Below are 133,058 nucleotides of genomic sequence, written 5' to 3'. Positions count from 1 at the left end.
GGGAGTTCAGAGAAGAAAGAGATCCTGGTGCTAATCAAGACTAGTATTTGGTGCATCTTACGACAGCCCTGTAAAACCAGGACTACCACGATACCCATTCTTTTGGACGTGGAAACTAAAGCACAGAGAAGTTCAATAACTTGCTCAAAGTTAAAGCTAGTACATGACAGAGCCAGAATTTGAACCAGACGGCTATCTCTGGAGGGCACGTTGAAAACTTCCTGCAAGAGGAGGTGACTTGAGCTCTGGAAGAGAACAGTCCACAAGGGGCAGCAAGGCAGACAGGAGAAAGCATGGCACCTGCTTCCTTAGGAAAGCAAGGGGTGCTTGCGATGACTTAGCGTTTTCACTTCTCCGACTTCGATAATACCCATTCATTTTCTGGGCCTCTTGCCCGGGAGAACCATAGAAGCCCATGCCTTCTGTTCCAGGAACCCAGGGACCAAGGGAATTCTGTGCAGGCTCTTGTTATGACTCGTTAGCATGTTTTACACTCGTCCTTCTACGTGGCCATCTGGCTTTATATAACACTCCAGTTACCAAGCAATTAATACTCAGCTCCAGTGACAAAGGCATCAGGCCGGTCCTCTGGATGGGAGATGAGTAAACCAGAATCCTTGGCTTTGCAAACCTTATCATCAAGGGGGGGTGATGCAAACATATACATAGATAACCACAAGGCAAGTCCAAGGATCCTAAATCCCTTGTTAGCATACAAATTCAGTGTTAAATGAGAAAATGACTTGAAGACTAATCCTCTCTGATTTGTTTGGGAACAGCTTCAGAGGAAGAGTGATTTTTTTTCCAGATTGTTGGGAGTGGAATTTTACATCTGGAAGAAAGAATAGAATTCGCTTGATCTTCCAGAACAGGCTCAAGCCCCAGTGTCCAGCCATCAGAATGTAATTAGCAGCACCAAAGAAGTTCTCAAAAGTCCTGTAGAACGCCTTGATTTTTTATGCAAATCAACTCCTTAAAATTGTCACCATTAGCACCTTGTGAGCCTCTCCTGGTTCAGAGTACTATGCCAAGTGCTGGTGATTTTAATGGAGGGGGAAGGGGGATGAGAGCCTAATAAGGATATGAGCAAAAATAAATTGCTTAGGGGTAAAATTTTTTCTCATAGAATTAATAGAATTAAAAAATATATTTATATAAAAATGTACATGAATATTCATAGCAGCCTCCTATTAGTCAAAATGCGGAAATGTCTATCAATCAACGGATGGATAAATAAAATGTGATAGTGCACACAATGGTTATTATTTAGCCACAAATAGAAATGTAGCACAGATACATGCTACAACGTGAATGAACCTTGAAAACATTAACTAAATAAAAGAATCCAGACACAAACTGTCACATATTGTATGATTCCATTTGTATGAAATGTCCAGAAGAGACAAATCCGTACGGACGGAGAGTAGATTAATGGTCGCCAAGGGGTGGGGAAAGGAGTCAAGGAGAGTGACTGCTAATGGATACGGGACTTCTTTTGGGGAGAAATTTAAAATGTTTTGAAATTAGATAATGGTGATGGTTGTACAACTCTGTGGACATACTAAAAACCACTGTGTTGTACACTTTAAAAGGATAAATTTTATAGTAGGTAAATTTTATGTCAATTTAAAAAATTTCTTCATAGTCTCTAAACAGGAGTAGAGAAATTGGATATCAAGGCATCACCCCAACAATGGTGATCAGCTTCCTTTATAATTAATGACCTATAAGGGCAGGAGTCTTCCTCATTGACTAATTCAGCAAGCAGCCTTTCTAAAATGTTACTTCATATAAGGATGGTAAAGAGTATCCCTGAGTAAGAAACAGTTGATTACCTGGTTAAAAATAATCCTTAACTGCTTCATAGGTGATAATTCTTATTACCATCAAATCTTAAAAGCACCTCAAGGACTTTGAGTCCTACTCAAAACTCATTTATACTAAGGTGTAAATGACTATACAAGTCTTAAGTTAGAGCAGAAAGGTGACAAGAGAGGACAAGCAGGCACTCAGTGCCTAGTAGAGAAGGTTGTGCAGAGCTAGACTGCAGAAAAAGAGGAAAGATACCAATAAATCCTCAAAGACAAACAACATATTTCTCAACTTATCAATAGCTAAGTAATTATGGCTCAAGAAGTGGCCCTCCCAGCACAGTGAGCAGTACGTCAGTCTTATAATCTGAGTATTGGCTAGAGTAGCCAGCAATTATATTTTCTCCTCTAATGCCCTCTTCTAGGAACTGCTGGGAAAACATAATCGCTATTTTTGTTCAAAGTCATATTTAGGACAGGCAGGATTTTCTTGTGCTCTGAACAAACACAACTCTTTCATCAAATGTTTTTTGCATTAAACACTAATCTAATCCTGCTTTCAAATAAACTGTCTTGCAATCCCATTATCTTGCCACCAAAAAAAAAAAAAGAAAGAAAGAAAGAAAAAAAAATAATCACACAGCTTTTAACACTGTAGTAAAAAGGTCTTGCAAAGCCTACACATGACCAAATCATGAGAGTCCAGTTAGGGAATGAGAAGCTTTGGCAGATGAGTGAAGCAGAGTAGGAGAAGGGTTTGGACTCAAAAAGTGGGAGATTGAAGAAGAAATCAGTCTTAACCAATCACGGATGGCAAACAAGATGCTGCCAGCTCAGTCAGCCTGGATGCTGTCACGCAGCGTTCCTTTAATTAATATCTCCCACTTCCAAACAGAGTGGGCGAGATGGCGAACGGCTCTGCCAGGATTCCTCTCGGCTTCCGTGAGCCAAACTCGAGCCGGGTTATGGATTTATTAGGCAGTGCTGAGAACGCCTTTAATGCCGTATTTATTCACTGAGCTATATAAATAGACTCGATGTTCGTGTCACCATCCGTTTAGGACAGATGCTTCCCTTCATATGGCCTCATGTTGGCTATTAGGCATTTGCACATTATTCATTATCCTCAAAGCATTTTCCTCCCCTCCACCACGCTCCCCCCTGCAATCTTCCTCTCCCAATTTGCCGAGTGTAGGTGACAATCCGAATCATCAAACCCCTATCTGCGTGGCCTGGTTAACTCTCTCTGATATAGGAATTACAGGAAAAAATAAGAGTAAAGCAAATCACAGTGCTGCCAACACTTTTACTATAGTATGTACCTACTTGGTAAACACTGGACCCATGGGGTCCAGCCAAAATGTTATCCTTCTCTCCCTCTTTGCTTCCCCTTCTCGGGTAGAATTGATCTCCCCATCCAGGTCTCCACACCACTTTGCATCCATTTCCTCTGCAGCGTGTAAATCTATTAGGGTGACTTGTCAGTACACCTGTTATTCCACACAAGTCTGTGGATTCTTTTCAAGCAAAGCCATCTCTTGATCCCTTTCTATGGCTGCTGTCTTTGAGAGTGCTCAGAATAATAATAAATGCATATCAATTAAAGTGCAATACGAGTTAACAACCACACAACGCAGAGCCTTCCCTGAAATGCAGCTACAATGTCTACAGTACACCAAGTCTCCACTTGGTTTTGGTTACAAAGATGAGTCCTTAGGGTTATATATGATAGTACAGAGACTCTTCTCGGGATAATAGAGTTCTGACATGTATCACTTCCCAAACTCCTCCATTTGTGGTCAATAAGCAAGTGTTCATTTGGTGCTGCTTAACGCCAGCCTGGAGCTTAGAAGCCAGAGAAGGTACCTTCTTTAGTCTTAAAGATGTAGAGAGAAATGAAAAAGGGGTCTGAGGGTTTTGAGCATCTATTCAACAGTGCTAGGCACTGCACTGGGGGCTTATGTGTGTTATTCCATTTAATCTCAGCAAGCCTTCAAGATAAGCAGTATCAACGTCACTTTACAGATGAGGGAAATGAAGTTCAGAGAGACGGAGTAAGTGTCCCGAGGTCACAGATACAAACCCAGGTTGAATCCCATGTACCAACATGTGAGGCATGGTCTTTGGAGTTACTTGCCATTTGACCTTGGACCTGTAACATTCATGTCACCTCTCTAGTCCTCAATTACTGCACCTGTAAAATAAGAATAACATGGCCCTTTTTATTTTGAGAGATGATCATCTAATCTTTGAAGGAAATCTTGTAACCCGAAGGCCTATCCATCCAGGGAAGTGTCACTCGCATGAAACAAGAGCTGTACAGATGAAGGATGTTTTGAAGTGCTAAAACCTAGCATATAAACAATATATGAGGCAGGAATTCAGAACAGAACGTGCATTCAAGCTAATGTTCTCAGAGAGGCCCCCTGGAACAGGGGTCTTAAATCGGGACTAAAAGGATGAAGAGCGTTTGGAAAGACAAGGGAGAGAGCAGGTTGAGCAAGGAAAGAAAAACGCGTTTGAAACGAGCATGACAGTGCACATCACAACCATGAAAACTGCCATTCGCTGTGTGTTTGCTATGCAGCAGGAGGTGGGCCAAGCAATTCAGAAACATGACTTCATTTCATCTTCCCAGTAATCTTATGAGGTTCGCTGTCTGATTATTCTCATTTTATTAATGGAAAACCCAGGGATCAGAGAGGTGAAGTGATTTGCTCAGGGTCACACAGTTATTAAGTTATCGATCCCACAGTCTAACTCCATGTTGTTGACTAATCGGGGAAAACGGCACAATGGTAGAGAGGGGTTACGGAGAGGAGTACAGAAAGCCACGTACCCTCCAAAGCAGCGGCTCTCAACCCATGGGTCACGACCCCGGCGGGGGTCGAATGACCAAAACACAGGGGTCGCCTAAAGCCATCGGAAATACATATTTTTGTGTCGTGACCCACAGGTTGAGAACCGCTGCTCTAAAGCCCTGGGGTGTATCAGTCTATGGGAGCTAATTTCCCCCAGGAAATGCTAAGAAAGGCAGCTCCTTAGAGATATTTCTCTCCAATTCCTAAGACTTGTCCTACCCTTTCATAAAGGGGGGCGGGGAATCCCAACTCATTTAATTTGGTTTTTCCTGGGCATTCACTACATCATTTCATTTTTGCCCAATGTCAATAGATGTCATTTTTTTGTTAGTTACACCTTGATGCCAACATAAAACCAAGGTGGTTTCCAGGATTTACTTTCCTTCCCCATTTGAAAATTTTACTTTCTTCCTCTTTTTAAAGTTAATATCTAATAACTTTTCTTACTTTATAATTTACTTATTATTCCCTGTTGAAAGAACATCAGTGAAAGGTTGGCTGGTGAATGAATGAGCAGTTTTATTTCCTAAATTCCGTCTGAGAGATGATGGTCATGTGAAGTAACTTACAGAGACGCATTTCTCAAGGATTCCTTACAAGAAGGTAGTCTTTAAGATCTTTGTTTCCTAGTCTAAGTATTTTTTAAATTTCAGTATGTTTAACAAAGCGTTCCAAGTTTTACTGTTATCGTTCTGATTTCTATACTAATTGCTCATCCGCCTGTTGATTTATTCCTCCATCTCTTTCTCCCAGGTTTTAACTCTCTGTACACCTCACTGAGCTCTTTGACTAATATGACTCTTTCCATATGTTACCATCTCAGAGAATTTCTAGGTGAGAGACTTATTGTGCTATCCTATATTTAGTCCTTGTGCTCCAAGCAATTCAAGGATTTAAAGCTAAGAACTCTAATATACAAACAACATAAGAAGTTATGTCTTTGCTGCCTTCCATAAAATGAATAATCAAATGCTTGACTCTGTGACATCAGGGGTCTAGAAGTGATCTAACTTCAAAATGAAACCACCTCTGATCACTGGCCCTTTTGGGTTCAGAAAGAACAACTCTTTAGGTGATCACCATAGTTTGAAGCATCCACACCTATTTTTCATTCATCTGCAATGGAAGGACTCAGTCAACATATCACCCAACTTCACAGCAGCGATATTGTACTTTCAAGGGTGGGGACCCCAGCCTTTCCTGGGCGTCTGTGCCCAGAATGCATGGTAGGAAGCAATCACTTGAAGATTCTGTGACCAGCAGGTGAAGGTGTTACTGTTAAACACTTGCAGCGGCTCTCCCGGGAGGCCGACGATTAAAGAACAATGTGAATACCCAGCAAAAGCATAAGTCTTTTCAGACAGAAAATTCAGAATCCTCATGGCTCCTGATGTAAAGATTACATTTGGAAAGGAAGTTAAATTGTGTTGAAAGTCAGCATGTAATAATAATCACTGCCTGATCAGTGGTGGCACAGTGGATAGAGCATTGACCGATGATGCTGAAGTCCCTGATTTGAAACCCTGAAGTCACCAGCTTGAGTGTGGGATCATAGACATGATCCCATGGTCACTGGCTTGAAGCCCAAGGTCGCTGGCTTGAGCAAGGGGTCACTGGCTCAGCTAGAGACCCCTAGTCAAAGCACGTATGAGAAACAATCAGCGAACAACTAAAGTAATGCAATTACGAGCTGATGCTTCTCATCTCTGGCCCTTCCTTTCTCTCTCTCAAAATAGAAATAAAAAAAAATACTATTCACTGCACTTGCTCTGAGGAAGGGGTGGTGAGGACATCAGAAGGTACGCTCGCTCCTTGTACCCCCTCTTTGAGAGCCCAACTTCCCCTGGTAACCCTCATGGGAAAACTTAGCCATGCAGTCCCTCCAGCTGTGTGATGTGAGTCTGTAAGGTGGGACAGCATAGAGCAAGCTTAGGCAACTTGTGTCAACCCACCTGACCCTCGAGGGGGCCTCAGATTGAAATGCTCAAGCAAAGTATTTTAATACAACATAAATCCATCGTACAACCACGTGGGAAATTATGCGGGTAGCACTTCCTTTTAAAATGACCGGCAGGTGGAGAGGAATTGTACAGCTTTTTTCCCATATGTTAACTGCTTTTCATTTCAGGTCTGAAAATAAACCCAAGCTTAATCATCACAGCAGGACTGACTAACAGTATGTCTATGTGTTCAGTCCTTATGTCAGTTCTTTCCCAGATTAACATTTGCCGAGAAAAATAGAACGCTACACTTGAAACCTAAGTTGCATGGTCCAGTGCAACTCTATAAACATGTATTGAATACTTGCAGAGCCTGACCTGTGGTGGTGCAGTGGATAAAGCTTCGACCTGAAACGCTGAGGTCGCTGGTTCAAAACCCTGGGCTTGCCTGGTCAAGGCACATATGGGAGTTGATGCTTTCTGCTCCTCCCTTCTCTCTCTCTCTCTCTCTCTCTCTCTCTCTCTCCTCTCTAAAATGAATAAATAAATAAAGTTTAAAAAAAAAAGAATACTTGCAGAGCACAAGACACCCTGAGCAGAGAAAAATGAATGAAATATATCCCTTTCTTCCATTGCCATCTCTGGGATTTCAAACAGTCAAGGTAAACCTGTGGCTGCAAACATGGGCTAAAGATTTGGAAAATCAACGTCAAACCCAATGTCCTTTCTTATTCCCAACTGATGACCAATCTCAATCTAAAAGTGGGAATAAGATCCAAATATTAAGTGCTGTTTAACCTTGGTAAATCTTCCAAATTTATAGTCTTGGTCATCTGCTAGTCAACTTGTACCTGTTTTTAAAAAGTCATTGATTCAACAAATACTATCTCTAGCACCTATTACATTCCACAGACTATTCAAGGCACCAGAAACATAGCCATTAGATTAAAAAAAAGCAAGCCCTGGCCAGTTGGCTCAGTGGTAGAGTGCTGGCCTGGCATGTGGAAGTCCCAGGTTCGATTCCCAGCCATGGCACACAGGAGAAGCACCCACCTGTTTCTCTACCCTTCCCCCTCTCCTTTCTCTCTTTCTTCTCCTCCTGCAGCCAAGGCTCCATTGGAGCAAAGTGGGCCCGAGTGCTGAGGATGGCTCCATGGCCTCCGCCTCAGGTGCTAGAATGGCTCCGGTTGCAGGGGAGCAATGTCCCAGATGGGCAGAGCATCACCCCCTGGTGGGCACACTGGTTGGATCCTGGTCAAGCGCATGTGGGAATCTGTCTCTGTGCCTCCCTGCTTCTCACTTCAGAAAAATACAACAACAACAACAAAAAAAAAAGGCAGCAAAAATTGGATGTTTTTATGAATCTTACATTTTGATAAAAGCATAGCAGTTATAATAATAGATGTATTTTCCATGTGAAGTTGATAGACTATTTTCTGCTAATATTTTTTAGGAAGAATTTTTATTGACCAGCATCTGAATTGAAAATAAACTTTCTAAATAATGCCTGACCAGGTGGTGGCACAGCGGATAGAGTGTCAGCCTGGAATGCTGAGAATTCAGGTTCAAAACACCAAGATCGCTGACTTGAGCGCTGACTCATTAGCTTGAGCATGGGATCATAGACATGACCCCATGGTTGCTGGCTTGAGCAAGGGGTCACTCACTCTACTGGAGCCCCCGGTCAAGGCACATATGAGAAAGCATTAAATGAACAACTAAGATGCCTCAACAACGAATTGATGCTTCTCATCTCTCTCCCTTCCTGCCTTTCTGTCCCTGTCTCTCTCTCTCTCTCTCTCTCTCACTAAAAAAATAAAATAAAAATAAATTTTAAAAAAAGATAGGCAGCCCTGGCCGGTTGGCTCAGCGGTAGAGCATCGGCCTAGCGTGCGGAGGACCCGGGTTCGATTCCCGGCCAGGGCACACAAGAGAAGCGCGCATTTGCTTCTCCACCCCTCCGCCGCGCTTTCCTCTCTGTCTCTCTCTTCCCCTCCCGCAGCCAAGGCTCCATTGGAGCAAAGATGGCCCGGGCGCTGGGGATGGCTCTGTGGCCTCTGCCTCAGGCGCTAGAGTGGCTCTGGTCGCAACATGGCGACACCCAGGATGGGCAGATCATCGCCCCCTGGTGGGCAGAGCGTTGCCCCTGGTGGGTGTGCCGGGTGGATCCCGGTCGGGCGCATGCGGGAGTCTGTCTGACTGTCTCTCCCTGTTTCCAGCTTCAGAAAAATGAAAAGAAAAAAAAAAATGATAGGCAAATTGATTAATTACATCTTTATTTTAAAAAATAAACTAATAGTGTACTTATCCTAACATTAAGTATACCTATATTATTAATAAATAACAATGTTATTAATAAAAATATATTTTAAAGTAATCATTTAAAAACTTCCAATATACATACTGTGCTGATAATATCCAAATGCTTTTGTGAATTTTCTGTTGTCCCTGAGATCTTGGGTCTTGCTAGGCTGTGATTTCTGCTGCCAGCATAATCTTGACTTTCTCCTTCCAACAAATATCTCTTGAATAACTTGTTTTTGTCCTGAGACGTATCCCATATGCATACCCTTTAAAGGCCTCAAGTATTTTTCACTTGTAATTCTGCTGCATTTCTGCAAGGTCGTTGGCGTGGATCAGACATTTCCTAGCAATATCTTTTGGATACAAAGAGCTCTGGAATTTAACATTCAGAGGATAAAGTGCACTATTTGGAAAAAGCAAGAATTGGTTAAAAACTTGCAGAGGTTTGCGTTTATTAAAAGAACATAAAAAAAAGATAACATTGCCAGTGAATTAAACAGTGGGTTTCCAAGGCAGTGCAGTGTTATTGAACAGCACAACATCTGGATGTAGCCTGACCTTCACCACCGACTCCCTGTGCAACCTTAGATTTGTGACTTCTCTGGTTTTCTACCCCTCTTTATTTAAAACCTACATCTGGCCTCCAGAATGAGCCTCCCAGTTTGATAATGTTTAAAACAAAGAGATGGGCTCTCTGTGTGGAATGCCATTTAGTGTTAAATAGAATCAGGTGGGACAATTCATCTTCACAGTAGCATTTTGGTTGATGTTGACACTAATCTCAGGAATTTAGAACTGGCTGTCTCCTTCTTGGTACCAGAGGGCACTGACATTAGTTTCTTTCAGGTACAGAATGATTTTAACAGAAATTTAAAAGTCACATTACCTCCCCAAATCTGTTCTGAATGATCAGAATTGCAATCTTGGCTAAATCCAGAACAATGCTGGGAAACTCACAGGACTGTAATCAAATCCTCTTAATAAGACAAAGGTGAGAGACAGGGTGTGCGTGCAGGTTGTTTCCAAACGATTTCAAGATCACAGCTTCCTTGTTTTGTAATGCATGTCTTCAGCCATAAAAATAAATAATTGCGCAATATCTTCAGAACTGAAATCAGGTTGAAATCAGGCAATCAGACGAAAACAACTGAATTTGCCCTGCTTCTCTTTCACATCGTCTTGTTTTCTGTAAGAAGCTATAACTTTGGAAATCTTTTAAGTTCAGTGAAAATTTCAGATTCATCTTGTTAAGGAATGAGTGATATAGTCAATTATATTCAAAGTTCTTTTCCAGTACAAATTGCCATGGAGGCTAATAGTGACCATTCTGCGCCTTCGGACTGGAAAAACACTACTTAAAGATAGTGAATTTTTTGAGACTCAGAGACATGGACAAGAGTGTGGGGGTTATGGGGAGGGGGGGAGGAGAGAGAGGGGGTTGGGGGAGGGGAGAGGCACAAAGAAAACCAGTTAGAAGGTGACGGAAGACAATTGGACTTTGGGTGATGGGAATGCAGCATGATCAAGTGTCGAAGTGACCTGGAGATGTTCTCTCTGAACATATGTGTCCTGATTTGTCAGTGTCACCCCATTAAAATTAATTTAAAAAAATAAAGAAAGAAAATACACTTAAAAAAAGTGAATTTTTTTATGTGTGCCCTTACATTTTAAAATCTAAAAAAAGGCCTAAAAGCTGAAAGATACCAGGTGGAGTTTTTGTTTGTTGGCTTGGTTTCGGTTTTTTACCCCAAGAAAGTTCACACTGTGAAAGAGGAAATGCCACACCTACAATTTTGCTAGTACCAGGAAATCCAGCAAGTCACAGGATCAAGGCCTCGTGGGTACAGTTGATGACAAAATAAAGTTCTGACATTCTGTCCCCACAAGATATAAAACAACCCAACAGTTACGATTCTACAGAATAAGCATGGTGCATTTTCCTTTGGGCTGTTTAAGAGGCGGGTTGGCAGGGTGGGGAATGCTTCCTGGCCTGCAGGCTTACAGAATAGCTCCTGGAAGCATGGGAGCAACATTTACTTATTCTCATAGATTCGGGACTTCTCTGGTTAAATTCACTTCTAAGAAATTCAAACCCATTTCCCACTCATTTGTAATGTATGAAAATATACAGAATCTATTCTATACATGGGTGTGTGTGTGTGTGTATTTGTGCATGTGTGCGTGTGTGTATGTGTGTGTGTGTAAAGCTATTTTCTCCTGCAAATTCCAGTTTTCTTCATGACTGGATAGAAATTACATCTCAAGTAAATTGCTTTTTTTAATCTGCCTGCTTGAAATACTAAGTCTTAGTCTAACGTGGACTCATGTGGTAGAGGAATGCTAAGTTTATAGGAACATAAATATGAAATACATATTAATGCATTTTCTCTTTCTAAATTATACATTTTTCTAACTCTTGATGTTTAGCATTTATTTACACCATAGCTTATAATGTGAAATGTGACAAAATTAATAAAAGGTGACTTATTTTAGGCTGGATTCCTGTTTGGTCAGGAGGAAGACTGTGAAAGATTTTAGAGAAAATGATTGATTTTAACTTCTCTTCATCTGTAAAAATAATAGAGTTGAAACGAATTGTATTAAGGGTACAAAATAAACTGGAGTACCCGGTATAGATATTACATAATTGAATGCATATTTTTCATGGTTATCTTAACTCTCTTATTATCTGTATTACTGAGATTTGATTGGTTAGGTCAGTGGTTCTCAAGTCTGGCTACATACTAAAATTTTCTGGTAAGCTTTTCAAAAGATACCAATGCATGGACCCCTTTCCAGGCCAAATTGAATCAGAATCTCTAAGGGTGGGGCTTGGGAGTCAATACTTTTGAAAATGTCCCCCATGATTCTAATAGACAGATGCCAGTGCTGAGAATCACCGATTCCTTACAGCAGGGGTCCCCAAACTCCAGCCTGCGGGCCACATGCGGCCCCCTGAGGCCATTTATCCGGCCCCCGCTGCACTTCCGGAAGGGGCACCTCTTTCATTGGTGGTCAGTGAGAGAAGCACATTGACCATCTCATTAGCCAAAAGCAGGCCCATAGTTCCCATTGAAATACTGGTCAGTTTGTTGATTTAAATTTACTTGTTCTTCATTTTAAATATTGTATTTGTTCCCGTTTTGTTTTTTTACTTTAAAATAAGATGTGCAGTGTGCATAGGGATTTGTTCATAGTTTTTTTATAGTCCTGCCCTCCAACGATCTGAAGGACAGTGAACTGGCCCCCTGTGTAAAAAGTTTGGGGACCCCTGCCTTGCAGAGTCTGACCTTATCGACATGAATGATCACGTGGTCTCTGTCCTGGAAGTTGCCATTGCAGATCTATACCAGCAGGTAGCAGTAGAGGGAAATAAAAAAACCAGGCTGGGCGCCAGCCCTGGTTAAGAAACCCGGCCAATGCACATCAGGCACCAAAAGAAAATTTTGAAGATTGGACAGTGTCTTAAAAATTATTCTCTAGTTTGTGTTTCTGGCCTTTTATGAAACTTCCACTTGGGTTTAATATTTTGAAAGCTCAATACATACAACCAAGGCAAGGTATGTGAAATCCTGGTAAAGGGGCAGGGTAGAGAGGGGTAAATGGTGGTGGAAGGAGACCTGATTTGGGCTGGTGAACACCCGATTCGATGTACAGATGGTGTACTATAGAATGATACCCCTGAAACCTGTAGAATTTTAGTAACCAAAGGCACCCCAATAAATTCAATAAAGATATACAAAATTAAATTATAAAAATGAAAATGTTTTCACTGCAAAAAAGTAATAAATTTGACTTTTGAATATATTGGACTTTCAGGTCAATTCCCCGGCCACCATTTCATGAGGGTCTCCCATGAACAGAGCCCAACAGTAAGGGCCGTGGTCTAATGAAGACCCTGACTCATTGGCAAGTCTTAGGAATATTCACCAAAAATGTAGCCATTGTTCTAAACACCTGTACCTGCCTAGACTTTTCCTTGGTGTCTCAAGAACTAGCTAATAAAGCGTTATAGTTCAATTAGGATTACTGAAATCTGGCTAACGTAGGAAATTCTCATCTCAGCAAAGGGAAAGAGAACCATTGTTTTTTAGATTGCTGGCTTCTGGAAAGCAGCCAAGTTTTAAAATGTTTCTATACCCCTGTTCTCCTGCCCCAACGGGCTTAACAAAGATTCTGGTTGGAACTGAATTTACAATATGGTGACTGGACATTTCATTTTTACTGAGATGCAGTCTAATCCCTTTAGAGTATTCATTGTATTTCATTTCTATAAATATCCACAATTTACAGGTATCTGCTGCCAGTGCAACAAATTGCAAAAAAATAAACTGTTGATGATATGTGGCCTCCCAAGAACTAGCAGATTTGTTTACAAACTGTATTGAGTATTATTTTCAAGCTTCCACCATCCAAAGTGTGAGCCTCAGCAGGCAACTGCTTGGGCGTTCCACACTAGCCTTAGACTGACAAGCTCTGGTTTGTATGTATTCACTCCCCATTCGTACTGTAGTGACTGCAGGGCAGGACCAGGACTGCTGTTCCATGGCCCCCTCACTGTCTCCTATAATACGAGTCATTCAGAGAAGATGCTCAAAGCTTCTCCATAAGACATGGAGCGCTGGAGTTGGAAGGCCATCTGATCTACCAATCTCATCTACCAAGTGAAGTTGCAAGACCCTACCCAGCGTAACTCTGTTAGTAGCAAAACGGAGGTCCTTGGACCTAGGACTCCTAACTTCTAGATTGATTGGATGATTCAGTAAGAAGCATTCAACCTCTTGTAGAAGACCCAATGATTTGAAAGGCTGCCATTGAGAAAGAGAAAAAGGGGTGGGGTCATTCTATTCTCCATAGCTCCGCGCAGGTCCTGTGCTATGAAGACACTAGGTTATAAGTCTAAGTAGAACACCTGGAAGAGGAAGCAGTGGAACTTCGGGGATTCGAAGAAATAGACAAAATGGAGAGGGTTCTTCTTCTTCTTCCCCAATCTGCCTCCAGGAACTCTCCCAGCTTACCTAGACCTGGTTCTGGAAAGAGAACAAACTGTTTCATTAAAGCTCTGGGTAAGGGATTTGGGGAAATCTGCACATATTGGTCTGGATTTGGGTGATGAGCTGAGTGGGACAGGGATTTGTAAATAATAAAGCATTAGAGAAGCAAGAGAGGGATTACTGCCCATTGTTTATTTTAATCCAAGACAGGCTTGGCTTTCGTTTTAATGGTTGGAATTTGGAGTCAGAGCTAAACAGCACCAAGAATGTTACAGAATTCAATCTTGGCTTTGAAAATGCGGAATTGCCACACCTGTTCCCTTCATTACCAGAAAGCCCCATCTTGTTATAAGGGAGGCTTCCTCACTATTCCTCCTTCTAAGGTACTTCAGAAGCACATGTCTTTTATTGGACTCAAATCGACACATGATTAATATTTCAAAGGCTGACAAAACACTAGAGCAGCAGGACAGCTTTGTGAGTAATCCTAGTGTAACGTAGTGATTTCAGGCATTCCGGCACGTGAAGTTTACAAAGGGAAATAACAATTTTAGCTATGTCACTTGACTCATGACAAGAAAGCTATGGGGGTAGTACAGACAGTAAAACAATTAGAATTGTGACTCACACCCCCGGTGAAGACCCAGCGTGTGTGTGTTGGCATAATGCCTAGCCAAGCGGAGTTAACACAACAGCTAACATGGCCGTGTTCTGGAGGCTTAGAGAAGACTTTTTCTCTCCAGGCTGGGGACTGCACTTACCCCCAGTCATGGGTGTTAGGAACCAAAGCTACCGTATTTCACCATGTATAAGACGCACCCTATTCCAAAAAAATTAAGGATCTAAAAACTGAGTGCATCTTATACAGTGGTTGTAGGTGTTTTTACTTGCATTTTCCGCTTTTTCCAGGCATGTTTTTGTGCTCATTGTTGAAGACAGTGATTCGTCATCAGACACAGATGTGGACAAGTGAATGGATGGGAGTTTTGACAGTGATGAAGAGTTGTATGAATTTTATGATGAATAAAACTTGAGTTCAGGCCCTGGCCGGTTGGCTAAGCGGTAGTGTCTGCCCGGTGTGTGGAAGTCCCAGGTTCAATTTCCGGTCAGGGCACACAGGAGAAGCGCCCATCTGCTTCTCCACTCTTTCCCCTCTCCTTTCTCTCTATCTCTCTCTTCCCCTACCTCAGCCAAGGCTTCATGGGAGCAAAGTTGGCCCTGGCACTGAGGATGGCTCTATGGCTTCCGCCTCAAGCGCTAGAATGGCTCTGGTTTCAGCGGAGCAATGCCCCAGATGGGCAGAGCATCGCCCCCTGGCAAGCATGTTAGGTGGATCCCAGTTGGGCACATGTGGAAGTCTGTCTGACTGCCTCTCCTCTTCTAACTTCAAAAAAATACAAAAAAAAAAGAAAGAAAATAAAAAGCCCAAAAAACAAACAAACAAAAAACTTGAGTTCAATAACTTCATGTAATACTTTTTTTTTTCAAATTTCAGCCCCCAAAATTAAGGTACGTCTTATACATGGGGAATGCGGTAACTGTGCCAAAAAGGCAAATCTCAGATACAGACAGAATGACCATTCAAAGCTAACATGCGAAGTAGCTGACGTGTATGGATGTAGTCCTAAACAAAATAAATCCAGACTAGAGAACTGGGAACTCAAGCAAAGATTCGGAATAGATGTCTGATTCTTCTCTGAATATAAAACTGTAAATATTAATGACATCCCAGGCATCTGTTTCAGAATTAGTACAGTTTTTTTAAGTGAACCAGACTTGAAACCTCTGAGTTTGTACATAGTGCTACTTTTTGTCCTGCCGCAGAATGCCAAGCTAACAAGGATAAATGGCAGAAGAGCTCACTAAGTTCTGAGACAGGGGCCAGGATGGAAATAGAAAAGTTTCCACGTAGGTAAGAGAATGAAAAAGCTGTGCTTAAATAATTACGGGATCTCAGTGCTGCTGAGACTACAGGCAAGTTGTCACTGGAATTTTCTGAGCGTGTGAGCTCAAAATATGCAGCTAGGAGCAAACGCTAACAAAACATTAAGGGTCCTCAGGAAGGGACGTGCAAACAAAACTGTACAAACTGTAATGTACTCAGAACCTTCCAGGCAATTCCAACTGCCATATTCTGGGACTCACTGGGGAAGGGTCAGAGCTGCATCTGAAGGACCTGCTGGGTTGGGGGGGGGGGGGGTGCCCTGTCACGATTCCCTGAGAGGACAGTGTGGATGACGTTCTGTAAGGGGAGAGCTGGGGTGTGTAGAGCGAACATTCTAGACTGCTGACAGCACCAGCTCCGCGCTCAGCACCCAGCCTGCCCGCCTCTTCTCACTCACTGGTCATGATCACTCCATGAAGTGAGGGCTAGTTGTGAGCCCACTTTAAGGAAGAAGGAACCGAGGATTAGAGAGGTTAAATAACATGCTAATAAGGGGCAGAAATTCCAACCCAGGCTGTGCAACTCCCGAGACTCTGGCTACGCTAACCTCCATTTTTTTAGGCTTTTCATACAACTCTGATTTCCTGTCTCCGTGGGGCCGGACCAACGTTAGTAATCAGAGGCTCCTTTTTGATTGTGCCCGGGTCGGGCCCCTTCCCCTGCGCTGCCCCTCGCCAGCCCGTCTTCTAGGACACAGGAGCCGTGCTCTCCCTGTCCTTGTCATGTTCCCCCTCGAAGAGACCGCTTAAAGCCTCCAAGTTGGGTAGAGACTGAGAGTAGCACACTTTGAACGTGTAATGTGATGAAAGTGAATTTAAGATACACGAATTTCCAAACGCCTATAAAATCAAGGAATTTCTCATCCCTTATCCCAGGAGGTACAGGTTGACAATATAAATGAGCTAAAAAAAAGCTTGACCTAAGTTCTTGGATGATAAACGAGATCGGGTTGTGAAAGGACACGGGGGGTGTCTAGGGCCACCTCCAAGCCTTTGGAAATAGTAAAGCGCTGAAATCACATCCTTTAGTGTTACTCTCCAAGGTCATTTTCATGCCGGATGAATTAGGGTCTAACCTATGTGGAAATACTTTACTTAACTTTCTCTACATTTCCACATGTCAAAAATTTTATTGGGGAACATGTGGAGGGGAAAAGGCAGGCTTGTAAAAAGTTGATGAGCTGATTTCCAAAGCAAAGAAAAATATAACAATGACAAGAAGACGAGGAGGGAAATGATAATATTTGCAAATACCATGAATTTTTTTTTCCAGAGACAAGAGTTACGAATGATCAGTAACCCTATCAGAGCCTAATAACATAGGAAAAATAATAAATAAATGAATAAAAAGCTTATGCAGTGAAGACTGTTATAGGTCCAAAGCAGGGCTTTCATATACATATGTAGTTAACAGCTCTGATACGCAGTAGATAGTTCGCAACAAGGCTTTGTCCTATTTCCCATTCACTGCAGCCCATTCTCGTAACCCTTCCGACAATGTTTAATAGACATCATTAATCTATACTCATTATCAGTACATTTACTTCCCAGACTGAAGTAAGAGTGATTAGCATTAGCAATAAGAGATCATTAAGCATCTATTATGAGTTGGGGTCCTGTGATAGTTCCTGGCTACACATCTAGTTGTCCTCAAAGTATGGCAATTGTTTTAAGCATCTACTTATTTTCAAATAATATCAAGTCTGATCAATGTCACCCCATTACATTTAATTTCTAAATAAAAAAATAATAATATTTATACCAAGAATAATCAGTTAATTTTAGTTGAACAACCAATAAAATCAAGATAACAACAAAATATGAACTATTAGATTTCCTTCTTATTTTATTTTTATTTATTGAAAATTTTGAGAAACAAATTCTCATCTGGAATATACATTCTATCCCCTTCAGCATAAAACCCAATATCTTTCTATAGTTAGTCTGGCCCAGGGTGGTCACTGTCCTGTGGCTCTCTGCACCCCAACTTCACTGGTTTTCTTTATTTTTATTTTTATTTTCTTTTTTTAGGTGAGAGTATAGGGGACAGTGAAGTAGACTCCTGTATATGTCCCACCTGGGATGCACCTGGCAACCCCATCTGGGACCAATGCTGAAGTACCAAGCTATTTCTAGCACCTGAGGCTGATGCACTCCAACAGAGCTATCTTCAGCACCCACCCAGGGCCAAGCTTGAACCAATCAAACCACTGGCTGTGGGAGGGGAAGAGGTAGAGAAAGGGGAGAGAGAGAGAGGGTGAAGCAGATGGTCACTTTCCCTGTGTGCCCTGACTGGGAACCAAACCTGGGACATCCATACACCTGGCTGATGCTCTATCCACTGAGCGACCAGCCAGAGCCTCACTGGTTTTCATTTCAGCGCCTCAAATGCTCTAAGTTCTTTCCCACAGCAAGATGTTTGCACATATGGCTCCCTCTTCCTAATCAGCTTTTTCTTCTGCCACCTTTGTCGGTTGGATCTTTCTCAACTATCACCTCCCGAGAAAAATAAATAACTATGTGGAATCAGAAGGTAAGTGGTATTTGTCAAAAACCTATTAAGTAGGCCCTGGCCGGTTGGCTCAGCGGTAGAGCGTCGGCCTAGCATGCGGAGGACCCGGGTTCGATTCCCGGCCAGGGCACATAGGAGAAGCGCCCATTTGCTTCTCCACCCCTCCGCCGCGCCTTCCTCTCTGTCTCTCTCTTCCCCTCCCGCAGCCGAGGCTCCATTGGAGCAAAGATGGCCCGGGCGCTGGGGATGGCTCTGTGGCCTCTGCCTCAGGCGCTAGAGTGGCTCTGGTCGCAATATGGCGACGCCCAGGATGGGCAGAGCATCGCCCCCTGGTGGTCAGAGCGTCGCCCCATGGTGGGCGTGCCGGGTGGATCCCGGTCGGGCGCATGCGGGAGTCTGTCTGACTGTCTCTCCCTGTTTCCAGCTTCAGAAAAATGAAAAAAAAACAAAAAAACAAAACAAAACAAAAAAAAAACCCTATTAAGTAAAAATAGAGAACTCTCTCATCTATCAACACAAATCTTTATAAATAAAAAAACTAGAATTGTTTTCTATCCACTTCATCCCTCCACAAAATGTTCACTTAATCCACTCAAAGTGGATTATTAATCCAAAACCTAAATTCGGGAGACCAAAAATAAACCACCATTGAGTTTTTTCTTGTTGAAATGTTCAGTTTTTCACTCTCATTGTTCATTTAAAACAGTCCTATGGCTTGATAGATTGGTGTGAGTTTAAATATACGTGGGATTTCTTCCTTCTCCTCCTAGCCATGAAGAAAACGTTTGGCAGATGGGTCATCACACAATACAAAGTGGGAAGCATAGGGGTTTTCTGGTTGTTGTCTTGCTTGTTTGTGCCTTGGACCATTGTCCAATTCCAGGTTTTCAAGTGGACCCAATGTTTGGTCTTTCACTCCACTGTTAGCTGGATTGCCCCCGCCCCATACTCACTCCCCTCTCCTCTGTGCATCATTTAGGACCATATTCTGGAAGCTCCTGCACATGGAGCCCACAGCAGAGAAAACCCAGTTGCGTGGGTTTGCATTACGAGGCTAAGCCAGTCCCCCATCTGGGCATGAGGTCCCAGTGTTTTTCCGCCCCGGATTATTGTATTATTAAAAGTCAGCGGTATTTCCTGGCCTGCAGGAATGAGTCTGCGCCCCCCACAAGGCTGAGAAGAGTGTTTCCAACGCGGCCAGAAGAGAAGGCAGATTGTGCTGGAAATTCACTGCAGTGCACTATGCTACGAGACTCCCAAGAAAGCCACTTCCTCACTCAATCTTTGCTTCCAGATGTGCCACCTTTTACTTTATGCATATGTACATTCTTAAGCTACTAGCAGTGAGCTTCCTAGTTGTTTAATTTTTTCATGACCTATTATGCTGGTATCTTTTATAATATCTGACAGTGCATCATAGTCATGCAGCAACTGTTTTCTCTTCCAATATTTGTACACACATATTCCTTTAATGTTGCAGAATGCTTGGAGCTAAGCAACAACCACATTTTTTGGCTGATGATCCAAGTGCTAAAAGACTGTTACATTTTATCTTTCACAGGGAGGGAAACAGAGCTCTGAGTCCCATGGATTTAAGTAGTGATGCATGAATTTTTGTTGGCATTAAAAGTTAGCTGGAGCCTTCCTCCTTAAACACAAAAGCCAAAACCCTGCTGACTGCAAATTCTCAGACCACATCCCTGGAGTTACTGAATGTCAGTTCAGGAATTTTTTTTTTTTTTTTAAACTAGGGCCCTAGGTCAGTGGTCCTCAATCCCCGGGGTTGCGGACTGGTACCGGTCCATGGGCCATTTGGTACCGGTCTGCAGAGAAAGAATAAATAACTTACATTATTTCTGTTTTATTTATATTTGTATGAACGATGTTTTATTTTTAAAAAATGACCAGATTCCCTCTGTTACATCCGTCTAAGACTCACTCTTGACACTTGTCTCGGTCACGTGATACATTTATCCATCCCACCCTAAAGGCCAGTCCGTGAAAATATTTTCTGACATTAAACCGGTCCATGGCCCAAAAAAGGTTGGGGACCACTGCCCTAGGTGACCAGGAGAAAGGCCCACAGGTCATTGCTCTGAGAAACCCTAGAATGAAGAAGAGCTGTTTTAGTTATTCTCCACCTCTCTATTTGGCTGTCATCGCAGAAGGCTACCCATGGAGAGTTAAGATTCCTCCTGTGAGTGAACTGAGCATTCTGCAGTGGGAAATTTTGGGATGCCTCCGGAAAGAGATAAAGGCAAATGCTTTGTTTCAAAAAACGCTCTCCTTTCATCATCTGGCTGCCTTCTTTTCCTCCTCCTTCTCCTTCTTGTTCTCCCTAGCTTCCTCCTTCTTTTTGGTTGAGTTCGGCATCATCCTCTTCTCTATTACCCACCCTCCTTTCCAAAAGCGGTTGCAATGTTTTCAGGTGACTTTTTAGAAAGGCGGAGTAGGTAAGTATCAACTATTAGCAGACCTGAGAGGTAAGGTTCAGAACTTCAGAAAAGCCGAGAGGCCACCATCTCCAGAGTCTCAGCATCGGTTGGGGATAGATTACCTTTCTTATTGGCAAGGTGACTGTGGCCGGCATGAGGTGGAGAGGTGGGGACATTCCGTAGCACACCACTGCTCCCATTCCAGCAAGGGAGTATTCCTCCCCACTGGACTCTGCACAGACACCCCTCCGACATTCCCAGAGACGGGCACACACACAGCAGTCCACAGAGCCACGCCGTCCCACCAAATTCAAAGCCAACTAACTGCCCAGTGGAAACCTCCAGGAACTGATTATCAAGATTAGTCACCAGGGTCACTCCCAGCCTAGGAATGGCAGAGCTTTTGAAGTAGCAGTTGGGGAATGTGAGGGTAGCACGCCTGATTTAAGAGTTTGCTAACACAGACAAGGCTCTTTACAAGCAAGGTCTTTCTTTCACTCCTTTATCGGTGAAGCAAACCAGCTGCCCTGTTATTCTTGACACTGTAATCTGACCAGTAAAACGGCAGTTGGTTAACAACATCCTCTTGCCAAGCCAGGAAATGATGAAAAAATGTCTCCATGGACCCTGTGGGGGATAAACCGAGGGACATGCTTAGTGTCTTTTGAACAGTTAGCTGTTGGCGATGGGAGGAAAGAAGTTGCAAAAATGGATGAATGATTAACAGTGAGTTTCTATCCTGGCCGTTTGTATCCATCCTTCTTGTGGCTGCAGAGCTGTCTTCGCAGAATAATCCCCCCCCTCCCCCAAAGAAAAGAGAAAGGAACTTTGAAAAGCTGTTCTTTTTTCCAAAAGCAGAACAGCCCCGTCCTCTTGTGCTGCCGTTGGGGGTCAGACCTTCGTCTTGCTTTGCGGAATAGGGCATTAACCTTCCACCTGGGAGCCTGGTTGCTAAGAATATAGAGCAGGGGTCCCCAAACTTTTTACACAGGGGGCCAGTTCACTGTCCCTCAGACCGTTGGAGGGCCAGACTATAAAAAAAAACTATGAACAAATCTCTATGCACACTGCACATATCTTATTTTAAAGTAAAAAAACAAAATGAGAACAAATACAATATTTAAAATAAAGAACAAGTAAATTTAAATCAACAAACTGACCAGTATTTCAATGGGAACTATGCTCCTCTCACTGACCACCAATGAAAGAGGTGCCCCTTCCGGGTGTGCGGCGGGGCCGGATAAATGGCCTCAGGGGGCTGCATGCAGCCCGCGGGCCGTAGTTTGGGGACCCCTGATATAGAGAGTTCTCTCCACCGAGCAGGACTGAGCAGTTCTTCTTCAGGGTTACCTGTACGTTTCCCTTTCAGTTCTCCCCAGAGCCACCTGAAAGTGTCAAGTACATCCTTTTTGCTCATGCCTCTTGGACTATCAATTGATTCTAAGTGTGGGGGAGGAGCAAATACCACAGTGTATTAACCACCAATGGAATCACCAAAGAGATTCTTCAAATCTGCCAAAGCCTCCCCAGTGAAGCCGTATCCCCAGGCTGACGCTGGGAGCTGCAGTTCTGAGCTATCAGGCATTGCTCCGCGACTGAGGTCACATAGAGGTCTGACCAGTGATTTGCATCCACACCTTATCAAAGTGACTCATCTGCATCTGTGGATTTGTTCTGCTCCTGGGCGCTCACTGTCCACAAGAATGCTCAAGAACGTCTGTGCTGGGTTTACTCTTGTTCCTACTGACAGGCTGGTCTGCTGCTGTCGTCTCCTGGACCCATTTTAGAGTTAATACAACCATTTTGGTTCATATCCCTATAAGGGATTGATTCTCCCATTGCTCTACCTCCAAGACCCCAGACTGAAGCTGGTAGAAGTTCTGCTATGTCTAGCCAAGACAAAAAAAAGTAAATAAACAAAACAAATTGGCTCAAAACATTTTCTCATTTGGTATATTTTAATTCTATAGAACATATCTGTTGTGGAAAGTAGCTTGACCAAAACCGTCCTATCCAAGTCCTGCAAAAACATGAAACACTCTGGGGGAAAATAGAAAGCAACTGAGCGAACAGGCTCCTAGAATTATAGAGGCGTGGCCTAGAGATCAATCAGCTCTCCCATTCAATGGAGGAAAGAGACCTATTTCAGTAATTCAGGAAAGTGAATTCATTTGACCAAGGTCAGAAAATTAGTGGCAGAACCAGGCTTAAATTATAGTCTCTGGAAACTAAGCCAGAAGTTTTCATTTCCACATCTGGTCTACCTACTGGCAGTCTCTCTTCTCAAAGAGTTCTAAAGTAATTATAAGTTGTCTGATGAGGATACCAATGGCCTTTTGGCAGAGCTAACCCTTGACCCATCAGATCATCACGAAATGGTCTTAGTATTCCCAGCTCTCTTGGCTAATTTCATTACGTTTCATTGGAGCTGGAAAAATTCCCCTTTTTCTTCGGTTGGTGGCCATTCAAACCAAAAGGTTGTCATCATCAAAGGCCATGCTGGGGTGGTGAAAGTGCTTTACCCACTTATGTTCACCTCTAAAAGCTATTCAAGACCTGCTCTCCACCCCTTTATCTGCTCCAGCCTGGGCTGCTAAGGCAGAGATCCCTTCTCCCCTGTGGAAAGCTATCACGGCTTTATCTCTAGGGGTTCCCAAGTGTGATGTCTAATCTCATCTCATATGCTTCCCCAAAACTATCAGTGTCAGTGGCTGCCTGAAGCTCTCATTCATTCACAGACTTTTTGAATAGCTGCTAGGACCTGTATTTGCTACTGAAATCTATGGCACACATATGTGGTGCCTGCCACCTAGAAGGGGCTCAGTAGAGTGTTTTTTGAATGGATGTTTTGATGACAAAGCACGTGGTGTACAATTAGAAACATTTTGTTGGAATGTAGTATACTCTATCACAAAGCATCACACCCTTCATATTCCTGTGAAATTTGCAAAATCCCTGATTGCCTCCCAGAGCTATTATGAAGAGAAAACCATAAATTACAGGACGGTAAAGACAACAGAGAGAGAAATTGCATGTTGTTTAAATAGAAGCAAGCAACAGGACTTGCTAATTATAAAGAAGAAGTAGTAATATGATGGAACTGTGATAAAAAGAGAATTGATGGGTTGGAGGAAGAAAGAAGGTGGGGGGGAGCTATATTCAGAACATAACCGTGACTGAGAATATCCTTAAGCCAAGAAAATTTGGAAAATGACACAATCCAAATGTCAATCAAGAATATGATAGCAGCATCATTTTTAGTTATAAAAACCATTATCCTTTTCTGTTTGAGTTTGTGTGTGTGTGTGTCTGTTTCTGTGTGTATCTTTATTCTAGGAAAGGAGCTGTGGATGCAATCCCAAAGCAGAGAAAGCCAAGTCTTTGGAGGACTAGTTTTATGAGGACCACATTCTGAATCAGCACAGACAAGTCCCTGTCAGCTCACCGATAGTGCACGGACTACGAGTGTGACCCAGCGGAAAAACCTCTCCGCTGCCAAACTAGTCATTGGAACTTTGATAAGAAGGTGACAAGTTAGCAGTGGGTACAAGCTCAGAGATGCATTAAAATTCAAGGTGTGGGGGGGAACTAAGAAAGAGGAAGTGGTGGTAGATTACTCCATCCTTCTCCTTATCACTATAAAATGGTTCACAATCTCTACTTTCCCTGTATCTTCTAAAACTCCCAAGCGATGATCACTAATGACCTCTTTGTTCTAAATACACAGGCATTTTTTCAGAACCGATCTTCATGCTCTGTTGGCAACATTCCCCACTGCTGACTATCCCTTCCTCTGCGGAACCTGATTCCCCCTCTTTTCTCTCCGGTTGTTCCTATTTCCTCTCCTACATGGCCTCTGTGCTTTAATTTGGGAGTTGCTGGGAGGCACTGTCCTATCTTCTCCTCTTACCCTATGTATGTATTCCAGTGAAATATTATTTCCTCTTGAACTCAAGGTACCATCTCTATGCTGATACTCTCAAAGCTCTTTCTAGCCAAGATCTTGCAGTCCCGGAGATCCAACTGTTCATTGACTGACTGCACGTGACTGAGCACCAGGAATCTACACCCCAACAAGTCCATCTACCCCTTTGCATTACTGCTAAGGAACAACCCATCCGGCACCCAGGTAATCTGGTCAGACTCCTAAGCCTCATTCTGGACTCTTCCCTTTTCTTTAGATCACAGATATTTACTGAGGGTCAACATGGACCAGCCACTATGCTAGGTGGGCCCCGGGAGGGAGTGGTAAATGAAGTCAGAAGGGTCCTTGCCCTCCCGGACTTTATGGTCATGGACACCTCCTGCTGACACTGCCCTCACACTATTCTTCGGAAGCCCCCTTCCCTCTGACCTGGCTGCCACCTTCCTACTTGGGGCACCATCACTCCTTGCCTTGATTGCTTCCCAACTCGTTCCTCTGATCCTCGCCATGCCTTTCCAACCATTTCCACAATACAGGGAGACAAATCTGCCTAAAACCAATCTTATCGCACCATCTCTGCTCATCATACTTCAGGGGCTCCTGCTGCTCATCGGGTAAGGGGAGGACTACTCATGGAATGGCCAAAAGGAAGGGCGTGGCTAAAGCCCACAGGAACCCGGGAAGGAAGACAACACGTGTCCCTCCAGACTGAAAGTCTTTACGTAGTTGTTCAACATTGTTAATCAGAAAAAAAAAAACCCAAAACTGATTATATTAATAAAAATTAAACATCCATTTATATCTAAAGTGAAGAAATGCCATATACATTGACTCTAACACAGCATCTTTCTTATGCATATGTGCTTCACACACGCTCAAAGGTAGATCCTGCTCTATACATATCGGCAGGTCATGTAACCCACTCTCTTTGTTTTCATGTTGTGGATGTCTTCCTGTATCACTAAACATTCTTTGACCACATCATTTGGATGACTGCACGGTATGTAATTTGTTTATTTAAAAATTTTATCTTTTCCAAAGTGATACTTGCACAAGGCAAAAAAAAAAAAAAAAAAAATCAGATCACATTAAAGAGTTTATAATAAAAAAACCACAGTACCTCATGCCACCTGTCCCCACTTCACCCCGGTCCCCAGAGGCAGCCATTTAAGAATTCTTTAACTCAGTGGTCCCCAACCTCGGGCCGCGGACCGGTACCGGTCCTTGGGCCATTTGGTACCGGTCCGCAGAGAAAGAATAAATCGCTTACATTATTTCTGTTTTATTTATATTTAAGTCTGAACGATATTTTATTTTTAAAAATGATCAGATTCCCTCTGTTACATCCGTCTAAGACTCACTCTTGACGCTTGTCTCGGTCACGTGATACATTTATCCGTCCCACCCTAAAGGCCAGTCCGTGAAAATATTTTCTGACATTAAACCGGTCCATGGCCCAAAAAAGGTTGGGGACCACTGTGTTAGCTGTTGCTTCTTCTAATTTCTTTCCACATTTCCAAATAATGTGGGTATGCAAATTCCTGTTTGCATCGGACTGGGCTGGGGTGCCTGCAGCAAACGGACCCCTCTAGTGTGACACCACCTGCTCTCTGAAGACTTCCCTAACGAACCCAAGCCCCTTCCTCTGCCCAGCACTGTTTTACACACAAGAACATCCAGTAACTTTTTCCTGAATGAATAAACCAAGTCACTGTCATGAGGAGTCAACTAAATGGTTTCATACTATGTATGAAAAAAGATTACAAGCTTCTACCATTAAGTATCAAGCACCTGAAAAGGCCACCACAGTTAACATCAGACACCATTCCCAGCCTAGACATAGACACACAGCAAAAGGATATTTAACATTTCCTTCATCTGTTATTTGGCAAAGCCAAGGTAATGTAACTGAATCCACCCGTTTCCTCTCGTGCAGGGGTTTCTAATGGTGATGAAAAGAACTTTAGGCTGACCTTCTAATGACTCTTGACTTATCTCACCTGTTCTTTGTCACAAACGTGTTTAAATTTTTAATACATATGAATAAATTACTAGGACACAACCTGGAATAAGTATAGAGTTCTTACATAAAAGTCAACAAGCTTTGAAACAAAAAGATAAGTTTCTTGGCTGATTCTCTATTCTCATGACATGTGAATAGCTGAGTTGTTTAAAACACTATGCTTTTAGTATGTAATTTAAAAAAAACTTCATGTTAACCAGAAATTATATAATTATAGGGTTTAGGGCTAAAGGGGACCCAATGAGTTATATTATCTGGCTTTTAGAGAAGATCTCAAATAGCATGCTGCAAATTTAAAGTTTAAAAACTGAATAAAGATTTACATTTATAGATTCACATCACTGATGTGGACCATTTTTATATGTGACATTGTTTATTCAAGGTCAGCTGGTGTTATCCATCCTGATATTCAAAACCTTCCTATTTCAAGTCTTCCTTTTCAACTTACAATTGTAAAGGTCATCTGTGTGATCCGTACTACATATAACCACTTCCTGATACCTGGAATGCTGCAATGCATTTTAAATTGATTCTGCTAGTGACTCAAATAATTCTCACTGGACTTAAACTATAGGCTTCTCATTATTAAACATCATCATCTTCTAGCAAATCTAGGCCAAAGTCTATAAAATTGACTATTTTGTTTCCGTTTTAATAATACATTTTAGAACAGCCATTTAACTGAGTTTTCTGTAAAGTATCCTCTTTCAAAAATGGTTAGTATAAAGATGCTCAACATCGTTAGTCTTTTAGGCAATGCAAATAAAAACCACAATGAGATGCCACTTCACACCAAGATGGTTGAAATGTAAGAAAATAGACAATAATAAGTGTTGACGAGGATGTGGAGAGACTGGAACCCTTACACATTGCCAGTAGGAATGAAAAGCGGAGTAGTCATTAAGGAAAACTCTTCAGCAGCTCCTCAAAAATTTGAAATAGTTACCATATGACCCAGACATTCTGCTTCTAGGTATACATCCAAGAGAAAATATATGTCCACATAAAAACTTGCACAAAATGTTAAAGCAGTATTACTTGTAATAGCCAAAAAGTGGTGACAACCCTCATATCCAGACAGATGATTGGATGAACAAAATGTGGTCTCTTCAAACAAGGGAATATTACTTGGTCATAAAAAAGGAATAAAGTACTAATACACACTAAATATGGGTGAAATTTGAAATCACTGTGAAGTCAAAGAAGTCAGTCATAAAAGACCGTGCATTACGTTCCATCTAGATCAGGGGTCTCAAACTCGCGGCCCGCGGGCCGCATGTGGCCCGCCTAACAATTTTGTGCAGCCCGCAGACTAATCCACGAAGTTCAAAATATTTTGGATAAAATTAAGTAAGCCTAGGGGCCTACTTGTATTTTTCATTTCTCTAGCATCCTAGCTAGATATTAGCTTAGTTAACAGCAGTTGTGATGCGAACTACAGTTTCTGGTCGTTTTGTGACACTGAGTAAACTGCATGTATGATTGTGCTTGTTGTACTGATTTTTTTTTGTTTTCAACTGCAGTGAGAAAAGTGTTGCGTAACAGTTGCCTTTTGTAGACCTAGTGCGGCCCGCCCAAGGGCTGTGATCTTGCTCTGTGGCCCACATGCTGAGTTGAGTTTGAGACCCCTGATCTAGATGAAATGTCCATAACAGGTGAATCTATAGTCAGAAAGAGTAGTTGTTTCCTACAGTTAAGAGGCAGGTGGGGGGAGGGGAGATGACTAGGGAGTAACTGCTAATGGCTACGGGGTTTCCTTCTTGGTGATAAAAATCATCTAAAATCCATATGAAGATAGTTGCACAACTCTAGTAAATATGCTAAAAATGTTGAATGGCACAATTAAATGGGTGAATTCTATGACATGTAAATTGTATCTCAGTAAAGCTATTTAAAGAAATACAATGGAGTTTAGCACTCTTTCAATGGATAAAAGACACTCATTAAAAAAAAATTGGTCTATTTAGCAAAACAAGGGTATGTAACCTTTCTTCCCCTTCCAGACACTGTTGCTTTTAGTTCATTTGCAATTTTATCTGCTTGTCCCATGTGATATGTAACCAGAGCTCAGAGCCACATCAGAATGGCCAAAATAGTTCTTTCAAACAAACTTAAAAAAACAGTTGAAGAACATTATCTAACAGTGTGTTAAAGGCACTGCTTTGATGCCATTTTATGAGCTTAAGCCCTTGCTTTCCATTTTAAAATAACAAAAGGGCTTATACAGATGATGTAATTTGAGATTACGAGACTTTTTGTTTTGAAAAATAAAAAAGTCTATCATATTTAGGACAAAGCAAATAGTATTGGGTGTTTTAGAATCCCCACAATAGTGTGGGGTATTGGGAAAAGTTTTCAATTAGAAAGAATCGCGTCTCAGATAAACCTCACTGGCCACAATACTGCCACTGCGCAAAGCTCAGTCATGTTGATTGCCAGAACGTAAGTCCCTGGAGGGAGGATTCCAATGTTCAGTGATTGATGTTAGTGCCAAACTAAAGTGATAGCTCAACCAGAGAGAGAAGTGCATTCTCTAAACTGTTCCTACACTGAACTGGACTTGAAATGGCAGACCGTTTAATGTTCCAAAACAATCAACTGAAAAGTTCCAACATATTTTTATCATCACTGGTTTTTCTGGAATAAGACTATTTTATTTGAAGAAAACACATAAAAAGGCCTGACCTGTGGTGGCGCAGTGGATAAAGCATCCATCTGGAAATGCGGAGGTCGCCGGTTTGAAACCCTGGGCTTGCCTGGTCAAGGCACATATGGGAGTTGATGCTTCCAGCTCCTCCCCCCTCCTTTCTGTCTCTCCTCTCTCTCTCTCTGTCTCTCCCTCTCCTCTCTAAAATGAATAAAAAAAAAAAACCCACATAAATGAAGTTTGGAAGCCAAATCCTTACAATATAGAAGTATTTTTCACCGTATATTCCAGATTCATTCAGACATTTATAATTTATTGGAAGTGTCTCTGAACCAGACATTGAGAAGGTATCAGAGCATAAAATGAATAAGACATGGGCCCTGCCCGGAAAGGCTCTGCGGGACCCCAGGGAGGGATCTGAAAGGAATCTGGGTTTTGGTGTTTCAGAAAAACTGGGACAAATTAGCAATAGTTGGTGTATCAGAAGTTTTTAAAAAATGTACTCTCTTAAATTCAGGTTGTAGTATTTAGGTTTCAATGTATATTAAACTAAAGCTATAACAAAATTTAGAAAACCATTTGAATTCACCAAAACAGCAATAAAACCTAAAACATAATTAGGTGCTATGAATCCAGCAGGGACTAGGATGGGGCAAAAGAGGTTTTTCTTTTGTAAAATTTAGAGAGGCGCTCAGTCTCAGGGTCATGCAAGTGCAAGGTCAGCCTTTAAAGAGGTGCCCCTTTAAATTTTGCACCCTAAACAACTCTCCGGCCTCAATGGTTGTGTATACTTAATACACTCTGTAACAAATGATTTCTAAATTATTTCTGGCATACCAAAAATGAAACTGTGGAATTATTGGAGAAATGAGTTACTACACAAAGAAATTACGTCTACTTTTGGGAAGAAGGGGTAGATACTACAGGAAAGAGGAAATATAATTAGCATATTAAAATGATTACCAAGTTAAAAGCTTCCAACTTTTTATTTTGGGAGTAATTCTCATGCCCAAACTGTTCTACTATTATCTAGAACCATTAACTTATGATTTAGCTTACTTCAAATTAACTTCTTTATTGTAATTTTTCTAATACCAATACCAAATGAACTGAATGAAAAGTAGTGAGTCCATCAGAAAGGTTGCAATTCCCTATTAATACTTTCTCAAGACAGATCACTTTGGAGAATAGTAAAGTAAAGATGATTCTCTTCTTAATTCCTTAGTCTAGTTATTAATGGTTTTTCAGGACCTATAAGGAAACTCTGAATGTATTTGGTTCCCAGAGATAGAACTCAATAACTGAACAACAAAGCATTAATTTAAAGTAGTTGTTATGAAAAGCAGACCGAGAACATGAATATAGTGATAAATAACTTAGATTTAAAAGACATTGACGTCAAGTGGAAAATATTTTCCTATTACATCAAAGTCACGAGAACTTGAAATCCGCCTGTCATCACTGCATCTGGTATTCAATGTTCAATGTCAGAGAAGGTGATAAAAAGCTTTCGGCAAAGTCCCAAATACATATATAGCAAAATATTTCCCCTTATGTTGCTTAATTCTACTTCTTCTCTACACGTTTAGGATGCTCAAGAGCTATCATCCATTTATTTTGGATTAATTTCATTTCTTCTTCCATTTCACTTAAAACTTGATTAATTTTATTGACCAAAGTGTTAGGTCTTAGAATTAAAAATTTCATATACATAAATAAAAAAACAAACAAACAAACAAACAAAAAAAAGCCTGACCTGTGGTGGCGCAGTGGATAAAGCGTCAACCTGGAAATGCTGAGGTAGCCGGTTCGAAACCCTGGGCTTGCCTGGTCAAGGCACATATGGGAGTTGATGCTTCCAGCTCCTCCCCCCTTCTCTCTCTCTGTCTCTCCTCTCTCTCTCTCTCTCTCTCTCTGTCTCTCCCTCTCCTCTCTAAAAAATGAATAAATAATTAAACAAACAAACAAAACAAAACAAACAAAAATTTCATATACAGCACTTAATAGAGCCTCAAAAAGTTTGGTTGTGATTGTGACTTACTTACAAAACTATTTGGGATGCTCCCTAAATGAGGTGTTGTATATTCTTCAGCAGTAACAGCAAGACAGAACCATTCCAAGCCGCCATAAATGGTGCTGTTTGTGTCAAAAGATGTTTTTGTATTAAATAGAGGTGTGACTACTCTTAACATGCCTAGATTATCAAAGTAAAACATGCAAAGTCATTAAAAAACCCTTTAAAACCTGTTTTACCAATGAAAAATGATAACTCAAATAAAAAATCTTACTCAAATAATCAAAATTAAAACCAAATGATTTGACCACCCCCCGTATGTTAAAAACATCAAATCGGTAGAATCTTTAAAGTGTTTTTCTAATTTTCACTCTTAATAACTTATAAAAAAACTTAAGGTACCAAGCCCAAACAAGTTAAAATATACTAAATATATAATTGAAGCCAACTGAGAATGTAAACTGGGTTCACTAGCACTATGCCCCTAAGAGCTTCTCCTCCCCTAAATGGGATCCCTAAAACCCTTCCCTCTATAACAAAGTCAAATCTTGTGAAAATAAAGTGCATGGCCAATACTACCCTTCTGGTGACGGAAATCATTACCGAAAACATTTTCCCATGAAAACATTTATTCAGAACTCCCCAAATTAATTTCACTGCTGGAGGTAATATTAAGAATACGTATAGCCAGACCAGGCGGTAGCACAGTGGGTCGAGTGTTGACCTGGGATGCTGAGGTCTCCCTGAGGTCATCAGCTTGAGTGCTGGCTCACCAGTTTGAGCTCCAGGTCGCTGGCTTGAGCATGGGATCATAGACATGTCCCCATGGTCACTGGCTGGAGCCCAAGGTCGCTGGCTTGAGCCCAAGGTCAATGGCTTTGAGCAAAGGATCACTGGCTCATCTGGAGTAACGCCCTCCCACCCTACTCAAGGCACATATGAGAAGCAATCAATGAACAGCTAAAGTGATGCAACTATAAGTTGATGCTCCTCATCTCTCTCCCTTTCTGTCTGTCAGTCCCTTTTTCTGTCTCTCTGGCTTAAATAAGTAAATAAAACACATGTATGCACAAGTGTATATATTCATTATGCTAGCCATTTTCATATTTAATCCCCATAAAAACATTTGTAATATGTCGTGGCCTAAAATTATCATTTTGAATTAGTTATTTAATCTGTTTTGGAGAAATTCAGATTTATAAATTATATACTCTCACTTAAAAAGAACACTGCGATCTAAACTTTTGGTTATCTGATATCGTGAGTAGACAGTTCTGATAAACATCATTAGTGCAAACTTTCTTCCACCTTTTTTTGGGTAATTATCTAGCCTCTTGGATTCATCTTCTTCAGAGTAAAATGTTGAATTCTTTTTATTAAAATTTCATAAAACTGCATGAAAGGGCATGACCTGTGGTGGCACAGTGGATAAAGCGTCGACCTGGAACACTGAGGCCACTGGTTCAAAGCCCTGCACTTGTCTGGTCAAGGCACACATGGGAGTTGATGCTTCCTGCTCCTCCCTCTCTCTCTCTCTCTCTTTCTCTCTCTCTCTCCCCTCTCTAAAATGAATAAATAAAAATTAAAAATAAAAACCTGCATGAAAGGGACAGTTATAAATCCTAAAAACCAAGACACTATAGAGCAAATTTAAGTTTTAATTTTTTAATTTTAGTATACATATCATATATAAAAGCTTTATCTGATAAAAATATGCCTTATACTAAATAATTTTAAAGACATAATTATTTATATATAACGTTTTCAATCTAATTATACGTTAAATGAATCCTTGTCCCTGAACTTCACGTCCCCTGTGAAGGCTGGACGCAGAGTACACGGGCCCATTGGGAGGGGCAAGAGTCAAGGGTCCGAGGGAGGCAGCCAGTCTCAATGACCACTGATGATGCCGAGAGGCACTCGGCCAGCACCATGAACGTGCCACTCAAACGCAAATAAGAAAAGAAGCTGTGTGAGTGGCCTTCGTGAGGTTTTTCATATAAAATGTATTTCACATCACTGAAAATATATTACTAGTAGTAATAACTACTAACAAGCTACCCCTAATTGTTTAACCACTCCTGAATCCTTGGAGGTAACATCAATATCCGGCTTCCAATTTCCATTCTTTGAAGTATTTCTCCATCGCCCGCCGGGATTTCACGCTGCCAACATTCACAGTAGGTATGATTGTCTGGGGCTTCAGCCACTGAACAAAATGCTTCATTTCCAGGTAGCTGCTGTGTTCGCTATAAGGGATTCCTACAACACAAGAGAGAAGATTGCCTACTAGAAACCAAATGAATAAGAAAAAAAATTCACAAGCCCAAAATAAAACAAAAGCAATCCAGACTATTTTTGTCAAAAACTCCCTGATACTTTATTCCTAATAAAATTGATCCTTTATGAGAAATAAAGATTAAAACATGAAAATGATACAAGAACTCTGAACATTAAAAAATCCTATTCCTTTTCTATGTAGACACCAATATACCTTTCTATAGATTCTTATTTATAATTAGGCTTTCCTTTTCAAATAAGTCTTTCCTGTAAGCACTTTGCTCAGCTGTGAATTTCAAGAGAATCCTAGGAATATGAGTAAAAACGGAAGCACAGTAAGCAGGAGATGCTTGAGCTCCAGAGCCCGGAAGCCGCTATCAGCCTCCCCAGCTTTGCACACATAAAAAAAATAGTAGTAATAAGAAAAACAAACAAGTTAAGTTCTAAAAAGTCCCTTCATCTGCTTTACTGAAGATCAAGTACCATAGAAATAGGGTCTTTGTTCTGAGGAAACGAGGGTTTTTAGAGGCTCAAAGTAAGTCACTGGATTAGTGACACAGCAAACATGTTTCCACCAGCCATTACTGCAATAAGCCACTTTCTGAGGACAGCAGTAAACCTCCGGGGAGATGAAAAAATTCAGGTCGCGTCTGTAGCTCTGGCTGCCACATGTCCCCATAGTCTTCCTGCTCTCGGCCTCCCGGGGTCACCTAACAGCGCCGGACTGCGCCTCCCTCCTTTCAGGGAGTTCTGCCATCTCCCCTGCATGTCACTGAGGTCAAACACGGGGTCTCGGTTAGTCAGCGTCTATTTCCTCCAGTCAAACTCCTTTATATCAGTTTCTAATGTACCAAATATATCGGTTTCGAGTTCACAGGGCAATATGAAACTCACGAACTGTTAAAGCTTCTTTTGTGCCTGTTTTTCTTGCATTTTTTGATTTTACAGCCCTTCTTGAAAATGTAATTACAAACATGAAAAGTGAGAAAAGTTGATCATTATACCATATATTGAAATGTTTCCTTTGGTCTGGGGTACAACATCCGTTATGCACGTTAATTTATTAGAGTGCGTCCATCCTGTAGGTCGAAAAGCCAAAATCTGATCATATCTGCCATTAAACTTCTTCAAATGACTCTGTAAACCCTGTTAAATAAAAATAGGATATTGATCTAATGGTCAAGGAAGATGGGTTATGTGGAATAAAACGATGATTAAAGATGGTACACGGGCACAGTCACAAGAAGTTTTCACTTGGTAAACATAGCTTGCAACAATCTAGAGCAGCAATTTTCAACTGGTGATCCAAGAACTTTTAAAACATGCAACACCTGACTAGTTAGGGGCACTGACCACTTTTCTCTTAGATTATCAAATTTAAAAAAATGACAACAGCCAACACAATAGCCTTCTGGTGTGAATGAATCAAAATTATACCTATTTTTTTTGTCAGATCAGCAAAAAATATATTTTCTGGTGTTGCAGAATTTTAGTAGTTTATGTGTGTGCCATGAGATAAAAAAAGGTTGAAAATCGCTGATCTAGTGGCTAGCTTCCAAAAAATAAAATAAGATCACTGAGAAAATTTTTCTTTTCACTTTTACTTACATAATGTTAAGCATGCTTAAGTACAGTCTGAAAAAAACTAAGATGGAAGAACTTTAAACATAGTAATTACCTATTTAAAAATTACAATTCAGATAGCTACCAAAAACAAACAAACACCTCTCCAACTTCTAGTACTCTTAGGATATTAATATTAGAGATACTAGTATCTAATAGCATTTCTATTAGATACAAATATTAAAAGTAATAAACATCAACCCAAACATATCCCATGCATGGATACCAAGAGAGAACTGAGACAAAGAGAAAGACAGAAATAATTTTATACCCTCAACGCAGACAGCCATTCGAAAGATGCACGCTGGTATTTTTCTTGGGTATTTCTCCTTTCCACCTTTAAATATGAACTAGAATAATACGAAAACTTTTCATGCTGATACAACTGGTAGTAATAGGCTTCCCTAATGAATCATGAACAGAAAATAAAACTTTCCAAACTAAAGTCATTCTAAGTGATGATATTTAATAAAATTCTTAAAAAAATTAATAACCAAAGTTCAATTTTTGAAAAATAAAAGTCCAGTTAAAGAGAATGTCACAAGGAGTAACAAAAAAGTCTACTATTCTAGGTCTGAAGGTGAAATCCAGAGTTTCAAAGGCTTAGTGTAAACTTATAATAAAATTCTAGTTCTATTTAAAACAATAAAAAATCTAAACTACACATAGTGTCATCTTGGATTTCCAAAGATCTCCCCTTTCTTCCTTAATCATACATGCTCTGAACGAGTGAAGTGTTCTAAAAGATGCTGGTATCCACTCAACCATCCACCTATTCACTCATCCCATTGGATGTGTTCCAGCATTAGTGGCAGGTGCTGGTGTCTGCATGATGGAAGAGAGACACAGCCTTTACCTTCTGGAAGCTTACAGCCTAGGGAGAGACAGTCAACAAAACCCACCTTTTGGGTCTTTTTATTTTTAACCGAGAGGCAGGGAGGCAGAGGGAACATACTCCCGCATGCACCTCAATAGGGATCCACCTGGCAACCCCCGTCTGGAGCTGATGCTCTTCTTATCTGGGACCGTGGCTCTGATGTCCAGCAACTGAGCTATTTTAGTGCTTGAGGCAAGGCCATGAAGCAATCCTCAGCACTGGGGCCAACTTGCTCAAACCATTCAAGCCATGGCTACAGGAAGGGGGGAGGGAAGGAGGAAGCTGGGGAAGAGGGGGGAGAAGGAAAGCGAGAAAGGGGAAGGGGAAGGGTGGAGAAGCAGATGGTCATTTCTCCTGTGTGCCCTGATCAAGAATCAAGCCCAGGACTTCTACACGTGGGGCCGATGCTCTACCACTAAGCCAACCAGCCAGGCCCTTTTGGGTCTTTTTGAATGATCACTATCTGCCCTTTCTTAACTCTTCTTAACTCTCATCATCTAATGCAGGGGTCCCCAAACTTTTTACACAGGGGCCAGTTCACTGTCTCTCAGACCGTTGGAGGGCCAGACTATAAAAAAACCTATGAACAAATCCCTATGCACACTGCACATATCTTACTTTAAAGTAAAAAAACAAAATGGGAACAAATACAATATTTAAAATAAAGAACAAGTAAATTTAAATCAACAAACTGACCAGTATTTCAATGGGAACTATGGGCCTGCTTTTGGCTAATGAAATGGTCAACGTCCGGTTCCATATTTGTCACTGCTAGCCATAACAAGTGATATGACGTGCTTCCGGAGCCATGACGCGTGTGTCCCGCGTCACCGGAAGTAGTACTGTATGTGAGCGATGCCGCGCTTTGCGGCACCACCACATATAGTACTCCAGGAGCACAGGATGCATCCTCTCACTGACCACAAATGAAAGAGGTGCCCCTTCCAGAAGTGCGATGGGGGCGGATAAATGGCCTCAGGGGGCCATAGTTTGGGGACCCCTGATCTAATGAATCGCCAGTTATCTATGAGCCTTACAGTTCGACCTTTTCACAAAGAACTCATTTTTAAGTATAAATTCTTAGAAATACAATTGTTGAGTTAAAGGATCTACCCCTAATTTCTACTATCACCCAAGTGGATGGGAATGCCAATTTCTCTGAATGTCAGAATAGAAATATTACTTTAAAAAACTGTCTATTGGTAGAAGACAAGCATGCTTGTTATTCTGTTTGATTACTAGTAAGAGGCTGAGCATGCATTGTTTGTCAGACACTTATATTTTACTGGTGAATTAATAACATTCCTTTCATTTTTCTTTTCTATCAAACAGTTGAGCTTCTATCAATAGAAGTCAATACAAGAATACCTACTATTAAAGTCATATGTCTTACCAACCCCTGATTCCCTCCCCCCCAAAACAAAAGGTTAAGTTATGGATATATAACTAAGTTTTCATTACAATATCCTTGGCTTTGCAAATTTTCAAGTTTTTTGTCTTGCTTGTTCTAAGACCTAGCTAATGTAATACGATTTGCTCCATTAGTAATCCTATTCCTCTGGTCCCCACAAAGAAAAGGAAATAAGAGGAAACGGAGGTTTAATACCATCAACGGAGAATTCAACCTTTTGTCTTTTTTTTTTTTTTCCTGAAATGAGAAGTGGGAAGGCAGGCAGGCAGAGTCCCGCAAGTGCCCAACTGGGATCCACCGGCATGCCCGCTAGGGGGCAATGCTCTGCCCAACTGGGGTGCTGCTACCCTGTGACTAGAGCCATCCTCAGCACCTGAGGCGGAGACCATAGAGCAGGGGTCAGGAAGCTTTTTGGCTGAGAGAGCCATGAATGCCACATATTTTAAAATGTAATTCCATGAGAGCCATACAACGACCCGTGTACATTATGCATTATCCAATAAAAATTTGGTGTTGTCCCGGAGGACAGCTGTGATTGGCTCCAGCCACCTGCAACCATGAACATGAGCGGTAGGAAATGAATGGATTGTAATACATGAGAATGTTTTATATTTTTAATGTTATTTTTTTTTATTAAAGATTTGTCTGACAGCCAGATGCAGCCATCAAAAGAGCCACATTTGACTCATGAGCCATAGGTTCCCGAACCCTGCCACAGAGCCATCCTCAGCGCCTGGGCCAACTTTGCTCCAATATAGCCTTGGCTATGGAAGGGGAAGAGAGAAATAGTGAGAAAGGAGAGAGGGAAGGGTGGAGAAGCAAATGGGCACTTCCCCTGTGTGCCCAGACCAGGAATCGAACCTGGAACTTCCACACACCAGGCTGATGCTCTTCCACTGAGCAAACCGGCCAGGGCGAGAATCCAACTTTTGATACAGGTATCCAACCTTATCCATTCCTATCTGTCACTCAGGAGAATCAAATGAGAAGTAATGTCTGCTTTTCATGAGACAAATTAAAGTGACCACAAAATATCATTAACCTGTGTCACATGCTATTATTATACGAGCCAAACACACAGAAAAGACTGCCAACAGCCATTTGTCATGAATTAACCGCAGATGGAGAACTACCATCATGAGGGATTTTATTAAGAATGATTTAATCAACATAAAGTCTCTGATCTATGATTTGTCTCTGATTGTTGGTAAGCAGTTTGTGAAAAAGAAAATTGCTTTCTGTATATGCCACTAGAATTATTTTTTCAGTATGCAAAACAGTCATCTGCAGGACTGTTATAATGTTTCACCACATTTAATTAGGGGTTAGTCACGGGTGGAAGTTAACTCTACATAATGTACATAAACTTGGGATGTGGACCTAGAGAGCATGAATGGGCTTATTCACAGAGCTTTAAAGGGTTTCAGCATGCCTTAGAAATCCCGGAAATTGTATCAGGTTATATTTTCACAAAAGGTCATTAGCTCTGATGCAACAAAACTATTTTTGGCTAGTAAAAATAACGGCTTAAAGTACTAAATAAAATACAACTTCATGGTCAGCGTCAACTTCTGCTCTGTGTTCTGAAGATAAGAAATCATCAAAAATGTCATTCACATCTGGTCACTTTATTGGAGGAAGGGGAAGGTCTCCTGAAGGTAATACCAGCAACAGATGACAAATACAGAAAAAAGACACTGATTCTGGGTCATTCCTTTTCCCAAAGCACAAGCCAGCTCCGCCCGCTAAAAAAAATCCAAACACGTTCAAAAGAAACACTTCTGAGTCATTACATCTGACTTGAATTCCTGTATTAAAAATGGTACTTGAGTTTGGAATTGCTTGAAGATTTAATTCTCATTTAAGTGTGGATACGTAAATATATGATCTCTTAACAGAAGGCAATGCTTATCAGCAAAAACAGTCTGTAGAAGTTGTGGGTCGCAAGGGAATTGTCCAAGAGGAAGGGGTGATCCTTTTCCTGTTTAAGGTTAATGAATCCCTCTATGTTTCCAGAGCCTTCTCAGAAACCTGACTTCATTAAGTATTCCTCCTCTCCCCTATCTTCAATTTCTCCGTATCCTCACAGTATAAAAATCCCCATCTCTTAACAGCCAACAAAAAAATAAGCCAACAAACTCCCTTTTGAGTACCTCCCTCTGGCCATCAACACATCTGGCTCCTCTTCACAGCCATGATCCATGTTTCTTGTCTCCCTTTCTTCACCTCTCACTCATTCATTACTTTTTTATTTTTGTCTTCATGGCAGATGATTGCCAGTCTTTTTTTTTTTTTAACTTTTCAGTGGTTTTTAGTATATTCACGAAATTGTGTGACCATCACCACTATCTAAATCTAGAACTGTTGCATCACCCCCAAAAGAGACATCATATCCACTGACAGATGCTCCCCATTCCTTCTCCCCCAACCCCTGCCAACTACTAATTTACTACTGTCTCTAGATTTACCTATTCTAGACTTTTCATATAAATGGAATCCCATAAAATGTAGCCTTTTGTAGCTGCTTCTTTCGCATTGCAAAATGTCCTCAAGGCTAGTTCATACTGTAGCATATTTAGTACTTCGCTAGTTTTTTTTTTTTTTTGTATTTTTCTGAAGCTGGAAACGGGGAGAGACAGTCAGACAGACTCCCGCATGCACCCGACCGGGATCCACCCGGCACGCCCACCAGGGGGCGACGCTCTGCCCACTAGGGGGCGATGCTCTGCCCCTCTGGGGCGTCGCTCTGTTGCGACCAGAGCCACTCTAGCGCCTGGGGCAGAGGCCAAGGAGTCATCCCCAGCGCCCGGGCCATCTTTGCTCCAATGGAGCCTCCGCTGCGGGAGGGGAAGAGAGAGACAGAGAGGAAGGAGAGGGGGGGCTTTCACTAGTTTTTATAGCTTAATAATAGTCCTGCTTTATAGGCCTATCACATTTTGTTTATCCATTCATCATTTGATGGGCATTTGAGTTGTTTTTGCTTTTTGGCTATTGTGAATAATGCAGCTATGAACGCTCACGTAGACATTTTTCTGTAGGCATGTGTTTTCAATCTTCTAGGGTACATACATACCTGGGCATGGAATTGCTTGGGATATGCTCATTCTATGTAACTTTTTAAGAAATTATCAAACTTTTCCATTGTAGCTACGCCGTTTTACAATCTTACCAGCAATGAATGAGATTTCTAATTTATCTGTATCAGCACGGACAGCTGATGCTGCCTGTCTTCCTTATTTTAGCTCTCCGAGAGTGGAAAGTGGCATCTCGCTGCGGTTCTGATTTGTGGTTCCCTGCTGGCTAACAGTGCTGAGCCTCTTCTCCTGTGCTTCTCGGCCACTTGTGTATCTTCTCGTTCATGCGGCCATTTCTATACTTCCTCATTCGTTCCCTGGCCGCCCTCGGCCATCTGGCTTCCTCCCAGTATTGCTTCACTGCAACAGTTCTTACATGGATCCCCAAAGCTATTCCAATTGCCAACGGCCTCTCTTTCCTTACAAGAGCTCTTTGAGGCTTGTGGCACTTTGAATCACTCTTGTCAAGGTCTAGAGCTTTCGTTCCCACAATATTCTGACTCTCCCACCCCCACTGTCCTCCTAAATGGATAATTTACTCAAATGGAACACATTAAGTTAGTAGAAAACAGTAAAATAATTTAAAAATGCTATACTCTCTTCAGGATATCTCTGTTCATTTTATGATTTTCCTCATCTCATTAGCCTCCATACAAATTGGATGCCTCCCAAATTTAAAATTGTTTGCAACTGTTACCATATATATCAATGGACAAACCTTGACTTGATTATCCTTTCAATTTTTTATGAATTATATACTCATGAAAACAGGCCATTACAATTTTACCTTAATCTTACTAGCATCCCGAGCTAGTTCAAAAAGCTCCATAAAAGTTAGTTCATGAACATTACAGAAAAAAATGAAAATACATCTTTTTGAGTACATTATGTTCTGGATCGTTTTTAATACACACAGATTTGCTGTATTCCATGGCTAGGTGTCAAAACGCTAGCAAATGGCCCTGGCCAGTTGGCTCAGCGGTAGAGCGTCGGCCTGGCGTGTGGGGGACCCGGGTTCGATTCCTGGCCAGGGCACATAGGAGAAGCGCCCATTTGCTTCTCCACCCCCCCTCTCCTCCTTCCTCTCTGTCTCTCTCTTCCCCTCCCACAGCCAAGGCTCCATTGGAGCAAAGATGGCCCGGGCGCTGGGGATGGCTCCTTGGCCTCTGCCCCAGGCGCTAGAGTGGCTCTGGTCGCGGCAGAGCAACGCCCCGGAAGGGCAGAGCATCGCCCCCTGGTGGGCAGAGCGTCGCCCCTGGTGGGCGTGCCGGGTGGATCCCGGTCAGGCGCATGCGGGAGTCTGTCTGACTGTCTCTCCCCGTTTCCAGCTTCAGAAAAAAAAAAACGCTAGCAAATGGACTAAATCTTACTGTACAAATAAATCAGACAAGCCTCTCAAATCACAGGGAGGTCACACCTGATGTATCTTAATTTTCAACCCGGAACAAACACTAGGACTTCCACTTGGGCTGCACTTCCACTATTTACTCCTCACAAGGACATTTCCAACATACATCAGTGTCATTGGGCTTGATACTAACACAGAAGAGGCCTTAAAAACAGTAAGGACTCCTTAGAATTTTCCAGTGATTCCCCCATCCACCCAAGAAGAACTGGAAATCGATCTAAGCACAGAAGGTCTGAATGACCAGACAGCTATAGACTTTTCTGCATATGTTTCTTCCCTGATGCCAGCTCTCTTGGTGTGCATGTACATTACAACATAGGGCTGCACACACAAAAAACTAAACACACTTAAAATTCCCCTTGAAAATTCTAGGATGAATTTACTATAGGTGATGACTTCATTGTAACTGTATTCCTCCATATCCAATGCAGGAAAATAAAATTCTAGTTTACAGTCATCAGATTACCTTTTCTAAGTTCATCCTAAGAAGACGGGTCTCTTGGACGCTTACCTTAAAATTAATTTGCATCATAGGAAGAAGGTGAACTAGTGAAGTGCACATGTCTGTAGTGATGAGGTCATTAACTTCTGGTAAGTTGAGGCACCGCAGAGTTTTATATTTTTCTTGGGACATGCCTACTTTTGAACATAAAACATCAGCAATAGCTGTAGACAAAGAAAAAGGTTAAAAATAGTAAAATGACAGCTTATGAAAAAATGTTACAATCTACCCAAATTTTAAAATAAGAATGTACCAAATAAATTTTGCCATAATATTGCAAAAAACACTCAACACTTTTGCCATAATACCGCAAAAAGGCTGAATAATTTTGTTGGTTAAAACATTCAACACTTTTGCCATAATATTGCAAAAAGGCTGAATAATTTTGTTGGTTAAAACATTCAACACTTTTGCCATAATATTGCAAAAAGGCTGAATAATTTTGTGGTTAACTGTGTGGTATAAGTTGTGAGAAAACCAAGGAATTTATTTTTAAAAAGCTATCATTTAAAAATGACAAACTATGTACAGAAAGGGGTAGAAGAAGGAAAAAAAAACAAATTTGGGGGAGTTAAAAGCCTGGCTTCATCACTTCATATCTTAATGTTTGACCTTATGTGACCATAGATGAGAAGAAATGGAAAGTACTTCACAAAAACAGTTCAGTACTCTATAGACAAACTACAGTTACACCTCCAGAAATCATTTAAAAACAAAAATTAAAGCTATTCTCTAAGAGAAGTAATTGATGGTTATTATCAAAGAATGCAGTGATACAACTCTGTACAAGGCATCTTTGAAAGCTTATGAAAATACTAACAGAGCACAAGCATTTGTTCTATAAACATTTGCAGATCGAAAGGCCACCTTAAACGCACTTATCAAATGTTTCCGTTAAGTTAAGCCTTTCAGCGTTTAAATGAATCAGACTCCATCAAGTTTTCCTCCAACTTCAAAGGTAATATGGAACCATTTCGGGGAAATAAATACCGAAGCCCAAGAATAGTGACCGAAAGGGCTTTATGCAAAAAGAAGCTGATCTTTATAATATATTAATGTAAATTAGATACAGCTCACACCCACCTAGGAAGACTTTCTCTTTTCCAATAGAGTAAGTGCCACAGACAACAAGAGTACACGGGTTTCGAGTGACAGCCTCAAAGGCAGTGTTGATGGCAAACTGGATAACCTCTCGCTGAGACGGAAAGCAGTATTCGGGGCTGCAGTACCTGTTACACGGGAATGTGGTGCTTGCTCACGAAAGAGCGACAAGAAAGCCACAGCATCAAGTTGACCCCTCTTCTAGAAAATAAGCCTTAGCAAAATTACATATGTTAACAGTAGACCCTATTGACGCCACTGCACATTCTCTGACTGCCTGTGGTTAAAATATTTGTTACCAGCTATGGATAATTTATGATGGGGTTATGTATTTTCAGTATGCTTTTTTCATTAGGTTTCTCTTAGCACCTTCAAATAAAGAAATTGCCTTTTTTTTCCCCTTCAAGAATATTACTAGCCAGCCAGTTATTTTAGCTCTGAATTATAAACCTCAGTATCTTTTTTTCAACCCCATTCACTATCAAAGAAAAAATCTACTGAATGACCTTTGGACTAAAAAATTCTGCTATAATAAAACAAATCATTATTAAAATAATGAAACGAAACATGAACTTAATGAAGGAGTTTTAAATCAAACAGTATTCACATGGTTGTTATCCTCTCTGCACGGGAGAGAAATAGATACAGCACATAGGAATGTAACAAATCCAGTTGGGTCTACCTCAACACGGTAACATCCTGTGAAAACTAACCCTCAGACTACTATTTTTATATATCTGAGATGAAAATTAAGTGCTTTTTCACTTAAAAAAAGCCATTAAGTACAGACACCAGAGAAACATCTTTTTCCCAATTTTTAAAACTGTTTCTTGTTGGTCAGACATCAGAACAGAGAACAATCTTAAGACTTTCTCTATAAATACACACAGAGAAATTCAGAATTGTATGTAGAATAATACTAAGTAATAAGAAAAGGGTATTCCTTTTTTTTTAACTGATTGTTTTCTTAATTTACCTAGTGTTTATAGCACATATAAAGGAATGGAAAAATAGCTTGTGTCTGAACCCAAAATGTGGTAAGACCATATTTTACTAAAATATGCCATCCAAACTTTTTTCTCCTTGGAATAGGTTGAAATAGGTAATATAATTAATTTCTAACAAATTGGTGAAGCACTTTAATATATAATAAAAGAAATAATGGCTTATACAATGTTTGTAGCACTTTAGTAATTCAAGGTTGTCACTTATAAATTACCGTTTTGAGAAACAACACAAATTCTGAATACTGAGAAACAGAATCCTACTCTGGCCTCAGTTGCCTCTTCTCAATTATGCTTTGTAGTTAGATACTTTGAGAGGATAAACTAAAAGGGCGTTTTCCTCATTTACCCTCCAATTTTTCTTTCTTGTGTCAGTAGTAGGATTCTCACACAAACCATATTTTCAAAAGGAAATTATAAAAACAACAACAACTGAGCCATGGTCAGTTAAGACATGTAATCCCAGATGTGTCCTTCAGCAAGTATGTTTCATTTCAACAGCACCCCTCTGATAAACAGCCTTAACATGATCATTGACAAAAAGCCTAAGCAAAGGCTCAAATCATTCACAACAGAAGCGGCCAACACTGCCTGCAGGGATCGAAAGCACACGAGCAGAGCTCCTCTTACGTGGTATCTAAGTACAGCGTGTGGACCTTCTGGCCGGCCAGCAGTGAACGTTCCATGCTGGGGTCTGCCCGGAAGTCGCCGGTGTGTAACAGGACTTTACCATTGGGAAGCTTAAACAGGATCATGACAGAACCTGGACAGCTGAACACAAACATTCCAAAGAAATAGTCTTAACACAGGCAAAGCACCTACAGGAAGAGTACTTATTTCAATATTGAGTTAATGCACCTTATTAGCTGACCGCCGTGATAAAACATTGTACTACCGAGAAAATGTAGCACTTTAATTAAGGGAGTTCACATCATTAAAAAGGAAAGGAAGGCCTTGGCTGGTTGGCTCAGCAGTCGAGTGTTGGCTCGGTGTGTGGAAGTTCCGGGTTCGATTCCCAGCCAGAAAACACAGGAGAAGCACCCATCTGCTTCTCCACCCTTCCCCCTCTCCTTTCTATCTCTCTCTTCCCTTCCTGCAGCTAAGGCTCCATCCAAGCAAAGTTGGCCTAGAGTTAGGCAATGAGGATGGCTCCATGGCCTCTGCCTCAGGCCCTAGAATGGCCCTGGTTGCAGCGGAGCAACATCCCAGATGGTCCAAGCATCGCTCCCTGGTGGGCGTGCTGGGTGGATCCAGGTTGGGAACATGCAAGAGGAGTCTGTCTCTCTGTCTCCCTTCCTCTCACTTCAGAAAAATACAAAAAAAAAAAAAAAAAAAAAAAAAAAGGAAAGGAAGAAAGAAAGAAGATGATAAAGAGAAATAGAGAGAGAGAGAGAAGGAAGGAAGGGAGGGAGGGGGAGGGAGGGAGGGAGGGAGGGAGGGAAGAAGGAAGAAAAAGGAAAGAAAAGGAAAGGAATGGAATGGAAAGGAAAGGAAAGGAAGAAAAAAGTGTGCCAGAAACGACTAATTTAGCAGGTCTGGTTTCTCAAACATCACACATTCCCAAGAAAGGCCGTCTTTAGGACTAGCGCTTGGGAGGCGAGTTCTGAGCCCTTGGAACATTCTGCTGATAAGAGTGCATTATGTGTGCCTGAGGCCTGGGCCATCTGTTGTTCGTGTGCTCAGATGGTTTATGCCAACTATGTGATCCGTGGAGATTTCTTGGTTTTGTGCTAGGGCAGTGGTCGGCAAACCACTGCTCATGAGCCACATGTGGCTCTTTGGACCCTTGAGTGTGGCTCTTCCACAAAATACCACGTGCGGGCGCTACCTCGATAAGAAATGTACCTACCTATATAGTTTAAGTTTAAAAAATTTGGCTCTCAAAAAAAATTTCAATCGTTGTACTGTTGCTATTTGGCTCTGCTGACTAATGAGTTTGCCGACCATGGCTCAGGGGACTGGAGTCTGAGTAGCCGAGGTCAGCCACGTGGCGCTGCACACCTCCACGAGTGACCCTCAATAAAAACAAGGACAACAAGGCCCTGGTGAGCTTCCCCGGTTGGCAACACTTGGCGTGTGTTGTTCCACCTTGCTGCTGGGAGAGTTAGCACATCTGTGCCACTCCACTGGCAGGGACACCTGACCACTCATGCCTGGTTTCTCCTGGGTTTCCCCACTTGCCTCGTCCCTTTGCTGAGTTTCATCGGCATTTCCTTCCTGAGAAGCTGTATAAATTTAAAAGCTTTGCTAAGTCCCGTGAGTCGGGAGTCCTTCTAGTAAACCACTGAGCCTAAAAGCGGTCTTGGAGACCCTTGACACAAGGGGGTATGGAAATTATGTCCAAAACACAAAGAACTGTCATTGTGAATTCTAAGAAAACACAGTCAATAATTACTTTTGTAATTAAAATCTTCCCCTATATCCTTGTTCCAAAACTTCAGACCCCAATGATTTTACTGGGGATTTCTATCAAATGCTTTGGGAAAAAATAATACCAAATACTACATAACCATCTTTCATTAAATAGAGGAAGAGTGAACACTTCATGAGGCCAGCATTACCCTGATATCAAAACTAGACAAAAGCATTATAAAAAAGTACAGACCGCCTGACCTGTGGTGGTGCAGTGGATAAAGCGTCGACCTGGAAATGCTGAGGTCGTCGGTTCAAAACCCTGGGCTTGCCTGGTCAAGGCACATATGGGAGTTGATGCTTTCAGCTCCTCCCCCCTTCTCTCTCTCTGTCTCTCTCTCCTCTTTCTCCCTCTCTGTCTCTCTCTCCTCTCTAAAAATGAATAAATAAAAAATTAAAAAAAAAAAGTACAGACCAATATCCATCACAAAATGACATAAAATTCCTTAACATATTAGCATATCAAATCCAGCAATATTTTTTTTAAAAAGATAATACATGAAGACCAAGTGGAGTTCATCCCAGTGACGCAAGGTTGGCTTAACATTAAAAAAAAATCCATCATTAGTTTACCATATTCACATTATGAAGGAGAAAAATCATACGATTGTCTCGATACCAAGGAAGTATCTGACAAAATTCAACATCCATTCATGATTACGAATTCTCAGCAGACTAGGAAGAGAAGGGATTTCCTCAACCTGATGAAAGGCATCTGTGACAAACCTACTGCTAACCTCATGCTCAATGGAGAGAGAATGAAAATTTTTCCCCTTAAGATGAGAAACAAGGCAGGAAGCCTGTTCTCACCAGTCCTATTCAACACTGTACTGAAGGTCTGAGCCAGTACAATCAACACGGGAGAAAGCACTCCGTATGGAAAGTCAGAATCAAATCTTCCTTTAGGCCCTGGCTGGTTGGCTCAGTGGTAGAGTGTTGGCCCAGCGTGTGGAAGTCCTGGGTTTGATTCCTGGCCAGGGGACACAGGAGAAGCGTCCATCTGCTTCTCCACTCTTCCCCCTCTCCTTACTCTCTCTCTCTTCCCCTCCTGCAGCCAAAGCTCCATTGGAGCAAAGTTGGCCCGGGTGCTGAGGACGGTTCCATGGCTTCCACTTCAGGCGCTAGAATGGCTCCGGCCGCAATGAGGCAACAACCCAGATGGGCAGAGCATCGCCCCCTGGTGGGCATGCCTTGTGGATCCCAGTTTGGTGCATATGGGAGTCTGACTGCCTCCCCAGTTCTAACTTTGGAAAAATAAAAAAAACCAAAAAACTTGCTTTATTCACAGACAACATGCTTGGATATGTAGAAAATTTTCAAGAACCTACAAAAAACCTATTAAAACTAATGAGCAAGTTTAGCGAGATCTTGGGATACAAAGTCAATAACTGAAAATCAGTTGTCCATCAAAGGTGAGTGGATAAACAGATTGTAGTATGTCCATACAATAGACACTACTCAGTAATAAAAAAGGACACAGTACTAATACACACCATTGCATGGACGGGTCTCAAAACTATGATGAGTGACAGAAACCAGACACAGAGGATACTGCTATGATTTCGTTTGGATGTATCCCCAAGAAGGACAAGTCTAATCCACAGTGATAGGAAACGGATCAATGATTTCCTGGACCAGAGGAGGGATCTGGGGGTGCAATGAGAAAGAGCACAAGGAACCCTTTTGGAGTGGGAAGATTTTCCTGTGTTTTTACTGTGGCGGAAATGATGTGGGGGTGTACTTATGCCAAAATTCAGCACACACTTAAAATAGATCCACTTTATTCATGTAAATTATACCTCAATAAAGTTGACTAAAAAAAAATGAGAACTTGAGTCGTCATAACTGGTGATTATAAAGAGAATAGCAGACAGAAATGTGAAGGCAACCCGAAGAATGAGCAATGGCCTCGATTTTTAGAAGACCTAGATCTAGTCTTTTTTTGTGTGTGTGTGACAGAAACAGAGTCAGAAAGACAGACAGGGACAGACAGGAAGGAAGAGAGATGAGAAGCATCAATTCTTTATTGCGGCACCTTAGCTGTTCATTAATTGCTTTCATATATGTGCCTTGACCAGAGGGCTACAGCAGAGCGAGTGAATCCCTGCTTGAGCCAGGGACCCTGGGCTCAAGCTGGTGAGCCTTGTTCAAACCAGATGAGCCCGTGCTCAAGCTGGCGACCTCGGGGTCTCGAACCTGGGTCCTCCGCGTCCCAGTCTGACGCTCTATCCTCTGCGCCACCGCCTGGTCAGGCTAGATTTAGTCTTAATTTTAATTTTCTGAGTAGGTATGATCTCTAAGGCACAGGAGGATAACATTCTGTGAAAAGAAGAAGCAAAGTTGATAGTTGCATTTTTGCGATGTAAATAGTGATAGTACTCTACGTTTAAAAAAATGTGGAAAAGAGAGAAACCATTCCCACCCCACCCCAAATCCTTTCATTTCTTTAGTATCAAAAGCCTGAAAAATTACTTAAAGGGAAAAAGAAAACCTTCTAGTCTCTGAGTGGAGTACAAACTGTTAAATTATATAAGTGATATTAAAGGAAATGGCAAAAGGTTATCTCTTAAAGAACAGCTGCAACATGTTAACATATTTTTTAAAATGAAGAGTTTCATATGTCAAGCATAGTGATGTAAACTGGATAAAAAGAAGGTTAGATAACATTTTGAGGCTTTCTACATTTATGGATTCTGTAATTAGGTATGTTACATTTTTCAAAAGGAGAAACACGTTCAGCTCAAGTTTTAAGAAATATCAAACCTAATTAATACCAATAAAAAAGTTCTTAAATACCCAGGCCAATGTGTCTTCCTTTTGAATATTAGAAAAATAGGCTATTAAGGTAACTTTAATACTTACTGATTGGCATCAAGCAAAACAACACTGACACCATTCACTATACATTCAGTGTCCATTGGTAATGGATGGATATATTGTTCTTGCACATGAAGTTTGCTCTTCAACAAATTGCCAGTTATCTGCAAAACAATGTGCTTACTGCTGATCCAAGGAAACACAAGTATTTTATTGCACATCTAGTTTAGAATCCAAGCATCTTAATACTCTGTTCTCCCCTTCTTACATTGTGAAGTAGTTCATCTATTGTTTTCATAAACTAAAGCATATTTTAAAAAAAAACCAAAAAGCTTTTATGCCTATTGACAATAACGCAATGAATTTTAGAAACTCAATGTGGATCTGGTTTCTCTATCTTGCCTAGTGGAATGAGGGATCTTATTATTCCTTTTTAACCCAACCGCTTAGAAATTCACTGCATTCTACAAATGCACAATTCAGAACACTAAAACTTACCTCACTACAATAAATTGGGAATGTGAAGTGTTTAGACAACCCGGCATAATGATCAGAATGAAAATGGGTGAGGAAATAGGCTGTGCAACCTTCAACCAGTCCGTACTGAAAGGCATCAACTGTGAAGCCAGTTCCTGCAGGGAAAACACCACAGGGCTGTTTGAGCAACACTCACAAAGAAAAGGGATCTCCATTTGATTACAAATACAGTACCCCATCAGATCTCACGCCTAACTTAACTTTATCATTTAACATTTACTCCAGATTAATTCAGCAAAAGGTGATACAAGAGAGGAAAATGAGTCTTGTAAGTTTCCACTAAATATCCCAGTATAGACAAAAATTTTTTAAATGAATAATTATACAAAAAATCAAAATACTAGACCACAAACCAATTACTCCTTTGTCTTATTGAGTAAAAAATTTATTTCTCTGAATATTTTCCTGATACTTACTGGGTACCTAAATTCCTTTATGTCTTCAAAATAGCAGAAGGAGAATGCTAACTTTCTTCTAAAACATGAATGAATGCTCAATGGCAGATGACAGTGATAGGCTTCTAAGGGACAAAAGATGATTGAAGGCCCAAATAATCTTACATATTAGAACGGTTTGTGGCCCTACAAAGCACCACAGTTCAATAACAGATAAACAGTTTATCAGTAGTATTTGAATGTCATTGTGGGGGTTGGGAGAGAGGGAAGGAAACAAAAAAAAATGCTTTAAAAAGTCTCCTTAGAAAAGCAATTTAAAAAAGAGGTTGAGCTTATTCTAAAATGTGTTCATGAAATACCCAAGGGCGTTCATGAAAGAAATACCCAATTATATGCAATTAAATAAGCAAATAATTCTACTGAGACTTATCAACACATAAATACTAGTTTTAGACTCATTTAAAATACAGAAAATCAATCAAAATAACTTTTAAAAGCAAACCTAGTGCTATGTTGTACAAAAATGCTCTTCTCTACATAAATATTTTGAATTATAGCTCTAAATCATCAATAAAGCCCTTTTAAAAATCTTTCTGAAACCAAGTGTTTTTTGGCAGTTTTCTTTTATATTCTTTTGAGGAGTTAATGGTTCCTTCAATAACAAAACTCATCTCACCACACAATTTTTCTATTAACTTGTCTATGAAGACATGAGAAATTACAAGGATATGAAAAGGCTGAGAAACTAAGTTATGACATAGTTTAAAAATGTTTGGCATGTATGATGACCTAGGGGGATATTTTATAGCTTCATATTGATTTTGAAATAATCCTCTAATTTTTGTGAGCAGTATTTATAACCTGTCACATTTTCCTTCTTCGGAGCCAGTTAGTATTTTGCATTTCTCTTAAGTGCTTAGAGCCTGTCTTTTATTCTTCATTGCAGCACCTTAGTTGTTCATTGATTGCTTTCTCATATGTGCCTTGCTGGGGGGCGGGGGGTATAGCAGACCGAGTGACACCTTGCTCAAGCTAGTGACCTTGGGCTCAAGCCATACTCAAACCAGATGACCCCGTGCTCAAGCTGGCGACCTTGGGGTTTCGAACCTGGGTCCTCTGCGTCCCAGTCTGACACTCTATCCACTGTGCCACCACCTGGTCAGGCTTTACCAGTCTTTATCAGTCTTTACAAATCTATAATACTTACCTAATCAGTACAGTATCTTATATATACAATATGTTGAATAAAACTTTACTGAATGGAGCAAAAAAGATGAAATACAAACATAAAAAAATCTATGTTACAAGTCAGTGAAGTATCACACACACAAAAAACCCCCACCAAAACACATACACAAAATTGTTTCATGCCAACACACACATGGGGCAATGAACGTGAAATTCAAAAAAGTTGACTTCTATTGCAGATACAATAAGCACTGATATTTCCACTTACCAGATATTTTCTTATAGAATGGACAAGTCCTTTTCCTTAATTCTCCTGCATAAGAAGACTCTGGGATTTTAGTGTTACTTCTCTGACACCTACCACAAGCTGACTTGACAAAAATGTTGTTACTTAAATGGACTGCTGTAGCTTTTCTCCTGTTTATACGGTAGTCTGACCTCTTCTGCGGTGTTCCTTCCTGTAGTGAGTCTGACTTTTTAAGTCTCTTTCTTTGATGCTGTGCTTTCTTACTGGAAAGTTCCGCAGATTGCGAATTCTCATTTAAACTCTTTGCATCAAATTCTAAATCACTTAAAGATTTTCCTGCTTTCCTCTTGCATTGCCTGGACCTCTTTTCATTAGGGCTCAAAACTGGATGTAAGTTCATCCCTTCTAGTGTACTTCCCTCCAGCACTTTCTCTTCTTTTTTTTTAGGTGGTAGACCAAAATACACACCAATATCCATTTGCTTCATTACCTTGGTAGAAGGCTGTGTTGCATTACACTGAGAACCAGATGGCAACATCTTCAAAGACTTAGCAGCCGTCAGTGTACCAGAAATTCTCTCTGTATTTATACCTGTAACTTTACTGTCTAGCATACCAACTAATGCCTTTCTGCAGAAACATGCTGACTTAGGACTATTCTTAGCACTAACATCCTTACTTGATAATTCTCCAATTTTACTTTGGGTTGGATGGAACGAAAGACAGCTGCCTAGGACCTGGCTTTCAAAAGGTTTTGTCATTTGACTCTCAAGTAATGGAAGACATATTTGATTGTAAACAGCTGATTCTTCAGTTAGCTGTTTCTGTTTATTCGATGGAGATAAGTGAAATTCTGGATCATCTGGTTTTGCTTCAGGGGTGTGATAACTAGAAGCAAACACCCCCGCTAATGCACGTGGAAACACCAGGAAACCATCACCATCATCAGAGTATGCTGGATCATGACACAAAATCATACTCTCATCCCGGAAAAGAGGTTGAGATGAATCATTCAGAGTGTTGTATTTATCTTGAGTTAAGAAACTATTCACTTGGGAGCCACTCTCCTCCTGATCCCTCAGGAAGGGACAGTGGAAGTTTTCCAGCAAAGAACAGCTGTTGTCATCTTCTAGGCTGCCACCTTTAGAGCTTTCTGCAAAAAGCAGTTCCTGTTGTGAATTGTCCAGCTTTTTATCTATATCATCGTAAGTTTCTTCATCACTTTGAAGTGGAGAATAGGAAATTTCACAGTCACTCCAGTCATTTTCTGGCAGTGGCACATTGATGTGCGCTGAGTTTTGGCTGTCTAATTCTTCAGCAAGAGGCAAACTCACTCCTACCAGTTTGTTATTATTAACACATTGTGTAAATCGTGGAGCTTGCTGGGACATTTGGGTATTTGTTGAAGAGGAAATATTTTTCTTGGTTTCAGTTGGAGACTGAGATGTTTTTAGACACTGTGTCACCAACAACGGAGCAAATGAAACATTTTGTAAGTTCTCAGTTTGCTTTTGACAGGGCCATTTCCTTTCCTCAAGGCTACTAAGAGAGGCTGAATTAGTCTCACTGAAACTACCACCTAAGCCATGTGATGAACTGCTAATAGGACTATTACCTGACCTACTCTGAGCTAACAGGAGGTGAGTATATCTCTTGTAATGAGAAGGAATTACTGAAGTACACAGAAGACCATCAGGGCACTCTGAAAATTGTAATAAAGAAAAAAGGTATTACAATATCAAAGCACAGACTAAATTTTTGACAGTATTGGTATTAATAAATTAACACATAAGGTTCAAGTCATCAGCCCTACTTTGAGGCCTTGGGACAACAGCCATCTTTACACAGATCAAAAGGTCAGCGTAAAATAACAGTAATCCAGTCTGTTTTTGCAAGGTGCTAGTTATTATTTTTCAATCAAACAGATATGAGCTTCTTCAAAACCCATGTTATAATTGTATTATGTATTTCTTAAACAGGTGCTACAAATCGACACCATCAGTTTCATTGGTTCATTACTGCTCAGGCAATAAAGAATAAAGGCCGACATATCTTTCACAGAACTGAAGTTCTACCTCAGTTTTTCTTACGGGGGTAACTGTAGTAGCTAATTAGAGTCCGTTATTTAATATTCACACTGCATACAATAACAATAATAACAATCTTAATTAGTTATAACCTGGGCAATTTAGATTCCGTTCTAAGACTTGAAATTCACCTTGATAAACTGGTTAATAATAATCTGAAAACCATTCTCCATCATACCATGATGATTGAGTAAAATTCTGTAAACCATTTTGGCATACCCCCTTGTATGTTTGTTTCCTGGTTTATAAACATGATGATCCTCTCCATCCCTGCCCCCCAAAAGATGATACATTAAATTAGAAGACTTTATTCCTTAAAACTCATAAAAGTATTTTTTATAGAATAGAGTTCAATTCAAGAAGTGTCCATCTGAGACGATTCAAAAGAGTTTAGTGATGAAAAGCACAAAAGAAAAATCTCTTGGAGGTGGTTCCATCTGTAAGACATTTTACCCTGAGGTGTTCACCATGGACTTAAAAGCAAATTACTAGCATTTGATGAGGCTCTCACTTGCTATACTTTTATAAAGAATGCCAAATTTTAAGAGTTCTTTTGCATCTTCATGCAAAACTTTAAATTGACAGGCTAATAATAAAATGTCTTCTGAATCATATTTAACAGGAAAGCCATACCAAATATTATTTTACTTTACTGAATTCTAATTCTTATACATCTATCTACTGTATATATAATTTTAAATATACCAATCACCATAACCTATTTCCATATACTCCACGTTGGATTTTCTACATTTACACATGACATTTCTTATACATTTAAAAGATAAAAACACAGCATTACTTCAGTCACCAACTGACACGTATTGATTATTTGAACCTTAATAACCTAAGACCCCTTCCAATTCCTCTTCCTGTACATTAGCACTATGCACCCAACAGAACCCCGTTTATTGAGAGAAGACTGGATTATATTCACAACTTGCTAAAAGTCTGTTTCATAAAAGATAGCAAAATGGGTAAGTTGTTTATCTTTTAAGAGCCCTTATCTACAAATGTCAATACCACCTAACTTGTGCAAGCAACTGTGAGTCATGTAAGTTAAAGTGAAAGTATCTAGCATACTATGCGCTCAATTACTATTTATGAAAAATAATTCAGATTTTAAGGGACTTTTATAAAATGCATTTAGATTGTTTCCAAGTTTGCAACTTTCTTTACAATGACACCATGGGCTGTTATTTTTTTACCCTTCTCAGGAAGAGTAAACATGCATTTCCTTGTTTGCTTCTTCTAGAGTTAAATCATTTAGAGCAGTGGTCCCCAACCTTTTTTGGGCCATGGACTGGTTTAATGTCAGAAAATATTTTCACGGACTGGCCTTTAGGGTGGGACGGATAAATGTATCACGTGACCGAGACAAGCATCAAGAGTGAGTCTTAGACAGATGTAACAGAGGGAATCTGGTCATTTTTAAAAAATAAAACATCGTTCAGACTTAAATATAAATAAAACGGAAATAATGTAAGTTATTTATTCTTTCTCTGCGGACCTGTACCAAATGGCCCACGAACCGGTACCGGTCCGCGGCCCGGGGGTTGGGGATCACTGCTCTAGAGTGTCTCTTCTCCCTCTTTATCACTTCCCTTGCTTGTTTCACGGGACTGCTCCCTCTGGCCTCGTGCAGGTCTATTTCAGGACCACTATCTTTTTTTGTAATCTTACCTGTTTCAGAGACTGGTGGAGCATCCAAACACTCAAAAACATGCCATCGAGGTGTTTGACCTATTAGTGAGGAAAAAGGCATCTGGCAGCTTGGGCAGTACCCCTCATAAATTGGACGTATCTTTGGAGACACGTGTTTCCTCTTGGGAGTCCTACGGTGCTTTCCTGGAGTGGTTTCCTGGCCTTGGGACTGCTGGGTACCATCTCCACAACTGGAATTCTGACTAGAAAGTATGGAAGTCTGACTATCTGTTTCTCCAAGACACACTTCAGGGCCCTTTGCCTTTTCTTTCGCTTTCACAGTTCTTTTATTTCTGTTTCGTTTAGACTGGTATTTTCCATCTGTTGCTTTTTCAACAGATTGTGGAATAGTCTCAGAGCAATTATTTGTATGTACTCCTTTGGGTTTTCTTTTGGATTTATATTCCCAGATGTCTTCTGAACAAGTGTCTTCTAACATGGCAAAATGATTTTTATCATTAAAGAAGCATTAATCTTAATTGAGTCTGCTTCTTGTTAAAAAACTTTTAAGTGGAATAATCTGGCTGGGGGAAAAAAAGGTAACAAAATATCCACTAACCTGATGGGAAACTAAGGGTCTGGTAATGAATATATTGGCAAACTACAAACTTTATACCTCAGAACATCTGCTACAATAAAATTAAGAGAAGTACCACAGAGGGAAGCATCTGAGAAGTTTTCTATTTTTGTGGCTACTATTTCGTTCGTGCCTTTTCCAGGACTTAATTCATAAAAATAAAATCAGTAAAATTTTGGAAACTTAGCAATAATGGGCGTCTTAGGACAAGCTTTGTAAAGTGTTAGAAAGCTCTGATCAGATCAGTTCTCTTTCAACTGGACAGCTGTCCAAATAACTCACAAATCCACCCACAGTCTCTGGCCAATTGGCTCAGCAGGTGTTCCAAGCACTAAGGGGCTACCTCATTTTGTTAATTAACACTGGTCACTCCATAATCAAAGAGGTGTGTGATTCCCAGTTCAGGTAATTGCCCTTATCCATGACTCGTGGATATTCAACAACTTCAGTTTCCTGGGTCTGTCCACAATCTTCCTCCAGGAGCAATGACCAAACACTGCGCAATAAACAAACAAAACGCAAACATGTGAAGTCGTGCCTGCACTGAGGCCATGCTCCTCACTCCAGACCACAGAGGTGGTCGGTCCTGTAGGTGGGCAGCCCTCTGTTCACCAGTCTCAAAACCAAGGTTCATTTGCTCTTGGCCTCCCACGGGCTCTACCTTCTCTTTGCACGTGGGAGGCTTCAAGAAAGCCCATGAGCTACTAGCACAGCCCGCTGCATAAAAGCAATCACAGCCCCCCTGTCCTAACCGCGGCAGCCTGGCCCCCTGGGGTCTCCGCCACACCTGCCCCCAGCACCGCCCCGGGGCAGCTCCAGCTGCGTCCGCTCCCTCGGCGCCCCCTCCCCCTGCCCCGCTGACAGTCTATTCGCGCCGGCACTTTCAGCACTGCGGGGGCGACAAATGCCTGTGTGTGCGTACGGACCAAAGCCAGCGGCCACTCACCCGCAACTTTTCCAAGCCTCTCCCTAGAAGATATATCCCTACTCCTTTCCCTCTCCTGGTCGGGAACTGCTTCCTGCTGCCAGCGCTGTGTCGAATCGGCTGGTTCCGGTCTAAGAGCCGGACTTTTTAAAAGAATGGAAAAAAACAACAACCCTGTGCCCTTTCCAGCCCTGCGGGTACATTTTATTTTTTGTTCTAAAAGGGAAAGGCGGGGGGAGCGGTGCTCTCGCAGCTTCTAGAACGCTCCCCGCGAGGCCTGTTCCCGTGGAATCCGGCGTTCCGGATGTCCAGGCTCCGCGGGGCGGGAGGGTCCCGGAGGGGCGGGGTGGCCGGGGCGCCAGTTTGATTACGCGCCCGGGAACTGGCGGCGACCTGGAGTAACTTTAGCTTTTGAATGCGTGCTTACGGAAGAAATAGAACGTGTCCCGAGTGTGCAACGGGGCTGGTCGGGGAGTGAGGTGAATGTGCCGTTTTGAAACCCAAGGACGGAAAGCACTCCCCGCCTCTGCCGCCCCGAGCGCATCCCGCGGGCCGGCGGCCGCCTCTGGACCGTCCGGAGAGAATATGGCGGCCCCCGGCGCCCGCAGCCGCAGCCTGGCGGGCCTGCTGCCGGCGCAGACCCCGCTGGAGTACGCCCTGCTCGACGCCGTCACCCCGGAGGAGAAGGACAGCCTGGTGTACCAGTATCTGCAGAAGGTGGACGGCTGGGAGCAGGACTTGTCAGTGCCCGAGTTTCCGGAAGGTGAGGGGCTGGCTTCGGGGTGGGACCCCTCCGGAACCTCCCCTTCCTCGGGGACGGCGCCCTCCCCCGGAGCGGGGGGCGAGGCGTGGCGGTGCGGTGTGGTGCGGCGCCGGGCCGGAGCCGCCACCCGCGACCCCTGTCGTCCCCGGTGTCCCGGGGTGGCAGCCGGCGGTGGGTTGCTGGAGGCGGGGCCTGCCTGTGCGTCCCCGCGTCCTGAGCCCCGTCCGACCTGAGGTTACCTGACTAGACATTGCCCTCGCGGCGATGCTGACAGTGCCCGTGCCACCCCGACCCTCCAGTCTGGTTGCCCAGCGTCCTCACCGTCATCTTTCTGCATCCTACTAGCTAGCATGTATTCATCACCTCTCCCGTGATACACACTTCTCAACACTTCGGGGGTATTGCCTAATTATCTTATTTAATCCTCCCTGCCACCCACGGAGATGCTCTTCTAAGTCCTATTTTACAGTTGGGGAAACTGAGGCACAGCAAGGCCAAGCTCATTTGCCGAGGGCCTGACAGCGAATATCTGCCAGAGTCGGATTTATAAAGACCCACTCAATTCAGTGTAAATAAAACCGTTGCTTTTTTTTTTTTAAGACCCCAGATGGGCCGGTTTCTTAACAGTGCCACACTTTGTCCCAAGTCGTGAAACTTGTACTTTTAAAAATCGGAATCAATGTGGCCCGTCTGCAAGGTTTTGAATCCCTACTCTGTGAGTGTTTGGAAAAGGAGGGAATGGATATTCCCAGCAGTGCTATTTGTGAAGCACATCTTGCTATGATAAATGAAACCCGACTTTACCTTCTTTGGTTGGGACTGTCATTGTTTTGCCGGGTGGTGTTGGCATGTCTCCTGGCATGACACTGAAACCACATGTATAGTTAATCGGTTGGATGGGCCAGAGTTCAGTATCTCATGAGAGGTATATCGGAACCTTACCTCTGACGACAGTCTTGTGTGTCTTTCCAAGCCTTCTGCTCCCACCTTGAAAAGTGCTTATTTTTTCAGTTATAAATCCTATTCTGGATTTGACATACTGTATTGTGGAATTCTTACAAAAGCATTGGGAGCAGGAGTACCTACCCTATCAAAGATATTTTAAAAGATGATATACATATATGCATGTCTTGAAGAACTTTTGAGAAGTTGGTTATGTAGTACACTATTATAAAAGGGCAAGCTATCAGCTAAGATTTACACCAGTGTTTTTATTTTCTAGTCTTTATTTGTCTTTACAATGAGTGTATTTTATTACCATGAGACTTGACTTCTGTGAGTGGTAAATAATGTAACAAAATATTCAAGCTAGGTCTGTGACATAGTCCAGTTTTCTCCCGAATTTAATTACAGTACTGAGGACAGAATACTAGAGATGAGTTTTTTCTTGGTCTCTTTTATCAGTAAACTGTAATCAAGAAGTCAAAAACATAACTCTCAAAAACAGTATGCTCTGTTCATTTCTTTAAAAAAAAACGTTTATGGGAAACTGGTATAATGGATAGTCTAGGATTAAATTCTAGTTTTTCTCTTGGTTAGCTGCATGATTTCGAGCAAGTTACTTGACTTCTCCAAGCCGACTTCTGATTTACAAAACAGAACAAGTATTTTTACCTTTCATATTTGTTATGTGGACTGGAGGTAATATATTTAAAGTTCTTAGTTCATAGGAGAGCTCAGTAAATGTTAACAGTTCTTAACAATTATATTTATTGTAATTATTGTTTTATAAAATTTATTATTTTTAAGCCTGAGAGGCACCCAGCACATGTAATAATATTACTTCCTCTACCCCCTAATCTGAGTCACTCAACTATTTACAGAAAATAAATTTAGAAGACATTCATAAATATTTTGCAACCAGGATGTAAAACATATTAGTTTGAAGTTTTATATGATCACTTGATCTGGCATACAATCGACACTTTATTAAAATGGATAATTAAGAGTTCATTGTACCCGAAAACTTCACTAGCTTGGATTAATTGGGAGAAATGCTAATTTGATATGCAGGTGTTTTTTTTAGAGTTTTGTAATAGAGTAACTCCCATTACTGTTATTAGTCATTAGCTGTTATGCACTTGTTCCACCAAACTCGGGCTTTCAGTTTAAAAAAAAAATTTTTTTTGCCTGACCCTGTGGTGGCGCAGTGGGGTAGAGCATTGATCTGGAACACTGAGGTCGCCGGTTCGAAACCCTGGGCTTGCCTGGTCAAGGCATATATGGGAGTTGATGCTTCCTGCTCCTCCTTCTCTCTCTCTCTCTCTCCTCTCTGAAAATTGAATAAATAAAAGTCTTTAATAAAAAAATAAAAAAATAAAATTTTTTTTTCCAAATACCTGCTTTAAGTTATAATCAAATATCGTATGTCAACTGGACTTGTAAAAAAGGTATAATGAATAGCTTTAGTACCAGCATATTTTCTTATAAGCAACAATCTCATCTTGTTTTCTTAAGTTGGTTTAATAAAAATGGTTTACTTTTAACATTAGTTTAACAAAATCTATCTTCATAGTCTATAGTTAAAATTGTAAATAATGGTCAAGTAGTTAATAAATTCTAATTTGCAAAAGTACAGATGAATGAGATTTTATTTTTCTTTGGAGGGAAGGGAACATACTCTTCAATATTAATGTTGCTTCCATGAATCTGTAATAACAGGGTATTTTGCTTAGCTTTGCATTTAAAATATTTTGTATTTAAGGTCTAAAAATCTAGAGCATTTCTGTTCTTTCTCATGAAATTAGTTTAGGTATTTTATATATTTATCCTTTTATTTGAACACTTTGTATTTTTTTGTTGTTCTGTTTAGTCAGGCCTTCCTAGTCTTAAGGTTGACCTTCATTCTCAGGAGCCTGCTGGTACCTAGTTGTGTATTTAGGCCCTCTAATATCTGGTGTTTCCTCTAGTTTACCTAAATGTTTCGATGTTACTTCCTTTCACAAACAGACTGGCATACTGTTTCCAAAAGAGTTTGGTGCCTTTTCCTTGCTTTATCTGCAAACTCTTTCCCAACTTGTCCCCCTGTCCCCTCCTCCCCACTCCCCTCCTCTTCTTAGAAATAGGTGGTTCACATTTTAGGGGAAAGTTTTAGGTAAATTGTCTTTTCCTTTCATTATGATTATTTATTTGTGTAAATTTCAGGATTAGAATGGCTGAACACAGAAGGGCCGATTTCAGTCTACAAGGATCTGTGTGGGAAAGTGGTCATCCTGGATTTCTTCACCTACTGCTGCATCAACTGTATTCACCTGTTGCCAGACCTCCATGCCTTAGAACACACCTACTCCGACAAAGGTAACTGTCCTTCCGTTGGTTTCTAAGAGACTTGTAGCCTGGGCACCGAAAGAGTAGCTGACTCATTTGCTCATAGCAGAATAAACATTTGGCAGACTGCAATAATTCTAAAAATTATTTCTAATCTATGAATTAAAAGACTCTATGGACCTTTTCATGAAGAGTAGTGATACTGGAACCAGCATTTAGTATATTAAGTATATTTTTCTCGAAGGATAGAACATAATGTATGTACTTTTTTTCGTGATCAAATACTTTGAAAAGGTCATTTTATGTATCTAGACTTAACCTGAATTTGTTCTATGAGAAAATTAAATGTGTGACTCTGATTTTATACTCTTCTCAAGAACTGTGATATAAGGTTTAAAGTTGATTATTCGTCCTTTAATTTCAAATGACATGAGCAATGGTGGAATGCAGAATATTATAACAGATATCTTTTCTTTGACCCTGCTTTATGAAAAACCTCTTACAGAGTACACCAGGAAATCCTCTTTTACGGTACTGCAAATGCTGAAGATATAGGAGATTATACTTAGTATTTGCTTTAGAAGTTTGAAATTCTTTCAGACATTTTTTTCTTGTTTACTTCTTTCCAAAAGAGAGCATAAAGGTTGACATTAATTGAAGCTCTACTTTTGGATAAATGAAAAAGAGGGTCATTGATCTCATGAGTAAAGCTGAGAATAGAGAATACATGTACAAGAGGAAGGATGTCTTGAAAGTTAAAAAAAAAAAAAGAGTAGTAAAGTCTTCAGGGAAATTTCAGTTGCTTTTACACTGTAAAAGGTTGTATCTAGAAATTACCGAACAATGATTTATCAAGAACTCAAATATTCCCAGTAGTTAAATCACGTCACAAATTCATCTGTATTGACTTAAGAAGTAGGAGTATCTCATCTCTTAGGATCTGAATTGCCTGTGTGTCTTGCTAAATAAAGCCCATGTAAAGCCATGTGAATAAATACATTTATTGAACATACTGGGTGTAAGGTACTGCCGGTGAACTATGTATCAGAGTTGGTTGAAAAGCATATTGGAACCTGAGGACAGGAGGAACTCCCTTTGCCTAGAAGCACTGGGAAAGATTAAGGTGGAACTGAGAAAAGGAGCAACAGTGCAGCTGAAAGTGAAAAAGGGACAGGAGGGACACTCCTGAGGGCACAAGGGACAGGTCAACAAGCTGGGAGGCACAAAACAGGAGGTTTCTTGGGGAATAGTAACTAGCATAGTAGCAAGATTGCAGGGGCTGCTGGGACAGTGAAGGGAGAGGAAGGTGGTTAGGCCTGGACTGTGTCATGAAGGGCTTTGTCTTAACAGTCTTAGCAGTTGAGACTTTTCCTTCCATTGAAGATACAGAGATATTAAAGGTTGTTTTAAATTTGTTTTTTTGTTTGTTTGTTTGTTTATTTAATAGAAGGATCTCATAATAAAATTTGAGTTTTAGAGAGGCACTACAGACTGGGTTAAGAATCTCAGAGTTACTGTTTTCAACTTTAAGATTACCCCTAAAACCAGTTGGGAACCTATGGCTTGCAAGCCAGATGTGGCTCTTTTGATGGCTGTATCTGACTTGCAGACAAATCTTTAATAAAAAAAATGTTAAAAATATAAAACATTCTCATGTATTACAATCCATTCATTTCCTACCGCTCATGTTCATGGTTGCGGGTGGCTGGAGCCAATCACAGCTGTCCTCCGGGACAACACCAAATTTTTATTGGATAATGCGTAACATACATGGGTCGTTGTATGGCTCTCACGGAATTACATTTTAAAATATGTAGCGTTCATGGCTCTCTCAGCCAAAAAGGTTCCCGACCCATGCCCTAAAAGACTATTTGGTTAATTTTCTTGGTTAATCCCATACCTGAAACACATTCAATGACTTCTTAGGATGGATCCTCCTAATTTCTTTACCACTTTACTGGAAACCTCATTTTTATAGCACATTGTAACAAACAAACAAAAAACTAGAAAAAAGAAACTATCTTTGCATAGGAATACAATTCTGAAAAGTAAAATACTTTGTAAATGGTCTCAACATTATAATCTTTTTTCTTTTTTTAAGTGAATGGTGGGGAGGCAGAGAGAAAGACTCCTGTGTGTGCTTTGACCAGGATCCACCTGGCAAGCCCCCTGCAGGGTGATGCTCTGCCTATCTGGGGCCGCTGCTCCGTTGCTCAGCAATCAACCTATTTTGGGGGGCTTGAGGTAAGGCCATGGAGCCATTCTCAGCACCCAGGGCCAAATTGCTTGAACCATTCAAGCCATGGCTGTGTGTGGGGAGGGGGGAGAGAGAGAGAGAAGGGAGGGGAATGGGTGTAGAAGCAAATGGTTGCTTCTCTTGAGTGCCCTGACTAGGAATCAAACCTGGGACTTCCATACATGGTCTGATGCTTGACCACTGAGCTAACTGGCCAGGGCAACATTATAATCTTAAAGAAACATTTCAGTAATACGCTACTATATGAAAATACTGGCAATTTAAGAATAAGATTTTTATATTGCTTAAGATATAAGTTCAATTCGTAGTCAGAAGAGCAGACACACCCAGAGATTATGACATCAAAGTTAGCTGTTGCCAACTGCATTTGCTTTCTTGCAGCTAAGTGTCTTGTATCGCTACTGTCTGATATGTTTTTGAACATATTTGCAGCAATGGTAATAGTTCTTGAAAGTGACATTTCGCAATCTATTTTAAATTCCTTGGAATATTCAATTCATTTTATCAGTAAGCCTGAATTGCTCAGCTTTGTGAGAAAGTGCTTGTTCAAAAGCACCTTGAAAGAGGTCCAATTTAATACCCGGGCTCCTGCCTCTGTAAAACAGCTTTTAAAGTCAAGTTTGTAATGGTGAGTGAGCTGTATCATTTGTATAGTGGCATGTGAGAATTTTTAATGCCCAGTCTAAATCAAGAAGTAAAAAAAATACTGTACTTAATAGTAAGGAATGGTTCTGGTCTTCAACATTATTTAAGAATGTAGTTATGCCTTAAAGTTGTTTTTACTTCTTAGCAGTTTAATTCACATTTGTATTACATTGACGGGTACCTCAGGGTTTTTTGTTATTGTTTGTTTGTTTTTCTACTTGACAGTTTCTAAATTTTTTTTTAATCTTTTCATGCTGGATACATTAATGGATTGTTATTTAATACCCAAAATTTAGCACAAGGGCTATTATCTAAGGAAAAGTGTCTTTGTTTCATAAGAAAATACCTACTTAGGAAGCTTAGCATATTTTAAAATGTGATTGCTAGGTGTATATTAATACATAGTTAGACTTTTGAAAACCTACATGTCACTAGACTACTGAATAGATGCTGGTATTCTCATTATGTAGCATATACTATTTTTTTTTTATGCTTAAAAATTAGAAGACTGCGTTTTTAATTTTAGAATGAACCTATTTTTTTTTTTAAATAAATTTTTATTAATGGTAATGGGATGACATTAATAAATCAGGGTACATATATTCAAAGAAAACACGTCTAGGTTATTTTGTCATTAAATTATGTTGCATACCCCTCACCCAAAGTCAGATTGTCCTCCGCCACCCTCTATCTAGTTCTCTGTGCCCCTCCCCCTCCCCCTAACTCTCTCCCTCCCTCCCTCCCATGTCCTCCCTCCCCCCACCCCTGGTAACCACCACACTCTTGTCCATGTCTCTTAGTCTCGTTTTTATGTTCCACCAATGTATGGAATCATATAGTTCTTGTTTTTTTCTGATTTACTTATTTCACTCCGTATAATGTTATCAAGTTCCCACCATTTTGCTGTAAATGATCTGATGTCATCATTTCTTATGGCTGAGTAGTATTCCATAGTGTATATGTGCCACATCTTCTTTATCCAGTCTTCTATTGAAGGGCTTTTTGGTTGTTTCCATGTCTTGGCCACTGTGAACAGTGCTGCAATGAACATGGGGCTACATGTGTCTTCACGTATCAATGTTTCTGAGGTTTTGGGGTATATACCCAGTAGAGGGATTGCTGGGTCATAAGGTAGTTCTATTTGCAGTTTTTTGAGGAACCACCATACTTTCCTCCATAATGGTTGTACTACTTTACAGTCCCATCAACAGTGGATGAGAGTTCCCTTTTCTCCGCAGCCTCTCCAACATTTGCTATTACCCGTCTTGTTGATAATAGCTAATCTAACTGGGGTGAGGTGGTATCTCATTGTAGTTTTGATTTGCATTTCTCTAATAACTAATGAATCTGAGCATCTTTTCATATATTTGTTGGCCATTTGTATCTCTTCCTGGGAGAAGTGTCTTGAACCTATTTATTTTAATGAGTGAATATGTCATTTGTGTCAGGGTTCCTAAAACCACCACCCGCTTTAATAGTTCTTTGGGAGGGCGCACAGGCCCCAGCGTGTTGTGCTCACGACTGTAATGTGTTATAGTGAAACATTAAAGCAGACTCAGCAGAGGGAAAAGACGGTGGTGCTCAGTCCTTCCTGCTTTTTTACTCTGTGTGGTTAACTGAAAAAGCAAAACATTTGAAGAAAAATATCTGTATTCCTATTTAAGGTTCTTGACACTGAAAAAAATGGGCAGCATTACTATTTGGCAGTTGACTTTGTATAAAGATCAATATAGATGTTCTATTTAGACAATACAATATGGTTTATATTGTTGACATAAGAACGTCCAAACCTGTAGAGAATTATGTTTATTTGCGCCAACCTGATGACATGCATGAGGCACGGTCTCAAATGCTCTAGAGAATGAGTTTGCAATTAGTTTTATTTGGAATTAAGGAGGGAAGGTAAGGAAGATTACTTGAAGGTGAGAGAAAGCAAGGCAGGAAAATCTGATTGGACTCTGGGATAGTTAATAGGTTGTGTGCTCCCTTGAAGGTGCTTAGGCCTCCCTTCCTCATTCTTTCTATCCTATTCTATTATTTTGTCTTTTTTTTAAATACAAAAGGTGACTTACTATAGACATTTTTGTGCTCCTTGCTTTTTCCCTATAACAGCTTGAAAAAAGCAAAGTGCATAAAAATCTGGACTATCACACCATATAGATAACTTCCTGATTTTTTTTAATAGCTGCTTTATATCTTATTATGAGTGTATGTGTGTCCCATAATTTATTCAGCCCCTCTCCTATCCTGTGTTTTGGCTTTTAAGTTGTTTCCAGTATTCAGCAGTTACAAATAGTGCATCTTGTGAATATATTTTTGTATTGCTGGTAGTGTACCTTAAGGGTAAATTCCTAGCAGTGGGATTGCTGGGTCCAAGTGAAATGTATTTAAAGTTGTGTTAGATCTTGTCAAATCCCACCCAGAGCTGACCCAGTTTGGATTCCTACTAGCAGTGGATGAGTGTACCTCTTTTTCCTCACTGCTCCATTTAAATATCTTGACAAACTTTCAAGTTTTTACTATCTAGGAGGTGAGAAACAAATGGTATCTTGGTGTAGTTTTCAGATGCATTTTAGAGTGGGGTCAAACATCTTTTCGTACATTTATGGCTATTTATTGTAAGTGGGGTTTGTCAACCATTATATTCTCTGATTGGTTTTTGTATAGATATATAAAGGCTATTGGTTTTCATGTATTAATTTTATATTCCGCTACTTCCTGAATACTTTATTACTTGATTTAGTTTTATAATTGGCAGGGGTTTTCCTGCTGTACGATATTATCTGCAAATAAATTTTGCCAGTTTCTGTGCCTGCAACTGATTTTTCTTGTCTAATTTTGTTGAATTATACCCCCCTCCAAATTCATTGTTAAATAGTAGTAGAGAGAGTGGGCATTTTTATCTTATTGGAAACACTTCTCATTTTTTTCCATAAAGTAAGAGGCTGGTTTTAGGACTCAGTTATATCTAAATATTTAGTCAATTGACAGAATAGCAAAGGGCAAAATTTAAGAAAAGTTTATCTCAATATATCTGATGCTAAAAGCAAGACTTAATTTAATCTCTGCTACTTCCAGATTGGGAGGAAAATGGGGTCATCTGATTTTGGCCCTTCCCACTTGTCTTCTGCTCCTCTCCAAACATATCAAGGAAGGTAAATAAAACCACACTTGATCCTGTATTCAGCAGTATTAGGAGACAGAATATCATTACCTATAAGTTGAGAAATTAACGGAATTTCATTAAAGGTCCTGTTGCTACAAGCTGCTGGTACTGAGATCAGGGATGGGGGAAGGTAATAAGATCCATAAACAGTGGTTCAGAGGTCTTGGGTGAAGCACGGAGTAACCCCCTTACCTGCAGAAAGAGAAAACCCAATTCTAGGTGCAAAATTACTGAACACAGATTTGTATGCTAGATTGTAGCACCAAATCTTGAAAAATGTGGGATTAGAAACAGGAACCTCATAAAAACATTGCTTCTGAAGGGAATCAGATGTATAAATGTGTGGTTTTCCTTGGAGATAGCGTACTGAAGAAAAGAAATAAAATAAGAGGGAAAAGTTAAGGATCCTACAGAAACTAAGGAAAAACATCCTCCTTCCAACAGTGCTATTATCCAAAAGTGAAACTGCACCGAGAAAGTGAACGGTCAGAAGAGGGCGCTTTCAAACTGGGAGCCCTGTCCACAAGATGAATAGGAGTATTAAAAGCATCACATCCAAATAAAACTGGGAAAAGCTGAAAATGTGACTCAAAGTTGAAGTGCTGATGAAGATTCTCATGTAAAAAATGACCACAGAGTTGACAAAAACTGTAACACAGTTCTTGAGTTGAACTACACATCCTCAAGCAGTTTTTAGGAATAATGAAAAAGCAACTTGCAGAAATTTAAAAACTTAAGAACAGAAGTGAAACAAAAAGGAAAAAAAAGTGGAAGAAATGTGCTGATTGAACTCGGAAATAGAAGGGAAAGATCAGAATTATGTTAGAAATGAAGACTAAATTACAAGGTATTCAAGACACAATAAATTCATATAAAAATGCAATAGGGGCAGGCCCTGGCCGGTTGGCTCAGTGGTAGAGCGTTGGCCTGGCGTGTGGGAGTCCCGGGTTCAATTCCCGGCCAGGGCACACAGGAGAAGCGCCCATCTGCTTCTCCACCCCTCCCCCTCTCCTTCCTCTCTGTCTCTCTCTTCCCCTTCCACAGCCAAGGCTCCATTGGAGCAAAGTTTGCCTGGGCGCTGAGGATGGCTCTGTGGCCTCTGCCTCAGGCGCTAGAATGGCTCTGATTGCGGCAGAGCAACGCCCCAGATGGGCAGAGCATCGCCCCCTGGTGGGCGTGCCGGGTGGATCCCGGTCGGGTGCATGCGGGAGTCTGTCTGACTGCCTCCCCGTTTCCAGCTTCAGAAAAATACAAAAAAAAAAAAAAAAATGCAATAGGGGCATTGAAGTAAAGGAGGGGTAAAATGCAGGGAATATAAATGAGCTACAGAAGGGAGTAAAAAGTTAGAAAATGATTGAGTAGGAAGGAAGACAGCAGAAGAGGTCCAACATAAGAATACTTGGAGACTCTGAAGAATAAAGTCAAAACAAGTGATGAGTTATTATCTAAAATTAGAACCCAAGAAACTGTCCAGGAAATAAAAGAAACCTTGAATCTACATAATGAAAGGTCCTACCAGAGACCAGGGAAAGTTGACCCAGGACACCCTAGGTATCCTAGTAAAACTATTACATTTTAAAGTTTTTAAAAAGTCATCAGAGTTTCCAGGAAAACAAACGACTTTTAAAGGCCACCTGCATTACACTGGGCAGACTTTTCACAAATGTGTACAAAGCAAGGCAACAGAAGAGCAACATTTTCAAGAATCTTAAGTCTCATTCAACAGTGTCTTCTAGTTTTCAGTGTATAAGTCTTCTACCTCCTTGGTTAAATTTATTCCTAGGTATTTGTTTTATTTGTTGCAATTATAAGTGGGATATTTTTAATTCCTCTTTCTGATTTTTGTTGTCGGTGTATAGAAATGCAACGATTCTTGTAAATTGATTTTGTACCCTGTAGCTTTATTTGTTTATTATTTCTAATAGTTTTGGGTTTTCTATGTGTAAAATTGTGTCATCTTCAAATATTGACAGCTTTACTTTCTTTCCAATTTGAATGCTTTTTATTTCTTTTTATTTCCTGATTGCTCTAGCTAGACCTTCCAATACTATGTTAAATAGTAGTGGTGAGAATGGCCATTCTTGTCTTGTTTCTGTTTTTAGAGGAAAAGCTTTCTGTTTTTCACTGGGATATTAGCTGTTGGTTTATTTTATATGGCCTCTAATATGTTGAGATAATTTTCTTCTGTACTCATTTTGAGAGTTTTTATTATAAATGGATGTCAAATCATGCAAATGCTTTTTCTGCATCTACTGAGATGATCATATGATTTTTATCCTTCAGTTTGTTAATGTGGTGTAACATTGATGTGCAGATATTGAGCCATCCTTACATCCCTGGTGTAAATCCCATTTGATAAGTGTTATATGATTCTCTTAGTGTATTGTTGTATTCAGTTTGCTAGTATTTTGTTAAGAATTTTTACATCTGTTCATCAGAGATATTGGCCTATAACTTTCTTTTCTTGTGTCTTGTCCTTGTCTGGTTCTGATATCAGGGTAATAATTGGCCTTATAAAATGAATTGGGAAGTGTTCCCTCCTCTTCACTTATTTTGAGGATTTGAAAAGGATAGGCTTTAGATCTTTGAATATTTGTTAGAATTCACTAGTAAAGCTTTCTGGTCTTGGACTTCCATTTTTTTCAGAGTTTTAATTGTTGTCTCAATCTTCATACTAATGATAAGGTCTATTCAGACTTTCTATTTTTTCCATGATTCAATTGGATTCAATATGATTCCAACAATTTATTCATTTCCTGTAGATTTCCTAGTTAGTTAGCATATAATTGTTTTCAGTAGCCTCTTCTGATCCTTGTATTTCTGTGGTATCCATTGTGACTTTTCTTTTTTAATTTCTAATTTTAATTATTTTTCTTAGTCTAGCTAAAGGTTTGTCAATTTTGCTTATCCTTTCAAAGAATCAGGTCTTACTTTCATTGATCTTTTGTATTGTCTTTTTAGTCTCTGTCTCATTTATTTCGGCTCTGATTTCTATTATTTCCTCTCTTTTCCTGACTTTGGATTATTGGCTTTGGTGGGGCTCCCACCGCTGGGAGGGCTTAGGTTGCTGTGGCCTCCCCTGCGAGGGTGGAGCACAGGGGTTGGCTGGGTCCCAGGAACTACAGTGGCTTCTGGGGCCTCCCGCTGCCTGCCGGCTGGGCCCCTGCTCCTCTGGCTCAGCCACCCCCAAGAGGGCCAGTCCACCTGCCTTCGGCTGGAGAGACGTGTAGCTCTCTCAGGCATCCTGGTGTGCTGTGCAAATGGTACTCACTCTTATAGGCCATGGGCGTCCTACTGATTATAACTTAACAGGGAGAGACGGAGGGAACGACTCACATGACTGTGCTGCTGATGTCACTCCATATTTTTCTTTTAATGGTTGTCTTTGTATTTATAACCTAAAAAAACAGCAAACATCTGTCGAGTTTTTACAGTATACTTGGTACTATGCTAAAAGCCGGACACATTTTTTTTTTCCCTGAAGTTGGAAACAGGGAGGCAGTCAGAGAGACTCCCGCGTGCGCCCGACCGGGATCCACCCAGCATGCCCACCAGGGGGCGATGCTCTGCCCCTCTGGGGCGGTTGCTCTGTTGCAACCAGAGCCATTCTAGCCTGAGGCAGAGGCCATAGAGCCATCCTCAGTGCCTGGGCCAACTTTGCTCCAATGGAGCCTTGGCTGCGGGAGGAGAAGAGAGAGACAGAGAGGAAGGAGAAGGGAAGGGGTGGAGAAGCAGATGGGCACTTCTCCTGTGTGCCCTGGCCGGGAATTGAACCAGGGACTCCTGCACGCCAGGCCGACGCTCTACCACTGAGCCAACCGGCCAGGGCTATTATTTTTTTTAATTCTCAAAACTGATCTGTGAGGCAGTTACTGTTGCTTTCTTCATTGTGCTAGTAAGAGAATTGAGGCAGAGGTTTAAGTAACTTGTCCAAGGTAATATGTACATGGGGTCTGACTCCAGAGCCTATGCTGGGTTTTGTTTTTTTAAGAAGTTCATTGTGGTATAACTGATAAGTAAACTGAACATATTTTAAGTGGACGTTTCTTCCTACTCCATTACTATGTCCTTTTTCTATAGCTGCTCTCCAGGTGTTTGTGGAATTATTTAATCTATTTGATTTTTAGCAATTTATTATGTGTCCGGACATGATTTTCTCTAAATCTGTCTTATTTGGAATGTGCTTATATTCTTAAATTCTGTAAATGTACATCTTTAACCAAATTTTGGGAGTTTTGGCATTATTCAAAAAATTTTTTTTCTGCCCTGGTCTCTTTCTCCACTCCTTCTGGACCCCAATTACATAAATATTAGATCCATTTTGGAACTGGTTACAGATCCCTGAGATTCTAGCGTGCGTGCATGTGTGCCTGCCTGCCTCCCTCCCTTCCTCCTTCCTTCCTTCCTTCCTTCCTTCCTTCCTTCCTTCCTTCCTTCCTTCCTTCCTTCCTTCCTTCTTTTCTTCCTCCCTCCCTCCCTCCTTCCTTCCCTTCCCTTCCTCCCTCCCTCCCTCCCTCTTCTTTAGATTGGATCATTTCTGTTGAGTTGTCATTATTTTTTTAAGGATAATGATTGAATTGTTCTTATTACTGTTTTCTTTATCAATCCACAATTCTTCCCTAGTAACAAAGAGTAACAGACTGTGTATTGCAAGATCTGGGCCAGTACAATATTATGAAGACAGAAAATGAGTATATAATATAAATAGCTATACTGCCATAAGGGAGAATATAGGCAGCACATTTTACATCTTGTTAATATTACTGATAATAACATTAATTGAACAGCCTGAAATACGGAGGTCTGGTTTTATGCCGAGCAGTAGATGAAGGGATTTGCAGATGCTCCTTTTGAATCCCCACAACCACCCTTTGAGGGGAGAACAGGCTGTTAACTATCTTTAGGTTCCTTGACTCTTTGCTCTGGCTTCTTCTCTTTGCCAGTGAATTTATTTCAAGTATGGTATTTTTCAGTTCTAAAATTTTCATGCATTCTTTTTTTGTAGTTTCTGTTTCTCTGTTTACATTTTTTTAATCTTTTCATTCATTTCAAGAGTGTTATTTCTTTACCTCATGGAGTATAGTTATCATAGTTCCTTGAAAGTTCTTAAAACGTCTGCTTCCTTTTAGTGTTGGTATCAGTCAGGTTTTTTTTCTTTGACAATAGGTTACATTACCTTGTTCTTTCTGAGTGTCAAGTAATTTTTCATTGTATCCTGGACATTGAACTATTATGATATTCAGACTCTGGGTTCTGTTATAAACTTCTGGGCAATATTGATAGGTTTGTTTTAGTGGATATTCAACCCTGTTAGTTCAAACCTTGTTAGTTTCTTTTTTTTCCTCATCTTTCATCATGTCTGTCTCCCCTTCCATCAATGCAATAATTCAGTTCTCAGTTCTCTAAACATCTGATATACATCTTTGGGTCTGACTCACACATGTGTAGTTAGGAGGGAAGCTGAGACTTGTAAGTAATCATACTCAGAAATGGGGCATCACCTTTTCCAGTTCCCTTTCCCGCAGGGCTTCTCCTTTCCTCGAGTTTCCCTGCTTCATTGAGCCAGAAAGGTGGTGGGGTTTCTGTTGGAGTTACCCGCCTGCCTGTGTTGCTCCAGAACCTCAGTGTGAAGTCATGAAAGGAGAAGCAAAACAAACTAAAACTGGAAACACCCTCATGTGGGTTGCTTTTCCAAATACCTACCAGTCTGCATGCTGTTGTTTACTTGTCTCAGTCCTTAGGGTGTGTGTGGGGAGGTGTGTAGGGGCATATGTGTAGGAGTGTGTGTTTTGGGGTGTGTGTGTACATTTTGGTCTGGAGTTGATAGTTGCAAATGGAAGGATGAACAATTGGGCACTTACACATCCTAATTTGTAATTTATTACATGTGGCTTTATTTCTGCATGCTGGTTTGGATGGTTTAGACAGGTGTGTTGGGAAATTCTAATTTACGTCGCCACTATTACCTCTGCTACCTTGGTAGTCAATACTGAGCTTTTTCTCTCAGTTCAGCTTAACACTTCCTTTCTTCCCCCAATACTTGACATACTATATTGATGAAATAAAAGAAATGTGTTGTTTTTAGTTTTTAGCAGTTCTGCCTACAATAAGAGTTGTGCTAAAAATCATAATAGAAATTTTAAATAAACCAAAGACCTTATATCATGGAAACATCTTTCTTATATTGTTGTTAATCTGTAATATAGTTAGGTCAGAAAATTTTAGAATAATGTGACCAGAAATGCCAACACAAAGCAGGCAGAGTCACTGAATTTCAAAGGGGCTTACAACAGATGGAGGAGAACTTAAAATCTCAACATCTTCCTATAAAAATATGTATTTTTTAAAGCTTTATCTAGAATAAGGACACAAAGAGTATTTTTTGTTTTTTTTTTAAGTGAGATAAAGGGAGATAGTGAGACTCCCAAATGTGCTCCAACTGGGATCCACCCAGCAACCCCCATCTTAGGCCAATGCTCTAATCAGTTGAGCTATTTTCAGTGCCTGAAGCTGATGCACTTGGACCAACCAAGCCATCCTCAGTGCCCAGGGCCAACTCTCAAACCAATCAAACCACTGGCTACGGGAGGGGAAGAGAGAGAGAAGGGGGAGAGGAAAGGGGAGAGAAGCAGATGGTCTCTTCTTTTGTGTGCCCTGACTGGGATTCAAACTTGGGATGTCCACACGCCAGGCCGACGCTCTATCCACTGAGCCAACCAGCCAGGGCCCAAAGAGTTTTAATAGTCACATGGTTTTGAACATATATGATTTTATGTAGTTATTAAGATTGTCTTGAGATTTAAATGTTAATTTTTTAATATATGTGTTTAGATGCAGTTGAAGATATTAATTTGGTTCTGCCTTTTTTCTTGTTTTTAATCTTTGGATTGTTTACATTTGTGAATGACCCAACACCTAATGTGTGGATGATGCTATTCATACTTTAATACTTCATAGTATTTAACTTTTCATTTCTTTTATTTAGATGGTCTTCTGATTGTTGGTGTCCACTCGGCTAAGTTTCCAAATGAGAAAGTTCTGGATAACATTAAGAGTGCTGTTCTTCGATATGACATCACCCACCCTGTGGTTAATGATGCAGATGCCAGCCTTTGGCAAGAACTGGAAGTTTCCTGCTGGCCAACTCTGGTCATACTTGGACCCCGTGGAAACATGCTGTTTTCTTTGATTGGAGAGGGACACAAAGATAAATTATTTCTGTATACTTCAATAGCTTTAAAGTACTACAGAGACAGGGGACAGATCAGAGATAATAAAATTGGAATAAAACTCTACAAAGATTCTTTGCCACCTTCACCATTGTTATTTCCTGGCAAAGTAACAGTAGACCATGTTTCCAAGAGATTGGTCATAGCCGACACTGGACATCATAGAATTTTGGTCGTCTGGAAGAATGGAGAAATTCAGTACAGCATTGGAGGTAGAGTTTGCTTCTAATTATGATATGTATAAATATTTATATATATGATATGTAAAAAATTATATACATAATTATGATATGTATATGTATAAATATACATATCATAATTTTTTACTAAAAATATATTTTTAGTAAAAAGAAGTTCAAGGAAATTATTAGGAATCCAGAAATAAAAACTAACTATAGAAGGGTAGTATACATTGACTTCATGAAATTATGTTGTTAATTTAATGTGTGGTATCTGAATTCATCTCTTCTACTTAAAAAAAAAAAATCAAAAAAAGACCTACTAAGGCCCTTACAAGTAAAAGGAGGAAGTCTTTAATAATTTTAAAAGTATGTTTGGTATATTCTAATTTTTTCAAAAAACTGCCACACTTATTGTATCTCATGAAAGTATTACAATAAGTGCTCACTTAACAACATCATTAGGTTCTGCAACTTTAAGAGGAACGATATAACAAATTTTCCTGAAAGCTAATTGATATAAAAGAGAGTTGAGTTCCTCCTGCATGTTATTCAACATTGTAATATATAAAACATTGCTGAATGTTATTTGAGGACCGACCAGTGCTTTATACTCTATATACATTTTGGGGCATTTTAATTTTTATTTGATTGATTTTTTTTTTTTTTAAGGAGAGAAAGAGGAACATTGATTTATTGTTCTGCCCATTAATGTGTTCATTCGTTGATACTTGTAAGTTCCCTGATAAATCCGTAGCCTCGGCGTATCAGAACGATGCTCTGACATACTGAGTTGCCTCGCCAGGACCAGGGTTTGGGCATTTATTTATTTTTTTTACAGAGACAGAGAGAGTTAGAGAGAGGGATAGATAGGACAGACAGACAGGAACAGAGAGAGATGAGAAGCATCAATTATCAGTTTTTCGTTGCGACACCTTAGTTGTTCATTGATAGCTTTCTCATATGTGCCTTGACTGGGGGCTACAGCAGACCCAGTAACTCCTTGCTCAAGCCAGAGACCTTGGGTCCAAGCTGGTGAGTTTTGTTCAAACCAGATGAGCCCGCGCTCAAGCTGGCGACCTTGGGGTCTCGAACCTGGGTCCTCCGCATCCCAGTCCGACGCTCTATCCACTGCGCCACTGCTCAGGCGATTTGGGGCATTTTAAATGGAAGTATTTTACTTTCCATCAAAATGTAGCCATATATTTTTTAATACCAGGACAGTAACCTAGGAATTTGAGATTTAGATAACAAAATAAATAATCTAGAATTTGTATATAATTCTACTTTTTTTTCGTTCCGTAAGGATAATTCTGGGCCATTTCCCTTTGGGTAAAGCAAAGTATAAGTGCAATTCAAGCATAGATTATTTTGTTACATATTTCCGTGGCGTTTAGTCTAAAAAGGGTTCTTATTTACATCTACAGAATTAATTAAATCTTAATAGTTTTTAAATAATTTATTAACATAATAGTCAAAGAGAAAAGCGCTTCATCTCTGCAGTGCTGCTTTAGTGACACAAGCAGCATTAGTACATAAAGTAGGGACACGTGCCTTCCTAAGCCGTGGTGCTTTCTTTGTAGGTCGAGGTGTTATTTATTCCCTTAGCTCTTGAATTTTTTGTTTCTTGTTTGTTTTGTTAGAGTATGTTTGTGTTTTACATTGCTGATCTTGTTTTAGCATTGTAGTACTTGGTTTATGACAGCAGTTATGAGAATTGTTACTCAAAATGTACATGTCATACGTAGCAGGTTAGAAGAGTTTTTAATAGATTCTATCATTTTCAAAATAGTGGAGGTGAATATTCTTTTTTGTTATATAGAGGAAACTAGCAGCAAGCTAGCTTTCCAAACATGTTTCTAGTAATCCTGTTACCTTGTAATAAATTAATATTTATTTCAGAGTTTTTAAAAAAGAATTCTGTGGTAAGATGTACTCAGGAAACACTGGTTAGATATGGATGAACAGATTTTTGTTGGTGGTTTCACTGTACTTCTGTCTTTTTCTCTGCTAATGTACCTCATGAGTAGCCAGGAGGGGGTCTAATACACAGTGTCTTCGAATTCAGAGTGATGACAATTCTCTCTCTCTTTTCACTCAGGTAACCTTCACCACCAACAATAATAGTATTATTAATAATAATGATAGTAAAACTGTTGGTGATAGTAATAATAATAGTAATACATATATGTCTGGCGTTCTTTTTTTTAAGTGAGAGAGACAAACAGGAAGGGAGAGAGATGAGAAGCATCAACTCGTAGTTGCATCACTTGAACTGTTCATTGATTGCTTCTCCATACGTGCCTATACTGGGGGAGAAGGGTCACTGGCTCAGCTAGGGACCCTTGCTCAAGCCAGTGACTGTAGGATCAGGTCTGTGATTCCACTCTCAAGGTGGTGAGCTGGTGTGCAAGGTGGGGACCTCAGGGTTTTGAACCCGGGTCCTTAGCCTTCCACGTTGATGCTCTGTCCACTGTGCTATACCACCTGTCAGGCTGTCTGGCATTATTCTAAGCTCTTTATTTGTAATAATTTATTTAGTCCTCAGAGTGCTATGAGGTATATTATTAGATCCGTTATACAGAAGACCAACTGAGACACAAAGATCTTTCCCAGATCATCAGCTAGGACCTTAAAACCAAATCTGTAGAGCTGGGATTATATCTAGTCTGTAGGGCTCTTGAGTTCACGTTCCTGTCCACTACATTATACTACCTCTCTTATGAACATCTCGCGGACAGTGGAGTTCTTTAGAGCCTAGTGTGGAAATACTAACTTAGAGGCTTTGAATAGCTTGGCCTCTGGTCAAAATCTAACAATTATATTTTATTATGCTTTGTACTCTCCACTCTTGAAGCTCCATATGTGTTACAAAAGCCAAGTAGGACATTAGACCAGAATCATTCTGATTCTTACAGAGTTATGAGATAAAGAACTCTGTAGCAAAGTGAAATAGTAAGTGAAGGGTTCATGGACTATTAAGAAGTGCTTGATAGCGTGCGGAGGACCCGGGTTCGATTCCCGGCCAGGGCACATAGGAGAAGCGCCCATTTGCTTCTCCACCCCCCCCTCCTTCCTCTCTGTCTCTCTCTTCCCCTCCCGCAGCCAAGGCTCCATTGGAGCAAAGATGGCCCGGGCGCTGGGGATGGCTCTGTGGCCTCTGCCTCAGGCGCTAGAGTGGCTCTGGTCGCAACATGGCGACGCCCAGGATGGGCAGAGCATCGCCCCATGGTGGGCGTGCCGGGTGGATCCCGGTCTGGCGCATGCGGGAGTCTGTCTGACTGTCTCTCCCTGTTTCTAGCTTCAGAAAAAAATAAAAAATAAAAATAAATAAAAAGAAGTGCTTGAATGGACTTGAGGATTTAGGAACCCCTTGAAATTACCGTATTTTTCGCTCCATAAGACACACCTGACCGAAAGACACACCTACAGGTTTTTTTGTTTTGTTTTGTTTTTTTGTATTTTTCTGAAGTGAGAAGCAGGGGGCAGCAGACCAACAGACTCCTGCATGTGCCTGACTGGGATCCACCCGGCATGCCCATCACGTAGTGATGCTTGGCCCATCTGGGTTGTTGGTCCACTACAATCAGAGCCATTCTAGCGCCTGAGGCGGAGGCCATGGAGCTGTCCTTAGCACCCAGGCCACTTGGCTCCAGTGGAGCCTTGGCTGCGGGAGGGGAAGAGAGAGACAGAGAGGAGGAGAGGGGGAGGGGTGGAAAAGCAGATGGGTGCTTCTCCTATGTGCCCTGACTGGAAATTGAACCCGGGACTTCCACACATCAGGCCGACGCTCTACCACTGAGCCAACTGGCCAAGGCCACACCTAGGGTTTTAAGGAGGAAAATAAGAAAAAAATTATTCCTGAACCAAATGGTGTGTTAAAATATTTAATAAGGCCCTGGCTGGTTGGCTCAGTGGTAGAATGTCAGCCTGGTGTGCAGGAGTCCCGGGTTCGATTCCCGGCCAGGGCACACAGGAGAAGCGCCCATCTGCTTCTCCACCCCTCCCCCTCTCCTTCCTCTCTGTCTCTCTCTTCCCCTCCTGCAGCAGCCAAGGCTCCATTGGAGCAAAGTTGGCCCGGGCACTGAGGATGGCTCTATGGCCTTTGCCTCAGGCGCTAGAATGGCTCTGGTTGCAACAGAGCAACACCCCAGAGGGGCAGAGCTTCGCCCCCTGGTGGGCATGCTGGGTGGATCCTGGTCAGGTGCATGTGGGAGTCTGTCTGACTGCCTCCTTGTTTCCAGCTTCAGAAAAATACAAAAAAAAAAAAAAAAAAAAATTAATAAAATACCATATTTTTTGCTCTACCGGGCATTTTCCCCTCCACTTTGGGGGGGGGGGGGGAGTGGGTCTTATGGAGTGAAAAATATGGTATTTGTGACAGTTTATGGGTATGTATATTTTTCTATAAGGAAAGGGTTCATAATTTTCATTGTAAAGTTGTCCCTACAACAATGTGGGGTTTAGAGGTGCTGACCCTTTGTGCAGCTGAAAACTTGCATATAACTTTTGACTTCCAAAAATCTTAACTGCTAATAGCTTAAACTACTAATAGCCTATTGTTGACTAGAAGCCTTACGGATAACATTAGTAATGATTAACATGTATTTTGTATATTATATACTGTATTCTTACAATAAAATAAGCTAGAGTAAAGAAATGTTATTAATAAAATCATAAGGAAAATACATTTACAGTATTTATGAAAAAAATTCACGAAGGAAGCTCCTTTCTTTTTATTTGATGGGATATTGCCCAATTCAAGAATCGTTCAATAAAACCAATTACATCTTCAAATTTAGAATAAACGAAAAAAAATATGTGTGTAAGTGGACCCATGCAATTCAAACCAGTGTTGTCCAAGGGTCAGTGCTATTACCAAATGAGCATATCTTCCCAAATTGTTCCATATCACTCATCTAGATGCTAAAAGATTAAAATTATATTTAATTCTCTCTAGTCTAGGTAATGGATAATTAAGATGCTTTTAAAAATATTTCCTTCTGATACAATTTTAGCTAAGTGCACTTGTAGCCGTTTATACAATAAGCCCTGTCATTAGCCACATTTGTTACTCTTAAGAAAAATGGGTATCTTAGGAAACATTTTAGTGTTCAGATAGAAACATCATGTTATTTATATTAAAATCCAAGTTTTCAATACAAATTTTATTTTGGGGGTTTTATTAAGTGGAAAAATTTTGTCTTATGGCTATCTTGTCTTTTAGGACCCAACCCTGGAAGAAAAGATGGAATATTTTCAGAGTCAGCCTTTAATTCACCACAGGGTGTAGCCATAATGAACAATATCATATATGTGGCAGACACTGAAAACCACCTTATAAGAAAGGTAATTTTCCATTTTAAGTAAAGTTTTAATACTTCCAATCAGAAGAACTGACATTTACTTGCTACATTAAGTATTCAGCTGTTCTCAGAGGTACGGGTTTTAGTTTTATTCTTCGGCATCTTGTTTTTTTGTGTCAGCTTATAGTTGTCTCTGAAGATAAACCCATCAATCAAGTCCCTTTTTTGGTCCTTTGTTTCAGAGTAATGTGCCTAACACCCAAGAGCTCCTCATTTTCAGGTATTTTCCTAAACACTATTTACAAAGTGGTGTTTTGTCCTTTTTCAGTTAAATTTTCATACCACTTCCTGCTTCCCTTCAGCAATTCTGGTTTGCCTGTAAATACTTAGCAGTTAATTGTCTTTAAATTTGTTTTATCTCATAATAAAAGTAATGCGTGATTTTGTTTTTAAAAAATTAATTAATGCGTGAAGGTAAAAAACACGCCCTGATCATGCTCCGGCTCCCTGGAGGTAACCAACCATTATTAAAATGTGTGTCTCTTCAGAAACTTGCTACTCACATACAAGAAAATTTATAGTAAAAGGCTAGACAATCCTTTTTTTAAAAAATGGTGTAATCCTACTGTACTTACATAATCTTCTGCAATCTGGGTTTCAACTTTTTTTTATTGGTCACATGGATGATATGACTGCATCATATCTATTGTAGAACTGCGTAGTTATTCAAGCATTCCTTATTGATGAATATTTTGGCTATAATCCAGTGGCCTTTAAATTGCTGTTTTTTTAGGAAATAAGTAACTAAATTTATCTAACCCATCCTGTTAAACATACTATTTCGGATGCTTCATTGCTTTTCTGGCTGTTTCCCTATTGATATTTATGTCTGTTTATTTGACAGTATTATTATCGAATATATATACATATAATGGGAAAAAACATGTATAGAACCGGATCTGGACCAGTGTTCAGTAGGTATTTGTTGAATGAACATCTGCTTTTTAGTGAAGCATTTTCTAATGTGTATATTTCTCTTAATATGAAAAGGTGTTACATGAAAAAGGATTCTGTGGGTTTATAAATTAAAGCAGATTTAGTTTTCTTAGTCTTGAAGATTGTCTTCTTAGATTCTCAACACGACAATGATAATGTATTCTTAATACATTGCTAGGGGATATGTATGCAGTATTTCTAAACCTACTGACCAAGGGTCACTTTTTAGGCAGAACTTTTCATAGGACTAATGATTTCATGGTATATACTTTTGGGGGATAAAAGTGGTTTTCTGTGGTTACTAAGTTCTTAAAGGTCAATATTTATTTATCATAATCTTTGGGGTTGTAAGCTTTTTTAAATTTATAGTAGCTTAGATATCTTAAGAGGTTATTGAAGTAGTGTACCCTATGACATTCAGGGAGTACTTGTCCTTTTTAAAGTGTACGTTATTTCTCTTGCTTTAGAACATACTGGGTTTTGAAATATTGACTGCATTTCAAATATTTTTTAAGTAGCATAATCACAAATATAGCATACCCAAAATTATTTTTATATTGTATGACTTAGTTTAGTGTCCGCAAAAATAGGAAGTATAGTGAAATTATTGTTTTCCTTCTTAAAAATATTCTATTTTACTTTTAAGACCTCTTTTATGAAGGGCTGATCATAATCTGACATTTGTAGCTTATGTTGTTTCATGCAGACCAGCCTCTGGTTTAGGATAATTTATTTATTAATTTATAAATTCCTCTTCATCCCCACTGCCGTTCCCCCTGCATAAACATATCTGCAGGCAGTCATTCCGATGTTTAATTCATACCTTTTTATTTGTATATGACCTTATAAAACAAGTAGTGTTTTGTGTACTCGTTTTTTAAACAACTTGACTGTGATATATTTTACATAGCTTTAAAGTCCAAGTATATAATTCAGTAATTTTTAGTAAATTTAGTAAGTTGTGCAACCATAACCATAAATCATTTTTAGAACACTTTCATTCTCCCAGTAACAGCCTTCATGCCCATTATAGTTAATCCCCATTCCCACCCACCGCAGATCTTTGTAGAGACAGAAAGTCTCTTCAACACTTCATATAAATAGAGTAAAACAATACGTGGTCTCATGTGTCTGGCTTCTTTTATTCTCCATCATGTTTCTGAGGTTCATCCGTGATGTAACATATCAGTGGTTTATCCCTTTGCATTGCTAAGTAGCGTTCCTTGTGTGGATATGTGGAGGTGCCACCTTATGTCTGTCCATTCACCAGTTGATGGGCATTTAAGGTATTTAGTTTTTGGCTATTGTGAATACATGGGTCACATACGAGTTTTGTATGAACATACATTTGGGGGGGTTGTTTTTTTGGGGGAGTCAGTACTTAAGTATTTGAATTGATTCATGTGTTTTATATTTTATGTTTTAACTTTTTGAGAAACTGCTAAATTGTTTTCCACAATTGTAGCACCATTCTACATATCTACATATATAGATAGATAGATATAGATTCTAATTTCTTCATAGCTTCACCATTACTTGTAAGTTTTTTATTTTTTAGAAAATTCTAATCATGTGAAGTGACCTCTCATTGTAATTTTTTATATGGACTTTCCTAATGGGTAATGATGTCAAGCATCTTCTTCTATGCTTATGAACCACTTGCATATTTTCCTGTGAGAAGTATCTATTTAGATTCTTTGCCAATTTTTTTTTTTTTTTTTTGTATTTTTCTGAAGCTGGAAATGGGGAGAGACAGTCAGACAGATTCCCGCATGCGCCCGACCGGGATCCACCCGGCATGCCCACCAGGGGCGACGCTCTGCCCACCAGGGGGCGATGCTCTGCCCCTCCAGGGTGTCGCTCTGCGGTGACCAGAGCCACTCCAGTGCCTGGGGCAGAGGCCAAGGAGCCATCCCCAGCACCCGGACCATCTTTGCTCCAATGGAGCCTTGGCTGCGGGAGGGGAAGAGAGAGACAGAGAGGAAGGAGGGGGTGGGGGTGGAGAAGCAAATGGGCGCTTCTCCTATGTGCCCTGGCCGGGAATCGAACCCGAGTCCCCCACACGCCAGGCCGACGCTCTACCACTGAGCCAACTGGCCAGGACCTCTTTGCCAATTTTTAAATTGGGTTATTTGTGTTTTTTACTATTGAGTCGTAAGAGTCTTTTATATATTCTGAGTACAAACCCCTTACCAAATGTGATTGTCAAGTACTTTTTTACAGACTTTTGCCTTTTCACTTAATCATGTTTTTGATGCACAGAAGTTTTAAACTTTGATGATTTCTAATTTATTGTTTTTTCTTTCATTGCTTATGCTTTTGGTTTCACATGTAAGAATCTATTGCTAAATACTAAGTCAGAGAAATTTACTCATGTTTTTTTCTAATTTTTATAGGTCTGACTCTTACAGTTAGGTCTTTGATCTATTTTGAGTTGATTTTTGTATATGGTGTGAGTTATGGATACAATTCATAATTTTACATGTGAATAGCCAATTCTCCCAGAATCATTTATTGAGGAGACTTCCTACTCCATTAACTAATCATGACAACTTGTAGAAAATCAGTTATTCATACGTGCATGGTTTTATATCTGAACTTTCAAATCTGTCCCATTGATCTATACCACAGTGTTTTGATTGTTGTCACCTTTAGTAAGCTTCGAAGCAGTTAAATGTGAGTCTTCCCACAGTCTTCCTTTCCAACATTGTTTTGGCTGTTCTGGCTCCTTAAAATTCCCCATGAATTTTGGAATCAGCTTATACATTGCTGCAAAAACTTCTGTTTGTTTCATATAAATAATGTTTCCTGCAAAAAAACAAGTGGTAGGTTTATATTTTCTTATTTATAAACTTCTTGTTTTATTATATTGCTGGAGAGAACCTCAGTTTCTTTAAAGCATTAGCAATGATAGTGGATATTTTGTCATGCTTATAATAAAGAAAATACATGTCAGTTTTATCAAAAGTTTAACATTTTCTGGAGCTTTGAAAAATATATTTATGAAGTTAAACTTTCTTTATATTCCTAATTAGTAAGAATTATTTTATGCCTGACCAGACGGTGGTGCAGTGGATAGAGCATCAGACTGGGATGCAGAGGACCCAGGTTCAAAACCTCGAGGTCCCCGGCTTGAGTGCAGGCTCACCAGCTTGAGCGCGGGGTTGCTGGCTTGAGTGTGGGATCATAGACATGACCCCATGGTCTCTGGCTTGAGCCCAAGGTCACGGGCTTGAGCAAGGGGTCACTCGCTCTGCTGCATCTCCCCCCCCCTCCCGGTCAAGGCACATATGAGAAAGCAATCAGTGAACAACTAAGGTGCCACAACTATGAGTTGATGCTTCTCATCTCTCTCCCTTCTTGTCCATCCCTGTCTGGCCCTCTCTCTGTCTCTCTCTCTGTCTCTGTCACAAAAAAGAATTATTATATAATTCTATGAAATATATTTTCTGTATCTATTGAAATAATTGTATAAATGTTTTGCCCTAAGTATATTGATGTGATGAATTTATATTAACAGATTTTTTTTTTTTAATGTTAAACCATCTTTTTTTCCTGGAATAAACCTTACCTAATAATGATTTTTTTTTTTTTTTTTCTGAAGTTGGAAACAGGGAGGCAGTCAGACTCCCGCATGCGCCCGACCGGGATCCACCCGGCACGCCCACCAGGAGGCGATGCTCTGCCCATCTAGGGCGTTGCTCTGTTGCAACCAGGGCCATTCTAGCGCCTGAGGCAGAGGCCATGGAGCCATCCTCAGCGCCTGGACCAACTTTGCTCCAATGGAGCCTTGGCTGTGGGAAGGGAAGAGAGAGACAGAGAGGAAGGAGAGGGAGAGGGGTGGAGAAGCAGATGGCCGCTTCTCCTGTGTGCTCCGGCCAGGAATCGAACCTGGGACTCCTGCACGCCAGGCTGATGCTCTACCACTGAGCCAACCAGCCAGGGCTTAATGATGAATTTTTTTAAAAGTCAGGTTGGATTTGATTATCCAAAATTATACTTTACATTTCAAAACATGTTTATAATTAAATGGCCCTACATTTTTTGGTACTGTTGTAACCTGGTTTTGGAATCAAGTTAACACTAATTTCATCCAATGCTCTAGTTAGTTTTTTTATTATTATTTTTTAAATTTTGGAATAACTTGTCTAACATAGGAATTAATGGTTTTGAACATTCTCTGAAACACCCAGTAGCATCACTTGGACATGGAGCTTTTTGTGAGAGAAATTCTTTGATTGTTGTGTCAATTTCTATGACACATTTCTTAAGTCAGGATTATTTCAAGGGCCTATCCCTAGCTGCCTATTGTATTTTTGCAGATTGAGTTTACTAAAAGTATAGATAATGTTCCATTAATAACGTTCTTTACAATTTCAAAAGATTATGAAGATGCCATTAAAAATAATGCAAGAGAGCCTGACCTGTGGTGGCACAGTGGGTCAAGTGTTGACCTGGAACGCTGAGGTCGCTGGTTCAAAACCCTGGGCTTGCCCAGTTAAGGCACATATAGGAGTTGATGCCTCCTGATCCTTCCCCCCTTCTCTCTCTCTCTCTCTGTCTCCTCTAAAATGAATAAATTAATTAATTAAAAAATAATGCGAGAGGATAGTGCTAAAATAAATCAGTGTAATTCACTGTAGGAAAGGAATAAAAGACAGTAACCATATGGTTACAATCTGTATTCAGAAAAACATTGTAAAACAACATAATAACCCTTTCATGATGAAATCAGTAAACTTGAAAAGAACATGAGAACATTGTGGCTGTGATAAAGGGCATCTACAAAATGCCTATAGCTACACTTGATGCAGAATACTGAATGCTCTCCTCCAAGACTGGGAACAAGGCCAGGGTCCCCACTCTCACCAGGCCTAGTAAACATTATACTGGAAATGCTAGCCATTGGGGCAAGGCAACAAGAGAAATAAAAGGCATAAAGCCTACAAAGGAAAAATTGTCTGTTTGCCAATGCCATGTCATATATATAGAAAATTCTACAAAATCTATGAAAAAGCTACTTGAATTAATGAGAGAATTTTGGAAGGTTGCAAAATAAAAAGTCAATATAAAAAAATCAATTGTCTGGCCCTGGCCAGTTGGCTCAGTGGTAGAGCGTTGGCCTGGCATGCAGAAGTCCCAGGTTCGATTCCCGGCCAGGGCACACAGGAGAAGCGCCCATCTGCTTCTCCACCCCCCTCCTTTCTCTCTGTCTCTCTCTTCCCCTCCCGCAGCCGAGGCTCCATTGGAGCAAAAAGATGGCCCGGGCGCTGGGGATGGCTCCTTGGCCTCTGCCCCAGGCACTAGAGTGGCTCTGGTCGCAACAGAGCGACACCCCGGATGGGCAGAGCATCGCCCCCTGGTGGGCGTGCCAGGTGGATCCCGGTCGGCTGCATGCGGGAGTCTGTCTGACTGTCTCTCCCCGTTTCCAGCTTCAGAAAAATACAAAAAAAAAAAAAAAATCAACTGTTTTTATATACTACTAACAGTCAATTGGAAATGAAAATTTTAAAATTCTAGTTACAGTAGCAACAAACAAAATACTTCAGTAAAATACATGCAAGACTTGTATTTCAAACTATGAAACATTGTCGAGAAAAATTAATCCATTATTGGATTGGAAGGTTCAATATTAGGATGTCAGTTCTCTCCAAATTGATCTTTAGACTCAGTTCAATCCCTGTCAAAACTCTAGCAGGCATTTTTGTGGATATTGAGAAGTGGACAGTTCCAAAATTTACATGGAGATGCAAAACAAAGGATATATTACATCTAAAATAATCTTGAAAATGTTAAAAGACTTACAGGACCTGATTTCAAGACTTATTATAATGTTACTCTAATCAAGACTGTGATACTTTCTTAATTTATAGATCCACAAACATAAAAAAAAGTAAGAATTTTGCAGCAAAGATCCATACACACACCATCTATTATCAACATTCACTTAATTGCTTTATTACATATTTTACCCAGCTATTACTCTATCCTCCAACAGTGTATGGGAGTTCCAGCTGCTCCACATGCTTGCCAACCTACCGTCACTCTTGCATGTTAACCATTCTAGTGGATTTAAAGTGGATTTCCTTGTGGTTGTAATTTATATTTCCTTTAAACTCAGATCAACATCCTGAGTTAAAAGGAAATATAAAAAAAGAAATATAAATGACCACAGGTTTTTCTTACATCTTCTTTTAAAAAAATATCTGTTCAAATCTTTGACGCATTTTTTATTGGGTTGCCTTCTCATTTTTTTTAGTTGTAGGAAACATTATCTTCACAGATGGTAATCCCTCCATCCCCTCACTGTCCTCCGATCCCCTCCCTCATTACGCTGCTACCAGAACTGGTGTTGGTCTCATCTTAACTATAAAATCTTTTAAAAGAATGTGCAACTTTAAAGAAAAATCTAGAAAAACTAGTGTTTCTTAAAATTAAATGTATTTCAATTATGTTTGGCTAATAATTGACATGTGTCATAGAGATTCCTATGTGCTTGGTATTGATCCAGGTGTCACTCATTTATTCATCCTCATAATGACTGAGACTTTCATTTTGACAGGAAACTGAGGCACAGATCATTGTGTAACATGCCCAAGAGCCCACAGGTAGTAAGTTTTGAGGATCTGGGATTTGAACACAGGCAGTTCTAGCTCTGCTACACTCTATCTATTGCCTCAGTGCATATACTGAAAAGCTTAACACATTCCACTGGAAAAAAATACTCTGGTTTTATTTCCTGAGACCCTTCCCCCAGCTTATTGCCTGTGGGTTCACAGGAAAGTTACATAATGATCAGTGCCTCAGTTTCCTGTAAAAGAAAAGGAGTGAGCTTTTGAAGAACAAGATCACCTTCTACTTGAGCAGCCTTTTTTAACCCTTTGAGTTGTACAGGCGTTCATGTACATCCTCCTGCCTCCTGACCATCCAGAGTACGATCGTACATGTCTAAGGCAACATTAAAGGCAAATGTATGTTCTTCATGTTTCCATAAATTGCTTATCAAACAAACATGATTTTAAGTTAATAAAACTGTAACTGTAACTAATTTCATTAAAAAAAAACAAACAACTCACTCCTGGGGGTCAGTGAGCATGAAAAAAACTCACTACTCAAAGGGTTAAGCCCCTTTTTTTTTTTTTTTAAGAAACAGTATTTGTGTCGCAACTACTTTCTATATGTTCTGTTGAAAATCTTCCTGTACCAAAAGAAGACTAAAATAAGCATGCATTGCCTAAAGCATGTATTGATTTCTATAGATTGACCTGGAAGCTGAGATGGTGAGCACCGTGGCTGGCATTGGGATTCAAGGCACGGACAAAGAAGGCGGGGCCGAGGGAGAGCGACAGCCCATTAGTTCCCCATGGGATGTCGTTTTGGGGTCATCAGGTATGTAAGCTTTTAATATGAAATATAAGTAAACTTTAGCTTAGTAAATGTAAGATTTTAAAATTTTTCTGAGCATATTTGTTTGGATTGTATCTGTTGCTAGTAATTTTATATTTTTATGCTTGTGGTTTGGGATTTGTTAATTGAGTAAATACAAAGCCAGTAATAATATATATAAGACAGTATTTATTGTTATGTATAACATGTTTACCATTACATGTTTTATACACAAGGTAGACTATGTATTACTCTAAATGAAAGAATCTCATCTTAGCTGAAGCTTCCAATTAATGTAGTTCTGAATATTCTTAAATTAGGATTATAGTTTCAGAACTTCAAAAGATTATTCATGAACTATACCATTTAGCAATGTCCTTTTTATTCTAGTTTGAAAAAGAAAAAACAACAGTTGCTTTCTTGTTGTGATTATTAAAATTTGTGTTGAAACATGATATATTCTTTTGAGCAATTAAAAACTGGACCCTACTGAATTATGTAGATATTAATGAATGAGATTGATATTATCTTGACAGTCTTTATTACCTATGTTAATTGACTATAAGATGATCCAGAAGCATAATTACTTTTATTTTTCATTGGCCCTCAATGATGCTGAGATTATTATCTACATGTCTAAATCTAGAGTAATGAATAAAGTAAGTTAGTAGAATACATTGAAAATGAAATGTGAGCCTAAATAGTTTGCGTGGTCTTAATATATTTATAAAGTGAATAAGCAACTATTTAGTTGAATGGCTTTACATTTGAGATAATTTTTGATTTTGATGCCAATTTTCTTACACTTCAAAGACCCTAATTTTTTTATTGTGATTAACTTTTTATAAAGTTTTTAATATTTATAAAATAACCAAATGAACTTTTGGTATTACCTGTGCTAAATATATATAACTTGGGTATTTTGCATAAGTTCTTTAACTACAACTCAGTCTTCTTTTTCTCACCAAACACCAGCAGTTCTAAATAATTTCAGGGTTAAAAATACTCATCCCCACTAGAACTTAACACTCCTGTCTTCCTGCCACTGAGATACTCAACATAAATCTTATAGATGAAAAAATAGCCTGAAACTTACCTATCAGTAAAATAGTCAAAGTGGGATGAGAATTGTTACTTTGGTGTACTGTTACCCTTCCCCAAGGAAAAAAAGTCTGCCCTTAGTGTGTGAGCCCCAGTAATTTATATCGTAGCTACCAGTCCAGAGAGAATACAGTCATTGATTTTTTCATTTTGCAATTTACGCCTGTATTTACTATATCTGTCAGTAACTGCCACAGTACTGCTTCATAAGAAATCATCCCCAAACCCACACAAACCCGAATCTTTATTTCTCACTAACATATGGGATTGAGGTTCAGCTGATCAAGGCAGAGCCTGGGCTTTGTTCCAGGGTGTTTATTGGGTGCACTTCTGCACCTTTTAATTCTCCTCCTCCTTGGACCAGCAGCTTCCTGAACTTAGTCTTTTGGCAAAAGGTAGAACACAAGAGTAAGCCCCGTTACACATATGAAGCCTTTGCTGTCGTCTTCTTACCTCCTGTTGTTAAAGCAAGTCACATAACTCAGCTCAGAGATCCGGGGCAGGGATAAGCACCTTGCCTACAGGACGCATGTCAGGGGTGTGGGCATGTAGTATTACTGCAAAGGAGTCAAGACTCGAGGCCAGTAGTTCAATCTGCCACATAAATCAGAATTTACATTACTTATAAACGGGATCTACTTTACTGGATGCTATACTAAGCTGGATTCATTTAATGGCCAAGAAATGCTTTAATATTTTTCAAGGCTACAAGTTTTTCAATCATATACTATAGCGTGGAATTTTTGGTTGTTGGTCTTGTATTGAGAATGCATTCAAATTTCTTTCCAAGGAAAATCTTGGTTCTATTGACAGGTACTCCCTTAGTCAGCTGGAGTGACATGCTATCTCAGGCTGTGTCATTATTAAGCTCAATTTTCAGTAAAGAAAGTGAGTCCTACCTTACTTAGCTCAAAAAGATCATTGTAAGCATGTCGCTCTTCATTTCTCTTAGAGCTGAAAATAGCTTCACTTCAGTCCCCTGGCAAGTGGAGGAGTAATCTTGAATGCACTTAAGCTCAGTGCCTTTCAGAATGCTGGCTGAGAGTGAAGGTTTCAAGCCCTGTATGAAGGACCTATAATCACAATGGCCACTCTAGCCCAAGAGTTTTTAACCTTCAGTTATATACACCCAAGGGATTCACGGTTAGGCTTTATTAGGTACTTAAACTTCCCAGAAATTCTTGTCAAGTTTTGGGGGAATTGGTCAGATTCTCATCAGAGTTTCAAAATGATGTTACTCAAAAATAATTTTAAGAGCATTAATTAAAGTTACTCTAAAATTTATCTTGAATTAATGTATTGTTGGAGTATGGGGCAACTGGATCATAGAATGTTTGCTCTCCTTAAAATTGTTTTTACTAAAATATATTTTGGCAACATGACATTCATTAAAAAATAATACATAAAATCACATTCATTTGGCCCTGGCCAGTTGGCTCAATGGTAGAGCATAGGCCCGACATGTGAATGTCCTGGGTTTGATTCCCTCTGTGGGCACACAAAAGCAACCATCTGCTTCCCCACTCTCCCCACTCCTCTCTTCCTGTGTCGTGTCCCCCCCCCCCCCCCCCCCCCCCCCGCAGCCATGGCTCGATTGGTTCCAGGGAGTGGGCCCTGGGCGCTGAGGATGGCTCCGTGGAACCACAGCCTCAGGTGCTAAAAATAACTCAGTTGCAAGCATGACTCCAAATGGGGGTCACTGAGTGGATCCCGATCGGGGCACATGCAGGAGTCTGTCTCTCAATTTTCCCTTCTCTCACTTGGAAAAAGAAGGGAAAAAAAAGTTCCAAGCCCCTGCTAGTCTCCCAAGTAGACTTTCCCTGATTTTGAATCATTTATAGAAAGGATAATGTGCCCAAATCCCATTAACCTTCCTTGGCCTTTTAACCAGTATTTTCCCTAGATAGAAGTTTAGCTGTCCTTACACAGTGTTTTATTATTGAAATTCAATTATTTAGTATGTTAATCTTATAATTTACAGTGCTGGTACTTACGTGCTTGCATAAGAAGTTCAGTTAATACGCTATAAAATACCACAAAAACATTAATCTTCTAAAAGTAACAGACGATGCAGGATTGTTTTGATGAATAAATTTTATACAATGTGGTATATTTTTATTTTATTAAACTAAAAGGAGTTGTAGTATTCCTATATCTAAAATTTGAGGAAAGATTCTTATGCTATCATATCACATTGACTAGGTATTTATAAGGCTTTTTTAGATTTTTTAAAAGTTAGGTTAATGAAGTATAATTTACAGAAAGTAACATTCAACCTTGTTAGGTATAAGTTATATGGATTTTGACATACATATTCAGTTTTATAACAATTACTGCAATCAAGATGTAGACTCTTTCCATCACCGGAAAAAACTTCCCCCTGCCATCCCTCCACCACTGTATCCAGCCACTGGCAACAATGTATTTCTTGTTCTTCAGTATAGTCTTTTATGTCTGGTTGGTTTTATTTAGCATAATGCTTTTGAGAGTCATCCCTGTTGTTGCATGTATCAATAGTTGCTTCTTTATTATTGTTGAGAAGTATTTCATTGTTTGGCTGTACCACAATTTATAGATTAATTCATCAGTTGATAAACATTTCCAGTGCCTCTAGTTTATGACAATTATGATTAAAGCCTCTATAAACGTGTACAAGTTTTTATGTGGACATAAGTATTTATTTCTCTTGGAAAAATGCTTAGGAATGAAATTGCAGGGTCATATGATAAATGTGTAATTTTATAAGCAACTGCCCAAGTGGCTGTTTTCTTAAGAGTCCCAAGTGTCTTTCTTGAATACTATTGCTTCTTCCTGAAGAGCTTTCTTGTAGCAGATGGCTCCTGGCAGTGATTTCTCTTGGCCCTTTTTTCAGGGAGAGGGGGGAGGGAGATGTCTGGAAAAGTATTTCAGCCTTCATTTTTGGAAGATCTTTTTACTCCATATATGTCTGGATTGACTTTCTTTTTTTCTTTGATACTTTAAGGATGGCATTCTGTTGTCTTATAACTTATATAGTATTAAATAAGAGCTCTGATTTCTTTTTCTAGTTTCTTTGTTTGTAAAGTGTGTGTGGTTTTTTTCCGGCTTTTCTCTGGTTTTTAGCAGTTTGACTGATATGTCTAGGAGGTTATCCTGCCTAGAATTCTTGAGTCTCTGATTTGATGTCCTTCCTTCATTATCTGTGAAAAAATTTTCACCGGTTATCTCTTCAAATATTTTGTCTCTGCTTTCTTCTCTTTCTGGGATTTCAGTTATTCATATGTTAGATGTTGATATTATATCCAACCCTTTTTACATATTGTATTCTTTTTAGTTTACTCCTTTTCTCCCTCTTTGTGTTTCAATGTGGATAATATTTATTGTTTTATTTTTAGGATCATTATTTCCTCAGTTCTAATCAACTAATGAAACTATTTCATCTGATTTTTTAAATTGCATTTCCATTTTACTATTTCTTGGAGTCCATCTGTCTGCTGAAATTCTTCACCTACTTAGTGTTGGCAGCCTTTTCCTCTAGCGCAGGGGTCGGGAACCTTTTTGCCTGAGAGAGCCATGAACGCCACATATTTTAAAATATAATTCCATGAGAGCCATACAACGACCTGTGTACAATACACATTATCCAATAAAAATTTGGTGTTGTTCCGGAGGACAGCTGTGATTGGCTTCAGCCAACTGCAACCATGAACATGAACAGTAGGAAATGAATGGATTGTAATACATGAGAATATTTTATATTTTTAACATTTTTTTTTATTAAAGATTTGTCTGACAGCCAGATGCAGCCATCAAAAGAGCCACATCTGGCTCGCGAGCCATAGGTTCCTGCCCCCTGCTCTAGCGCCTTTCCCATAGTAAAGCACAGTGATTTCAGAGTCCATGCTGTTAGCCCAGCTTGCAGGGCATCTCTGAATCTGTTTCTGTTCGCTGCTTTGTCTCTTGAAAAAAAAGTTGTGGTTTTTTTTGTTTAGTTTTGATGAAGGCTTTTGCTTTTGTGTGTGTATTGTTTTGTTTGGGTGGGATTTTTTTGTTTTGTTTTTGCTTACTTTATGTTTGTCTTTTCAGTTTTAAATTTCAGTTGTCCTGTGTGGACTATAGAAGCCGAGATCAATAGCATTGATGCAGTTATTATGGGCGGTGAGTCAGTGTGGTCAGAAGCTGGGCTGGCTCTGAGTTTTAGAACTGCTCTGAATTCTGCCAGTCCACCATAGCTTTTGAATTGCTCTAGCTGGGGGCTGGTCCTGCCTAAGCACAGGAACTGGAGGCGGGAGGGTTTTCTGCAGGGTCAGCACTCCACCTCGGCGTTCAGTCACCCTGTCGGCTGAACCAGAGTGGCTCTCTCTGCGCTCTTGCAGCTGCCTGAGGGATACCCTGCTGCCGTTGATCGTTCTGTACTAGGTGGCACTGCACTGGAGCTAACTGAGGGAGGGTTCTCTGTTCTGATCAGCCTCAGTCTCCGGGAGGCCTTGGGTGCCTGGGGTCCATGGAAGGGGGCGGGGAGCTTTTCCATTGTCCCTGTTTTGTCTGTCTCTCACTGGAGCTAAACTCAGCCTTGGATCTGTGAGTGGTTTTGAAGATTTTCCTGCTTTTCCGCCTGCAGTGGAGAACCTCTGTTTGGTGTCAGTATGGAGTCTTCAGCCAAAAACAATTGCCTGCTCTCCCCCAGAGGTAGAGGTTGTTTTCTATCCCTCTTCCAGTCCTCGAGTTGGTCTTTTCCTGTGCCCAGGGAATCCTGGGCTTCACTGCTCTTTTCTCGTGGCTTAAGGCAGGTGTCCCCAAATTACGGGCCACATGCGGCCCCCAGAGGCCATTTATCCGGCCCCCCGCCGCACTTCTGGAAGGGGCACCTCTTTCATTGGTGGTCAGTGAGAGGAGCACTGAATGTGGCGGCCCTCCAATGGTCTGAGGGACAGTGAACTGGCCCCCTGTGTAAAAAGTTTGGGGACCCCTGGGGGCTTGGCTTCGTAGGAGGGTTAGAGACTGGAGAAATGGATGATTTCACAGATGCTGTTAGGAGAGTTCTAGTCCGTAAACTCTATTTTGATCCTAGTTGCTTAAAATAACAATATTTTTAAGCAAAAGCTGGATTGTAGGTATATTTTTCATTTTCATATTTCATTTGATTTTATTCTCATTTTCCAAAACTATTTTACTAATCCTTATTGATAATCGTGAGGGGGTTTTACCTTTAAAATAATCTCAAAACCATTTTAGCTTTGGGCATTATCCTATTTTTAATCTGTGACTGTTGAAAGTCAGTGGTACTAAGTGTACTCTTAAAATTGAAATATTCGTGATTGTCGCATTCTTGTTAGAAGGAACAAAACTAATACCCATAGTGATAAAACTATGTGTTTTGATTTTAAAATCCAGGATGAGCAGCATAAATTATGCATATGACTCTTGTTAGTTTGACAGACATTATAAATGCCAGACTACCTTGTTTTCTTTCTTTTTTTTTTTTTTTAAACTTATTTTATTTGTGAGAACAAACTTCAGCCCTCAGTGAAATGAGCAGGCAGGGTGAAAACTTCCCAAAAGACAGAGAGCGTGGTGGTTGTGAGCACAGACTCTGGAGCCAGACTGCTTGGTTCTATCTAACTTGTTTCACATTTTAGTAGCTGTGTGACTTTGACTTTGGACAAGTTACTTAGACTCCTTATGTCTCAACTTCTTCCCCTCAATGGAAAATGCAAATAGTACCTATCTCAAAGGCTATGAGACTATATATAAGCACTCAGAACAGTGCTTGGCACATAGAAATGTTTAATATATATGTTTGTTATTACCACTGTTTGCTATAAGAATGAAGTCTCATCATAGAGGTTATAAAGAGATGTTGATAAGCTGAACCAAACCAAAAATGGAAAGTCAAGGGGCTGGAAAAAATACTGGTAAAAGATGATTCAGCCGGAGGATGTAGGGCGAGAGGGCAGGAGTGGCCCTGGAGCAGAAAGCTGTGGTACACTGGGCAGGTCGCTGTTTCCGGTCACACACGGCGGTGCACTTGGGTACTTGAAGCCGGAGTTAAATCCGTGGGGCAGAGGCCGAGGCGAGGGAGGCGATCAGGCCAAAAGCAAGAATTGGCCAGAGGAGCATTGGCTCACTTCTGTATTCCTTCATTCTGGTGAGAACACTGACAGTCTGTAACCAGACTTACTAATCGATCATTATTCCAGGTTTAGCTGTGTGAATTTCAATGAATTATTCAACTTCTTTGTCACTTTCTTTATATAATAGAGATTATAGTAGACTTTCTAAGGTTGGATGGAAACACTAAACTGTTAAAAGAAACAACTCAAAGTGTTTATTATCTCAGCACTTTAAACAGAGGTGGTGTTCTGGATGGTTGTCATTTTTGTTCATCGTCACCACCATCCTCATCAGTTGCTGTGGAGAATCCCAAACACCTGAATCCTGACCAGACACAGCCTGGCCACGTTTTCTCATTCCTTAGGCTTTTGCAGAAATAAGCATACAAATGCTTTCTTACTATGAAGCTCTGCCTTCATATAGTAGACCCTGGTCAGACTAGACTGGCACGAGACTGGCCTGTTCAGAGAACTGGGTAACGGAGACCCGACCAGTCTGTCACATATATTCCATCACGCTCTTCTTGTCAATGTAGAGCAGCGGTTCTCAACCTGTGGGTCGCAACCCCAGCGGGGGTCGAACAAGCAAAACACAGGGGTCGCCTAAAGCCATAGGAAATAAAATATGTATGTCGCAACCCACAGGATGAGAACCGCTGATGTAGAGGCTTTAGAAGCCTGTTATCATCTCATAATTACAGTTTTATTGCTAATCTTCATACTTTTTGCTGCTTTTTTTTATTGTACAAATCAGGACCCTCATTTGATGCTAAATAAGTGTTTTATCGCAAATCTCCTTGTGTCATACCTATTCTCGGAGTGTCTTAGCCCGGGCTGCTATAACAAAGGACCACAGACTGCGGGGCTTAAACAATACACATTTCCTTTCTCACAGTTCTGAAGGCTAGATGTCCAAGGTCAAGGTGTCAGCATGACTGGTTTCCGGGGAGAGCTCTCTCTCGGCTTGTAGTCACCTGCCCACTCTCTCCTCTCATAGAACAGGAAAAGTTAAATAATTATGAAAAGCTTTGATCTAGTTTTAAAATGATTAAACAGAGGATGAGTCCCCAGAATATATGGATGCCATTGTCACTTTTAATACAATTTATGTTTATAAAAATATTTGACTATGAAAAATTAAGTTGAAATAAACTACTGTCCTTTATATTTTATAGGATATCAATTAAGAATACAGAGAAAAAGGCGACATGTGAAATAGGTTTTTCTGTTGGACTGCCTGAGTCAAGTTCCTTTGTTTAGTAGCTCTGCGGTCTTGGCAAGTTACCTGCCCTCTCTCACCCTCAGTTTCTTCATCTGTACAAAGGGCTAGTGGTACTGCCTATCTTCTGTGGTTTTGAGGAAACCTACGTGATCATCTCTGTAAAGTGCTTGGCACATAGTAACCACAATTTATTGAGAACTGCCGTCATCATTTTTGTTGTTAAATTGAAAGGCATTTGAAAGTTACAGGTTAAGGAAGAAAATTTTCTTTCGGATACAAATTACTGGAAGTTAAAGAAAATATAAATAACTTGACCAGATGGTGGCGCAGTGGATAGAGCATTGGACTGGGACTCGGAAAACCCAGGTTTGAAACCCTGAGGTCCTCGGCTTGAGCTTGGGATCATGGATATGACCCCATGGTCGCTGGCTTGAGCCCAGAGGTTACTGGCTTGAAGCCCAAGGTTGCTGGCTTGAACCCAGGGTCGCTGGCTGGAGCAAGGGGTCACTCGTTCTGCTGTAGCCCCATGGTCAAGGCACATATGAGAAAACAATCAATGAACAACTAAGGTGCTGCAACAAAGAATTGATGCTTCTCTTTCCCTATCTGTCTGTCTATTCCTCTCTGTCCCTCTCTCTGACTCTCTCACTGTCCAAACAAAAATAATTTAAAAAGAAAATATAAATAAAATAACCTTACTAAGATAATTTCTTAGAGCAGATGTCTGACCAAACTATTTTAGTTAAAATGTCTCAGTTATATGTAAAAGTAACCTCAGACTACATCTCAAATTAATATTTAAATATTTTAACAATAAAATTAATTTGAGAAATAGAGCCTTGTCACATTGTAATAAGTTGTAAATTTATACAACTATTTTAAATTTTGGAAAAGATTTTGTAAACAGCTGTACTGTAATATATTGTACTCTTAGCTTTCTGCATGTCAGCTGTATCTTTTTGAAAATATTTCCTAACCAATTAAGAGAGTTGAATTTTAAACGGCAGTTGTGATGTGCATCTAAGTTGAAAAGCTGATACTGTGGCAGAAACAAAGGGTGGGGCTCAAGAAGGTTTAGAGTTGTGATTACACAAAACACAGAGCTTTTTTTATTGTATTATTTCCCATATAAACAACTGTAAACCTACTATACTTTTGGCCTACCCTGTATATATTTCTTAAGCTATTAAAAAAGAGTCTTTTCATGAGAAATTGTTTAAAGAACCTGTTACTAAAGTGTATATAATTCAGGTGGTTAGTGCGAGGTATTTGACTGCCAGTTTCTTTGGAAAGTATGTGTCAACCCATTTCTTTTGTCACATAAAATAAAAAATCAAATGTTTTTAAACGTTCTGCCCAGAGATGCAGGGACATACTACTGTTAGACACTTTGAACTTGTGGACACAGAACAACGGTGTAGTGCTTGCTGGGCGGAGGTGGAGCAGGGGTCAGGAGAGGTAAATGGTGATGGACGGGGACTAGACTGAGGGCGCTGAGCGCCCAGTGCGGTGTACAGACATGTGCTGGAGGATTGCCCTGAAACCTGTGTAACTGTTAACCAGTGTTAGCCCAATGAATTCAATTTTTTTAAAAAAGAAAAAACTATTTCTTTGGATTTCTGTGAATTTACAGGTAAGTTTATAAGTCTAAAGAAGTATATCTTTCACAAGGAAAAGAGAAAAAATTCAAAAGCAATTTAAAACATAATATTTTTATTTTCTATTAGATGTTTTATAAACATATTGCTATATTCCCTTAGCTTAAATTTCTCATACAATTGATGTTTTTGTATTAACCAAATACATATATAATATTTACTCTTTCTTTTTGTAAAGGTTCAGAGGTCCAAAGAAATGACATTTTGTGGATAGCCATGGCAGGGACTCATCAGATATGGGCACTCCTATTGGACTGTGGCCGACTACCAAAGAAAAAGTAAGTGGCAACATCGCTTTGTGGGTAGGCTGCACAACTTGGGGTTTGCCGAGTTCCCTTTCCCAGTCTCCATCTTCTCCACCTTCTCTGGGACATACACCACCGCCATAACAGACAGCCCAGACTCATCGGCTCAAGACAGCTTTGTTTCTTTGCTCACTCACATAGGTTCGCTGGCCGAGACAGCCGCCACCATCTGAGCTCTGCTGGTCATCCTGGCAGAGAAAGAGGTGGTGAGTCGCTCACTAGCTCTTAAAGCGTCTATTCTACTTACATGTATCAGCCAAAGTCAGTCTTATGACCACTTAACTCAAGGCACCTGGAATGGGCAATCCCAGCAAGCTTCCAGGAAGAGGACTAGGAACGTTTGGTGGACCCTCATCTTTTACCACACAGTTCAGACCTCCCCATCGTTAGTTCACATATCAGGGCACTGTAGAACATAGTGTTGAATAGCTCCGGTTTTGTAGTCTGGCCTGAGAGTGAATCCCAGCTCTGCCGTTGACTGTGTGAGCTTCTGAGAGCCACTGGAACTTTCTACACCTCTGTTTCCTTATTTATATCTCCCTCTTGCTACGAAAAATCTCCAAGATTTTACTGTCTCTGTTTTTCCTCGAGGATTTTTATGCTTTAGAGTCTTAACATTTAAGTCTTTAACCCATTTTGAGTTTATTCTTGTGTATGGTGTACAAAGATGGTCTAGCTATTTTTTTGCACTAGGAATCTGTCCAATTTTCCCAATACCACTTATTGAAAAGACCAGTGTTTTTCAACTGCCTGTCTGTGGACTGATCCACGAAAGAGCTAACCACCCTGATGTTGTTTGAAGATTATAGACCCAATGATTTTAGTCAAATTCACATATGCTCAGGGTGATTTCTACCTTAGCAATCCCCGAAATAATTCTCTTTTTACTAGTCCCCAAGTGTAAAAAGGTTGAAAACCACTGTAGTAGACTATCTTTACTCATTGTATGTTTTTGCCTTCTTTGTCAAATATTATTTGACCATAAAGATGTGGGTTTATTTCTGAACTCTGTTCTGTTCTATTTTATATATCTATTTTTTTATGCCAGTACCATGTTGTTTTGATTACTATGGCCTTGTAGTATAGTTTGATAACAGGTAGAGTGATTCCTCCAACTTTGTTCTTATTGCTCTTGTGGTTCCATATAAATTTTTGGAACATTCTAGTTCTGTCAAATACGCCATTAGTATCTTAATAGGAATTCATTGAATCTATAGATTCCTTTGGGTAGTTTGGACATTTTAATGGTAATTCTTCCTATTAATGAACATGATATATGCTTCCACTTATTTATATCTTTGGTTTTTTTCTTTAGTGTCTTATAATTTTCTGAGTATAGGTCTTTTACATCCTTGGTTAAATTTATCACTAGGTCTTTTATTTTTTTGAAGCAATTGTGAATGGGATTGCTTACTTAGTTTCCCTTTCTGATAGTTCACTATTATTGTATAAAAATGTGATTTGTGGATATTTGTTTTTGTATCCTGCTACTTTACTAAATCCATTTGTCAGTGCTAATAGTTTTTATATGATCTTTAGCGTTTTCTACATGCACTATCATGTCATGTGCCAATGACAATTTTACTTCTTTCCAATTTAGATGCCTTTTATTTTTTCTTGGTGACTGTTGTGGCTAGGACTTCCAGTATTATGTTGAATAAGAGTAGGGAAAACCAACATGACTGTCTTGTTCTCGATCTTAAGGGAAATGCTTATAGTTTTTGCTTGAGTATGATGTTGGCTGTGGGTTTGTCATAGATGGCCTTTATTACATAGAAGTATTCCCTCTGTTCCTACTTTGCTGAGAGTTTTTATCATAAATGGGTGCTGGATTTTAGCAAATGCTTTTCCTGCATTTATTGATAGGATCATGTGATTCTTATCCTTCATTTTGTTTATGTGGTGTATCATATTTATTGATTTCTGGATATTGTACCAACCTTGCCTCCTTGGAATAAATTCCACTTGATTATGATCTTTTTAATGTACAGCTGGATTCGATTTGCTTATATTTTGCTGAGGATTTTAGCATCTATGTTCATCAGGGATATTGGCCTATAGTTTTCTTTCTTTGCAGTGTCTTTATTTGGTTTTGGAATTAGGATAATGCTGACCTCATAAAATGAGCCTGGGAGTCTTCCCTCCTCCTGAATTTTTTGGAATAGTTTTAGGAGAGGAGAGGTGTTAGTTCTTCTTTGAATATTTGGTAAACTTGACTTGTGAAGCCGTCTGGTCTAGGAGTTTTGTCTCTGGAGTTTTTAGATTACTGCTTCAAAACTGATTATAATCTGTCCAGATTCTCTGATTCTTCCCGATTCAGTTTTGGAAGATTGTATATTTCTAGGAATTTATTCATTTCACCCAGATTGTCCAATTTGTTGGCATATAGTTTATATTTTTGTAAAATCCTCTGCATTTTTTTTTTTTTGGCATCAGTTACTTCTCTTTAATTTCTGATTTTATCTACTTGGCTTGGCTTTACTTTCATTATTTAATAGGAATATGTCCAGCCAGATCATTTTTGACCTGAATTATAATTTTAAGGATGCTTTATCTTTATTACTGATCTTCAAGTGATAATGACTCCTAACATTTTAGAAGTTACTGTTCCTCCCCACTTTTTCTCTCTTACATACTTAAGGGGGAATTCCTTTTTAGATTAAAACTCATTATAGTAATTACCTTTTAATTTATTTGCTTGACATATTTGTTATTACCTGTTTTTCTCTGACTAGATTATTTTTCCAAGGACCTTGAAAAAGTGGCCATATTTTATACATTCTGTATTTCTTCTCCTCCATCCTCTGCTCCCTACCTGAGAACTGGGAACATATCAATCAAAGAGTGACTGGTGGTCATTTTAGATTTTTGCACGTTGTGCCATAGTTGGATGTGATACGCATATAGTCTCATTATTTTGCATCTAAGTCAGTCTCTTCATTTTCCCCAACACGAGATACCACCAGGTTTCCTTCCCGCATAAACCCAGAAACCAAGGCATAAAAATTTCTGTTCCTTACAAAAGGAACAGAAATAATTGCAATAATCCCTTTAAGTAGAAATTTCCTTAATGTATGTAAGAAATTGATTTAACTGATTAAAGCAACATAATCATCCATTTCTTAAAAAGGGTAATGCTTGATTTGGTTATATTTTAAAAGGATTCTTTCAATTCTTTTTCATAGTCTCTACTATGTACAAGAAAACAAAACATTTTAATGGAAATTTAAGCTTTGAGTTTTCAAGAGCTAGATGATCTTTTTTATTGCCTTTTAGAACTGAATATTACATGAAGTTAAGGTGGGATCCAGCTATGCCTATCTCTGACTGTTCGGAGAAAAAAAACTCTATCCCATCAATGATATGACCTTTATTCTGATCATTCTACCCTTGCCAAAGATTTCCTATCTGCCATGGAGAATAGGTTTCGTTTTCTGTATATCAGAAAACTAGACAGGTCCCTCCCTGCACAGTAGGCAGACGAGCTAATGATTAGAAAACTGCAATGAAAGCTTACTTCACAATCTAACTGGGCAAGATCACTAGGTTTTTTTTACAGTGCTTATCACCATTGGTTTCATCATTTACACTCATTTATTAACTAAATTGGGCACACTGTAACAGTGTTGACTTCACCTGTGACCCTGTCCCTTCAGCGAGGTGAAGAAGGGAACCTGCCTGTGCTTTGCCGGAAGCGGAAACGAAGAGAACCGGAACAACGCGTACCCCCACAAGGCGGGGTTCGCGCAGCCCTCGGGCCTGTCCCTGGCCGCCGAGGAGCCCTGGAGCTGCCTGTTCGTGGCCGACAGTGAGAGCAGCGCGGTGAGAACCGTCTCTCTGCGGGACGGAGCCGTGAAGCACCTTGTCGGAGGAGAGCGGGATCCCATGGTAATGCCGGCCCCTCCCGCGCAGCCTGCCTGCTCCCCAGGCCTGCAGCTTCCCGAGCTGTGAGGAGTTCTGCAAACCTGGGGGAGAGAGCTCGTGGCCTGGCCGTAGGGTAACGCAGAAGTGAAATGATAGGGAGTGGGAACAGAAACACAGAACCCTCGGAGAAAAGTCAGCTGAGTCTGCTTGATGATGGGTGTGCCCAGGCTGCAGGGAGACAGGAAGGACACGAGGTGGATTAGTGAGAGGAGGAGAGTGTAGGTTGGATGATTGGCAGGTGGTGGGAAGAGTGCAGATTGTTAGACTTGACCTGCTCCTGAGCAGATGTGTGACTGCTGTGGCCATAAAACTACTAAGCTCCACAAGTGGTACAGGTTCAGAATTCTGCCGTTTTTTCCAGTCTGAATTAAAGGCTCGCCCTGTTAAAGAAAATCAGATCATTGCCCTTTAATTTGAGTAGCATATACAGCCTTCTTAATCTTCATTTTATATGTTAACAAAACACTGTAAAATTTTTAATACATGCTTTTTTTTTCTTTTCCTAAAAAAAAAAAAAAAAGAATTTATTTGCTTTTGGTGACATTGATGGAGTAGGAGTCGGTGCAAAGCTTCAACACCCGCTTGGAGTAACGTGGGACAAGAAAAGGAATTTACTTTATGTGGCAGACTCTTATAACCACAAGGTAAGTCTTGACAGAATTATGTAATACCTTGCTTTCCATCTGTGGTATTTAAGATGCCGAAAAATCTGTGAGCCTCCCACAATTGCCACTCTAAACTCTTACTAAAGAGGAACGACAGTCTGACAACTATGTACAAGCCTTTTCTGTTCTTGGCCCTTTCTTTTCAAAGAAGGCCTGGTGGCATTCTAGCTCGGGAAGGGACTGATCAGCACTCCCAGCGGCAGCAGCCAGCATTGTGCGCTGCAGCCCTCAGGACTGCTCAGCCCCAAACTCAGTCAACAAGAAGGCACGGAGCACAGAAATTTATGTCATTGAACAAATGAACGTTTTTGAGCTGCTGCATAGTGGCAGTGCCTGTTTGCAAATAATTTCATTAAAACAGAAGTAAAAGCAGCATTTCATTGACTACAGCCATTTCTATTTTTTATTAAAATCAGTGGAAAATGTTAATATTTTGTGATGAGACATTTAATACAGTGAGGTGGCCAGAATCATTGTTTTAAGTAGCAACTCCTCAGCCGAGGTTAGATGCTCATGAGAAGAAAGTTCAACTGTGTCCTGTCGTGAGAAAAAATAGTAACATTTTGAAATCATTTTTTGAAATTTCATAATTTCTTCAAAGATCCTTTCTAGAGGACAAGCTATAACTGGGGATTTTACATAGTTGTCGGCTCTCGGAATGGAGTATCTCCCCTTAGACCAGGGGTCCCCAAACTTTTTACACAGGGGGCCAGTTCACGGTCCCTCAGACCGTTGGAGGGCCAGATTATAAAAAAAACTATGAACAAATAAATCCCTATGCACACTGCACATACCTTATTTTAAAGTAAAAAAAACCAAAACCGGAACAAATACAATATTAAAATAAAGAACAAGTAAATTTAAATCAACAAACTGACCAGTATTTCAATGGGAACTATGGGCCTGCTTTTGGCTAATGAGATGGTCAATGTGCTCCTTTCATTGACCACCAATGAAAGAGGTGCCCCTTCCGGAAGTGTAGCGGGGGCCGGATAAATGGCCTCAGGGGGCCGCATGTGGCCCGCGGGCCATAGTTTGGGGACCCCTGCCTTAGACTATAATTTCAATGTTTGGCTTTTTCAAGAAAATACGGAAATTTTTCTTTTTCTGTGATTTTTTTTAAAGGATACTAATGACTAGCAGAAATTCTCTGGCTGTACTTTTCCATACCACAAACATGAGATTGAGCTTCAGATATCTTTTTTTTTTTTTTTTTAGATTAAAGTTGTGGATCCAAAAACAAAAAATTGTACAACATTAGCAGGAACTGGCGACACAAGCAATGTTGTCAGTTCCAGTTTTTCTGAAACAACCTTTAATGAACCAGGAGGCTTGTGTATTGGAGAGAACGGCCAGTTATTATACGTAGCAGACACGAATAATCATCAAATTAAAGTGATGGATTTAGAAACAAAAACGGTTTCTGTGGTAAGTAATCTTCAAGTATAAGTTCTAGGGTATCATCTTACGAGTGATTCTGAGATCCTCACAGCACTGAAGGCACTCTTGGTTGGTTCGTCTCTAGTGGTGAAAGTGAAGCATGTTGGTAGAATAGTCAGTGTCTTTCAAGGATATCATTATTTTTAAAGTGAAAATTCCATTTGTGTCAGGAGTGCTGGAGAAAGATACTAGAAGTTGGAAAGAATTTGATAAACTCAGAAAAGACAAAGAGGATTCATCTATTTTAACTATGTAGACATACTGGCACACACTACCCACACATACTGTGGGGGTTGGGATGTTTAGTCTTATTTTTAATGATTCTTAGATTAAAGTGTAATTTTTTTCCTCTGGTGAATCCATTACCAAATGCCATTCAAAAGAAGTTCTAGAAACCACATTTCTCAAGACACTGAAAATAAGATGAAAGAAAAATAAGTTCTATTCAATTTTTAAAGATACAGGCATGGTCTCTAATAAAATTGTTAGGCACTGCCTTGGAGCATCCCATTTGCCTGAAGAAGAACACAAGAGTTGTTTTGGGTTTTTTTTTTTTTCTAAAATTCTAGGAATTTCTAGGATATGTTTTAAAATAAAAACAGATTGTCATCATTAGTGTCACTGCTCTTGACACTGATAAAAGATGAATGATATCATATAATTTCCAATGAAAATTACAAGATGATGAACATATTCACTACATTTAAATTGATAGTTTTACTGTAATTTTCTGCTGTCCATAAATATATTTTACAATAACTTGCTTCGTTGTAAGTGTTGCTCATCTTTTTACCAGAGCAAAATGTATTTCTGAATCTCATGTTAGACTGAAGTCTAAAAATAAACTTTCTCGCCCTGGCCGGTTGGCTCAGTGGTAGAGCATCGGCCTGGCGTGCAGGAGTCCCAGGTTCGATTCACGGCCAGGGCACACAGGAGAAGCGCCCATCTGCTTCTCCACCCCTCCCCCTCTCCTTCTCTCTGTCTCTCTCTTCCCCTCCGGCAGCCGAGGCTCCATTGGACCAAAGATGGCTTGGGCACTGAGGATGGCTCTGTGGCTTCTGCCTCAGGCGCTAGAATGGCTCTGGATGCAACAGAGCGACGCCCCAGAGGGGCAGAGCATCACCCCCTGGTGGGCCGGGTGGATCCCGGTCGGGCGCATGCGGGAGTCTGTCTGACTGCCTCCCCATTTCCAGCTTCGGAAAAATACAAAAAAAAAACCCCCCCCCACACACACACACAAAACGTTCTCACTGTACAATTACTTTAAAGTACCTGTGCTTTAATAAACAAATTTTCTTGTTCCCTAGCTCCCTGTCTTTGGATCTGGAAATGCTATGGTAGATGGCCCATTGCTGGCAGAGAAACAGAAAATGAGACCCAAACTTCCAAAGTCAGCTCCAGGCATTAGCCTCTCCCCAGTGGCTGCAACGCCAGGACAGACACTTCAGTTCAAGCTAAGGTTAGAGCTCCCGTCAGGAACAAAGTTAACTGAAGGAGTACCCAGTTGCTGGTTTCTAACAGCCGAAGGTATGAAAATAATCTTGCAAATGCAAATATTCCATAAATTCTTGATATTTAATCTGGTACTTTCTCTCATTTGTACATGATATTTTTGCTCTATAGTTGGGCAGGATTTGAGGGACGTCCTGAGACAGAATAGATTCAGATCTAACCCCACTTTAGCAGTTTTCTCTAGTCTTTAAAATTCTTCTCTTTCATTAAAGAACAGTGTAACTCACCCAAAATTACTCAACCATTATTGCCCCCATTCGCTACGAGGCTAGTCCGTCACATGAGTCACAGAATGACAGGTCCTCGAATATTAGAGCTGTGAAAGGCACCATCTATTATGAGAAGGCTAATGGCTCAAAGAGAAAAAGTAATTATAATAAATGCTTATTATGCTGATTATGGTAAGTGGTCAAGGGCATATATTGAATTAGGCGAAAAAAATGGAATTTGAACCTAGTTCTGATTGTTTTTAGCTTAGTGTCTTTTCCATTGTGCTACTCCTTCTCAACTGGGCTCTAGGGTTATTAGTCCTAAAAAGTAATTTTGTTTTTTCAAAAAAAAAAAAAGTTCAAAGCCATCAATTACACATTTGGATGTTATGAAAGTATCTAAACCTTACGTTCAGTTTCTGTACTTAACTCGTCACAGTCTGTGGATGGGCACCAGTCCAGTCCGCGGACTGTCCTTGGAGTGGCACTGCTCTAGAGCACTCCAGCATAGAGCGGGGGCGGGGGGCACAAGGAGACTGAGGCAGCTAACAGAAGCACACCCAAGAGCAGGGGTCCCCAAACTTTTTACACAGGGGGCCAGTTCACTGTCCCTCAGACCGTTGGAGGGCCGCCACATACAGTGCTCCTCTCACTGACCACCAATGAAAGAGGTGCCCCTTCCAGAAGTGCAGCGGGGGGGGGGGGAGGGGGCGGATAAATGGCCTCAGGGGGCCGCAGTTTGGGGACGCCTGCAAGAGAGCGGTTTCCTGGGGTCGGGTGCTCTGAGGAGAGTGACCAGCATATCAGGGGCCCTCGATAGCCCGGGGAAGATCAACACTAAGAATCGATCGTTGATTTGATGTTATCGAGTCAGTTGATGTCCTTGACCAGAGCCGCTGCAGAATGCTGGAGGAGATGCCTCCTTAGGGCAGGTTAAAAGAGAGCAGGAGGAGGAGAACTTGGGAAGGCAAATACAGGTACCAGGAGTTCAACTACACAGAGGAGATACATAGAGCAGTTGCTGGGCAGGGGAATGGAGCTGAGAGAACAGCGTGCTTCCCGGTGGCACAGGGCCAGCAGAGAACAGAGCTGGTATGTGGCGGGGCGGGGATCCTGTGGGATATGAGAAAGGACAGGATCAGCTGCACAAGTAGAGGCTGGCCTTTGCCAGGGATGTGGACACATCAGTGAGGAGAGAAGGCCGCATGTGTGACTCAGCTCTGGCTGGGTGGCTGTGGAGATAGGTGTTTCTGACGCTTGTCTTATCTTAGTACACTGGGAAGCACAGGCCTTCGACTGAGCCTGAGTGGGAGGGGGACAGGGTCTGCAGGAGTGAAGGGATGAGAGGTCACCCAGGAGAGTGGGGGAAGCACACGAGGGGAAGGCAGGTGACTGCTGAGCAGCCTGAGGCTGCTGTCACGGATGCTCCCAGGGAGGCTGTGTCCGTCTGCCCAGGGCAGCCACAGTGCAGGGGAGTGCTGAGCAGTGCTTATAAGCAGGCTGCCCCCGTGACAGGTAAGGAGCCAATGTCAGGTCTCCGGAGTCCAGATCCGCTGTTAGCTGTGTATACCACTGTTCCTTTCCGTATACAGTGATGGAATCTCTCACAGTCTGTTCTAAAGAGTTACATCGATTTTCCCCTTGAGTATATATCCTTTCTTTAAATTGAAGTAACTTAAATATATGCTCTTTTAATTGAAGTAACTTCAATATATGCTCTTTTAATTGAAGTAACTTAAATATATGCTCTTTTAATTGAAGTAACTTAAGTCCATTCCAATTCAGTTCTTTGTTTTATTATGTTTAGTCTTCCAAATAGTTTGTTAAATGGTTTAGAGCTGTCCATTGCTGTTTATTTCAAAGTAATAGTATCATTGAGACTTCAACCACCAGTTATCAAGCCTGAAGCAGTGGCTTCTTCAGAGAGGCCAGAGGTAGAATTTATACTTCGTTACATGCTTGCTACAAGAAAATGGATTCCAAAGCCATACTTTAAAAGGATGCCGTTCGAGCAGAAGAATAAAACAGTGTTGGAGGATATGTAATTGAATACGAATGAATTACTGTGATCAGAATCCAGGCAGAGCCTTTGTCCTCCCTCACTAATAATTTGGGGTCTTTTGATCTAAGAACACTTCCTGTTCGGGTCGGTTCTCCAAGTATGCAGCTCCTGTAAATTTTGTAAAGACCTGAGTGTGTGTTTCGGTGAGTGTAGACGGTTGTGTACAGTGAGGAGGCAGCGCCCTGCCCCTCACAGCAGTGCCTTCAGCTCCTCTGCAGACTGGGTGCTGATTTTAAAGCAAAATACTAGTCGCCCAGAGCTAGATTCTGACCTCTGGTCTGTGTGATCACCGCTGTCCTCGTCTCCCCCACTCTTTCAGGTGTTCTCACCCCGTGCCCTCTCACACACTTTTGTATACCACCCAGATCTGTGCCTTCTTACCTTGGTGTATTCTCGGGGCGGCAGTGACTGTCCGGCGACCACCCACTCGGGTCCACACCAAGTGAGCAGAGAGCTGGGAGGACTAGCCGGGGGGAACTGCTGGGTTCAAGTTGGAGTCCAGCTCCGGGGTGACTGAGCCTGTGGGGAAGCTTCCCCTCCCACCCCTCTGCATGCGGGAGAAGGCTGAGCCATGAGGTGCTAGGAGCTAGCTTTGTGGCCACAAGAGGACTCAAACCTCGACTGTTCCTCATCCCTCTGTAGGTTCAGAGCAGCTCCTTGGCTGCCTGTTGAACTGCTCTGTCTGTGTCCATTAGTCTGAAAGCATTGCGTCCGTTGGAGATCACTGTTCACTTCTCTGTGTGAAATTAAAGAGCAATGTATTGATCTTAAAATAGGATATTAACATGTTTACTATAACTCTACTTTGTCAACACAAATTAACATTGAGACGGAGTAAAATATTGATAGTATTATAGGAAAATAAAGCAGTTTATAGAACAAATTCTTAGCTATTTTATCCCTTGTCCAAGATGTTGGTTTCATTTTTATTGTATAGGAACAAATAAGCTTTTAGGCAAGAATCCCAATAATTTAAGGTTTTTGAAAAGTATTTTATAGAGTACATTTGGACACCTATGATTAAGGGACATTTCTTTTCCCCTTGGCCAGGTAGAGACAGTCACTATTTGTGAATAAATATGGATCTGTATAATCAAAGTTTTCAGCATGTGTGAAGGTTGTTTGTTTTCTTACAGAGACAGAGAGAGAGTCAGAAAGAGGGATAAATAGGGACAGACAGACAGGAACGGAGAGAGACGAGAAGCATCAATCATCAGTTTTTTATTGTGGCACTTTTAGTTGTTCATTGATTGCTTTCTCATATGTGCCTTGACCGTGGGCCTTCAGCAGACCGAGTAACCCCTTGCTCGAGCCAGCGACCTTGGGTCCAAGCTGGTGAGCTTTGCTCAAACCAGATGAGCCCGCACTCAAGCTGGTGACCTTGGGGTCTCAAACCTGGGTCCTCCACATCCCAGTTCGATGCTCTATCCACTGAGCCACCACCTGGTCAGGCTGTGTGAAGGTTTTAAGCCAAAAACAAAACAAAAAAGCCAGCATAAAAGAGCCACTAGCAGATTATAACTTCACAAATCCCGTGTGAGGTATGTGAAAAATATCTGAAGGAACATTTTCTGTGTTTTATTTCTAGAATTATTCATTAAAATAGCTCGATTTACTTTGCTGTTTGTTTTAAAATATAAGACACTCCCCTCCAACCTACTGTTTAGCAAAATCAAAGATTCAATAAAATAAAACACTCTTCAGTTCAGAAATAAACAAAGAAGGACAAAGAATTTTAAAGATAATATTTAAATAATTGTTTAAAAGTTCCTGCATAAAAGCTCTGGTCTGAACTCTTTCGATTCTCACCTTTCACCTTCTCCTTTTATTGGACGTGTTTTTCTCAACTTTGATTTTAAAGTCAACAGAACATTAGAGGCAATGAACTAGAGAGATGGAGAGGACCAGTAGAGACAGGTGCTCCGAGTGTTGGCTCGTCCTGAGGTCAAAAGAAAGAGACGGGAAAGCTAAGAAGTGGGCCTAGAATTTCATCACTACTTAGTAGGCAGTTCAGATTTTGTACAGACAGCCCCGTGTCGCTGAGTCATTGGGTGATGTTCACTGTTCTGTGTAGGGTGGCAGGAAAGTGTGGCCTGCACTTCCTGAATGCTGGCTCTTGATGCCAACCCCTTCTAACGCTGAATGTCTGTGAGAACGTGCTTCCTCATGATACATGCCTTCATCCTGATGGAAGGCACTAGATGAATATAGACATCTAAACATTTTAATGCTATAAGGTTAAAGTTTTTGGTGGTTTTTCTAGACTTTTGTTACATAGATTATTTATGTAAGTCTTAGAAGAGTTTTATGTATTAAGGAGGTAGACAGAATCTCAGTTTTTACATTGTTTAAGCTCATTTGAATATTATATGCAATGTGACTTATTTCTAAAAGAATTTTTTAGGTTTTCCGATTACCTTTTGATAATTATCATAATCTTAATTTGCAAGTCACGACAAAGTTATACATCCATTTGTATTCCCTAGATTGTTCTGTAGTTTTCATATTATAGTCCTGAATACCTATATCCTTGTGCAGTTTTAGTGAGTTATCTTTTTCTATTTTAGGCCATGAATGGCTTCTTCAGGGACAGATGCCATCTGGAGAAATAGAGAGCATCTCCAGTCAACCCACCATCTCCCTGCAGATTCCCGGGGATTGCCCGTCTCCTGAAGCCGTCGTGTCCATCAGCGTGTTCCTCTATTACTGTAGCGCGGACAGCGGGGCCTGCGCGATGCAAGGGGTTCTGTTCAGTCAGCCCGTGCAGATCACCGGCGCCCAGCAGGGGCGCCCCCCTCCCGTGGAGCTCAGGTATGCATTCTAGCCGCCCCGACGGCCGCCAGTCCGCTCAGCCGCTGTACTCTGTCCTCGCCATCGCTGGAACCCATGACCAGAAACCTGACTCTGCTCTGGACACCAGGAAACCCACTGCTCGGGTCTGCACCTGATGTTAAAGCACAGCTGTGCTCCTTATTTAATTATTTATTATAAACAAAGCCCTTTGCTCTGGCTGTGGACCAGCTAAGTCATTGACTGTCGTCCAGACCACGGCATAATCCGTGCTGCTCTCTGGCACATGACGTAGTCCACACTTAACAGGCTAGCACAGTATCATGAGATAACTTGCAGTGATCACTGATAGCAATAATGATACCAAATATTTTACCTAACTTTTTCTACCTTTATTAATAGCGAGCAGCACACTGAATATGTAAGTTTCATAGTAACTTGAGAGCGAACCCAAGGTCCAGTCCACATGTTGGTAGAAGGCCACCTGACATTCAAGGCACGAGGTCTGTTGCCACCCTCCCTCCCCCCAGAACGGCTTTCATCACGGAGGAGCCTAAGAGTACCTGGGTGGGAGTGTGCTGTGTTCTCTTCTGCGGTTTCCTCAGTTCAGATACACTGAAAACAGATCATGTCAGTTCTACTATGTCTGTTTTACTGTGTTATTTGCTGTTCTAACTTACCATCATCAATGCCTTTTAACTCTATGCAGAGACGTCTCCAAAGACATACAGACTCACTCCCTTGACTGTTTTCTGAAGGAGCAGTCTTACCAGATAACAAATGAGTCCTCAGAAATAGGGCTTTCAAGGAGGAAGGGACTTAGGGACACATTACTGCGATACTGCTATAGTTAATGATAAACAATTGTGATAGCAGATGTAAGTGGTTTGTATGTTTTAGAAATTTACGTTTTACGTGTAAGCTTTAAATGCAGGTTTGTTGGGTTTTGGTGTTTTCAGTTCCCATATTCATAATTTATGATCATTTATTGTGACATTTTTTAAAATCACATTTAAGCCTTCAGAGTGAAAATTTCAACGTGATGCACTTTCATGCTATTAATATATATAGTATATTCTAATATGTTACTTGTTAAAATATTAAGGCTGAAACATACAGAGATTTGATAACACAGGATTTTTTTAACCCCAAAAGATACTGAAAGGCTTCTTTAAATCATCATTTCCCTTTATAACTATTTAAAGGCCTGTTCTTATTTTTACTAAAACTGATTCAACTTTTTGTGACTTAATCAGCTTACAATGTTTTTTTAAAAATCAGGTAAACCATATTCAATTAATATTCATAGACAATATGGCATATGACCTCCCTCCTTCAAAAAGTTAAATTTGAAATAGAATCTTTTAAGTATCATCGTTCTATTTCCTTATATATTTTTGAAATATAGTTTTGAATATACTGTCTCTTCTTTGATTTAGGTTAACTAAATCTCTGAAGTAAGGAAATGCATAGATTATGATTTTGACTTATTTTTTAACCTGTTAAAGCTATTTAAAGAGGGATAAATGTAAAGAATTAGGTTTAAGATTGCATATAATTACCTCACAAACCTTTTCTCTCCAAAAAATGTTCTGTAATAAAGGGGTGTACATTAATATTCTCATTTTTAATATTTGATGATTAGACTTCTCATTTCCAGGTGGACAGGATGAGAATATTTTGGCTTTACCTTTTTCTATTTAAGGGCATAAACAGTTTCACTCTCTAAAAGAAGTTTATACAATTTTAACTTGGTAATTCAGATATATCTTAATGTTTTTCAATATTGTACACGTACCTTTTTATGTACATTAAAATTTTTTAAGTATTTCTTAGAATCTATTAATGTTTCCTTTGTCTATACAGTGTTTTAGGTATTTCTTGATTTTTAAAGTACAGTTTTAATGAACATTCTTATTCTTAAAACCCAGCCACCTGTCTGCATTGTTTTTTACATTCAAAATATTATTTATGATTAGTGTGATTTTTTTATAGATCACACTAAAGCAATATAAATAGGTTCTTAGAATTTATGACTAACATAAACCTCTTACATAAGAGGAAGTATGAGAACGTTTACTTTTTAAAATTTCTTGATCCTTGCCTGCCTTCTGTTTTCCATAGGAACGTCTGTATATTTTTAACGTTTGCTTTTCTTCCTGCATAAGTTATGATACTCAGTGATAGTAGTGTAAGCCACCTTAATCAGAGTGCCAGGAGCATGGCATTATAAACACTTGGACATAAAATACCTGGAGTCTTTGCCCTAAATTATTCTGCTTTGTCAGTATTTTTTCCACCCCTCCTTATGATTTCACAAATGGTAGGGTTTGCATTTGTACTCTGGATTGATACGATCCCTGAGAAGAATTTTCCTAATCTTGAATATGCTGTCTCAAGCAAATATTTAACAACTACTCATAAGGGAAAACTACAATTCAATCACCCATAAGTGTAACTTTGGCAAAGTTCAGTGGCTAGAAAAACGATATCTTCCTGACTGTTCTGAAAACAGATTTAGTGATAGTATATATTATCAGGCCTGCAGAAAGCTATAAACCTTACAGCTAAAAGAGTTTAACATGTGTAGATGAGTATATGTATGTGTATACCTGTAGGGAGGTATACACATACAGATACAAAGAGCAACTCAAGAATTTCTCACATAACTTTCTCTTATGGCCAATATATTTTTGAGCTAATACCACTGAAGTAAGTTCCTCTCTGCTTGTTTTTCCATAGTTGAAAAATTGGGAAGATATTGATAATACCATCTCTGTAATATAAGTTTCTACTTGCACAAAATTTACTATTAGTTTTTATCTTCCAATTAAAAAAAAAGTTTAGTCTAGCCACTATATTTGGCATCATGTTTTAAAACAATCATCAAAAATCAACTAAATCCCATAGTTCACAATTGAATAAAAATATCTGCAGAAGGACTGTGCCGACTGGTTCTCCTGAGTGGTGGACTCGAGGCTATTTTATTTTAATTTTACTTTTCTGTACTCTCTTTTTTTTTTTCCAGTGAGCAATATGTTATTTAAAAGAAAAACCAACTGGAAATGTTTTTAAAGATTTTAAATGAACAGTAAGCACTTATTATGTAACAACTTTTCTCAAGTCACTTTTATTACCAAAGATCAAAACATAGTTTAGAGCTCTTGGATCTACCAGTTCTAAGCATGTGATTTGGGGAAGTCAGAAATGATTATGGCTTTTTCTTCTGGTGTGTTTATTGTGTAATGAATGGAATGTAGCGGTTAAGAGCAGGGACTTCCCAGTCATTGGATTCTAACCCTATAAAATGGGGCTACTATCCCTGCCTCCCAGGGCTGCAGTAAGGACTCAATGAACTAGTGTTTGTAAAGCACTTAGTAATTAATGAAACTGCCCATCATTGGCTTAGTTAATAATAATAACTTATGACCACAAACACATGGCTGGACATGACCCCTGCAACCACAATTTCTAAAGCAAACTGTTTCTCTACCAGCTATCAGATAGGTTAATATTCTCCATAGAGTTGAGATTTAAGAAGAGAAATAGTTTCATAATAAATTATATTACTGTTTTATAAACAATATTATAAAGAAGCATACCTGCAGTTTTATTTTTAAAACATTTTAAAGACGTTCTAGAACTATGAGCAATAAACTTGCTCACCCCAAACCACGTTCTTGTAACTAATGGTGCTTTACAAAATATTCCAAGTACCTTTGTACATTTTGCCTCATTTGAGCTTCATTGTAACCGATGTCCATTTTGCAGAACAGGAAACGGCTTTAGAAAGTGGGTGTCCTCTCGAGCAGAGCTTGCAGAGCCAGCCTGACGCTGCAGCAGAGCCCACATGTGCAGTGGCTCGGCCAGGGCTGAACAGCTGAAGGAGAGTGAGTGACAGGTTTTATATGAACACAGGTCTCCTAATTCCTAGCACTACTCCCAGCTGAAAAGTGAAAACAGACTGAGAAATTCAGAGGACTCCCATCCTTTTGTGAATGCCTTCTTATTAAACCTTTGCAGTAGTTCAATAAAGGATAACAGCTAAATTTATTGAGTGCTTACTGTGTGCCTGGCACTTTCCTGAGTGCTTTTTCTATGTATGAACTCATTTAATTTTCACAATCACCTTATGAGGAAGGTACTATTTTATCTTGCTTCCCTGATGAGGAAACTGAGACGCAGAAGTTACATAAGCATTACAGTTATATAAGTCCCAGAGTTAGGGAGAGGCTGAGCCTGCTCACCCACCATGCTGTAGTTTCCTTAAAAACAAACTTTCCATAGTTATATACATATATAGTAACTAATCAATCCAAAGAACCCAAAAGGTCCTAGTGAGAATTGGTTTTAAACTTGAAACCCATTTCATTATATTAGCTTTTGGGGTTTCTCATGATACACATGTTCCAAGGTATGGAACAGGCTGTATAATTCTTGTTCCCCAGAAGGTTTTCTGTACCATTCTTTCTTAAATTCAGATGCTATCCAGAGTTTTTCTTGGCAAATGGATGTATTAGAGAATTAAATGGCTTTTCAGTGTTAGTTCTGACAAGGCTATTTTAATTGGTCTTCAAAAGGTAATTATAAGACCTTATCATGAAGTTTAACTGAATTCTTAGCACAGAACTGTCTCAGACCCAAAAAACTCATTTATATTTAAGAAAAGTTTGTTTTATTAAGCAAAGTGAGCTCTAGAAACGTCCTCTTTGGCCAATCTGATAACATACATAAAAGCCTGTGCTTCCTTGCTTCATAAATAACATTGTGGTCTGTAGACCGCCCCCCAACAGTGACTCAAATATGTATAATTCTGTATTAAAGTTTTTTCAGGTCAACCTATTATTCCAGCTTTAGGTACTATTAAAAAGAATGCAACAAGGCCCTGACTGGTTGGCTCAGTGTTAGAGCATCGGCCCGGTGTGTGGAAGTCCCAGGTTCGATTCCTTGTTAGGGCACACAGGAGAAGCACCCATCTGCTTCTCCACCCTTCCCCCTCTCCTTCCTCTCTCTTCCATTCCTGCAGCCAAGGCTCCATTGGAGCAAAGTTGGCCCCGGGCGCCGAGGACAGCTCCATGGCCTCCACCTCAGGCACTAGAATGGCTCCAACCTCAATGGAGCAATGCCCCAAATGGGCAGAGCACCGCCCCTTGGTGGGCATGCTGGGTGGATCCTGGTCGGGAACATGCAGGAGTCTGTTTGTCTACCTCCCTGCTTCTAACCGGGAAAATATCAAAACAAACAAAAAAACAACAAAATACTACATACCACTGATTATGATACACGGCCATCCAGGTATAAAAATATAAACATCTTTTCATTGTTAGTTTGCTCATTTAAATTAAATAATATTGGAATTTGTTAATTTTATTATAAAATCTCATTTCTGAAATTCAGAAGGAATAGTATATCAACTTAAAAGGATAATGATAACATCCTATTTACAAGTAGAATTCACTGTTGGTCACCAAGATTCTCCTTTTCTTCGTGTTGCACATATATAGTTTCTTTAAATAAAGAATTCACACTCGGCATAAGTCACTATTTTGTCCTGAATGATTAAAAGTTTGCTTTTTCCCATTTCCTTACAATACAGTGATAGAAACCATGGAATGAAAAGTTAGAGGCTCGACTAATCTGCCTGTGTGTGCTCCATGGCCAGCGAGCGTCAGCTCGGTCACACACAGACAGTTACAGGAACCTGCAGGTGAGACCGGCTGCTTCTGGCTGGCCCCCGTCGGTCTCACCTGCAGAGAGCCCGCGCACAGGGCAGGAGGCAGCGCTGCGCCCGCCCATGGCTGACTCGGTTTCATTATCTTCAACGTTAGAGCTGGAAAGTGAAAACCCTGGATTCTTGTGGAATGTTTGCCTAGTTATAGTCAGTGTTTAGTGTGTTCCTTTTTGCTGCTTGTGGCTCTCAAGCTTACAGACCAGAGGACATTTAATTCCATTGAAAGCTCCATAACAGAACAAAACAGAAAAGAATCGCAAGTATTTCCAGATACACTGCCCAGCCTGTCCCAGCAACCACACAATGGAAAGCCCTGCACACGCGCCCCGGAGTGCTACCCCATGGGCCCGAAGCATTTTTATAACTGCCGGGCGTGGCATGATGAATTCCTTTAGCAGCAACTTACAGTCCTGGTGTTTTCAGTGATGCGGGTAAGCAAAATGGTCCCAAGTTTTTGAACGTGGAGAATTTGAAACTCAGTCAGATGGACAAACAGAATTAACTGCCTCTTGCTTTTACCAACTTTGTTACGTACATGGGTACTTTAGAAATTCTCGTGATGAAGCCTCATTCTGAGAAGTAGAGAAGAAAATGAGCTCTCAGATAAATTTGGCCAGTTTTAAACTGTTTTATAATTCTTACCCTAGTGTGCTATGCTTTTGAAAAATGTTAAGGTATAGAGGATAAAACAGTAGTTGATAAAATTGTAAAGAAGAGGAAAACTAGAATGTTCTTTTCTGAAAACATAGGGCTCTGCCCTGTAACAGTCTGTTTATAATGTGTAGTCATTATTCTTAGTCCCCCCAGAAATGTATCCGTTCTGTGAGCATGCACATTGTGTTCATTGTTGTGTTTATTAGTGTTCAGAACGCAAACACGGTTTTTGTTTGTGTAGTCTTGAAGTGTTTTGTTCATGCATGCCTCTGATACTGATCATCCAAACCTACCTGTAAAAAAGTAGACTGCCACTTCCTCTCCACACCTGAGGCTTCTTCTCTTTAAAAATAGTTGTTTCTGTAGAAGTTTCCCTGAAGAACCGGGGTTACACAAAGAACAGATCTAGCAGAGTGATTTGGTTGTGATAAATATTTTTTCTAGAATTCCTAATATGTTTTCAGAGGAAGAGAAAAGTACCCTATGTGACTTTGAAGTTAACTTCTGTTCTGAGGTATACCTCCCTAATTATATTTTAGGTAGGTTAATATCAAAAATTTTAAATTCTCACCGTGAGGGACCATCGAGAGCCAGTTGAAAAATGTTTTAATTGCTGTCATTACTTGACACATGGACGATGGACAAATCAATTTTCTGTTTGATATTATATAATTACTTTCAAATTGTAACAATTCATAAATTTGTCAGATTGTAAAGACAAACTTGTGTGTTGCTAAAAGTGTAGTTTTATTTCTGAGAATAGAGTTGATATGCTGTGCTGACTTCCTATCTGTCATTCCAAAGATTTGATTGTATTTATTTTTTTCTCCAAAAATGAAAAAATGCAATGGAATCCAATTTACAAGGGCATACATTGAAATTTCTAGACATGGTCTAGTTCTAAAAAAAAAAAAAAAAATTATTTGCATTTTTAAGTGTTTCATGTAGACAGATGAATATATTTTTATACAACACTGTCTTTCTACATTGATTTCGAGACTTCTCAGTGACTTTCCAGTGCTCGTGTCACCGGGAGGTGTTTGGGAAGAGTGTGCAGCGTACTTCTCAAGTCCGAGGGACCGGAGGGCGTGGCTACGGGAAACTCGAGGGCTGGCACTGGACGCTGACTCCTGACAGCTCTTTCCTAAAGCTTTGTACATGTTTTTATGAACATTAAATATTGTCTCTCTACAGCCACGTTTCTGTTTTTTTGATAACACTTTTTAAGTATATCATGAGATCATTTTGCTGCTTAGAAACCTGGAAGTGATCACTTCTTGCTTGAACTTTTGGGGAAAAGAGCATAATACTTAGTGGTGGTTGTTTATTTAAAGCCTCTGCAAGCAGATAATTTAAAATAAAATGCAATTGTGACTAAAATAGATTTTTCTAAAACATTTGGAAAAGCTGCTCTTTTCAATAAATGGCACTGGGAACATTTGAAAAGAAAAAAAATAGAGCTCTGCTTAACGCTATACACAGAATTTGAGAGGAATTAAAAAATATATATACAAAAAGGCCAGAAGACATGGAAGAGCATATAGTGTTGGCAGTGGGGCTCTGCACCTCAGCTCAGAGAGAACAGACTGCTGGTTGCCAGAGGGTAGGGGAGGCAAAAGTGGGTGAAGAGTGTCAAACGGTACCTCCTTCCAATTAAAAAGGAAATGTGCACATGTATAGAGCCTATTGGTTTACACACGCGCACGCGCAGACGGTCCTTGCTTTGCACAGAAGAGCACACAAATGATTGTGCAGGCTGGAACTGCAAAGCACTCAACTGATGGGGAAAATAAGTGTTCCATGATGTTTACAAATGTTTGTTAAAATACTAACCACTTGGTGTCAATTACATACGTGGAAAATAAAGAAAGCTAATATTTAATACACTGTAATGTAAAATATTACAAATTGTGAGCATTAAAGCATTTACTTCTTTGTAAGAAAACTTACCAAGGGTTATTTGAACAATGCTTGCTTTCCTCTCATCATAAAATTTATGATACAGCACAAGTATCTTCTCTCTGCCCTGGCAAGTTGTCATGCTCCTTTCTAAGTTTGGATCAGCTAACATTTTCATCTTGGTGCTTTCATTGTTGTGCTATATTTCCAAGAGTTCTTTTAATGTGAAGTTTTTGGCCAGAGTCATTTCCTCTGGGATATCATCATCCTTTTCATCACGGCCACTTCGCTGATTTATGTCGAAGAGTTCACCTTCACCAAGTCTCCCGTCTCCCAAACATTCCCATAGCCGGCTGTTTTCTCTACAGCGCTGTTCGCGTTCAATTCAGATTTCCCTTCCAGTGTTCCCACTTTTCATTCCTTTGCTGTGCTTTTTGTCTTGTAGGCCAGTTTCCCCTTTTGATTACCTGTTTTTGGGAAATGATCATGGGGCTTTATCACTGGGTCACGAGAAGGCAACACAACTACACAATTTGCACTAACGAATGTATACAGTGACCAGTCACCACTAGACTTTGAAAGAAGTGACATTACTGGTCACTGTTCATGAGAAACCAGTTACCACACAGCAATCTGTGGACCAAAGAGCCAACAGTGAAGTTTATACTTAGGTAATTATGTCTAAGTAAATATCCCACGGCAACTGAACTTGGAATTGTGTTGATTTAAACTGTAGTAATGAAATTGTGCATAAAATAGATAAACGAAAAGACCCAACAAACACCTAAGAACTATGCAGAGTTGAATACGGGGGCGAGGGAGTGACTAGTCTTTATTTACCATATATATTAAGGTCTACCGGAAAGTTCTGTTCGTTTCTATCACAAGTTTCGACACGTAAGCTGTTTATTTGGTGCATGTGTGCCTCTCTATTTTTATCACTTAATATATACATACTGATGTAGCAAATTAACTAAAAGTTGATTCACATTAGTCTTATGTGTGAAGCGATAGTATGTACCCATGGCTACTGATAAAGTTCATTTACGCCACTGTAATTTTTACGAATTTCAACACGGAAGAAATGCTACAGAAGCATGTCTGTCGCATCCACCATATTCCCCGGACTTAGCACCCTCCGACTAGCACTTGTTTTTGTCCTTAAAAAATGAAGATATCGAACAAGCACTGGTTCAATTTTTCGCATCAAAAGATAAAACATTTTTTAAAATGCCCTCACACTGGCAAGAAATCAATAATAATGGCAATTATATTATTTAATAAAGTTTTTTCTTTTTAAAGAAAGTTGTCCAATTTTTTTTCTTTTTTCTTTTTTAAGATTTTATTTATTATAGAGAGGAGAGAGAGAGAGAGAAGAGGGGAGGAGCAGGAAGCATCAACTCCCATATGTGCCTTGACCAGGCAAGCCCAGGGTTTTGAACTGGCAACCTCAGTGTTTCCAGGTTGACGCTTTATCCACTGCGCCACCACAGGTCAGGCATAAAGTTTATTGACAGTAAGAAAAATTTGTATTTTGTATTATTCCAAAAACGGACAGAACTTTCCAGTAGACCTTATGTTTGTGTTCGAATCTTTACAAAAGAATATTGTGATTTTTTTTACAGAGCAAACCAAAGTGGGAAAAAGATTATTTCTATTTCCCACAGTGGCATTACTTGGTTTGTGTGCAGTCTAGAAAGTGTAACCAGAAGAGTAACAAGAAACGGTGTTGAAATAAATTAACGTTTGTTGGGGGAGCCGCTGATGGTTATCTCAGAATATGTGAAGAGAAATCATGTAAAATGAGAGTCAATTTGTTACGCAGCATAATGTTGTATCCAAAGCACCAATTTGTGCCAGCTGACCCGACATGATCACTTAGTAACAGATTAGCCTTGAGCAAGTGACTTCACCTCCATCAACATTGAGTTTCCTCATCTGTACACTGGATATGAATATCTCATGGACCATTTTATGAGAATGTTAGAGAAACACTTCACCCCAAGGCTAACAACTGGAAAATCTAAACCCTCCAAACAGTGAGCCCTTCACTCCACGAGAGCGTCTCTGCCTGTCAGTGTTGATCCAAGTGCTTATCACAGATGACCCCAAGTCCTGAGCCATTCTAAGATTCTGAGATTTGGAATATATGCTGCTCATAAAAATTAGGGGATATTTCAAAATGAATATGAAGTGATAAAAGCATTTTTTTTGATATAATAAAAACATCAGAAAAGCAAATGACAAGTCAAAGTTGTTTTATGCAAATGAGATGCAAAACCAACTTTTATGTCATTGGTGAAAACGCACTTTATAAAAGGCTGAAAGTACTGGAGTATCTGCACGTTCCCTGATCCCCTCATTTTTGTGAACAGTGTATATGGAAAAATCATTTAGTCTTACTTCAAAATAATAATTTGTTATTTATGCCTTTGGAATTTATAACAATCTTTTTTCAATGAAACACACACTACAACTCAGATATTGGTATGTTCACAGATTTTTAGTAAGACTGAGAAAATGATTTAAAACCCTTTTAGCTCTCCAGATGCACCTTGTTAGTGTAAGTCACTTTCTGTCACTCCAGTCTCAAGCTAATTCAGTTGCATTTTTAAACTCCCAACGAGGTAAGAACTTTTAAGAAACAGATCTTGAGGGGGGAAAATTGAAGATTCGTCCCCTCTTTTTCTTTATGAAAATGCCACAAAAAAAGATTTGAAACATTTATATATATCACCTTACTTAGACTATTTTTAAACTCCATTAAGATGAAGGTTTATAAAAAATCATGCACTATTCAACTTTTGATAATTGGGCATTTTACAGAAATGTGACCTTGATCTTAAAGCTTTCCAAAAAATGTATCATTCTTTGTGTGGTTTTTTTTCATGACACATGAAATACATCTAGACATTGATGGTATTTTGTGTTCAATTCTTGTCAGCGGTTAAAGAGCAGATGTAATCAAAGGATTTGGATAACTGAAATACAGGCCAATGAATTTCCAAACTGCAATCTGAAATTCCCTCTTCGGTACATGAAGCAACCCCTCACCCAGTGATATATCAGTGTTGGCTAATTATTTTCCAACTGGGGTATAAATCCCTCAAATATACAGAACTACTTTAAATTAGTTATCACTATTGATACATATCTGTATCAAAAGAAAGAAGACTTTTCTTAAAATTGTGGCATACATACATAATTTAGTATAAATATATATAAATATAATTTTGTGTATTTGACTAATTGTAGTTTCTGGTTTCCCCTTTTTTAAATTTATTTTTAATTTATCATGTTGATGTGGTGTCAAGTGCCCTGCTCAGTATAACACCCTCCACACACTGCATTGTGCCCCCCATGCCCCATGCAGTCTCTTGTTTACCCTTTTTGACTCAAAAGTCAAATTCTAGTCAATCTTAGAACACAGTTTTAACAACTAGTAACATTGACTGTATTTAGCAAATTATTATTTAAATATAGGTCCAGCATAGTTGGATTGTGTTGCTAGAGAAGCTTACAGATAGTACCCCTGCTTCTGACGAGATCTCTGACCAGCCGAGAGAGGAATGAATTTCCAAAAGGGTCCATAAGAAAGGCCGACTTCTGGACTCCTACCCACAGTAGGAGCATTCGCCTCTCCTAATAGCTTGAAGATCTTAATTGGAAAAAGAGGCAGCTCATTGAATAAAAGCTATCTCTTTAAATTGAAATTGTTCTCGATTTGGTGTTTCATTTGAAGAGACACCACAACCTTATTAGAGTAAGCAAGATAAGGAGGATAAATATTTGAAGTCTAGTTTGTCTGGGCATCCTGGAAAGGGAAAAACAATAGCTGGCCCATGTTCAGGAATCCGACGGGTCCTAAGAACCCCAGCACTGCCAGGGCTCTAAGGAGACTATCTACTACGGAATGCCCAGTCTGGGCAGCAAGCATCACACTGAAGTCAGCCTTGCAGAAAGTAAAGTAGAAAAGACAGCTGCTTGTATCTGTGTACCTTTCTGGAGGAAGAGCCAAATGATCATCCGTGTGGTCCAAACCTTATCTGGCTCAGTTGCACCTTGCTCTTAACAAACTTTAAAATATTCTTGGGTGTTTTGGTATAGTTCAATGTTATAGGCGAAAGGTACAAAACTGAAATTATTTTGATAGTTTGTGACTCTGCCAAATTCTATAATAAATAAGGTGAGAGAGAAGCTGCATTTTAGTCACTTGTGAGGTCAACCTTCCAAAGGACTGAACGTGTTTCAACAATGCTATTCTGCAACCTGTATGAACAGTGCATCCTATCAAAACCTTGCAGACAGGTTATTCCTGGCGTGCCATCCCATACCTTGTGCTGCATGTAAGTTTTTCATTTGTTTGTTGCTCAGTGAACACATATACTAGCTCTTCATAACCTTATCCTTCTCTAATCAAAGTTAATCATGTCATATTTTTACGTTTTCTTCAATGTTAACTCCCCACACAGACGCCTCCTAAATTCCTTTTCTCCATCTTGTTTTCTGTCAGCCCTCCCTGAACTGTTCAAGGCCACCTCGTATTAGAAAGCCAGGAGTGGAGCAACGCATTCTGTGGAAAAAAACTAAGACCAGAGATTGAGCATAGTGACAGAATATCACAGGAGGAGAGGTCTGGGGACCCTCTTTCCCGTGAACAACCATAACAGATGAAAATTAGTTATAAATTGTTTATTGTCCCAAGGGCATACAACAAATGAAGAAACATCTATTCAAGAAAATCTACGAAAACCTTCCATTTGCTTTTTTTTTTTTTTTTTTTTTTGACAGAGACAGAGTCTGAGATAGGGACAGACAGAAAGGAAAGGAGAGAGATGAGAAGCATTAATTCTTTGTTCATTGGCACCTTAGTTGTTCATTGATTGCTTTCTCATATGTGCCTTGCCTGGGGGGCTACAGCAGAGCTAGTGACCCCTTGCTCAAGCCAGCAACCTTGGGCTTCAAGCCAGAAACCTTTAGGCTCAAGCCAGCGACCATGGGGTCCTGTCTATGATCCCACGCTCAAGCCAGTGACTCCGTGTTCAAGCTGGTGAACCTGCGCTCAAGCTGGAGACCTCAGAGTTTTGAACCTGGGTCCTCAGTGTCCCAGGTCGATGCTATATTCACTGTACCACCACCTGGTCAGGCTGCTTTTATATATATATGTATACACACATAATTTTATCTCTTCACTGATGTTCTCTATTTAATGCAACATTGTCTTCATACCCTCCTTTTGTACTTAAACCACACTTTAGTTCTGTGAACATATTTATAGTAGCTATTTTGAAGTCTAATTTTGTTAAATCCAACCTTTGGTTGCTCTCACAGACAGGCCATATTTTCCTGTTTAATTGCATGCCTCATAATTTTTTAAAATTTTTCATTGATGAAAGAGAGGAGAGAGAGAGAGAGAGAGAGAGAGAGATCAGCTCATTATTCCACTTAGTTATTCCATTTAGTTGTGCACTCATTGGTTACTTCTCATATGTGCCCTGACTGGGGATCAAACCCATGACCTCCATGCTCTAGGACGACGCTCTATCATTGAGCCACCTGCCCAGGGCCTCAGAATTTTTTTGTTGACAAATGAACTTTTTAGGTAACATACCATAGCAACTCTGGATGCTGGTCCTCTACTGATTTGCTTGCTTAATTTTAGTGACAGGCTGTATTCTTTTATTGAAATCCCCCCACACACACACACAGTGTTAAGCCTCTGATATTACTTCTCAGGGGGCACAGTTTCTCTTTGCCTGCAGTGACTATGGTATTTATTGGTAGGGGTTTCTTCCTTTCTCTGATGACACCCAGCTGTAAGACTCAAAGTAACTTCCAGCCAGTAGCTCTATTGTTGTCAACAGTGCCCTGGGGTTTAAATTGCTCTACAAAGGAACCCAGTCAAACTGTGGCACCTTTGAAGGAATAGTTTCTTAGGTTAGTGTTTGGTATTTGTTCTGACCTTGGGAGGACTTCTCCCACCTAATTCCTCAGTTCTCTCTTGCAAAGGAGCCAGCCTACAATCTAAACTGTATTCTTTTAAATCCAGGTGTGTGAATCACCTCTCCATTGCCTTTAATTACAACCTCCACCATTCTCGAGTGTGCTTTTACAACATTTGAACTTTTTCACTCTGTTGTAAATGAAATCAGTTCCTTTGGGAAGAGGTCAGGAGCTGTTCCCCCCTCCTTCTCCTCTCTATAGAGATTACATGAAAAAAAGATCCCTTGCTTAATAATTTTCAGGTTGCATAGACATAATTCCAGAGGAAGCTTAGCTTCTGTTGGGCAAATGAGTTTTTACATTTTGTATTTTTTGAGTTTGCTCACTTTTATTGTTAAAAATGGCTCTGGGGGCCCTGGCCAGTTGGCTCAGTGGTAGAGCATCAGCCTGGCGTGCAGGAGTCCCGGGTTCGATTCCCGGCCAGGGCACACAGGAGAAGCGCCCATCTGATTCTCCACCCCTCCCCTTCTCCTTCCTCTCTGTCTCTCTCTTCCCCTCCTGCAGCCAAGGCTCCAATGGAGCAAAGTTTGCCCAGGCGCTGAGGATGGCTCTGTGGCCTCTACCTCAGGCACTAGAGTGGCTCTGGTTGCAACAGAGCGACGCCCCAGATGGGCAGAGCATCGCCCCCTGGTGGGCATGCCGGGTGGATCCTGGTCAGGCACATGCGGGAGTCTGTCTGACTGCCTCCCCATTTCCAGCTTCAGAAAAATAAAAAAAATTTAAAAAAAAATAAATGGCGCTGGGCAGCGCCAGGTATTTGATCTGTGAAATTGCAAATTACCTTCCTGCTTGGGAAGGGCCATTGTTATGCTAATGTATGCTGGAGGAGAGGTTTTGGTGCCAGAAAAGTTTTAACAAGAAAGGAGGCAAGGAGAAAGGAGAAAGAAGCCAAGATGGCAAGGAAAGAGAGGATGTAGAGCAGGGGTCCCCAAACTACAGCCCACGGGCTGCATGCGGCCCCGAGGCCATTTATCCGGCCCCACTGCACTTCCGGAAGGGGCACCTCTTTCATTGGTGGTCAGTGAGAGGAGCACTGTATGTGGCAGCGCCGCAAAGCACAGCATTGCTCATGTACAGTACTACTTCTGGTGACGCGGGATGCATGCCTCAAGGCTCTGGAAGCGTGTCATGTCACTTGTTACGGCTAGCAGTGACAAATATGGAACCGAACATTGACCATCTCATTAGCCAAAAGCAGGCCCATAGTTCCCATTGAAACACTGGTCAGTTTGTTGATTTAAATTTACTTGTTCTTTATTTTAAATATTGTATTTGTTCCCATTTTGCTTTTTTACTTTAAAATAAGATATGTGCAGTGTGCATAGGGATTTATTCATAATTTTTTTTATAGTCTGGCCCTCCAACGGTCTGAGGGACAGTGAACTGGCCCCCTGTGTAAAAAGTTTGGGGACCCCTGATGTAGAGTGTTGAGGGAGAAGCCAGTTTTGCAGAGTAGAAGCCATGTTGGCAGATGGAGAACCTGACTGGTGACTGAGACTGATGAGGCCTTTGATTCTAGGAAAAACCGGAGATTCTCCTGGTTGTAGAACCGGAGAAGAAGTCAGTGGCTTTGGGAGCCCTGTGTGTTTGCTCTTCGGCTGGTACAAGACTTAAAGGAATGGCCCACCATTTTTTGGCTTCACTGTTTCTTTACCATCTGTCCTAATGTAATGGAAACCTGCATGTGAATGGCCGCGATGGAGGCGACTACTGGCCTTAGAGCTTCCAATCTGACTAGATCTCAGGACTGAGACTCAAAGAACGGGCTGTCTTGAAGAATGATTAATAATGTATCCATTACACGAAAACCAAACATGAATAAGCAATGTGGGTCTCATTATGGACAGAGAAGCTGAGCCAGGGAAATGGTCACTGTACCAGGTTGGATAGCATTCCCCCCCCCCAAATTCATGCCTACCTGGAACTTCCGATATGACTTTATTTGGAAGTAAGGGTTTTGCATAAGTGATTAAGATGAAGTCATAATGTATTAGGGTCAGCCTAATCCCACACCCAGTGTCCTTATAGGAAGAGGGACATTTGATCACAGACATGTGAGGGCACAGAGACACACAGGGAGGAGAAGAAGGCTGTACAGAGACAGAAGCAAAGACTGATGGATGTATCATAAGCTAAGAACACCCAGGATTCCCAGAAGCTGCTGTAAGTGAGGAGAAAGAAGTAGCACAATTCTTCTCTGGAATTTCAGAGGAAGCATGGCCTTGTTGATACCTTGTGTTCCTACTTCCCGCCTCCAGCACTGGAGAGAAAACATTTCTCTTGTTAGAAGCCACCAAGTTTGTGGTCCTTGGCCACAGCTGCCCCAAGGGACAATGATAGTAACTATGTAAATGAACTCTATGCAAATATATACCATAGTTTTAAAAAAATAACAAAGTGATATGGTTCTCTAACTGAGTAGTATTCGCCTACTATGTAGTTTAAATTCGACCTGAGGAATACAGTTGATTCAGAGGAGTCCCAATCCAATACGCACCACTTTTATTATTGCCAATAGAGAAACGTTTCTTGTGGGTTAACATGCTCATGCATTCACAGTAAATTCCACATCTCTTTCTAGCCCAGATTAATTTTAAAAATTTTGTTCATTTATAAAAATATTACTAAGCTTTTTTCCCCCAGACTTCTGCAGTTAACAAGTTTGCTTTTGCTTTTTTTATTTTTTTTATTTTGGTTCTCATTTTCTGGAATGTTGCCAATGCAAGTCCAGCTTGTTCAGAAAATCAGGCCTTTTAATTAACTAATCCTTCCGAGACAACATATGGTCACCAGATTAAAGATTAAGGCAAGGACACAAAATAGGCCTGGCAAGGGGCTACGAGCTTGCCTCTTGCCAGCCTTGAACTTGATCACAAAGGGAGCAGACTTACTGACTGTGAGCCGCTGGCCCTCAGCAAAGGTGGAAGGCGTGGAGGAACTTTTATGAGTCTTCATCCCATCTACCTCCTTCTTTTAGAATATTCTTTTGGAGATTGTGATTCTGATGGGTGGGGGCAGGGGGGAAGATAGGTGGGAAAGGAAGGAATCTGTTAAAGATAACTTGAGGTCTGTGAAGCTAGCATCCAAGGCCACCATCACAGCAGCCTGGCCCATGCCAGTTCACATTGGATTCGGACAGACGGTAAAGAAACAATGGAGCCAAAAACTGATGGGCCATCATCTTTAATCCTAGCTTGTACCTGGCGGGCAAGTAAAAACACACACTGGGCTCCAAAACCCACTCATTCAATGCTCATAAAGCTACTGACTTATCCGTGTTTCCTAGAATCAAAGGTTTGTAGCTCACCAGACTTATTCACCTCTGTTCCCCATCTCCTTCCTTCTACCTGCACAAACTCTGCACAAACTGGCTTCTCCCTCAGCACTCTGCCATCTTGGCTGCTTCTCCTGGCCTCCTCCACGTGGCCTTTCTCTGCTCTGCTCTCTAATGCTAATCTCGGGAATCAAGAGAGCAAGCTCCCGTTCTGCCCCCATTTTATAGTGTAGAAATCAAAACCTTTAATCCAATATACAAAATAGGGAAGTCTCTAATACAAAGTCACTTATCTGGGGCATGATGGGATTGCACCACCCCACATCAAAAATGGTGGGAAAGGCTTTGTCCTAAAACCAAGCCCCAGGCTACAAGCATCTTGCCTGCCCACAGCTCGTCCCCAACACACATTAATATCACCTGGGTGATGGGCTTCCACGTGGGCAGCGCCATCTTTAACAAAGTGAGCATGATATATTTTATCTGCCCAACAAGGTCCCCAAAAGAGAATATTTTCTTTAAAAATGTAGATGGTCCCAAAGGCTTAGGAATATTGCTATGGCTCTTGTTTTTGGGAGGAGTGGCTGTCCGTCTGATGGAGGGAAACCCAGCAAGGTCTCTGCTTCAGGAAGCATCTCATTTTATTAACTGCAGGGTCAGGAATAGGGGCAGAGCTGGAAAGTAAGGGTGGGGTCAAAGTAAACTCAGCAGCCAGGGCAACTCCCTTCACTCCCTTTCAAAGAACACTAGGATTTGTCCATGTCTCCTGCTGGAGACACAGCCTGTCGCTAACCTCTCACCTGAAGGACTTGCTTCCCTCCCAAGGTAAGAGCTAAATTCAACAGTTTCCTCCTGTCTCGTGGGTGCCTTAACATTTATAAAATATGCTGGATAACATATATATATATATATACACACACACACACACACACATATACACACACACATACACATATTGATATACATGTCTGTCACCTCACTCAAATTAATGTTTGGCAACACGCACAGTAAGCTGTGTAATTTTGCAAGAAAGAAGCCAGAATGATCGGTTTGTTCGAATCCATTCCAGAAGTTCTGGACTCCTAGCTTATCCCCACCGCTAGAGAGGTGTAGCTTGAACCCCACTGCCATGTGCAGTCACTGTCCTGTCCCCACCACTCCCTCCCCAGCCCCACACCCAGCAGCACTCAGTGATCCTGGCTGTGTGGTGGGCAGAATAACACCCCTCAAAGATGCCCGCATCCTCATCCTGGAACCCATGAATATGTCACCAAAGCAGCGGGTGACCGTCAGACCCTGGAAAAGGGACGTTCCCTGCTAGCGCCTCCTGAAGGAAGACAGCCTTGCTGACGTCTTCACATTGGCTGAGATGTGTGGACTTCTGACCTCCAGGTCTGTGAGACGATCCATGTGTGTTGTTTTAGGCCACTGAGTTGGTGGTAATTTATTATGACAGCATAGGACAGGTAGGACCTTCTAGTTCAAAAAGAAGAAAGAAATAATAAAGGAGGGAGGGAGGCAGAAAAAAGAAAAGCAGTCCTCAGAGTCCCTTCAGTTTTAGCCCAGTTCGTATCGAATCAACCTGCTTTGTCATGTCCCTCTCCTGGAAAAGGCTGGCAGGGGCGTGGGAAGGCAGGCCGTGTGCCCGTGCACGCCATCAGGCACTCGCTGCTTCCTGGTTGGTTTGTCATAGCTCCCCAAGTTCAGTGTTTTCTTACCATCTTCCATCACCCTCACCCAGTACAGATGCTCCTTGACTTACAGTGGGGTTATGTCCCTATAAACCCAGCCATTGTAAGTGGAAAATATCGTGTCAAAAATGCAGTTAATACACCTAACCTACCCAACATCCTAGCTTAGCCTAGCTGCCTTAACTGCACTCAGGAGATTACATTAGCCCCCTGTCAGAGTCACCGAACGCGACGCATACACTGTAGAGTTTTGGTTGGTTGTTCATCCTTGTGATCGCCCAGCTGGCAGATGCAGCTGGCTGTCTGCCACCATGGGAGAATATCGTACTGCAATTGGCTAGCCTGGGAAAAGATCAGAATTTGAAGCATGGTTTCTATTGAATGCTTTTTTTCACATTCATATCATGGTGAGGTAAAAAAAATCGCAAGTTGAACCATCGTAAGTTGGAGACTGTCTTATATACAAGTGTACTACTTATAACTAACTGCATATTTAAGTTTCAATACAGCTATAGCTGAAGAAACAGCTCAAAATGATCCTATCCTGTTAAATGATATACTGAGTTGCTTTGCAGAGACAACAGACCCAAACCTTAAGTCATACAGCCGAAGCATGTGCAGAGGAGGGAACTTTGACCTCCAGCTGCACCTGTCACCAAAGTCTCACTCCATTCCCCCACAACCACCACACAAATGGAAAAAAGAACCAAGACAAAAACTAAAACTTGAGCCCTAAAACCCTTGCTGTTGCCCAGGAAGACCCAGTGTTGACACCCTTTTACCGTAAATGGCCAAGTTCCAAGGTCCTCCGATTAAAACTTGCTTGACCAGCACTTCTGCATACCAGTTCCCTCTCAGCCCTTTAAAACCCTCAACGAGCAAGACAGATCTGAGGCTTCATTAGGCTTTCTGTCTTCTTGATCAGTAAACTTTACTTGAAACTGATGTTTTGAGTTTTGGCTGTTTGAAGCATTAAGCACACAAACTTGGGTTCTGTAACAGCCTTGGCTTTTTGCTTTTAAAAAGTGGTGGGTTACAAAATACCTTCTTTATTTATGTTTTCTATTTATTTATTTATTTTCTGAAGTGAGAAGCAGGGAGGCAGAGACAGACTCCCACATGTACCCGACCGGGATCCACCTGGCATGCCCACCAGGGGGCGATGCTCTGCCCATCTGGGCTGTTGCTCCATTGCAACTGGAGCCATTCTAGTGCCTGAGGCGGAGGCCATGGAGTCATCCTCAGCGCCTGGGCCAACTTTGCTCCAATGGAGCCTTGACTGCAGGAGGGGAAGAGAGAGACAGAGAGGAAGGAGAAGGGAAAGAGTGGAAAAGCAGATGGGTGCTTCTCCTGTGTGCCCTGGTCGGAGATCGACCTTCTTTCTTTAAACTACAGTCTTTTATGGAGAGTAAAAATAATAACAACTAAAAGAACAGCAAAAGCATCACCGGTTTTTTTGTTTTGGGGGTTTTCTTGGCAAGCAGGCCCATCATGGCGACAATACCTGAACATCTCCTGGCATCCTAACTACAGATGTCACGGTTGCTGGCAAGCTGACGGGAGGAGAGCAGCATCCTTGGGGATCTAAGGGGGGACTGGCATTCTGTGCATTAATTCTCATGACTTGTTACCAAGCTTGTGTTCTGCCTAGATGGCCCTTCACAATGATCTGTAGACCTTCACAACTCATGGGCAATTAGACAAGACGCACAACTGAACTGGTGGCCCATTTCCCAGCAACAGACAGCATCCTCATCTCAAAGCAACAGAGATCTGCATCTGATTTCCAAGTTAGGGCAAGTGGACTGTTTTCAAATGGAGCAAACACGACAGTGTCAAGTAAACCCACGTCAGGAGGAAACAGCAGCACGCACTCCCACTGAGAGACAGCTGGCCCGCTTGCAAAATGGAGACGAGGACGTGCAGTTTGGAACTAAATATGGAACGTTCTAAACTCCCTGTGAGGACCATCCGTCACTCTGAAGGAACGCCGGATAAGTTTCATTGGCCATCTGGGTATCGCTTCATTAACATCGTTCCTTCTCCAAACAGAA

The 133,058-nt window shown here is 40.4% G+C and overlaps 2 protein-coding genes and 1 pseudogene across 6 annotated transcripts; 1 reads left to right on the top strand and 2 right to left on the bottom strand.

The window, feature by feature from the left end:
• Positions 1 to 29,003: 29,003 nt before the first annotated feature.
• On the bottom strand, positions 29,004 to 29,169 carry LOC136385214 (U4 spliceosomal RNA; annotated as a pseudogene).
• Positions 29,170 to 33,059: 3,890 nt separating this feature from the next.
• Positions 33,060 to 57,862, bottom strand: DCLRE1A (DNA cross-link repair 1A). 2 transcript variants are annotated; one of them, XM_066355398.1, is made up of 10 exons: positions 57,600 to 57,862; positions 56,056 to 57,149; positions 52,308 to 53,987; positions 50,418 to 50,551; positions 49,965 to 50,083; positions 45,321 to 45,461; positions 43,669 to 43,814; positions 42,595 to 42,749; positions 34,695 to 34,836; positions 33,060 to 33,672 (listed from the first exon to the last, which is right to left on the bottom strand). In XM_066355398.1, the coding sequence occupies exons 2-10, from the start codon at positions 56,513 to 56,515 to the stop codon at positions 33,512 to 33,514; spliced, it is 3,138 nt and encodes a 1,045-aa protein (XP_066211495.1). In that variant the 5' UTR covers positions 56,516 to 57,149; positions 57,600 to 57,862; the 3' UTR covers positions 33,060 to 33,511. The 2 variants fall into 2 exon arrangements, with proteins under 2 accessions (XP_066211495.1, XP_066211496.1); XM_066355399.1 differs by lacking the exon at positions 57,600 to 57,862 and adding an exon at positions 57,441 to 57,502.
• A 71-nt stretch (positions 57,863 to 57,933) lies between these two features.
• Positions 57,934 to 119,330, top strand: NHLRC2 (NHL repeat containing 2). Of its 4 annotated transcripts, none has more exons than XM_066355401.1 (12): positions 57,934 to 58,341; positions 61,486 to 61,638; positions 74,662 to 75,117; positions 80,312 to 80,433; positions 88,646 to 88,775; positions 99,024 to 99,123; positions 102,807 to 103,038; positions 103,596 to 103,718; positions 104,958 to 105,167; positions 106,487 to 106,706; positions 111,530 to 111,773; positions 117,349 to 119,330. In XM_066355401.1, the coding sequence occupies exons 1-12, from the start codon at positions 58,062 to 58,064 to the stop codon at positions 117,374 to 117,376; spliced, it is 2,298 nt and encodes a 765-aa protein (XP_066211498.1). In that variant the 5' UTR covers positions 57,934 to 58,061; the 3' UTR covers positions 117,377 to 119,330. The 4 variants fall into 4 exon arrangements, with proteins under 4 accessions (XP_066211498.1, XP_066211500.1, XP_066211497.1 ...); XM_066355403.1 differs by having other exon boundaries at positions 115,529 to 119,330; XM_066355400.1 differs by having other exon boundaries at positions 115,524 to 119,330.
• Positions 119,331 to 133,058: the final 13,728 nt, after the last annotated feature.

The sequence above is a fragment of the Saccopteryx leptura genome, chromosome 13 (genome assembly GCF_036850995.1).
Source record: "Saccopteryx leptura isolate mSacLep1 chromosome 13, mSacLep1_pri_phased_curated, whole genome shotgun sequence".
NCBI classification, from domain to species: Eukaryota; Metazoa; Chordata; class Mammalia; order Chiroptera; family Emballonuridae; genus Saccopteryx; species Saccopteryx leptura.
This window is presented reverse-complemented; position numbering and strand designations above follow the sequence as displayed.

Excerpts from the sequence above, each read along its gene's own strand:
- DCLRE1A (XM_066355398.1), bottom strand. The coding sequence starts at position 56,515 with ATGTTAGAAGACACTTGTTCAGAAGACATCTGGGAATATAAATCCAAA. Across the intron at positions 50,552-52,307 it reads ATTCTATAAGAAAATATCTG|GAACTGGCTTCACAGTTGAT; the intron begins GTAAGTGGAAAT and ends TTTTCCCTGCAG. Across the intron at positions 42,750-43,668 it reads AAAAGAGAAAGTCTTCCTAG|CTATTGCTGATGTTTTATGT; the intron begins GTGGGTGTGAGC and ends CTTTGTCTACAG.
- NHLRC2 (XM_066355400.1), top strand. The coding sequence starts at position 58,062 with ATGTGCCGTTTTGAAACCCAAGGACGGAAAGCACTCCCCGCCTCTGCC. Across the intron at positions 61,639-74,661 it reads ACACACCTACTCCGACAAAG|ATGGTCTTCTGATTGTTGGT; the intron begins GTAACTGTCCTT and ends TCTTTTATTTAG. Across the intron at positions 80,434-88,645 it reads AAAACCACCTTATAAGAAAG|ATTGACCTGGAAGCTGAGAT; the intron begins GTAATTTTCCAT and ends TGATTTCTATAG.